A 126,317-nucleotide genomic window follows, 5' to 3' on the forward strand; every position below is an offset into this window, starting at 1 on the left:
AAATCGTTGAAATTGTTGCATGTTGTGTTTATATTTTTGTCCAGTATAATATCAAGACATATTTAGTTTTGAAGAAATGATTTGTCCTCTGAAAGTGTAAGAAACATTGCCTTGTAATTCCATTACAAAACCCCACATCTTGAAGATATTTTCTAATTTCTCTCCCTCATGAGGAAGGAGGATAATGAAAGTTGACTGTTATTTGTTAAAGTATTTTTACTGATATCAAGTTTGTTTATAACTTACTATGTGATTAAAACTCTTAATTCTGTAACCAAATCGATAAAGGAATAACTGTAATTTAATTAGCTACAATGGGAAATCGTAGTAGTCATAAACCACAGTTAGGTCACCTGCTACTGTCCTCCAACTGGCATACTGTTATGTTCCGCTAATAACTTTTTTATTTTATTTTTTTGTCATCTGGTGGTCAAAGTGAGACTGTGAAAACAGTTTGGACAACCCCTCCCTCTCAGTCCCGCTCTCTCTCTCTTTCTCTCTCTCGCTCTCGCTCTCTCCACTCATGTCACCTCTCCTGGCTATTACTGACACCAACCACCATGATACCTACCCCCTTTCATTTACTGTAACAAGAATCCTCACCCACTGAGCACCGACCGACACCGGACATCCATGGATGTTACAAAGTATTTGAAATTTGGCCAGTCCTCCCTGGCAGAACCATTTATAGACGTCTATGTTTCATAAGTTTGGACAGAAAGGTATAGCACAACAGTACAGTACAGTAAAGTACAGTAGAGCACACTACAGTAGAGTATAATGTACTGTATTATACTGTACTGAACATATCTACTGTACTGTAAGGAACTCTACTCTGTGTTGTGCTGTGCTGTACTGTACTGTGATGTCCAAACTTGTGAAACATAGACGTCTATGATTATTTCAGATTTGGTCTGGTCCGGAACAACCAAATGTGGTCTTGTTTGGGAGCAGAGATCAATACAATAATAGCCAGTGTGTGGAATAACCAAATATGCAAAATAAGGATATTGCATATTTCTACCTTTGTGTACTTTTTTTTTTTTTTTTTTACCTTTATTTAACCAGGCAAGTCAGTTAAGAACAAATTCTTATTTTCAATGACGGCCTGGGAACAGTGGGTTAACTGCCTGTTCAGGGGCAGAACGACAGATTTATTCAGGATACATCACCATAAAGAGAATAATATTAATATCCATAATTATGCATTTCTCTATAGTACAGATCAGGGACCCATGATGTAATTCTGTTACCCGATGTAAATCCACTTTGACTACTCTAGTACAATATCCAAACAATGTGTTTTTTTCAAACTCAAGGTGTCATGTCAAAGCTGACACCCCATTCTTTCTGCAGACATCTTTTCATCTTAATTCAAAGCTCTGAGTGCATAAAAAAACAGATGGAGATTTTACCCAAATTCTGTTACCAAACTTTGCATTTGCACAGTTATTCCAGTAAATGTGTTTTTGTGAAGATTTCTGTGTTCAATTGTTCAAAGTAGTTCTTGTGCATAGAGTTGGTTTGTTAAGCTTTTAAATGAGTGGTTTTTGTTTGGCAAACATTTTAAAGTGAACAATCCGATTCCTTTACAGTGGAACTGCCGAGAGGCAAAAGGCATCAGTAAAAATACTTCCCGCCTGTGACATTCAGAGTAAAATGATGTTAGTTGATACTGTATATCACTAAGACAGGCCTTCTGCATTTCAATACGATTACAGTACAGTAGTAAGATATTATAAATGAATACCTCTCTGAAACACAAGATGGCATACTAGCGTATACAATTGCCATTGGTAGGCAGATTGCAGCAGCATCAGTGAAGTGATAAACCAGATTGTACCGCAGCATCAGCTGTCTCTCGTAAACCTATGTATTGGGTTTGAGTTTGGCAGTGTTCAGTAGGCCTACTTCCATGAAACTATAAGTGTTTTTGTCATATGTTCATCCTCATCATATACATGGTCAGATAGTGGTCCAAATTCTGTGACAGGGAGTTGAGTTAGCCTAATAAAGATATAACAAATTGTTAAACTATGTCTTTTTACATCTTATTATTTTTGACACACACAAAGTACCCAATGTCACAAATGGTAGGCCTGCATGTAAGATAAACTGTAGGCAATGAATGTTTCCTTATATGGTATCATTATAGGGCATCATTTGAGGCCATGACCGTACCTGAATTTTCTTTGGAGAACTCGTCAAAATGACTCGCCATCCCCGAGAAATGTACTAAACTGTTCAGTATTGGTCTTGGGGGATTTGTGTAATATTTTCAAACTTACACACCCGACACGTTCAGAAGGAGGAGCGTCGGGAGGCGGGTAGGATTCTATTCGTATGTATAAAGTCGAGACGAGAAATTCAAGGAAAGGGCTCTATGGATAGGCGTTAGTGTAACCATACCTTCTCGCCGAAAGCAACAAGTCTGTCTGGATGTGAATACATATTCTGGAATAACCATTACTTTTTCAAACCGGGTAGAGTAATGAGATAAAAAAAAATTGCTATACGTTTTGCTATTGGTTTAGTTTGAATGTTTTGTGTCGTTTCCTAGCGTGCTTATTTGTTCAGCTTTACTCAAAATGAGTAAAACAAATAACAATGTATGACGCGTACTGCTGATTAGACGAACGAAGACCATGCTCATCGATCATTTAGCGCTTGAATCGGTGGACTGACGAGCTCACCATCGTTTACCTGGTGTGGCGGAGGAGCACTTCGCTTCAAAACAGTGAAGTTTTCTTTTATAAAAAAATATATAGATATTTTCCCCTGACCCGATATTTTTTGGGGGACCAAAATACAACATGGCAGAACACGAGAGTCTGGAGTTTGGAAAGGCTGACTTTGTTCTTCTGGACAGCGTTTCCTTGGAGGAATTCATGGCTAACCTAAAGCTCAGGTAGGCAGTGGCGTCCACGGTCGTTCACCTTTGCAGTGTCTGTGAGACTATATATATATATATATATTAGGCGCAGCCTAGCCTACTGTAGTCTACTGTAAGGACCAGCGTGGTTCATAAAAACCTTGTATGCTTTTGATAGCATTAAGCCTAAATAATGATACTTGTTTTATTTTCATTAGATTGGACCCGTGTGTTTAGGACTGAGACTGACTAATGTATGAGTGGTTTCCAAGCACCGGAGGTGCTTGAGTGCTTGCTGCTCATTTTGACAGGTCAGAGTTACATTGTTATTTAGAGGTTCGTTGTTGCAATGAACTGTTGCACTTGCAGTGCTACATTCTTACACCACACCTTACGAGAAAATTGTATGAGTTGTTTAGCTTGTTTTGTCAGACTGCCAGTACCACAGACCGTAAGCTACTATTGAATGAGTGTGTAATTGGAATGGAATTAACGTTCCATTATGGAGTGTACATCTAACAGAGCAACTTTGTTTGTCATTGTCATTTCACTGTGGGAACAAGGAACAGCAGTTTTATATCTTGGCCTTTACTACAGGAATGTAGTATCATGTGAGAACTATTCCTCATGTTTTGTTTGCGTACATTTATTATTTTGACCATTCATCCACTGCAGGTCAGACAGAACAATGGGCATTGTTTCCTATTGGAACCTGTTCTGACAGGACACTGAGGGGCATTCCTCTGAGATGTTGTCTTTGTCAGACTGGTAATTCTATGAGCCATGCTGTGTGTGAATGGGGTTCCACCCAGAGAATCACAGTGCTCCCATTTGAAAAGCATCATCTGAACAAACAGATCGCCCTAGGCTATTTTGCATCCTGAGTGGTTTCAGTGGGTTGATGTCGTTTGGGAAGGTGAATGTGGTAGAGATTTGAAGTCACTCACTTCCCTTGCCCTCTGTGCTTGTCCTCTGCTGCAGCTGCATGCAACTTTGCATGTGGTTTCTGACACCCCCATCTAATGTCAGGGTGGGGACGTGTGGATGGGAGGCATTTTTTTTATGTAATAGTAGGCCTATTCCTGTTTGACTTGAATATGGACAGATTTGATTCTAGTAGATGCTTTTCAAATGCTTTTCTGACAATACAGTGAAATGATTCTGAACAGTTGTAGGGTCGTTCCACCTCCAAAAACACAAGAAAGAGGATTTTGACACCCACCATCTCAGATTGTTCTGAAATCGTTTTTTGTTGTTGTTAGAAACAGATAAGATTTGCATTACTTCAACATTATTTTGTTGAAATGTAATTTGATCTCTAAGAAACTAATTGCACCCAAATTGGCAATTTTAATTTATGGGATTCATATAATATTCAATAAATATAGTAACTAACATTTGATTTGGACTACACTTTTTTTCTAACTATGACTTAGAATCCAAAGAAATTGACAAAATCCCACACCAATCCCACCCCAACAAAAAGTATATAGTGTCAGTTTGTCTGTGTCTGACAAGTAGTATGGAGCTGAGGGTCAGAGTATTGTTTCTTCATCCAGTGTAATTTATTCTTTGATTTATTTTTCTCCTGTTCAGAGAAACGAGTCATTGAAGTTGTTAGGTTTATGTCCCATCCAACATCCAGATATTGGCAGTTTTTCTGTCCCCCCTCCCTCAATGTAAAGGAATAAACAGTCTATGGACAACTCAATGATGTTACTTATAGATGGTTATATATTTTTTTTTTGGGGGGGGGGGGGGGGGTTCTCGTCAGACACAGAACTGATGCTATATCCATGTGCGGCTTTTTACCATTTCTTTGAATTCCTCATATCTTACTCATTGTTAGAAAAAAGTTTGGGGCAAATCGGTTGTTAGGTTCTATAATGATTGCATATTATATGTATGAATCCTACAAATTAAAATGGCCAATTTGGGTGCAATCAGGTACCTTCATTTCTCAGATCAAATTATAATTCCGCAAAATAATGTTGCCAGAGTGCTTATCTGTTTCTAACAAAAAAAAAAAAACTATTTCAAAAAATCTGAGATGGTGGGTGACATGGCTTGCTGAAATGACCCTGCAGTTGGTTTTCCTGAGCACCTCTTGCATACATCTGAGAGAAAGAGGTGAAGCGAGAGGTTTATATTTTTGTATGTAGGTCAATGAGAGCGTGTTGAATTTGGTCAACACTAATTTGCTACGTGAGGCTTATTTGATAAAAAATAAGTTTCATAGTGGTCAAGTTGTTACGAATGCTCTGATATAAGTGGACACACGTGGCATTTTGTCAACTTAAAAAACCCAGACTTTATATCAGAGTTTTGCCTGTTGTCATAGAGGTAGATAGAGGACTCATGGATATAACCCATTTTCACATGGACATTGCCATTGAGGGCCTCCACCATTTTTTAAAAGTAGTCAACTGGGTGGGGATTCCTATGATTTGGGAGCAGTCAGCCAATGAATATGAACATGTACTGCTTTATAATCCTCAATGGTGCTGCTCATGCTGTCACATACACTATAATAGCACAGATACAAAGATGAGTCCTGTATCTATCTCTATGGCCTGTTCTTTACACAAATCTGCCCTCTCATTGGCTAGAGTGATCCCACCTGATCTCGCCTCCTTCTGCCTGCCTTCCATTTTTGAGGACATTGTTAGAGCGGTCACTCGAATATCTTGTCAATATAATAGAACAACTTTGACTACATAAAAGTGCAACTCACACTTATTGCTGACAACCATTTCAATTAAGGACACCTTGAGCTGTTTGATATATAGGAGTAATAGCATTGGGCTGAATACTAGCTTACATGGCCATGTTTTAGACTTTTAGGCTTATGGAAAGTATTTATAATGTTATGGTAATGGCAGAGAACCAGACTTCAGGATCTATAGTTTTCTGAATATTAGGAATATAGCTTACCAACAGATCTTATTTTCTAGGTGGCCTCTCCAATATTTGTATCTGCACAAATAAACAAATAACTTGACATCCTGCAATGGGTCTCATGTAATAACCAAGAAAGTGTTAAACAAATCAAAATATATTTTATATTCTTCCAAGTAGCCACCCTTTGCCTTGACAGCTTTGCACACTCTTGGCATTCTCTCAACCAGCTTCACCTGGAATGCTTTTCCAACAGTCTTGATGGATTTCCCACACTTTTCCTTCACTCTGCGGTCCAACTCATCCCAAACCATCTCAATTGGGTTGAAGTCGGGTGATTGTGGAGGCAAGGTCATCTGTTGCAGCACTCCATCATCCTTCTTGGTCAAATAGCCCTTACACAGCCTGGAGGTGTGTTGGGTTATTGTCCTGTTGAAAAACAAATGATAGTCCCACAAAGTGCAAACCAGATGGGATGGCATATCGCTGCAGAATGCTGTGGTAGCCATGCTGGTTAAGTGTGCCATGAACTCTAAATAAATCACAGACAAATCACAGTGTAACCAGCAAAGCACCATCACACCTCATCCTCCATGCTTTCACGGTGGGAACTTCACATACAGAGATCATCCGTTCACCTACTCTCACAAAGACATGGTGGTTGGAACCAAAAATCTCAAATTTGGACTCATCAAACCAAAGGACAGATTTAAACCGGTCTAATGTCCATTGCTCGTGTTTTTCTTGGTCCACGCAAGTCTCTTCTTATTGGTGTCCTTTTTAGTAGTGGTTTCTTTGCAGCAATTCAACCACGAAGGCCTGATTCACGCAGTCTCCTCTGAACAGTTGATGTTGCGATGTCTGTTACTTGGACTCTGTGAAGCATTTTTGTTCTGCAATTTCTGAGGCTGGTAGCTCTAGTGAACTTAACCTCTGCAGCAATGGTAACTCTGGGTCTTCCTTTCCTGTGGCGGTCCTCATGAGAGCCAGTTTCATCAACGCTTTTTAGTTCCACATTGACTGACCTTCATGTCTTTTAAATAATGATGGGCTGTCATTTCTCTTTGCTTATTTGAGCTGTTCTTGCCATAATATGGACTTGTTTTTTTACAAAATAGGCCTATCTTCTGTATACCACCCCTACCTTGTCACAACACAACTGATTGGCTGAAATGCATTAGGAAGGAAGGAAATTTCACAAATGAACTTTTAACAAGGCACACATGTCAATTGAAATGCATTCCAGGTGACCTACACCATCAAGCTAGTTGAGAGAATGAAAAGTGTGCCAAGCTGTCATCAAGGCAAAGGGTGGCTGCTTTGAAGAATCTCAAATATAAAATCTATTTTGATTTAACACATTTTTTGGTTACTACATAGTTCCATATGTGTTATTTATAGTTTTGATGTCTTCACTATTATTCTACAATGTAACAAATAAAGAAAAAACAATAAATGAGTAGGGCTGTCTAAACTTTTTACTGGTACTGTATATACTGAACAAAAATATAAATGCAACATGCAACAATTTCAACGATTTTACTGTTCATATAAGGAAATCAGTCAAATGAAATAAATGCTGTAGGCCCTAATCTATGTATTTCCTTGACTCACCTGTACCCCCTCACATTGACTCGGTACCGGTACCCCTTGTAAACTCAGCAAAAAAAGAAACGTCCTCACTGTCAACTGTGTTTATACATGTGTAAATATTTGTATGAACATAACAAGATTCAACAACTGAGACAAACTGAACAAGTTCCGCAGACATGTGACTAACAGAAATGTAATAATGTGTGTCTGAACAAAGGTGGGGTCAAAAAGTAACAGTGGCCACCAGCTGCATTAAGTACTGCAGTGCATATCCTCCTCATGGACTGCACCAGATTTGACAGTTCTTGTTGTGAGATGTTGCCCCACTCTTCAACCAAGATACCTGCAAGTTCCTGGAAATTTCGGGGGGGAATCGTCCTTGCCCTCACCCGCTGATCCAACAGGTCCCAGACGTGCTCAATGGGATTGAGATCCGGGCTCTTCGCTGGCCGTGGCAGAACACTGACGTTGCAGGAAATCACGCACAGAACGAGCAGTATGGCTGTTGACATTGCCATGCTGGAGGGTCATGTCAGGATGAGCCTGCAGGAAGGGTACCACATGAGGGAGGAGGATGTCTTCTGTAACGCACAGCATTGAGATTGCCTGCAATGACAACCAGCGCAATCCGATGATGCTGTGACACACTGCCCCAGACCATGACGGACCCTCCACCTCCAAATCGATCCCGCTCCAGAGTACAGGGCTCAATGTAACGCTCATTCCTTCGACAATAAATGCGAATCAGACCATCGCCCCTGGTGAGACAAAACTGTGACTTAGCAGTGAAGAGCACTTTTTGCCAGTCCTGTCTGGTCCAGCAATGGTGGGTTTGTGCTAGAGGTTGACCGATTATGATTTTTCAACGCCGATGCCGATTTATTGGAGGACCAAAAAAGCCGATATCGATTAATCGGCCGATGACAATTACAACAATACTGAATGAACACTTATTTTAACTTAATTTAATACATCATAAATCAATTTAGCCTCAGGTAAATAATGAAACATGTTCAATTTGGTTTAAATAATGCAAAAACAAAGTGTTGGAGAAGAAAGTAAAAGTGCAATATGTGCTATGTAAGAAAGCTAACGTTTCAGTTCCTTGCTCAGAACATGAGAACATATGAAAGCTGGTGGTTCCTTTTAACATGAGTCTTCAATATTCCCAGGTAAGAAGTTTTAGGTTGTAGTTATTATAGGAATATTTCTCTCTATACCATTTGTATTTCATTAACCTTTGACTATTGGATGTTCTTATAGGCACTTTAGTATTGCCAGTGTAACAGTATAGCTTCCGTCCCTCTCCTCGCTCCTCCCTGGGCTCGAACCAGCAACACAACGACAACAGCCACCCTCGAAGCAGCGTTACTCATGCAGAGCAAGGGGGACAACTACTAGAAGGCTCAAAGCGAGTGACGTTTGAAACGCTATTAGCGCGAGCTAACTAGCTAGCCATTTCACTTCGGTTACACCAGCCTCATCTCGGGAGTTGATAGGCTTGAAGTCATAAACAGTGCAATGCACGCACAACGAAGAGCTGCTGGCAAAACGCATGAAAGTGCTGTTTGAATGAATGTTTACGCGCCTGCTTCTGCCTACCACCACTCTGTCAGATACTTAGATACTTGTATGCTCAGTCAGATTATATGCATATATATCTAGTAATATCATCAACCATGTGTAGTTAACTAGTGATTATGATTGATTGTTTTTTATAAGATAAGTTTAATGCTAGCTAGCAACCAGGCCTAGCCAATCATAATGAGTTTTTCTCCTCAAAAGGGCTTTATTGCAGACAGAAATACTCCTCCGTTTCATTAGCTGTCCAGATGGCTGATCGCAGATGATCCTGCAGGTGAAGAAGCCAGATGTGGAGGTCCTGGGCTGGTTACATAGGGTCTGCAGTTGTGAGGCCGGTTGAAAGTACTGCCAAATTCTCTAAAATGACGTTGGAGGCGGTTTATGGTATAGAAATTAACATTAAATTCTCTGGCGACGTCACTGGTGGACATTCCTGTAGCTAGCATACCAATTGCATGCTCCCTCAACTTGAGACATCTGTGGCATTGTGGTTTGTGACACAACTGAACATTTCAGAGTGGCCTTTTATTGTCCCCAGCACAAGGTGCACCTGTGTAATGATCATGCTGTTTAATCAGCTTCTTGATATGCCATACCTTTCAGGTGGCTGGACTATATTGGCAAATGAGAAATGCTCACTAACCTGGATGTAAACACATTTGTACACACAATTTGAGCGAAATAAGCTTTTTCTGCATTTGGAAAATATCTGGGATCTTTTATGTTGCATTCATATTTTTGTTCAGTGTATACTGTATGGCTGCAAATATTGAGACATCTTAATAATGCACTAAATCACAGATGTGGTACATCATTGCTCCCATGTTATTACACATCATTAAATACATTGAGAGAAAAAATACAGACTGTAGCCTACAACTAGGAAAATAGAACTCAATTGAATCAATCAAATGTATTTATAAAGCCCCTTTTACTTCAGTAGATGTGACAAAGTGTTATACAGAAACCCAGCCTAAAACCCCAAACAGCAAGCATTGCAGATGTAGAAGCACAGTGGCTAGGAAAACCTCCCTAGGAAGAAACCTAGAGAGGAACCAGGCTGGAGGGGTGGCCGATCCTATTCTGGCTGTGCCAGGTGGAGATTATAAGAGTACATGGCCATTAAGGCCAGATTGTTCTTCAAGATGTTCATAGGTGACCAGCAGGGTTGTAGATGGTCCTAGGAGTAAATGACAATTGGCTTTTTGAGAGAGCAGATGCTGTAGAGAGAGTGTGGAAACAGCAGGTCCGGTATAATGTAGCACTTCTGGTGAACAGGTCAGGGTTCAATAGCCGCAGGCAGAACAGTTTAAACTGGAGCAGCAGCACAACCAGGTGGACTGGCAACAGCGAGGAGTCATCAGGCCAGGTAGTCCTGAGGCATGGTCTTAGGGCTCAGGTCCTCCGGTAGGGGAGGGAGAGAGAATTGGAGGGAGCATACTTCAATTCAGACAGGACAACAGATAAGACAGGAGAATATAACAGACTGACCCTAGCCCACCGGCACAGGGAAACTATTGCAGCATAGATACTGGAGGCTGAGACAGGGGTGGGTCAGGGGACACTGTGGCCCCATCCCTTGTACAGGGTCAACCAGGCAGGATATAACCCCACCCCTCTGCCAAAGTACAGCCCCCACACCCCTAGAGGGATATCTTCAGACCACCAAGTTACTACCCTGAGACCAGGCTGAGTATAGCCCACAAAGATCTCCCCCACCGCAGAAGCCCGAGGGGGTGCAAAACCAGACAGGAAGATCACGTCTGATTCAAGTGACGCACCCCTCCTAGGTATGACATGGAAGAGCACTAGTAAGCCCCTGTAATCGGGTCAGAGGCAGAGAATCCCAGTGGAGCCGGCCAGGCAGAGACCGCAAGGGCAGTTCTTTGCTCCAGTGCCTTGCCATTCACCTTCGCACCCCTGGGCGAGACTACACTCAATCATAGGATCTACTGAAGAGATGAGTCTTCAGTAAAGACTTAAAGGTCGACCGAGTCTGCTTCTTTCACGTGGATAGGCAGACCATTCCATGACAATTGAGTTCTATAGGAGAAAGCCCTGCCTCCAGCTGTTTGCTTAGAAATTCTAGGCACAATAAGGAGGCCTGCGTCTTGTGACCATAGCGTACTTATAGATATGTACGGCAGGACCAAATCGAAGCGATAGGTAGGAGCAAGCCCATGTGAAGCTTTGTAAGTTCGAAGTAGTACCTTAAAATGAGCCCTAGCCTCAACAGGAAGCCAGTGTAGAAAGGCAAGCACTGGAGTAATATGATCAAATTGTTTGGTTCTAGTCAAGATTCTAGCAGCCGTGTTTAGCTCTAAGTTTATTTAGTGCTTTATCTGGGTAGTCGGAGAATATAGCATTGCAGTAGTCTAATCTAGAAGTGACAAAAACAGATTTCTACATAATTTTTGGACAAAACCTTTACAAAGATGGGGGGAAAAAGCTGTCTTTGAAATATTCTTCATATGTTCGTCAAAAGAGAGATCATTGTCAAGAGTAATGCCGAAGTCCTCCTGTTTTATTTTAGACGACTGTACATCCATCAAGATTAATTGTCAGATCCAACAGCAGATCTCTTTGTTTCTTAGGACCTAGAACTAGCATCTCTGTTTTGTCCGAGTTTAAAAGTAAATGATTTGCCGCCATCCACTTCCGTATGTCTGAAACAGAGGCTTCCAGGGTAAACAATTTTAGGGCTTCACATCTTTCATCGAAATGTACAGCTGTGTGTCGTCCGCATAGCAGTGAAAGTTGATGTTTTCCGAAAGACATCATTGAGGTAGAATATATAGTGAAAACAATATGGGTCCTAAAACGGAATCCTGGACAAACCATCCACGGAGACAAACAGATATCTTTCAGACAGATAAGATCTAAACCAGGCAAGAACTTGTCCGTGTAGACCAGTTAGGGTTTCCAATCTCTCCAAAAGAATGTGGTGATCGATAGTACTCCTTGACCTTAGTGCTGCTTTTGACACTAAGGTCTAAAACCAGACTGAAGCGTTTAGTATACGTTAGTTGTCTTCAGGAAGGCAGTGAGTTTCTGCGCAACTGCTTTTACATATTTTTTTTTGATGAATGGGAGAGTCGATATCGGCCGATAAGTTTTTAAAAACATTTTCCAGGTCAAGTTTTGGCTTTTTCAAGAGAGGCTTTATTTCTGCCACTTTTAGTGAATTTGGTACACATCCGGTGGATAGGGAGCCATTTATTATATTCAACATATGAGGGCCAAGCACAGGAAGTAGCTCTTTCAGTAGTTTAATTGGAATATGTTACGGTGAGTGAATGAGGACCCAAAAGCGAACTAACTTAAACAGAGCTTCTTTAATAACCAAACATAGGTAGGCTCAGATAGACCGGCAGATTCCGACAGGACAGGACAAGGTTACAGCAAACATGACGATAGTCTGGTTCAGGCATGAAACACAACAAACAAGAATCCGACAAGGACAGGAACAAAAACAGAGAGAGATATAGGGACCTAATCAGAGGGAAAAAGGGAACAGGTGGGAAACGGGGTGAATGGGTAGTTAGGAGGAGACAAGGCACAGCTGGGGGAAAGAGGGGGAGAAAAGGTAACCTAACAACGACCAGCAGAGGGAGACGGGGTGAAGGGAAAGGACAGAAACACACAACATGACAATACATGACAGTACCCCCCCACTCACCGAGCGCCTCCTGGCGCACTCGAGGAGGAAACCTGGCGGCAACGGAGGAAATCCTCGATCAGCGCACGGTCCAGCACGTCCCGAGAGGGAACCCAACTCCTCTCCTCAGGACCGTACCCCTCCCAATCAACGAGGTACTGGTGACCACGGCCCCGAGGACGCATGTCCAAAATCCTGCGGACCCTGTAGATGGGTGCGCCCTCGACAAGGATGGGGGGGGGGGGGGGGGGGAAGACGAGCGGGGGCGCGAAGAACGGGCTTAATACAGGAGACATGGAAGACCGGGTGGACGCGACGAAGGTATCGCGGAAGAAGAAGTCGAACTGCGACAGGATTAATGACCCGAGAAATACGGAACGGACCAATGAACCGCGGGGTCAACTTGCGAGAAGCCGTCTTAAGGGGAAGGTTCTGAGTGGAGAGCCAAACTCTCTGACCGCGACAATATCTAGGACTCTTAGTTCTACGCTTATTAGCAGCCCTCACAGTCTGCGTCCTATAACGGCAAAGTGCAGACCTGACCCTCTTCCAGGTGCGCTCGCAATGTTGGACAAAAGCCTGAGCGGAGGGGACGCTGGACTCGGCGAACTGAGATGAGAACAGTGGAGGCTGGTACCCGAGGCTACTCTGAAAAGGAGATAGCCCGGTCGCAGACGAAGGAAGCGAGTTGTGGGCGTATTCTGCCCAGGGGAGCTGTTCTGACCAAGACGCAGGGTTGCGAAAAGAAAGACTGCGTAAGATGCGACCAATAGTCTGATTGGCCCGTTCTGCTTGACCGTTAGACTGGGGGTGAAAGCCGGAAGAGAGACTGACGGAAGCCCCAATCAAACGGCAAAACTCCCTCCAAAATTGAGACGTGAATTGCGGACCTCTGTCCGAAACGACGTCTGACGGAAGGCCATGAATTCTGAAAACATTCTCGATGATGATTTGTGCCGTCTCTTTAGCAGAAGGAAGCTTAGCAAGGGGAATGAAATGAGCCGCCTTAGAGAACCTATCGACAACCGTAAGAATAACAGTCTTCCCCGCTGACGAAGGCAGTCCGGTGACAAAATCTAAGGCGATGTGAGACCACGGTCGAGAGGGAATGGGAAGCGGCCTGAGACGGCCGGCAGGAGGGGAGTTACCGGACTTAGTCTGCGCGCAGACCGAACAAGCAGCCACGAAACGACGCGTGTCATGCTCCCGGGTGGGCCACCAAAAACGCTGGCGAATGGAAGCAAGCGTACCCCGAACGCCAGGGTGGCCGGCTAACTTGGCAGAGTGAGCCCACTGAAGAACGGCCAGACGAGTAGGAACGGGAACGAAAAGAAGGTTCCTAGGACAAGCGCGCGGCGACGGAGTGTGAGTGAGCGCTTGCTTTACCTGCCTCTCAATTCCCCAGACAGTCAACCCGACAACACGCCCCTCAGGGAGAATCCCCTCGGGGTCAGTGGAGGCTACTGAAGAACTGAAGAGACGAGATAAAGCATCAGGCTTGGTGTTCTTAGAGCCCGGACGATAAGAAATCACGAACTCGAAACGAGCGAAAAACAGCGCCCAACGCGCCTGACGCGCATTAAGTCGTTTGGCAGAACGGATGTACTCAAGGTTCCTATGGTCAGTCCAAACGACAAACGGAACGGTCGCCCCCTCCAACCACTGTCGCCATTCGCCTAGGGCTAACCGGATGGCGAGCAGTTCGCGGTTTCCCACATCATAATTACGTTCCGACGGCGACAGGCGATGAGAAAAATACGCGCAAGGGTGGACCTTGTCGTCAGAGAGGGAGCGCTGAGAAAGAATGGCTCCCACGCCCACCTCTGACGCGTCAACCTCGACCACGAACTGTCTAGAGACGTCAGGTGTAACAAGGATAGGAGCGGATGTAAAACGATTCTTGAGGAGATCAAAAGCTCCCTGGGCGGAAACGGACCACTTAAAGCACGTCTTGACAGAAGTAAGGGCTGTGAGAGGAGCTGCCACCTGACCGAAATTACGGATGAAACGACGATAGAAGTTCGCGAAGCCGAGAAAGCGCTGCAGCTCGACGCGTGACTTAGGGACGGGCCAATCAATGACAGCCTGGACCTTAGCGGGATCCATCTTAATGCCTTCAGCGGAAATAACAGAACCGAGAAATGTGACGGAGGAGGCATGAAAAGTGCACTTCTCAGCCTTCACAAAAAGACAATTCTCTAAAAGGCGCTGGAGGACACGTCGAACGTGCTGAACATGAATCTGGAGTGACGGTGAAAAAATCAGGATATCGTCAAGGTAAACGAAAACAAAGATGTTCAGCATGTCTCTCAGGACATCATTGACTAATGCCTGAAAGACAGCTGGAGCGTTAGCGAGGCCGAAAGGAAGAACCCGGTATTCAAAGTGCCCTAACGGAGTGTTAAACGCCGTCTTCCACTCGTCCCCCTCCCTGATGCGCACGAGATGGTAAGCGTTACGAAGGTCCAACTTAGTGAAAAACCTGGCTCCCTGCAGGATCTCGAAGGCTGAAGACATAAGAGGAAGCGGATAACGATTCTTAACTGTTATGTCATTCAGCCCTCGATAATCTATGCAGGGGCGCAGAGACCCGTCCTTCTTCTTGACAAAAAAAAACCCCGCTCCGGCGGGAGAGGAGGAGGGGACTATGGTACCGGCGTCAAGAGCTACAGACAAATAATCCTCGAGAGCCTTACGTTCGGGAGCCGACAGAGAGTATAGTCTACCCCGGGGGGGAGTGGTTCCCGGAAGGAGATCAATACTACAATCATACGACCGGTGTGGAGGAAGAGAGGTGGCCCTGGACCGACTGAACACCGTGCGCAGATCGTGATATTCCTCCGGCACCCCTGTCAAATCACCAGGCTCCTCCTGTGAAGAAGAGACAGAGGAAACAGGAGGGATAGCAGACATTAAACATTTCACATGACAAGAGACGTTCCAGGAGAGGATAGAATTACTAGACCAATTAATGGAAGGATTATGACAAACTAGCCAGGGATGGCCCAAAACAACAGGTGTAAAAGGTGAACGAAAAATCAAAAAAGAAATGGTTTCGCTATGATTACCAGAAACAGTGAGGGTTAAAGGTAGCGTCTCACGCTGAATCCTGGGGAGAGGACTACCATCCAGGGCGAACAAGGCCGTGGACTCCCTTAACTGTCTGAGAGGAATGTCATGTTCCCGAGCCCAGGTCTCGTCCATAAAACAGCCCTCCGCCCCAGAGTCTATTAAGGCACTGCAGGAAGCTGACGAACCGGTCCAGCGTAGATGGACCGACAAGGTAGTGCAGGATCTTGAAGGAGAGACAGGAGTAGTAGCGCTCACCAGTAGCCCTCCGCTTACTGATGAGCTCTGGCTTTTACTGGACATGAAGTGACAAAATGTCCAGCAGAACCGCAATAGAGACAGAGGCGGTTGGTGATTCTCCGTTCCCTCTCCTTAGTCGAGATGCGGATACCTCCCAGCTGCATAGGCTCAGCTCCCGAGCCGGCAGAGGAAGATGGTAGTGATGCGGAGAGGGGGGCAACGGAGAACGCGAGCTCCTTTCCACGAGCTCGGTGACGAAGATCAACCCGTCGCTCAATGCGAATAGCGAGTTCAATCAAGGAATCCACGCTGGAAGGAACCTCCCGGGAGAGAATCTCATCCTTTACCTCTGCGCGGAGACCCTCCAGAAGACGAGCGAGCAAAGCCGGCTCGTTCCAGCCACTGGAGGCAGCAAGAGTGCGAAACTCAATAGAGTAGTCTGTTATGGATCGATTGCCTTGACATAGGGAAGACAGGGCCCTGGAAGCCTCCTCCCCAAAAACAGATCGATCAAAAACCCGTATCATCTCCTCCTTAAAGTCCTGATACTGGTTAGTACACTCAGCCCTTGCCTCCCAGATTGCCGTGCCCCACTCACGAGCCCGTCCAGTAAGGAGAGATATGACGTAGGCGACACGAGCAGTGCTCCTGGCGTAAGTGTTGGGCTGGAGAGAAAACACAATATCACACTGGGTGAGGAACGAGCGGCATTCAGTGGGCTCCCCAGAGTAACACGGCGGGTTATTGATTCTGGGCTCCGGAGATTCGAAAGCCCTGGAAGTGGCCGGTGGATCGAGGCGGAGATGGTGAACCTGTTCTGTGAGGTTGGAGACTTGGGTGGCCAGGGTCTCAACGGCATGTCGAGCAGCAGACAATTCCTGCTCGTGTCTGCCTAGCATCGCTCCCTGGATCTCGACGGCTGAGTGGAGAGGATCCGAAGTCGCTGGGTCCATTCTTGGTCGGATTCTTCTGTTACGGTGAGTGAATGAGGACCCAAAAGCGAACTAACTTAAACAGAGCTTCTTTAATAACCAAACATAGGTAGGCTCAGATAGACCGGCAGATTCCGACAGGACAGGACAAGGTTACAGCAAACATGACGATAGTCTGGTTCAGGCATGAAACACAACAAACAAGAATCCGACAAGGACAGGAACAAAAACAGAGAGAGATATAGGGACCTAATCAGAGGGAAAAAGGGAACAGGTGGGAAACGGGGTGAATGGGTAGTTAGGAGGAGACAAGGCACAGCTGGGGGAAAGAGGGGGAGAAAAGGTAACCTAACAACGACCAGCAGAGGGAGACAGGGTGAAGGGAAAGGACAGAAACACACAACATGACAATACATGACAGAATAGGGTCCAGTATGCAGCTTGATGGTTTAAAGGCCACTACTATTTTCATGAATGTGTCAAGAGATACAGGTTTAAAAAACTTGAGTGTCTCCATTGATCCTAGGTCCTGACAGACTCCGGACAACTGAATTTTGGAGAAATACGCAGATTCAAAGAGGAGTCCGTAATTTGCTTTCTAATGAATGAACATGGAATTGATTTCAATATTTTTTTAATATAGGCTCAGCCTATACAATAGGCTATTTATATTTTAATGCAGTCATCTCTGTTTTCATTTGAAGCATCTTTTATCCTTCTCTTGTTTGTAACAATTGCAAATACATTGGCAACTATGTACAGTGCCGTGCGAAAGTATTCGGCCCCCTTGAACTTTGCGACCTTTTGCCACATTTCAGGCTTCAAACATAAAGATATAAAACTGTATTTTTTTGTGAAGAATCAACAACAAGTGGGACACAATCATGAAGTGGAACGACATTTATTGGATATTTCTAACTTTATTAACAAATCAAAAACTGAAAAATTGGGCGTGCAAAATTATTCAGCCCCTTTACTTTCAGTGCAGCAAACTCTCTCCAGAAGTTCAGTGAGGATCTCTGAATGATCCAATGTTGACCTAAATGACTAATGATGATAAATACAATCCACCTGTGTGTAATCAAGTCTCCGTATAAATGCACCTGCACTGTAATAGTCTCAGAGGTCCGTTAAAAGCGCAGAGAGCATCATGAAGAACAAGGAACACACCAGGCAGGTCCGATATACTGTTGTGAAGAAGTTTAAAGCCGGATTTGGATACAAAAAGATTTCCCAAGCTTTAAACATCCCAAGGAGCACTGTGCAAGCGATAATATTGAAATGGAAGGAGTATCAGACCACTGCAAATCTACCAAGACCTGGCCGTCTCTCTAAACTTTCAGCTCATACAAGGAGAAGACTGATCAGAGATGCAGCCAAGAGGCCCATGATCACTCTGGATGAACTGCAGAGATCTACAGCTGAGTGGGAGACTCTGTCCATAGGACAACAATCAGTCGTATATTGCACAAATCTGGCCTTTATGGAAGAGTGGCAAGAAGAAAGCCATTTCTTAAAGATATCCATAAAAAGTGTTGTTTAAAGTTTGCCACAAGCCACCTGGGAGACACACCAAACATGTGGAAGAAGGTGCTCTGGTCAGATGAAACCAAAATTGAACTTTTTGGCAACAATGCAAAACGTTATGTTTGGCGTAAAAGCAACACAGCTGAACACACCATCCCCACTGTCAAACATGGTGGTGGCAGCATCATGGTTTGGGCCTGCTTTTCTTCAGCAGGGACAGGGAAGATGGTTAAAATTGATGGAGCCAAATACAGGACCATTCTGGAAGAAAACCTGATGGTGTCTGCAAAAGACCTGAGACTGGGACAGAGATTTGTCTTCCAACAAGACAATGATCCAAAACATAAAGCAAAATCTACAATGGAATGGTTCAAAAATAAACATATCCAGGTGTTAGAATGACCAAGTCAAAGTCCAGACCTGAATCCAATCGAGAATCTGTGGAAAGAATTGAAAACTGCTGTTCACAAATGCTCTCCATCCAACCTCACTGAGCTCGAGCTGTTTTGCAAGGAGGAATGGGAAAACATTTCAGTCTCTCGATGTGCAAAACTGATAGAGACATACCCCAAGCGACTTACAGCTGTAATCGCAGCAAAAGGTGGCGCTACAAAGTATTAACTTAAGGGGGCTGAATAATTTTGCACGCCCAATTTTTCAGTTTTTGATTTGTTAAAAAAGTTTGAAATATCCAATAAATGTCGTTCCACTTCATGATTGTGTCCCACTTGTTGTTGATTCTTCACAAAAAAAAACAGTTTTATATCTTTGTTTGAAGCCTGAAATGTGGCAAAAGGTCGCAAAGTTCAAGGGGGCCGAATACTTTCGCAAGGCACTGTAGCTGTGCAGCGACGCTCCCCATCCAACCTGACAGAGCTTGAAAGGATCTGCAGAGAAGAATGGGAGAAACTCCCCAAATGCAGGTGTGCCACGCTTGTAGCTTCATACCCAAGAAGACTTGCCAATGGTGCTTCAATAAAGTACCTAGTAAAAAGTCTGAATACTTATGTAAATGTGATATTTCCGCTTTTTAAATATATAATACATTTGCAAAAATGTCTAAACCTTTTTTTGCTTTGTCATAAATGGGGTATTGTGTATAGATTTGATGATGGGAAAACCAATGTTATCCATTTTAGAATAAGGCTGTAAAATAACAAAATGTTGAAAAAGGTCTAAATACTTTCCGAGTGCACAGTATCTGTAGTCAACTTCATTGTGAAGTTATCGGCAGTCACAGAGCGACAGATGTTTATTTGATTCAATGTTTATCGGAGATTAAAAAAAACCTAAAGATGGAGGCAATGTTCTATGAGTGGTGCAACTTAAGTAATGATGGTTGTGGGGAAACAGCCAGGATATTTAATTATGCCCTTTACGAAGGTTCTAATGATGAAACCTGGGCCCAGACTGCTTGTCCAGTTGACATTGACTTTGTTTGACTTGAAGTCGAGCAGTCTGGCCTCCGAGAGCACAGTGCCAAGGAACTTCCTAAATATATCCCCAGCAGATGCCCAATCTCTTTGTTGAAACGTTTTGTATGGAAACTGAAATTCCAGTAAAGGTCCTGGGAATTCTGCTTCAACGGACCAGTCAGCAGATAAGAGGCCGAATGTAAGCGAACCATGGCAGATTCTGGAACATCCTTATCTACACATCTCTGGTGGTGTAGCCCACTCAGTGTTCCCCCATATTCATTTAGCACTAAATTGTTGCTGCCCAAAACATAATTTAACAGAACATAAAACGTTTTCAGTGTAACCTCAAATGACCTAAAACAGATATAAAGTATGTAGGAAAAATAATGGAACTATATATTTTTAAATAAGAACTAACAATAACCAAAATAATAACTAGACAATTTAAAAAATGTATTGATTTTGTTATAATGTTTGAGCAAATGTTTTTGTTAGACAGTTAGACTAGAATGTTTCTTTTGCCAGCCTTATCTGATGGTTTCCACCTAATCAAAACATGAAGATGGTGGTGACCCTTGTTGGGGACATCATGACTTAGTGACTGCAGTATTTTTCGTGTAGTATTCAAAGCTACTCTTATTCTGTCTCTATCTTTGTTCCAATTGGTTTGACCTTTGAACTCCTCTAAGAGGGGATTGGAACAGGAAGGAGCCAAGAATATGGAGCCTGGAGGAGGGCAAAGGAAGCAGGAAAGCAGCCTCTTCGCATTGGCATTTCTCTTTAACTGGCTTCACATTTAAATGCTTCCTGCATCTCCTCTCTAAGTCTGAATATTAGCTGACAGGGCACAATGTCTTGATTTAAATTCATTCGGAAGTTATGATGACAAGATAAAAATAAGAATAATACTCAGATGACAAATAATACGATGAGGAATAGGCTCCTATGATTTTCATCTACGCTAGACACACAACTGGTGCTCCGCTTCCTGCTCAGAGTGGGACTGCATCTGCATGAAAGCACCTCCCAATTCCTCAGGGAGAGTTGTTAGGCATCCCTGTCTAGGGAAGGCTTTCTCTGTGAAATTGTGTGCGTGTAAGACTGTGTCTGGCCTATAGAGCCCAAATGTTACGTACTTGTAGAGTATGTTTTAGGGATTTTGCTGCTAAAGAAATACTTGGGTGGACCGAGTCTTGAAAGCGTTTTTCGGGATGCCTTCAGTGTAAATTTAACCACGCCCCTTGTTGATCCATAAAAAAACGGTATTGTTCCAAACGCAACATTTAAAAAAAAAAATTTATTAACAAAATAAAAAGGTTGTTTTGAGATATTCATACATTTTTTTTATTGTTGAATAAATTCATGTGAAAATGTGTATTTCAGAATCAAGACACACTCCATACGTTTGAGCGAATGATAAGGTGTATAATGACACCAAGATCTGTTTGTATCATGTCCGGTTCACAGGAGGAAGAGGTGTGTGTATATATCTGAAAAGGGCCTAAAGTGGCCACTTTTACATGATTTTTCTCAAAAATGGTTTGTGATACAAATGTAAAATACATGTCAAATATCCTTCCTCCTAATGACGTTTATATGTGAGAATTGCCAAAACATTGGCTTTTAATCACCCTGTAGGTGTCCTATAGGTCTCAATAACACTGTGTGTGCTTCACAGGCACAAACTACCATTAAGCCCCACTGTAACCCAGTATCTTGCATGTATCCTAAGTATTTAACCACTATTAAAGTGCAGGACAAATAGGGCCTGGCAGCTTCTCCCGTTTCAGGCGTATAAACACTCATTTGTTGCCGTAACAGCAGATTGAATCGTCGACGAGATGAGAGACACCAAACATAGCAACCCGACTCCCTCCATGTGACTCCTTCCCTGCAGAGCAATCACTGGGATCAAAGTCTCCACGGTTTGGGTGCAGTGAGCAGAAGCAGACTGGATAGGTGAAAGGTTCTACTTCCTCTTTCCATGATACAGGATCGGACTAATATACAACACCACACTATTTCTTCTAGCATAGAGGAGAGTTTATAGGAGTCAGAAAAGCAAATCTATTGTGGAATACATTGCCTTCGACCAAATCAACCAAATTTTACAACAGGTGTAGTAGACCTTACAGTGAAACGCTTACTTACAAGCCCCTAACCAACAATGCAGTTTAAAAAAAAATACAAATAAGAAATACAAGTAACAAGTAATTAAAGAGCAGCAGTAAAATAACAATATTTGATTAGATTAGGTGTTTTTGATTAGATGTTCAGGAGTCTTTTGGCTTGGGGGTAGACCATGCTCCATTGGAGTTAATGCAGTATGGTAGCACTTGGCCAAGGGTCTTTCTTGTGCCAGATCTTGCATATTTCTTTTTTCTTTGTTCTTCCCCCTTTGTTCTTCCCCTGATAAAAACAAACTCCAGGAGAACACGTTGTCCTTACAGACATTGCTGAACCCTGGAGCTAAAAATAATAATAATTGGCGATAACACGCCACATAGCCTCCAGGAATGTTAGATCCTAAACCCTCATATTAAAGTTTTTTTTTTCTCCCCTTAGTGGTAGTCACTATTTAAAGACACAGAACTCGTCCCGTTTCTCTGCTTCTCGCTTGCCTTTGCCCAGCTGAAAGTTCCTCTTGCCAAGAACAGCAAAGAAGGTGGATGGATGTTGATGAAAGCAGATGACTAGAAGGAGACTTCGACAATGTCACCCCACAAGATCATTGCAAATGTACAGGCAACTACCAAAATAAAGGAAACACCAACATAAATTGTTTTTAATAGGGTGTTGGGCACCACGAGCCAGAACAGCTTCAATGCGCCTTGGCATAGATTCTACAAGTGTCTGGAACTCTATTGGAGGGATGCGACACCATTCTTCCATGAGAAATTCCATCATTTTGTCGACGGTGGTGACAAACAGTCTCAGGCAATGCTCCAGAATCTTCTTTAAGTTTTCAATTGGGTTGAGATCTGGTGATTTGAGACGGCTATGGCATATTGTTTACACAGTTGTCATGCTCATCAAACCATTCAGTGACCACTTGTGCCCTTTGGATGGGGGCAATGTCATTCTATGGGGGCATATCCATTGGGAGCCAAAATAATGTCTTGCTCAGCATTTTTATACATGACCCTAAGCATGATGGGATGTTAATTGCTTAATTAACTCAGGATTGACACCTGTGTAGAAGCACCTGCTTTCAATATACTTTGTATCCCTCATTTGCCAAGTGTTTCGATTACTTTGGCAGTTACCTATAGAATGGTAGCTGTATACTCTTACACTGAGTCCGACGCAATCCTCAACATTTTAGCAGCAAACTGTATTCATCAGAGTTTTTGAACTAGACTACTGCCAGACTCTATTCCATTCCTCTTTTTCAGCACAATTTGGTAGTATTTTAGACCTCTCCCTAGCCTAGCATACAGTACTCCCCCTCCCTATTTCCTTGACTTTTGCTTCCTCAGTACCTCAGTATTCCCTACAGCATTATTTTCTAAAGCTGAAAAAGGTAGGACCAGCACATGGATAGCCTTTTCTCAAAAATGTCTCCTTCCTTTTCTCTCTCGCTCTCCAGCATTGAAAAGGCCAGCCTTGCCACAAGAATTTCCATACAACCCCCTGTAATCTGAAACACATTACCGCCCTTACATAAACAGGGCTGTGCTTTTGGAGCCTTTCCCCTCCTAAAATAAGTCCCGCCAGGCTTCAGAGTCACAGACGTCTCATTTGTGGACTGTGTGCGTTGGCAGGCGGACGCTGGCCGTCCAGCGCCATGTTTGTGGTCCTTCTAATGCCTCCTCTCTCTTCCCCACTCTTTCGTTCAAATTTTTCTCTCGTCATATCCCTCATACAGTTTTATTGATTTCTTTCTCCATCTTTCTCTCTTTTTCCCTTGCAATTCCTCCCGTGCCGCCCCCCATTATGTTGTCCCCTTCTTGATATGTCTATAGTACAGTAGGATCATAATGTAACCCATCTTATGTAGAGAGTCTGTACTAGTCATTCAGTAGATCAGTCTGTCTGTCATATGCTTACTGCCCAGGGCAACGTGTCCAAGCTCTGGGAGGACCTTGATTAAATCTTGATAGATTCAATCAGATTAGGCTTCCAACTAATATTGTTTGGCTCATGCTATAACAAGGTGAACCACATCCTCTGTTACATCAACTTTCTGCTGAAAGACCCCGGAAACTAATTTAGACACAATGACACATGTTGCATACATGTGGATAGTGATCAGAATGACACTTTTGAATGAATGATTTCAGGTGGTTGGTAGGAATCCTGTGTGTCCTGTCATGCAGGAATGCTTTAAGTGTGAGTCATTCTAATTCTGCTGTGTGTTTGTAGCGGCTGGGGCGGACAGAGGTCATGTCATTCTCCAGTTCTTCTTGTTCCCTTTGTTCACCTGTTGGCTTTGTTCCCTGAGGCACTGTGAGGGATCTGGCTTTCACAGCCAGGTCTGAGATCAGTTCACAGCACTAGCATGACTCACTTCACACACCTCTGACTGGCCATCTAGCCACTCTTTATCATCTCTCTCGCTCCCCCTCTCTCTCTTTCAACCCCTCCAAAAATGTCCACTAATTATAATACACACAATAATTCCCATTTCCTGTTGCTGCAGGATTATTTTCTTGTTGTGAGAAACTGGTCAAATTAAGATTCTGCATCTAACTTCTCCCTTTTCTCTTTGTCTCCCTCGCTCCTTTTCTGTCTGTTTTTGTGCTTTTCCCTGCACTCTTTTTACCCGTGACAGAAATCCGAGTGCTTTCCTGAAATATCCTGCTGAGTAACGTCTGAGTCTATTTTGGGTGGCCTTGTCTTTCTCTCTCTCTCTCTCCAGCGGCCTATCGTCATCCTCCTATGTGCTGGTTGCTGTGCCTTTACATTAGTGACTGGACTGGCCAACGTGTTAAAGTGCAAACGGGTTCCGCATTGGGCCGGCAGACAGGCCCAACAGCCAGCCAGACTCCCCTCCCCTCTCTGAAGTCTCTTTATTGAATTCTTGAAACTTAATCTGACTAAAATGAATCTTTTCTTCTCTCGCTGAGCTCCCCTAGCTCAGGATTGGCCTAGGAAGTAGCTGTGATCTTCTCCGTCAGGGTATAGACAATAAAGGTCCGAGGCACAAAGAAACACTACTGTCAGCCACCCGATCTCCAGCCAAGCTGTTTACACCTGGCTCCCATTGCCTAAGTATTCAGAGGCGGGCCAATGAAAGTGGAGTGCATGGGAACACATGCTAGTCATGCTAGGCTAAAACTCATGCGCTAATATGAAACATAAATCTGCAGATGTGCTGTCATTAGAGCAGAGGGGAGGTAGAGCTCACCCAGTCAGCCCTGCTCCAGCTGTGCTCCAGTAGCTACGCTACAGTACAGAGGAGGAATCCAGATCCACTCCTACAGTATATGCTTATAAAGATTGATTTTGTCTTTGGGCCAAGGGCTGGGAGTGTTAAGTGTTGAAGGCCCCTGGTCTTCCACAGCCAGGCAGACAGGCTGGAGTGGGAGCTAGGAGCTGCTGTTTAGCACTAAGCAGGGTTTACAAAGCGGCGGAAAATCTCCTAATGCAGTCCCCAGATGTTTGACGAGCTGAAGGAGAAGGAGGCTCGTGGATGCATGTAGAAAGAGTGGGGGGGATTGATGCTAGGATTGCTTCATTCAGGTGTAATGGCCAGTAGGCCATCGAATAACATTTTGTATCAGATATACAGTAGTATGTACTTTGACTTGAAATTGTCATTCAGATTATCAAAGTCTTGGATTTGTCAATTGATGCCTGTGACTAAATATTTGTTTTATATTTATGACTTGACCAGTAATGGGTGTTTTGAAGTGAATATCTCTTCAATTTAATCAAACACTTCCAGAACTATGACTTCTTATACAATTGCATTGGCTGAAATGACCCAAAATGGCCTCAAATAACCCTTAACTACCAGTAGAAAAACTTTACTTATCCCTGAATCACCAGTTTCCATTTCTCTCATGAACTGCCCCATAAAAGTGTGAGAGGGCCATAATCCATGAAAGGTCATACCCAGCATGCACTGGGCCAGATAAGCTGTAAATCAGTCTAAACAGAGACAGCAGAATGCTGCTTGATGGTATAGTCACGGAGAGAGAGAAAAGTGAAACAGCCGGATATTATCCAAGTCTTAATTACTGGAAGTCCCCAACAATTTGAAGCACTGATAACAGCCAGCCACCACGTGTTGTTGGATCTCTAGACACAGTTTTTGGCTAACACAGTGTCTGGCTGTGTCCAGAAACAACCCCTAGCCCTTTTACCCCTAGGCATCGTCTGTAGATAAACAAGTTATTGAATAGATCAGGGATGGGCAACTGGCAGCCCCCCTTTTGTAGGCCTGTGCATCAATTCCCTCTCCCCCACTTGTTTTCTTTGGGAGGGGGGTTGTGCATTCACTGACAGTCACTAAATTTAGGTCCATGTCAGCTACAACATTTTAGATTGGTAAGTATGGCTGTAACGGTAGACTTATTCCTACTGAACGGTTCGGTACTTGGAAATCGGTTCAGTCTGCACTGTGAACCCAAATGAATATTTAAAATTAAAATAAAAACACTAGCCCTATAGGCTATGCCTACGCTGCATTGTATGCCATTGCCTCATGAGTAAATCTGAGCTGAAAAAAACATTCTAGGCTATTCCGTTGAAACAACCACAGCCTATGTGCGCGTTGCAATCAACATTTCTATCTTAACTGGCGGATTTCAAATAATTATTTTGTGAGGCGAACTCAAGTCCTTTTGTTCACCTGACCTGGAATTCCTTACATCAATTGCCGACCGCATTATCTACCAAGAGAATTCCCTTCGATTTATAGTCACCGCCGTGTATATGCTCCCAGCCTATAGACAGAAACTAAAACAGGAAAAGCCCGTGCTCAGGTCTATCCAATGCTGGTTTGACCAATTTGGATTCCAAGCTTCGATCACGTGGACTGGGATATGTTCCTGGTAGCCTCAGACAACAATACGCTGACTCTGTGAGCGAGTTTATTAGCAAGTGCACCGGTGATGTTGTACCCACAGTGACTATTAAAACCTTCCCTAACCAGAAACCGTGGATTGATGGCAGCATTCTCGCAAAACTGAAAGCGCAAACCACTGCTTTTAATCAGGGGAAGGCGACTGGCAACATAACCGAATACAAACAGTGTAGCTATTCCCTCCACAAGGCAATCAAACAAGCAAAGCGTCAGTATAGAGACAAAGTAGAGTCGCAATTCAACAGCTCAAACATGAGAAGTATGTGGCAGGGTCTACAGTCAATCACGGATTACAAAAAGAAAACCAGCCCCGTCGCGGACTTTGATGTCTTGCTCTCAAACAAATTAAACAACTTCTTTGCTCGCTTTGAGGACAATACAGTGCCACTGACATGGCCTGCTACCAAAGCCTGTGGGCTCTCCTTCACCATGGCCAACGTGAGTAAAACATTTAAATGTGTTAACCGGCTCAGACGGCATCCCTAGCTGTGCAGACCAGCTGGTTGATGTGTTTACAGACATATTCAATCAATCCATATCTCAGTCTGCTGTGCCCACATGCTTTAAGATGGCCACCATTGTTCCTGTTCCCAAGAAAGCTAAGGTAACTGAACCAAATGACTATCTAATGACACTCACTTCCATCGTCATGAAGTGCTTTGAGAGACGAGTCAAGGATCATATCACCTCCACCCTACCTGATACTTTAGACCCACTCCAATTTGCTTACCGCCCCAATAGGTCCAAAGGCGACGCAATCGCCATCGCACTGCACACTGACCTATCCCATCTGGACAAGAAGAATACCTATGTAAGAAGGCTGTTCAAAATCATTGACTACAGCTCAGCATTTAACACCATAGTACCCGCCAAACTTGTCACTAAGCTCGAGACCCTGGGTCTCGACCCCGCCCTGTGCAACTGGGTCCTGAACTTTCTGACGGGCCGCCCACTGGTGGTAAGGGTCGGAAACAACATCTCCTCCCCGCTGATCCTCAACACTGGGGCCCCACAAGGGTGCATTCTCAGCCCTCTCCTGTACTCCCTGCTCACCCATAACTGCGTGGCCATATACGCCTCCAACTCAGTCATCAAGTTTGCAGACGACACTACAGTGGTAGGCTTGATTACCAACAACGACGAGACGGCCTACAGGGAGGAGGTGAGGGCCCTCGGAGTGTGGTGTCAGGAAAATAATCTCACACTCAACATCAACAAAACAAAGGAGATGATCGTGGACTTCAGGAAACAGCAGAGGGAGCATCGCCCCCCCATCCACATCGATGGGACAGTAGTGGAGAAGGTTCCTCAGCGTATACATCACAGACAAACTGAAATTGTCCACCAACAGAGGCAGCATGGTGAAGAATGCGCCTCAGCACCTCTTCAACCTCAGGAGGCTGAAGAAATTTGGCTTGTCACCTAAAACACTCACAAACTTTTACAGATGCATAATCGAGAGCATCCTGTCGGGCTGTATCACCGCCTGGTACGGCAACTGCTCCGCCCACAAGCGCAAGGCTCTCCAGAGGATAGTGCGGTCTGCCCAACGCATCACCAAGGGAAAACTACCTGCCCTCCATGGCACCTACAGCACCCAATGTCACAGGAAGGCCAAAAAGATCATCAAGGACAACAACCACCCGAGCCACTGCCTGTTCATCCCATTATCATCCAGAAGGCGCGGTCAGTACAAGTGCATCAAAGCTGGGACCGAGAGACTAAAAAACAGCTTCTATCTCAAGGCAATCAGACTGTTAAACAGCCATCACTAACACAGAGTGGCTGCTGCCAACATACAGACTCATCTCTGGCCACTTTAATACATTTAATAAATGGATTTAATAAAGGTATCACTAGTCGTTATGAAGTTGTTAGATTACTTGTTAGATATACTACACTGTCGGAACTAGAAGCACAAGCATTTCGCTACACTCGCATTGAAGTCTGCTAACCATGTGTATGTGGCCAATAAAATCTGATTTGATTTGTAGAAGGCGAGTGGTCGGATCGATAAACCACAATTGGAGGATCTTCTATTATCGTTTAAATCTCCAGTTGGGAACATTTTAGCTTCACAGTGGATTGTATTGGCGATGGACAGAGATTTGTGGATAAAACATGAATAGTATGTTCTCCACTGCTCAATGAGAACAGCCCAGAGTGGCGCGTGTAGCTTGTTGTTGTTGTCGGCTAATCGCAAGTCATCACAGCGCCACTAGTCATAGAGCTTTTGTCACACCCTGAACTGTTTCACTTGTCTTTGTGATGGTCTCCACCCCCCTCCAGGTGTCGCCCATCTTCCCCTTTATCCCCTCTGTATTTAGACCTGTGTTCTCTGTTTGTCTGTTGCCAGTTCGTCTTGTTTGTTCAAGCCAACCAGCGTTTTGTCTCAGCTCCTGCTTTTTCCAGTTTCTTTTTTCTCACCCTCCTGGTTTTGACACTTGCCTGTCTTGACTCCGTGCCCGCCTGCCTGACCACTCTGCCTGACCCTGAGACTGCCTGCCGACCTGTACCTTTGCCCCCCTCTGGATTACCGACCTCTGCCTGACCTTACCTTGAGCCTGCCTGCCACCCGGTACTGCTGCCCCACCTCTGGTTTACTGAGCCCTGCCTGCCTTGACCTGTCTATTGCCTACCCCTGTTGGGATATGAAACTATTGTTTATTCGACGTGGTCTGCATCCGGGTCTTACCTTCATACCTGATAGCCTCTGTGTGTGGCAAAGCAAGTTAGGAGATTAAAGTGACGTAATAAAAAGTTAAATGGGAAGTACAGTGCATTCAAAAAGTATTCAGACCCCTTCACTTTTTCCACATTTTCTTACGTTACAGCCTTATTCTAACATGTATGTAGTTTTTTTCCCCTCTCTCATCAATCTACACACAGTACAAAGCAAAACATTTTTTTAGAAAGAAATAAAAAACCTTTAAATATCACATTTGCGTAAGTATTCAGACCCTTTACTCAGTACTTTGTTGAAGCACCATTGGCAGTGATTACAGCCTGGAGTCTTCTTGGGTATGACGCTACAAGCGTAGCACACGTGTATTTGGGGAGTTTCTCCCATTATTCCCTGCAGATCTTCTTAAGCTCTGTCAAGTTGGATGTGGAGCGTCGCTGCACTGCTATTTTCAAGTCTCTCCAGAGATGTTTGATCAGGTTCAAGTCCGGGCTCTGGCTGGACCACTCAAGGGCATTCAGAGACTTGTACCGAAGCCACTCCTGCGTTGTCTTGGTTGTGTGCTTAGGGTCGTTGTCCTGTTGGAAGGTGAACCTTCGCCCCCAGTCTGAGGTCCTGAGCACTCTGGAGCAGATTTTCCTCAAGGATCTCTCTGTACTTTGCTCAGTTCATCTTTCCCTGAGGAGTATTTCTGTCTGTACTAAAGCCCTTTTTGTGGTGGAAAAACTATTTCTGATTGGCTGCCAAGTGGGTGGGCCTTTGCCCTCCAAGGCACACCCATGACTGCACCTAATGGAATGTATTTCAATTTACTGATTTCCTTATATGAACTGTAACTCAGTAAAATCATAGCTATGACAAGCTAGAAGTTAGTATTCTAACGCGAGACGGCTTATGTTTGGTTGCTGTCTCTCCCTCCTTGCTCCCGTGTCACTCGCTCATGGTACACACACCTCAAGGCTCCTCCTCCACCTCTCCCTCGTGCTGTATCAGTTCTGGTTAATAAAGTAGCTTATAAAATTACTTTTCTGCTGCTTCCCTCACTCAGATCCGACCATGTCTAATACGGAACTGGTCGTCCTCGGGTCCATTCGGAACGGGTCTCCTATATTGAAAAATGTATTTATGCATATTTGTCCAGCTGGGAAAGCCCCAGGTCCATTTTGGAACGGGGACACTTTTTTAAAACTTCTATTTAGACAAATAAACAAAAATTATCTAGAGTAACTGTTGGCATTTCATTTTCCCGCTGTACCGTAGCCGAACCGTGAACCCAAAACCACAATACGTACTGAACCGTAGGTTTGTTGAACTGTTACACCCCATTGGTAAGTTAGTCTAGCGACAAGCTATCTAAACGTATAGTAATCATGGTCGAATTACTGACCGGGGGGTCCCCCATTGATTTTGTTAGTCACTCTCACTCCGATATCATAAAAACTCTAACATTTCTCTCCACCTTAGAATTGCAGGAAATTAGCACAACAAATCTCTCTGACACGTAGGCAGTCACTTGAAATAGAGAGAACCAGTGTAAAAAAAAGAGAGCAGTAGAGGTCAAGTGAAAGCGACAGTCTCAAAGTTTTGGCCACACCTTACTCTCGAGTCCTGAATTCTCTTTCTCTCCCTTTCCGACCTCCCTTTCTTAATTCAAGAGCTTTATTGGCACGGGAAACATGTTAACATTGCCAAAGCAAGTGAAGTATATAATAAACAGTACAAATGTACAGTAAACATTAAACTCACAGAAGTTCCAAAATAATTAAGACATTTCAAATGTAATATCATGTGTATATATACAGTGTGTCTCTCTCGCTCTCTGCTCTCTCTCTCTCTCTGGTCTCGGCCCCACTCACCCCCCCCCCCTCTCTCTTTCTGTGCCGGGCCCAGTTGTGAGGGGAATTGTATCTGACTGGCACGGCCCACAGCCTTGATCTCTCTCCAGCAGGACCCCTCCTTAGTGCTGCCGGGAAACGGAAGGAAAGGGAGGAGAAGGAGGGGTTACCATAGAAACCTCCCACCCACCTCCAATTATTCTAAAGACCATAGCCCGGGACCCAAAGCCCCACAACGTTTCCCAACCTCCCAGAAACATCCACACAATGTTTAGCCTACACTCCCACTCCAGTCTGTTTTATCTTTTTAGTTATCTCTCTGTTACTGAAATTCCTCAGAATGAGAACACACACTCCCACAGATGTCTCATCATAATACACACACAATTGATTCTGTTTTTGAACTGATGCCCTCTGATACCAACTATAGATTATGATGCAATAGGATGTTAATCATAATGTCCATTTATAAAAGCCAGATATTGGGAAAACACTAGGTCACTGCTGGGATTTTACCAGACACTGTCTGTATTGTTGAAACTGGGTGGGACATTGTATTCCCATGAATAATAATTTAGTTTAGTTGTACCGCAAACAGATGAGGATATTTCCTTGCCTATCATTTAGCTTTTTTTCCTGTTCCATATTGGGTGTGGATGGAAACCAAAACCACAATGACAAAATTACACTCCCTTGTGATGTTCTCAATAACACTGACATTCGGGCTAAAGTATTTTCCCCACGTCACATCTGAAAGCTGAGCCTACAGTAACCTATTACGTAGATTCACCTTCAATTATTATGCTGTCAATTTAGTTGATTTCCCTCCAACTGAGATCACAGATAGATCACTCCCAACTGGTAGTTCATTGTATACATTCCCCCAGAAGCCATTGGACACGTGCACTTTAAGTGGGCAGCTCTCTTTGTTGGCACAGGGTATGTAGGGAGAAGGCGGCCTATCTGTGCTTCTTAGACAAAGACCCCCAATTGACGTCTGAACAATGGAGCAGGCAGTGCACGCAGCAGCATTCCGCCCTGGAGGATGGCACAATAGCTCTTTCTCCAGTGCCAGTTCAAAGCCAGGGCAAATTGGTTTTGCAGCAAAGGAGCGTAAAGAAATGACATCGAACATATACAATCCACATGGATCACAATGACACATACAGTTACAATGTGCTGGCACATCAAGTCATAGGGCTGACTCGCACCAGGGGACGTGCCACCAGCCAGCATGCCAGGCTGCCAGCCCGCCCACCACTTCAACAGGCCCTGCCTGGGGACACAATGCCACCCTGGGCACACGAGCACAGTGTCTTGGTGTCACCCGTGCCCAGTGGTGCGTGGGATTGATGACATGAGGGCTCAAACATGGCTGGGTGCAGAAGAATGAGCTAACCGCCGCCTGTTGACCTGTCAGAGAGTTAGCGGTGGCGTCCTTGTTTGTGAAAGTGGCTAATTGTAGTTTCTGTGTGTACTCTGTGTAGTTTTAATTAAGCTCTTCATTTGTTCTCCATTTTAATATCTATAGCCATCCTTTTCTGCTCTTTCTGTTTGTACTGTTCTACAACAACCCGTGTTTATGTGTTGTGGCTATTCCTCAGCTGCTCTGTCAATGTTTTGTAGATCGCTCTGTTTTCTCTTTTCGATATGGGCAGTATCTAACATCACCAATGCAGCTGCTTTATCGGAGTCCGAATCAAAACGGAATCCGAGAACATGTATGCAGGCTGAACCACTATGTGATCCCTTCACTGACGTTAAAGATTGTGGACAGAGATTAGCAAGCCAAAACAATTCCACGTTCATTGAATGCCAAGGTTTCCAGGGACTCAAGGACATGGATAACCAGGGCTGTAGTAAAGGTAGTTTATTGTTGTAAGATCGGTGTAACCACTAACCGGGTCGTTATAGCACTGTAAAATAGGATCGGCCCTCAGTGGCTGACCAGGGCTAAACAGGTTCAATCAAATAAGTGCATCAATCCAGAGCGTCACTCTCAGGACAAGCAGTGATTCCGAAGGTGTATAGTAGATATGCTGTATTATATTGGTAGTGTAGGCCTCTGGAACCCAGGGCCGCCAGGTGGAACCCTGGGACCAAAGCAGAGGTAGGCCTGACTGGGGTGTAGCTGAGAAGAAAGGCCCTATTCTTCTGTGTAGGCGGGGGGAGAAACCCTGGTCCACTCAGAGAAGGAAGTGAGGTAGGCTGCCTGAGGGCATAGAGAGAGAAGGTCCAGATCAGTCCCAGTCAAGACTCTCTCTCTCCCTGGAGTCTGCACAGCTCACTGCTCGAGGATCAGTGTGGCTCGTTGGGTGTAGGTTTTAGAGTTGGGGCCCCGCCATACCATTTTGAGCACCCTATTCTGTCCCATCTCAAAACCACCACCGATGCCCTCCCTGCCAAGAGGTCTGTGGACAACCTCTTGGGCCTTCGCTACATCCTCCAACACCTCGACAACCCAAGGACATACATAAGGATATTGTTTCTGGACTTTAGCTCAACACAATCATTCTGGACCTGCTACAGCACAAACTCACCCAGCTGATCGTATCTGACTCCATCAGGATACAGCGTATTAAGATTGGGGGGGGGGACATGTTTCAGCACGGGGGCACCGCAGCATCCAGGACAAGGAAGCGTGCAGGTCAGATCATCGCTGACCCCCGGACACCCCGTCTTTCAAAGACTCCACTCTGGCAGACGGTTTAGGTCAATCATGATCAAAGCTTCCCTCCACCTGAACAGTGGCCCTCATCAACCGACCATCGGGCTCATAGGGATGAAGTGACTTTGCGTTGGGCCGAACACTGCACCTTGCCCAACAATGGCCTCTAATACAAATAACTGCACTATATTGCATTTTCACTATGTACACCTCTGCACAACACTGTATATGCACTGGATACAGTCACCGTGGCAGCATCCCTCTCTGCTTACATACAGTATATCCCCCTCTCTAAATGGTATATTCCCACTGCAATCAGTCTAAACTCCAGAGTTTTGTGTTTACTGTAGCGATATTGCATATTCTGTATGATGTCTATGTGGAATACAGACGCGTGTCTATGTATTCTGTTTCTGTATTGTCTATTGCTGGCAGCACCTTCACTCTAAAGCAAATTCTGGTTCTGTGTAAATGTACATGGTGAAAAAAGATTGTCATAGTAGGACCATGTGTCTGGTACACTGTATGTAACTTCTTGGCGATATGTTAACCCCACGCGCGCACAAGTATGTTAACCCCACGCGCGCACAAGTATGTTAACCCCACGCGCGCACAAGTATGCACGCACACACACACACACACACACACACACACACACACGCGCATCCCTCTAGGCTGCAGACCACTATAGAAAAGCTATCATCGTCTGACGTAAAGTGTTGTAGTGTTGAAGGAGGGGGGGGGGGGGGGGGGGGGGGGATTGACATATAGAGAGAGGGATGTAAACATGACCTGGTGTTAGCCTGAGTCTCTGCTGCTTTTTGGTGCTAAAATGTTACTTTGGACTGTGCTACTGAACTGCATTTGTGGTGCTGTTTATTAAGGTATGTTTTTAAATAAGTGCGTTTTTCTAAATAGTATACCTGTCCCTGTCCTGTAACAGTGAAATGACTCAGCGGTATGGCATCGTGTTGTCAGGTGACGGAGTTCCCTGTGCTCTTTCTCTCGTGTGGCTGCAGGTTTGAGAAGGGCCGTATCTACACCTACATCGGCGAGGTGGTGGTGTCGGTTAACCCTTACCGCGCCATGAACATCTACGGCCGAGACACCATCGAGCAGTACAAGGGCCGGGAGTTGTACGAGCGACCACCACATCTCTTCGCCATCGCAGACGCAGCCTACAAAGCCATGAAAAGGAGGAACAAGGACACCTGTATTGTCATCTCAGGTAACGGGGGGGGGGGGGGGGTTGTCTGTCTAGTGAACTAATTCCAGCATATAAATACATAGCTAACATATTCTAAGCTTTATAATAGGACATTCATAAGGGCTCATACATGCTTATAAGAAGTAATACATGTACATATAACACTGGTTCAGGTCAAGTCACGTCTTCCTGGATGCCAACTTAGATTTTGTTTGAAAATGTAGCTTTTAAAGTTCAAATTTAATGTTCTCTCAAAATATTTTTGTAATGTCTGACTTTTGCTCTAATGTTTTCTGGCTGGAGTAATGTGAGATTGTCATTTAGGTGGAGAGTATTTTGGGGGAAATCGATATGACCCTATTTAGTTGAAAATAGCAGGGTCAACGCTGCCTTCTTTCTAAGAAAACAAGCTATGTAACCACAAGCTGTGACAGCATGGTGAAAGTATTTGGTTGATAAAGCGCCACTTAGTGGTGAAGAGAGGAATATTCTGTCTCGAATGGCTCAAAACCCTAAACTCACCTCAAAAAAAGCCCATGATAATGGAGATCACATTTTAGAGGTTCCAATTGAATTCAAATCTGAAATGTCACATACATTGCAGTACAAAGCTATAGCAAATTATGGCACTATATAACAAAAATAATGATGTTTTTCCAATGCAGGGGAGAGTGGAGCCGGAAAGACGGAAGCCAGCAAATACATCATGCAATACATCGCTGCTATAACAAACCCCGGCCAAAGAGCTGAGGTCGAAAGGTGAGAAATGTATTGCCATTAAGTTGCCATTTGAACCTTCTCAGATTGTCCCTTTTTTAAATCTGCATTATGTAACTTTTTGGGTGACCTGACCAAATTCACGTAGGAATGTGACCCACCACCTCAATTCGGTCTTATGTAGCAAAATTTGAAATTGTGTTTTTTTTTACATTGGATAAAAGTAGAGCGATGATATATCACACACTGTAGCTGAGGAATAATGGAAAAGGAATTATGCTTTGGATGCTAAACTTTTGAGAAAATGGCCCTTCACTGTTTCGGTACACCAACTGGAGAGCTCTTCTTTGTCTACACCCATTCAGCATCATTCACACCCTCTTAAGTCTTAGGTCCACCCATCTCTTTAAGGATTCACATGTGAGGCCATGTGCTAAACAGAGTGAGCTAAACAATTAACCATAATCCTAACGCATACTACAAGCAATACAAACTGATTGTCATAGCCACCATGCATGAATCTGCAGGGAGTTAAAGCTAACCAACTACACTCCCGGTCAAACGTTTTAGAACACCTACTCATTCAAGGGTTTTTCTATATTTTTACTATTTTCTACATTGCAGAATAATAGTGAAGACATCAAAACTATGAAATAACACATATGGAATCGTGTAAGCACTAAAAAAGTGTTAAACAAATCAAAATATATTTGAGGTTCTTCAAAAAGCCACCCTTTGCCTTGATGACAGCAAGGATTATCCACACACTTAGACAGAAGCATGCTACATGGCAGACCAATCCGAACTCATCTCTCAGCATGTCCAGCCCTTCCATGATCTTTTTTAAAAATGTTATTATTATTTTTTAATTTTACCCCTTTATCTCCCCAATTTCGTGGTATCCAATTGTTTTAGTAGCTACTATCGCCCATCCATTATCTCCGCCAATCATGGATAGCGGGAAGGTTCCAGCTTTTTCCGTGTCTAAACCAACTAGGCTCATAATAAAAAATTAAAATGGTAGTTACAGATGGCATACAAGTTTGTTATTAAGGCACATGAAAGTTCACATGTTTACATTCAAATGCATCTCCTGTGAAGTAGTGACGTGTGATGTACACCTAGCTTCTTGAAACAGGTCACAAATGTGTTTATAGATCTGTCATTCTCATTGAAAGCAAGTCTGAGAAGCGGTAGATTTGAAATTGGTTTTGAAGTTGCATTGGTATTCACTGCAATGCTGTAGTTCCCAAGGTGTGTCAATTCTGATTAGCCAATAGGCTTCATGATTTTGCAGGAGTTTCATATTATTAATTCAGCGCAAGACTACCCGCCTCGCCTCTCCTGCCAAATTCAAAACCACGGCAGCGCTGAAGGTGAGAGATTTGTTTTCACATGGCTAGCGGCTAGCAAGCCTTCTTTTGTTATTTAAAAGGGTGCAAAAATGTCATTAGCTAAGAAAAATAAGGCAATTGTATGCTCGTTTATTGCGTCTTGGACAAGGGAATATGGATTTGTCTTACTGAAGTACTGGCCTGTTTACGCTCCCTGTTGTAAAACTGTTGTTTGTCGGACATCAAGTGCCTGACGTCATTTTGAAACTGAGACATGAGGAATAACTCCAAGGATGAGGCGCACAAGCCTGAAAGAATCAAGAGGGCCGTGTCCAGGTATGAAAAGCAAATCAGTGGGTTTACAAATCTACATGCAGTCAAAAATCAAGCTACAGAGGGGAGCTATAAAGTTGCACAGTGCATTCCTAAACATGGAAAACCATTTACTAAATGGGGAATATATCAAGGAGGCTTTCCTCAGAAGTTTGCAGGTTTTATTTGATGGATTGCCTAACAAAGACACAATCATCTCAACGAAAGAAGACATGCCTGTGTCTGCATGTAATGGAGCGGCAAACTGTGGAGTTAAAAGACGCACCTGTGTTTAGTGTGGATGTGAATGAGATTCCACGTCTGGCAGTTGTTGCAAGATACTGTGACTCACAGCAGGTACGTGAGGAGCTGCTTTGTCTCAAACCCATGCATGGTACTACTAAAGGAGAAGATGTAGCAAAAACCTTCACAGATCATTTTGAGAAGAGGTGTCGATTTGTTAAAAACATATTCGCTATTACAACTGACCGTTCCCCCACTATGGTGGGGAAACCTAATGGATTCGCAAAGCTGACTGAAGAGAAGATTGGCCACCCCGTGGTTAAATGTCACTACCATTCACCAAGTTAATCTGTGTTCCAAGATCAAGCCTGTGGTGCTAAGGGACAGTGCCTCTGTTTAGCGAGCTATGGAATTCTTCCGTTTGTGGGCAATTAGATATTCAGGAGACACAATTAGTTGTAATGCACATATGGAAATCATTACTGGCTCGCAGATCTTTAGAAATGGTAGGATAAATTGTAAATTGACACACCACACCAAAAAGTATGCCGACCCCATCCTCTACACTGTACTTTCTTGTTTTGCCACATAAACTGAAATTAGGCAAACTACTAGAATTTGAAAATGCATATTTTCCGGACGTTGAAATCAGGTTAATTTTTGGTTCTGAAAGAATCCGGTGTGCTAGCTCTGGAATAGATAAATTACATTGAACGGCCTGGGATCCCCTTGGAGAGATTTGAGAACCACTACTTCACTATACTGAACTGTCTAAACTTGGGAAACATAGATGTCTATGATTGGTTCAGATTTGGTCCAGTCTGGAATTTCCAAACGTCTGAAGGTACCACGTTCATCTGTACAAACAATAGTACGCAAGTATAACCATCATGGGACCACGCAGCTGCATCATGTTGTGGGGGTGCTTTGCTGCAGGAGGGACTGTTGCACTTCACAAAATAGATGGCATCATGAGGTTGGAACATTAGGTGGATATATCGAAGCAACATCTCAAGACATCAGTCAGGAAGTGAAAGCTTGGTCGCAAATGGGTCTTCCAAATGGACAATGACCCCAAGCATACTTCCAAAGTTGTGGCAAAATGGCTTAAGAACAACAAAGTCAAGGTATTGGAGTGGTCATCACAAAACCCTGACCTCAATCCTATAGAAAATGTGTGGGCAGAACTGAAAAAGTGTGTGCGAGCAAGGAGGCCAACAAACCTGACTCTTTGGTCACCTACAAACAAGCAAGATTTCTGGCTCTCACAGACCTGTAACTTCTTCTTTAAGAGGCTCCTCTGTCCTCCACTTGTTACCTGTATTAATGGCACCTGTTTGAACTTGTTATCAGTATAAAAGACACCTGTCCACAACCTCAAAACAGTCACACTCCAAACTCCACTATGGCCAAGACCAAAGAGCTCTCAAAGGACACCAGAAACAAAATTGTAGACCTGCACCAGGCTGGGAAGACTGAATCTGCAATAGGTAAGCAGCTTGGTTTGAAGAAATCAACTGTGGGAGCAATTATTAGGAAATGGAAGACATACAAGACCACTGATAATCTCCCTCGATCTGGGGCTCCACGCAAGATCTTTACCCCGTGGGGTCAAAATGATCACAAGAAAGGTGAGCAAAAATCCCAGAACCACACGGGGGTACCTAGTGAATGACCTGCAGAGAGCTGGGACCAAAGTAACACGTCTGGCACTGCAGGATTTGAGTCCCTGGCGGCGTAGTGTGTTACTGATGGTAGGCTTTGTTACTTTGGTCCCAGCTCTCTGCAGGTCATTCACTAGGTCCCCCCATGTGGTTCTGGGATTTGCAAATAAATTCATTAAAAATCCTACAATGTGATTTTCTGGATTTTTTTTCCTCATTTTGTCTGTCATAGTTGAAGTGTACCTATGATGAAAATGACAGGCCTCTCATCTTTTTAAGTGGGAGAACTTGCACAATTGGTGGCTGACTAAATACTTTTTTGCCCCACTGTATGTGCATATTATGTGTGAGTGAGAAAATGGAATGAGCGTTTGTGTGTGTGTTGGAGTGACAGTATGTGTGAGTGTGTAGGGTCCATAGAGACAGAGCAAAAATTGAAATAACCTTACGTTTTTATTTACCTTTTAAGTCAGATAGACGTGTAGCTATTTATCAGTTGTATTATTACAGTTGGGGATAGAAGCTTTTCAAGAGCCTGTTGGTGTCCAGACTTGATGCACCGGTAACTCTTGCCATGCGGCAGCAGAGAAAATAGTCTATGGCTTGGATGGTTGGAGTCTTTAACGATTTTCCGGACTTTCTTTTCATACCGCCTGATATAGAGGTCCTGGATGGCATAGAGCTCAGCAGCAGTGATGCACTGGGCTGTCCGCACCACCTTCTGTAGCGCCACACGATCGAGGGCGGTACTATTGCCATACCAAGCAGTGATGTACTGGGCTGTCCGCGCCACGCGATCGAGGGCGGTACTATTGCCATACCAAGCAGTGATGTACTGGGCTGTCCGCGCCACCCTCTGTAGCACCACGCGATCGAGGGCGGTACTATTGCCATACCATGCAGTGATGTACTGGGCTGTCCGCGCCACCCTCTGTAGCACCACGCGATCGAGGGCGGTACTATTGCCATACCAAGCAGTGATGTACTGGGCTGTCCGCGCCACCCTCTGTAGCACCACGCGATCGAGGGCGGTACTATTGCCATACCAAGCAGTGATGTACTGGGCTGTCCACGCCACCCTCTGTAGCACCACGCGATCGAGGGCGGTACTATTGCCATACCAAGCAGTGACGCAGCCAGTCAAAATGTGTCACATGCACAGGATACAGAAGGTGTAAACGGTACAGTGAAATGTTTACTTGTACAGTGGTGTCTTTTGTTTGCTAAACAATGAACCACAATTCCAACTCATAACATTACTACCCTGCATGTATATACAGTGTATTCGGAAAGTATTCAGACCCCTCAACTTTTTCCACATTTTGTGACGTTACTTTTTTAATCCTCAATCTACACACGATACCCCATAATGACAAAGCAAAGACATTTTTCTTATTTTTTTGCAATTATCTTGAAAATAAAAAAAACTTTTAAAATATCACATTTACGTAAGTATTCAGACCCTTTACTCAGTACTTTGTTGAAGCACCTTTGACAGCGATTACAGCCTCAAGTCTTCTTGGGTATGACACTACAAGCTTGGCACACCTGCATTTGGGGCGTTTCTCCCATTCTTCTCTGGAGATCCTCTCAAGCTCTGTCAGGTTTGATGGGGAGTGTTGCTGCACAGCATTTTTCAGTTCTCTCCAGAGATGTTCAAGTCTGGTCTCTGGCTGGGCCACTCAAGGACATTCAGACACTTGTCCCGAAGCCACTCCTGTGTTGTCTTGGTTGTGTGCTTAGGGTCGTTGTCCTGTTGGAAGGCGACCGTCATCCCAGTCAGGTCCTGAGTGCTCTGGAGCAGGTTTTCATCAAGGATCTCTCTGTACTTTGCTTCGTTCATCTTTCCCTCGATCCTGACTAGTCCCAGTCCCTGCCACTGAAAAACATCCCCACAGCATGATGCTGACACCACCTTGCTTCCCCGTAGGCATGATGCCGACACCACCTTGCTTCCCCGTAGGCATGATGCCAGGTTTCCTCCAGACGTGATGCTTGGCATGCAGGCCAAAGAGTTCAGTCTTGGTTTCATCAGGCCAGAGAATCTTGTTTCTCATGGTCTGACACTCCTTTAGGTGCCTTTTGGCAGATTCCAAGCAGGCTTCATGTGCATTTTACTGAGGAGTGGCTTCCATCTGGCCACTCTACCATAAAGGCCTGATTTGGTGGAGTGCTGCAGAGATAGTTGTCCTTCTTTTAAAAGTTCTCCATGTCCACAGACGAACTCTGGAGCGACCATCGGGTTTTTGGTCACCTCCCTGACCAAGGGCTGTTTTTTTTTTTTTTTACCAGGCAATGTTGGCCTAGGAACAGTGGGTTAACTGCCTTGTCCTGGAGGCCTTGTCAGCTCAGGGATTCGATCTAGCAACCTTTTCGGTTACTGGCCCAATGCTCTAACCACTAGGGTACCTGTCACCCCTGTTTATAGCATTTTGGTGCTGAATATATTGCGCCTGACCCACTACATATTCCCTGTAGACATTTAACTGAGAAACTGTATTTTTGTGTTTTTTAAAGTCAATACTAACCCACAACTCTCACAGTTCTGCCCTCTAAGGTCTGCCCTATCAGTCAGGAAATGCTACAGTCTGTGTGGAGCTCAGATTTATGCGAGAGCCACAGCAGGCTGTGTCTAGTGTGTGTGTGTGTGTGTGTGTGTGTGTGTGTGTGGGCCATGACAGCCATGCAGCACAGTGTATGGGTGAGGAGCCTGTGTTCTGACCTAGCACTACACAGCATCAATCATCAGTGCCAAAGCAGTCTTTGTGTTAAGTAGAGTTGTGGTATACTTCTGCGAAAGAACTTGCCGATAAAAGACATTTCAAACAACTATAAACATGTCCAGACCTAGATGGGCCCCATAAATGACAGACGACTCTAGGATTTGAGTGAGTAATGACCCTACTACTGAATCAATGTGAAATGAAAAACTTAAATCTTAAAGTTGAGAGCCACATAAGGTGAAACAGCGCCACCGGTCACCCCAGGCGCATTTGTTATTGTTTTTTGTTTTGTTTATGAAACGGAGCAGAGGAGCACCCAGCATTGTGGTAAACCTACTCTGCTTTTCTACTGCGTGTGCAAGGTTGTCAGAGGGGGGAAAAAAACTGTGTTCGTTGTTTGAAGTAACATCTTTGTTGTAATATCGCAAACGGACGTGGCAGTTTTCACCGCTACGGATTCCAGCTGCGACTCTAGCTCACACTACTGTATTCAGTCTGATCATTCGCTTTTGGCCACCTTATTGTTTGTTTATCTCTATGGGCCGAGGATCAGCTGAGTAATAGGTAATAGGAGCCAGGGGAGCTGTTAGTAGTACTTTAAAAGATGTGTTGCCTCTCTCTCCAGGGTGAAAAACATGCTGCTGAAATCCAACTGCGTCCTGGAGGCCTTTGGCAACGCCAAGACCAACCGCAACGACAACTCCAGTCGCTTCGGCAAGTACATGGACATCAACTTCGACTTCAAGGGAGATCCCATCGGGGGACACATCAACAACTACCTGCTGGAGAAGGTAGGGGGCACTGGGGGAGCAGTGAGATCACCTGTTATAAATAAATGATCAATTATGTTTTACTCTGTCTGACTCAAACCATCTGTTTCTCTTATAGTCCAGAGTCATCTTCCAGCAGGAGGGGGAGAGAAGCTTTCACTCATTCTACCAGGTGTGTGTGTGTGTGTGTGTGTGTGTGTGTGTGTGTGTGTGTGTGTGTGTGTGTGTGTGTGTGTGTGTGTGTGTGTGTGTGTGTGTGTGTGTGTGTGTATTACATGCCAGACTATACCACCATAAGCTGGTATACAGACCACATGGGTCTGTGACTGTGTTGATCATACAGGCTTGGTGATATCAAAGGTCTTACAACTCTGCTATGCTGCTATTTAGAAATATCCATCCTTTCACCCGATTTAACTCCTCAACTACACATGAATCTTTCTCACTCTATAAACTCCCCCATTCTCAAGGTACTTCACCCTACATTGGTCAGGACACATTATTGATCTAGAATCTAGATTATTCTTGACTTTTGCTCCATATTACTGTGGTGTTACATACTGTATGACTCACCGCACCATTTGAAATGAAATGGTTTAGAATGTAAATACTGAACAGTCTCCGACATGTGTCACTACTGACTCTGTGTCTTCCTTCTCTTTCTCTCTCGCTCTCTTTCTTTCTTTGTTCTCTTCAGATGGTTAAAGGGGGTTCTGAGTCCCTCTTGCGTTCCCTCCACGTCTCGAAGGACCCCACAGCCTACAGCTACATCAAAGTAGGAGGCCAGGTCAAGGTAGGTTACCACAGAAGTATATCCGCTTTGACCCTTTGTTTATACAATCACAAAATGTCACTTTATTTCTCACGTTTTAGACCGTGAATGTCACCAATGCTGAGTTTATTTGGTAACACTGTTTATTTTTACAGGAATAAATAAAACGCAAGCCCATGCTCAGCAGATGTGCACGGTTGTTTGAATTTCTGATCACGTGAGCAGCTGTGTTTACAACTGATGCTTTTGTGTTGCGTAACAAAATGTGCAGCTATTGCATGAATTCAAAGTGATATATTACGTACGAATATCCAAAGGGGCCAATGATGTCATGGTTTTGAGTGTCCGTCCCTCTAAAACAAGCCTTTTGAAGTTTTTGGGAGCCGTATAATTCCAGCTGTTAACACACGCCAGCAAGCATCTCCGTTCTGCTGTCTCTGCACTTGCAGTTTAATAAGTAGGAACAAAACAAAGTTGTATAACAAACAATGTGACGTCATGGAACAGAGCAAGGCCAAAACAGCTGAAGTGGTTTGTACATGGTGTGCAATGCTCCCATTTTTATAGAAACAGTCCTCGGTTGATGCTCACACCATCCTGTCTTAAAGATATTTGTGGTCATTTTGTCACTCCTACTTTATGACTTTGGCTGCTGGGAGTAGGAACATGTCAGGAATGAACTCATACTTGCCAAAGTGAGGAAGTGGTGTACAGTATTTGGCCGGTGTTACAGACTAGTGAAAAGTATGTGTCAAGTAAATCATTGTTGGACTAAGTTTTACTTCAAAATTGACAATAAGTTGAACGTGTTTTGTGTGAAGGGAACAGAAACGCTCCTATTGTTTCCAGTTTGATTGTCCTACTCATCCGTTCCTTCTTTCTCCCCGCCACAGTCGTCGATTAACGACGGTGCTGATTTCAAAGCTGTGGCGGATGCCATGAAGGTGATCGGCTTCACACCAGATGAAATCCAGACTGTTTACAAGGTCCTGGCCACTATCCTGCACCTGGTAATACCCCATATTAACTCCTAACTCTTGGCCTTCCAGCAGGGTTAGCATAGGTTAAAATCAAACGGGGTTAAAGGTATACTCAGTAATATGACAACGTCATATACTGAGGGGTGACTCCCTGTTGTGTGCCCAGTGTCCCTTTTTAAAATGGAACAGGTTTGAATTGAAACAGTCCTGCCCTTATTTGTCCTATTCCCCTACCCTTTGCTCCAATGCGATCACTCCACCTAGTCTCTTTAGTTTACAGGTAACTTCCTTGTATTCCTGTATTTATCTCCATGTGACCTCTCCCAGGGGAACCTGACGTTTGGTGTGGATGGCGACACAACGCTGATTGAGAACTCCAAGGTGGTGGCGGTGATCGGGGTCCTGCTGGCCACTAAGGAGGAGAATGTGGGAAAGGCCCTGCTCTACCGCACCGTTGCCACCGGCCGTGACGTCATCGACAAGCAGCACACGACCCAGGAGGCCAGTTACGGCCGGGATGCCTTGGCCAAGGTAGCTAATGCTAGTACGCTACGTTAACCGATTAACAGTTAACGGTCAAAATGCTGACTCTTAGCTAAGCTAGCTAATACTAGCACGCTACGTTGGCCGCTTCACAGCAGCAACGCTAACTCTCAATGGTAGTGCTAACCCTCAAAAAGGGTTTGTGAAATGGGCCCCAATGTTAGACGTGGTAGGCCTAACCAGTTTTTAAAGTAGCCAGGGTATTATTTTGAAGGCTTCTGGGTAAAATAGCAGCCAGTGTAGGTAGCTGACCTATAGCACCCTGCTGTCTCTCATGATCTGTATCTACTGTTGTCTGCCTTGGTGTTGGGGCGTGTGACCCACAGGCTATGTACGAAAGAATGTTCTGTTGGATTGTGGGAAGGATCAATGATGTCATTGAAGTGAAGAACTATGACGCCAAAGTCCACGGGAAGAACACAGTCATCGGAGTGCTGGACATCTACGGCTTTGAGATATTTCAGAACAACAGGTTAGGAGACGTGTCCGCTATAAATAATTCAATATTGAATGTATTTCAGTGTAGAATCTCTACTTGATTAAGTCTCTACATCAATATGAAATACACTGATTTTATACACAATCTCTCTGTCATGACACTTGTATGTAACACGAGTATAAAACCAGGGTCACAGCCATTCACTCACCCTCTCCTTCCCTGTCTGTCTGTCTGTCAGCTTTGAGCAGTTCTGTATCAACTATTGCAACGAGAAGCTGCAGCAGCTCTTCATTCAGCTTGTGCTGAGGCAGGAACAGGAAGAGTACCAGCGCGAGGGAATCCCCTGGAAACACGTAAGGCCACATCTTGGTTCCACTCCACTCATCTCTTGTATTGCCTCCAACAGCATGGTCAATTTGCGTCAAGTCCTTCTCCTTCCGTTGATTATGACTATTAGGAACGTCTTACTCCCTGTGCTGGTTGTAATGATAAACCGATCCCCTGTTTTCTCTCTGTGCCTGGGCGTAGATTGACTACTTCAACAACCAGATCATTGTGGACCTGGTGGAGCTGCAACACAAGGGCATCTTCTCTGTGCTGGACGAGGCCTGTATGACCGTGGGCAAAGTCACCGACGAGGTCTTCTTACAGGGACTCAACAGCAAGCTGGCCAAGCACGCCCACTACACCAGCCGCAAGGTGCGTTGAAAAACAATTTGGACATCATTTTCAATTCCTGAATTCAATTTCAATTCGTTGACTGAATTGAAAGTGGAAATATACCTGAACAATGTGGACACATGGATATGTTAGAGGCTTGTTCCCAGCGATTACCTAAGTAATTCTATTAGCCCAACAACCTAGCCCAGTGATTTTGAAACATAAGACAAGACTGAGGACTGTATACTTTTGTTAGTTTAAATGATCGGCTCCATCAAATGCTGTTTAAAGGTCCAACGCAGCTGTTTTTAATCTCAATATGAAATCATTTCTGTGTAACATTAAGTGCAATACTATGATTGTTTTCAATTAAAATGGTCAAAAAGAAACATAAATAGCTTCTTAACAAAGAGTAATTTCTCAGGCAAGAATTTTGCTATGACTGTCTGGGAGTGGTCTGAGCAGAGAGAGGGAAAAACTGAAAATTGGCAGAGATGTTTGAAACACTTTCTTATTGGTCTATTAACTAATGTACCGCATGGTGATGTCACCACGTTGGCCAAAACTCAATCCCACCAAAAAAGGCAAAAATTCAGGCATTCTTTTGAACAATTATTACACTAAAATGGCATTATCATCATATTCACCATTTCACAGTTTTATTCCAACCTCATAGTGTGGAAATAAATATAAAACACTACACTGGGCCTTTAAAGTCAAATTGGCATTACAGCCATTGTATACCACCAGACTAATAAAACATATGGAATTGTTTTAAGAAGGTCATAACGAGGATAATTTAGATATTCCATTTTTTATTTTAAGACCCCCTGAAGTATAAAACAATGTATTTAAAAAAAAAATTGAATTTGGCCCTACTGCTATTAGCCCATTCAAACGCATTGAATAACAGATTCACTACATGGAACAATAGATAGTCCAGAAAAAAATCAAAAGGAAGTTTGTTCTGAAGTGTCTGTCCTATATCTGAGCAATATAAGAAAGATCAGGAAACCATTAAAACAATTATTATTTTTTTATTTTTTTTAACATGTATTTAACCCCTTATTTTTGGCACTTAACTATTCCCATATATACTGCACTTAAATAAATAAATAAATACGGGTACCGGGGGACCTTCAGACGAGTCTTGTGGTCATCCTGGAGCAAAACAACCAGCATGTTTGTAAGAGTCTCACCTTTCCACAGAGGGGTCATATTAGCGTGTAGCCCAAACGGTTCGGATGCTACAGACAGAAGTTGGCAGATCAGCTGTACCGCTGTCAGACGAGTCGCGTTCGGATGCTACAGACAATTTAGTGAGAGAACCAATTTTTCAGGATGTCCCATGGTTTGACAAACATCGCCCTAGCTCTGTCACCTTTCACCGCAGATACAGAAGTGCAACATCAGCGGCTGCTGTGGGGATTGAGATGCATCCCCCCAAATGTTTTATATATTTATAGCTTAAACTGATGGATTTTGATGGGGATTGTTTTTATTATGCTAATTAGATTTCTGCGGGGCAGCGGAAATCCACTCTAGGATATTTAACAGGTTAGATGGCTGCATTTTACAGGGTAGTATTTCACTCAGTGGACCACAAGAGGGCAACAGGCGTCAGAGAAACGAGTGTTGGGCTATCTGACTCGACACTTTGCTCTCGGTGATGTCACTGGCAGCCAATGAGAGTCAATGGAGCTGGCGTCTTGCTGCGCTGGCATGGGTGTTACAGAGAGGGGGAGAAAATAAGAGACTGAGGATCATAGCAAGAGAAACAGATATTCAGGTGGAGGGGAGGGAAAGGGTGCCCGGTAAAGATAGAGGCCGTGTCACTGACATCCAGGTTGTTTTTCCCTCTAACATCTTAGAATCAGTGTTATGTGTCATCATCCTGGCTGTTGCTGTCTTGTACCCTGTAAAGATGGTTCCTTAGGCAATGCTACTAGCCACGGTCTCATTCAGTCCAGTGGGTGATGTTCTACAGTGCCTTCGGAAAATATTCAGACCCCTTGACTTTTTACACATTTCGTTAAGTTACAGCCTTATTCTAAAATGGATTAAATTGTTTTTTCCCCCTCTAACCAATCTACACACAATTCCCCATAATGACAAAGAAAAAATAGTTTTTTGGGGAAAATTGTGCAAATTTATTACAATAAAAATAAACTAAATATCAGATGTACATCATTATTCAGATCCTTTACTTAGTACATTGTTGAAGCACCTTCGGCAGCGATTACAGCATCAAGTCTTCTCAGGTATGACACGACAAGCTTGGCACACCTGTATTTTGGGCTCTGGCTGGGCTACTCGAGGACATTGAGAGTTGTCCCATAGCCACTCCTGCGTTGTCTTGGCTGTGTGCTTAGGGTCGTTGTCCTGTTGGAAGGTGAACCTTCATCCTGAGTGCTCTGGAGCAGGTTTTCATCAAGGATATCGTTGTACTTTGCTCCGTTCATCTTTGCATGTGGGAGAAGTCCAGGGGACTGAATACTTTCCGAACGCACTGTTGACTGCATTCCCCCTCAGGTGAATACATCGATTACATCTATATGTCATTCATCTAGGCCTAGAGGACTGGCAGGCAGGTGGCTATCATACTCTGTGTGTGTGTGTGTGCACTGCCCTGTGCAGAGATAAAACACCTAGTGCTACACAGAGTCCCCATAGGCTCCGGCGGAGAAGATTGATAGGCAGACAATGAGAGAATAAAAAATATATAATCAATGTAACCTTTATTTAACTAGAGAAGTGGAAGGAAAAGTAGATTAGAATGCTGGTGCCACGTGAGTATGATGATGTGGATGTCTGTTCCCGTAATGTACTTATGCTACCATCTACAATCTGGTTGGACACCGTAACTAAGCTCTGTAACAATACAGGAACTTCTACTTAAAGATGCTTGACTCCTGATACTGTTATCAGTAAAAAAAATATCAAAATAAACTCAAATGTTACTTTTAAAAGTTTGATTTATTGCGGGAGCATGACGTTATTGCAGCATAGCAGAGAATGCTCCGAGGCTCATCCCTGGTGCATTGGAGGGACCCATCTTTTTTTGATTCACAGATTCCCCTCACCTCACGCCCCGTACTCTAGAAGCAGCTCTGATTTGGAAAGTTTTGAAATGTTCATGGCTGCCAGGTTCAAAGTGACTCAAAGACTCTGCGGGCCTGAAAGATCTCAGGCAGTTTTTTATTTTTTAAACATTGCAGTTCTTGTCAGGAATCTTCCAAAGTGAGTGTGGAAATTGGAAGTGTGAAAGGGAATGAGGGGGAGGTAAAGATGGGATGAGGAAGAGATTGAGCGGGACCGAGCGAGGGAGTGAAAAAAGGCCAAATGAGGGATGTGAGCGAGAGAGAGCGGGGGAGTGAGAAAAAGGGAGGAGAGTGAGAGAAGCGGCGCTGTCGTATTCCATTAGCCTGTAATAGGAGCCGCACTGTCTGTCAGCACTAATGTCCTCACCCTGGAGCTGCTAGACACCAAGGTTTCTCTGTGTTCTCCTGGCTGACTGTCGCCCTGTAATAACTCACAACACACACACTGTTGGCAAAGACCTCACACTCCAGATCAGAGAGCGAGAGGGTGGAAACGAAGCAGCGTCTTGATCAGTGGCAGCATCTTCTTTTGCTTCAAAAACTCTTCCAGATCTAGTCGCTATGTTATTGCTCTGAGTGTCTGATGAAAACATCCCTTTAAGAAAAATCCCTGTTATTGGTTTTCCAGTCCTGTTAGGGCTGTTAGATATTAATCAAGGGGGTGTTTGAAGCGGTGGAGCTGTGTTGATAAAACTACTGGATGTAATTGATACTGTATATAATGGGACTGTGATGGGCCGGGGGAGTGTCTTGCCTTCATAGTGTGAGACAGGAGTGGTTACTGGCAACTGTATATAATGGGACTGTGATGGGCCGGGGGGGGGTGTCTTGCCTTCATAGTGTGAGACAGGAGTGGTTACTGACAACTGTATATAATGTGACCGTGATGGGCCAGGGGGGGGGGGGTCTATGGTGTCAGACGGTAGTGGTTACTGACAACTGTATATTATGTGACTGTGATGGGCCCGGAGGGGGGGGGGGGGTCTATAGTGTGAGACGGTAGTACTGACAACTGTATATAATGGGACTGTGATGGGCCGGGGGGGGGGGGGGGGGGGTCTATAGTGTGAGACGGTAGTACTGACAACTGTATATAATGGGACTGTGATGGGCCGGGGGGGGGGTCTATAGTGTGAGACGGTAGTACTGACAACTGTATATAATGGGACTGTGATGGGCCAGGGGGGGAGGGGGGGTTGTCTTGCCTTCATAGTGTGAGACAGGAGTGGTTACAGACAACTGTATATAACGGGACTGTGATGGGCCGGGGGGGGGGGGGGGGGGGGGGGGGGGGGGGTCTATAGTGTGAGACGGTAGTACTGACAACAGTATATAATGGGACTGTGATGGGCCGGGGGGGGGTCTATAGTGTGAGACGGTAGTACTGACAACTGTATATAATGGGACTGTGATGGGCCATGGGGGGGTGTGTCTTGCCTTCATAGTGTGAGACAGGAGTGGTTACTGACAACTGTATATAGAACTTTTGAAGACACATTTAAACAGGACTGCAATTGTTCTTGCTCGATAAAAGTAAAGAAACACTTCCCTGCTTCTTCGAGAACTCTCTGCGTCGATACCATACTCCATCCTCCCAATTTCCTCTCTGACTCATATGCCTTCTCTTCTGCACTATGAGGTTGTACCCCTTTAATACCATGTCGGAAGGCTGAGAATGAATAGTTTTAAGGGGAACTTTTCTACCACCTTTGCATGGGTCCTGGTCCTCTGCCGCACGTATGACTTTGTCGTCTGCGTTGTCGTCTGCTTTCCTTCTCCAGGTCCCTTTGATCCTCCCAGATGTTTTTTCAATATTTTTTTACACTGTTAACTATTTGCTGACACAGGCCTTCCTGCTGGGAGCGGTCGTCATGGCAGCCTCTACCCACCCCTCCCTTGCTCTCTCTCCCTCTATCACTCCCTCTTCATTTCCACCTCTTTCTCGCTCTCTCTCCCCCTACTATCATACACACACATACACACACACACACAATCTCTCTCCTCTCCCCCCGTCCCCCTTTTCTCTTTACCGTCTACCCTCTGATCCTACTATTTGCAGTCTCTGCACATGCCCTGTACAGTCGCAGCATAGGATGCTGTGTGTGTGTGTGTGTGCCTGTATGCTTGCGAATGCATGCAGCAGCAGCGGCAGGCTGCCCAAAAGTGATTACCCTTTCATGCACCATGTGGTGGAGATGCTAATAACGTGGTCCTGCTGTTCATTAGCTCTAATGTATTTACATTACAATACAACACAAGGACGGGGGGGGGGGGGGGGGGGCAGGAAAGAGGTACGTCTAGAGTGGTTTCATGCATGTCTACGAGAAATCTTTCAAACAAGCGCTTCCGGTTCCAACACATAGGCTTTTTACCTTCTCAATGCAGCAGATTCTTGATGTCACGTTTTGAACTTTTCCTCGAAGTGGGTGCTTAGTCTCTGTTGACGTTTCTGTTTTTAGAAAATGCAGTAATGATTGGCTCCTGTGGTGAGTGAATGACCGGTTTGGAGCAAGTCAGTTGGCCGGCGTGGCACGTGTGCCTTGCAGGTGCCAGCTTAGTTAGCAGGCGAGACTGCGAGTCCCTGGTGGCGAACATGATGGCAGGTGGAAGTGGCAGAGGGGAGGCGCTGGAGGGAGGGCAAGGTTTGACGAGGGACAGCAGGTGTTAAGGTGATCAGGGTGGTCTCTGCTATAAAGCTGTTCACACTTACACGAGGCTATTGGACTCGTGTGACAAGAGAAAATCCGAGTTGGACAGATATGAATGGCCAACATGATTGTAGACGTTTTAAATCGAAGAATGTTCAGTGCTTTTGTGGACAGGTGCAGTGTCTTCTTCAAAATAATGAATGTGGAACTAAAAGACCCAAGAGCGCCGTGGCCAAAAGACAAGGGAAATAATACCAAGGTTTCCAGTTCTGTATACAGACTGTAATCCACACAATAGGTCTGTTCTGAACCTGTTGTGGCGCCACCTGCTGCCTTAAATGCTCCATCTGTTCTTTCTCTACCTGTCAAGAACCCAATAAACCCCCCCCCCTGTTCAAAACATTGTCTCCATTCTCATTTCTCTCTCTCTCTCCCGCTCCGTCTCCCCTCGTAACTCTCTCGTTACCTCTTTGTCCCCGTCACCTCATCCCAAACGTAGCTCTGTCCTTCTCTTTAATTTCCCTTTTTCTTTATTTTCTCCCTCTCTCTAAAACCCCCCCCCCCACCCCTCCTCTTTCTCATCTGAAATGGGCATTAGACTGAATAAAGAGTGAGGCAGACACGGAGAGAGACGTGGCAATAGCATAGCTGGTAGTGTCTGTGGAGGGGGACGTATTGTGGTAGATGAGGACAAGGTGGCCTCCGTCTGTCTGGCTGTGTGTTTGTGTGTCTAGCTGCCAGGATCACTGTCTGTTTGACTGGCTGGCTGCACTGGCCTGTATAGAGCACAGGGTCATGGATCAATTCCCTATCACAGTTCGACTGAAGTATTTCTGCGATGGCCATTCCCATTCATTTCCAAGGCTCTGAATGGGAATTTGAATGCGTTCACACAGATTTACACAAAGTATAGAGATTTGTATATTTTCCTCCACGGTTTTCGGCCTGTCAGGTGTTCTCGTTAGCAACATCCTCATTCCAGTCGTCAGGGACTTTCCCTTCTCTCTTCTTCCTGTGTGTGTGTGTGTGTGTGTGTGTGTGTGTGTGTGTGTGTGTGTGTGTGTGTGTGTGTGTGTGTGTGTGTGTGTGTGTGTGTGTGTGTGTGTGTGCTCTCCACTCGATGACTCATCCACTTCGGCACTCTCTTCTCTCTGTTCCTCTGTCCCTAACATCTTGGATGTCCCTCTTTTATATAACACTGGCTGTCCCAATGGCTTAGAGGAGGCTCTGTATCATTGTACTCCCCCCACTATACATCCTGCAACCTCGTCCTTCTAGCTCTAATTTCTGCCTTGTTTTTGAATGAGACTGGATGCCCCTCTCTCTCTGATGTCAGTGTAATATTTGATGAATGGCAGTGTAGTGGTGGCACTAATATCATGCTGCTCGCTTGCCTTGTATGTTGCCATGCCACATGGATGGATATGCAGACACAGACAAACGGGTACACACACACACGTACAGTCAGGTATACACGCATGCCCACAGACAGGAAAAGGACAGGTAGCAGAGGACTGCGGCAGACCTCTAAAGTCCCCTGCATGTTCATTTTCTCTCCTCTCTGCACTCCACCACTGGCCTACATACAGTTGGCCACATCCAGTTCCTGCGTCACCACACACGGCTCATTCATATTTCACGTGCACACATTGCCCCCTCCTCTCTCTCTCTCTCTCTCTCTCTCGTTCTCTCGTTCTCTCTCTCCCTCTCTGTCTCTCTAGCTCAGTGGGAGAGAATAGCATGTGTCCCACCTGACTGTGCTGTTGTTTTAGCGACATTGTTGTCTGCACCAGTGGCTCTGCAGCTTCTCTCTCTCTAATGGGAAACAATACAGTACGTTATATCTGGGGAAGCAGCTTCTCTCTCTCTAATGGGAAACAGTACGTTGTATCTGGGGAAGCAGCTTCTCTCTCTCTAATGGTGATACATTACGTTATATCTGGTGAAGCAGCTTCTCTCTCTCTAATGGTGATACATTACATTATATCTGGTGAAGCAGCTTCTCTCTCTCTAATGGGGATACAGTACGTTATATCTGGGGAAGCAGCTTCTCTCTCTCTAATGGGGATACAGTATGTTATATCTGGGGAAGCAGCTTCTCTCTCTCTAATGGGGATACAGTACATTACGTTATATCTGGGGAAGCAGCTTCTCTCTCTCTAATGGGGATACAGTACGTTATATCTGGGGAAGCTGCTTCTCTCTAATGGGAAACAGTACGTTATATCTGGGGAAACTGCTTCTCTCTAATGCGAAACAGTATGTTATATCTGGGGAAGCTGGTTCTCTCTAATGGGGATACAGTATGTTATATCTGGGGAAGCAGCTTCTCTCTCTCTAATGGGGATACAGTATGTTATATCTGGGGAAGCAGCTTCTCTCTCTCTAATGGTGAAACATTACGTTATATCTGGTGAGGCAGCTTCTCTCTCTCTAATGGGGATACAGTAGGTTAATTCTGGGGAAGATGCTTTCCAGTAAAGAAAAATGGAGCATAGCACATCTGAAAATAGATGCCCTTAATATTACAGACTAAAGTGCCCCATTGTTTTCGCTCCTTTGCATAGGAGCTATTAGATTCCTAGGCAGAGTCAAGTAAAATCACCTCCTTGGCTGTGTGAATGTATCCCTCCCTACTTCCCCAGGTTTGTTACTCAATTTCTCTCTCTCTCTCAATCCACAGCTCTCCCCGACAGACAAGAGTTTGGAGTTTGACAGAGATTTCCGTATCCGGCACTATGCAGGGGATGTCGTGTAAGTTATTGTATACAGTGGTGTACTGTATGGCACCACCCTTTTGTTATCAGTCATTGTGATGGCAGAAGTGACTTCCTTACACTTCACTTTGTTCTTTAAATACCCTTGTTGGTTTCCATTTTCTGGGCTCCGTAATTTTCTTAACAAATAAGGAACACACGAAATGTGCACTAATAAATCAGTTGTTTTTTAAAATCAAAATACAGCTGTAGACAGAAGTCAGAGATCAAACATCACACATACAACTGATGTCTCTACTGAGTTCTGCAAAATAGGGAAAGTCCAATTTGCTTTTAATATGCTTGCAGTCAACCCATAGTGATGTAACTGCCTACATCAACACCTTCTACTCATGAGACCAAACCCATGCATATACAGTTATACAAACCTGCAGGAGAGAACAATAGTTAGTGTTTTCTAAGGGCTCAGCAGTAATTTTCCACTACCCAAGTTGCTTTATAGTGGTATGTCTGACTTGTCTCTTATCTCTTTCACTCCCCTACATGATTCTGTGTCTATGAATCTCTTTTAGCCTTGAGGCGCTTTCTCAGACACCCTGTTTTGACTGCAATAACTCACACAGCTCTCAGACCGTTTCTTGTAAGAGGCAAAGACTAGAAAATAACTGGGGAACAATATTAAACCTTATAATGAATATATATATTGCTAATCTGTAGTCCAGGACCCTATAAATGTAGTGTGGTCTTATAACCCCTCCCCTTCTATTAATACAACCTAAGCATAATCAATTATTATAATACATCAAGCATTTGGTGCAGCCCCTATCATGACCCCAAGGTGACCCCATCACCCTCATCATTACAAAAACATGAGATCATCAAACACTATCATCAACCAAATCACCAGCTGTGTATGCTACAGTATGCAAGTCATCCTCAATGCCTGCATGTCTGTCCAGCCCAGCATCGCCGAGCTACATCCCCATGGTTAATATCTTTTTATTTAACCTTTGTTTTATCAGGGAGTCCTACTGAGACCAAAGTCTCCTTCACAGAGCCCTGAATTACATGAATTAAAGAAAATACACATCAATTATATGTCTTTAAATATGAGATGAGAGATAAATACCATGGACTGTGACATCCACTCTGCCTGCAGCCTAGCCTAACTGGTTCAGAAAGTACTCAAACTTGAGACCCACCGCGTTCCAAATGGCACCCTATTCCCTATATAGTGCACTACTGTTGACCAGGGTCCATAGGGCTCTGGTCAATGGGTCCTGGTGAAAAGTGGTGCACTATATAAGGAATAGGGTGCCATTTGAGATACTGTCTAAGACTGTGGAGTCAAGCCTTTAACGGGCCAGTTTCCTCCTGGGTCTTACTGATGGCTCACACACTACCACTGTTTTTCTGGAAACAGAGGATTTGTTCTCTAATTCTTCTCTGATTCATCCATTCTAATTATTTCTGAGTAGGTTTTAGGAGACGCTGTTGTCATTTTTAAGCACCGTCTTTGGTGCTGTATGTTGTCTTAGTGTCTGAAAAAGATGATCAAAGTGTGTGTGTACTTATGTACTACCGCAGGTACTCTGTGGTTGGCTTCATCGACAAGAACAAGGACACTCTCTTCCAGGACTTCAAAAGGCTACTGTACAACAGGTTAGAGTCAACACACACCTGCTATCCCCTCTCCTCTCGCCCTCCTTCCTCTCGCCCTCCTCCCTCCCTATCTCATGGCCCCACTGTAGCCTTCTATGATGCACTGATAAACACCTGCTATCCCCTCTCCTCTCACCCTCCTTCCTCCCTATCTCATGGCCCCACTGTAGCCTTCTATGATGCACTGATAACCACCTGCTATCCCCTCTCCTCTCGCCCTCCTTCCTCCCTATCTCATGGCCCCACTGTAGCCTTCTATGATGCACTGATAAACACCTGCTATCCCCTCTCCTCTCACCCTCCTTCCTCCCTATCTCATGGCCCCACTGTAGCCTTCTATGATGCACTGATAACCACCTGCTATCCCCTCTCCTCTCGCCCTCCTTCCTCCCTATCTCATGGCCCCACTGTAGCCTTCTATGATGCACTGATAACCAATTTTTCCTCCCCTCTTTTCCCCCCCGCTCCTCTCATTCTCCCTCTCTTTTCCTCTTCCCCTCTTCCTCTCTCTCCGTAGTTCCAACCCAGTGCTGAAGATGATGTGGCCGGAGGGCAAGCTGAGTATCACTGAGGTCACCAAACGACCCCTAACGGCCGCCACCCTCTTTAAGAACTCCATGATCGCATTGGTGGAGAACCTGGCATGCAAGGTGAGGGGTGTGGCCACCTCCTGGCAACTATTTGAAAAATAAAAGCCTTAAACATGGGCACCCTCATAGATATCATCCTAACCAACTTCCCCTCTAAATACACCTCTGCTGTCTTCAACCAAGATCTCAGCGATCACTGCCTCATTGCCTGCATCCGTAATGGGTCAGCGGTCAAACGACCACCTCTCATCACTGTAAAACGCTCCCTGAAACACTTCAGCGAGCAGGCCTTTCTAATCGACCTGGCCGGGGTATCCTGGAAGGATATTGACCTCATCCCGTCAGTAGAGGATGCCTGGATATTTTTTTTAAATGCCTTCCTAACCATCTTAAATAAACATGCCCCATTCAAGAAATTTAGAACCAGGAACAGATATAGCCCTTGGTTCTCCCCAGACCTGACTGCCCTTAACCAACACAAAAACATCCTATGGCGTTCTGCATTAGCATCGAACAGCCCCCGTGATATGCAGCTGTTCAGGGAAGCTAGAAACCATTATAGTGAAGTTTTCTCATGAAATATGGGACCAACACTGTACATGTTGCATTTATATTTTTGTTCAGTGTAGTTTGCAGGGGACTTTACAGGCAGTTAGAAAAGCCAAGGCTAGCTTTTTCAAGCAGAAATTTGCTTCTTGCAACACTAACTCAAAAAAGTTCTGGGACACTGTAAAGTCCATGGAGAATAAGAACACCTCCTCCCAGCTGCCCACTGCACTGAAGATAGGAAACACTGTCACCACTGATAAATCCACCATAATTGAAAATTTCAATAAGCATTTTTCTACTGCTGGCCATGCTTTCCACCTGGCTACTCCTACCCCTGTCAACAGCACTGCACCCCCAACAGCAACTCGCCCAAGCCTTCCCCATTTCTCCTTCTCACAAATCCATTCAGCTGATGTTCTGAAAGAGCTGCAAAATCTGGACCCCTACAAATCAGCCGGGCTAGACAATCTGGACCCTTTCTTTCTAAAATTATCTGCCGAAATTGTTGCCACCCCTATTACTAGCCTGTTCAACCTCTCTTTCGTGTCGTCTGAGATTCCCAAAGATTGGAAAGCAGCTGCGGTCATCCCCCTCTTCAAAGGGGGGGACACTCTTGACCCAAACTGCTACAGACCTATATCTATCCTACCATGCCTTTCTAAGGTCTTCGAAAGCCAAGTCAACAAACAGATTACCGACCATTTTGAATCTCACCATACCTTCTCTGCTATGCAATCTGGTTTCAGAGCTGGTCATGGGTGCACCTCAGCCACGCTCAAGGTCCTAAACGATATCTTAACCGCCATCGATAAGAAACATTACTGTGCAGCCGTATTCATTGATCTGGCCAAGGCTTTCGACTCTGTCAATCACCACATCCTCATCGGCAGACTCAACAGCCTTGGTTTCTCAAATGATTGCCTCGCCTGGTTCACCAACTACTTCTCTGATAGAGTTCAGTGTGTCAAATCGGAGGGTCTGTTGTCCGGACCTCTGGCAGTCTCTATGGGGGTGCCACAGGGTTCAATTCTTGGACCGACTCTCTTCTCTGTATACATCAATGAGGTCGCTCTTGCTGCTGGTGAGTCTCTGATCCACCTCTACGCAGACGACACCATTCTGTATACTTCCGGCCCTTCTTTGGACACTGTGTTAACAACCCTCCAGGCAAGCTTCAATGCCATACAACTCTCCTTCCGTGGCCTCCAATTGCTCTTAAATACAAGTAAAACTAAATGCATGCTCTTCAACCGATCGCTACCTGCACCTACCCGCCTGTCCAACATCACTACTCTGGACGGCTCTGACTTAGAATACGTGGACAACTACAAATACTTAGGTGTCTGGTTAGACTGTAAACTCTCCTTCCAGACCCATATCAAACATCTCCAATCCAAAGTTAAATCTAGAATTGGCTTCCTATTTCGCAACAAAGCATCCTTCACTCATGCTGCCAAACATACCCTTGTAAAACTGACCATCCTACCAATCCTCGACTTTGGCGATGTAATTTACAAAATAGCCTCCAATACCCTACTCAACAAATTGGATGCAGTCTATCACAGTGCAATCCGTTTTGTCACCAAAGCCCCATATACTACCCACCATTGCGACCTGTACGCTCTCGTTGGCTGGCCCTTGCTTCATACTCGTCGCCAAACCCACTGGCTCCGTGTCATCTACAAGACCCTGCTAGGTAAAGTCCCCCCTTATCTCAGCTCGCTGGTCACCATAGCATCTCCCACCTGTAGCACACGCTCCAGCAGGTATATCTCTCTAGTCACCCCCAAAACCAATTCTTTCTTTGGCCGCCTCTCTTTCCAGTTCTCTGCTGCCAATGACTGGAACGAACTACAAAAATCTCTGAAACTGGAAACACTTATCTCCCTCACTAGCTTTAAGCACCAACTGTCAGAGCAGCTCACAGATTACTGCACCTGTACATAGCCCACATATAATTTAGCCCTATCAACTACCTCTTTCCCAACTGTATTTAATTTATTTATTTATTTTGCTCCTTTGCACCCCATTATTTTTATTTCTACTTTGCACATTCTTCCATTGCAAAACTACCATTCCAGTGTTTTACTTGCTATATTGTATTTACCTTGCCACCAATGCCTTTTTTGCCTTTACCTCCCTTCTCACCTCATTTGCTCACATTGTATATAGACTTGTTTATACTTTATTATTGACTGTATGTTTGTTTTACTCCATGTGCAACTCTGTGTTGTTGTATCTGTCGAACTGCTTTGCTTTATCTTGGCCAGGTCGCAATTGTAAATGAGAACTTGTTCTCAACTTGCCTACCTGGTTAAATAAAGGTAAATAATAATAATAATTTCATTGGACAACAATAACATTAAATTTTTTTTGAGAACATGTACTACTGATTTGACAGAGCGAGTGCATCTCAACAGTCTAAAGGGGGTTTTCTTTCCTCATCTCCTCTCCTCCGAAATTACACATGTAAACTCACAGGATGTAAAAAAAAGTTTTTTTAAATTCACAGGATGTAAAAAAATAAAATAATAATAAAGTATTTAAAAAAAAAACATGTTGGATATCCTATAGGAATTAGCTTTCACCTGTCCAGTTGTTCCACATCCGTGCCGATAGAGGATAGGAGACGTGGGGGGGGGGGGGCTGTGTCTCCTTGCTGTGTCTCCTTGCTGTGTCTCCTTGCTGTGTCTCCTTGCTGTGTCTCCTCGCTGTGTCTCCTCGCTGTGTCTCCTCGCTGTGTCTCCTCACTGTGGTCCCCCTGGTGGTTTGTGTGTACAGGAGCCCTACTATGTGCGATGCATCAAGCCCAACGACGTCAAGTCGCCCCTGCTGTTCGAGTACGAGCGTTGTCGCCACCAGGTCGAGTACCTGGGCCTACTGGAGAACGTTCGTGTGCGCCGCGCCGGATTCGCCAACCGCCAGGAGTACCCCCGCTTCCTCCAGAGGTACGAGCGTTAAAACCTCATCTCCAGGTAGAAGGAGAATCAGGTCCCGAGTAGTGGTGATTTAGGGTCAACTCCCTCCTTTCCGTATAGTCTTATTCATTATGATATAAAAGGCCTGATCCCCATCCGATAGCAGCATTCCTAGTCTGACAGGGACATTTTCCCAGAGCAAAATCATTGTGCAAAGTTACAAAAATGCATTAAAACTGCTTATAATCTCGCAGTGGGATTTAATTTGAAGATTTTCTTAAACAATTCCCTCTTTGTGAATACGAGCCCCCTCCAACACAATGTTCCTGTGCCCTGCCCTTCACTAGGAAAACAGCCCTGCAACAGAGTGGGTGTGTTTTTAACGACGTCTCTTCCATCGAATGCACTTTAGTGGGGGGGAAACATGCTCTGTCGTATTGAGACAGTATTCATCAACAATATGAACCTCACAATGATCACTTCTGATTCATTTTACGCTTTCAATGTGTCGGTGTCACTACTTCCTGCCTCTGTTTTCGATCCGCTCACCTACTGAACATTCCTTCATTCTTTTTTTTCTCTACCATTATACGATGACATTCTTTTACGTACACTACCGTTCAAAAGATTAGGGTCACTTAGAAATGTCTTGTTTTTGAAAGAAAAACATGTCCATTTTTAAAATAACATCAAATTGATCAGAAATACAGTGTAGACATTGTTAATGTTGTAAATGACTATTGTAGCTGGAAACGGCTGATTTTTATTTTATTTTTATGGATTATCTACATAGGCGTACAGAGACCCATTATCAGCAACCTTCACTCCTGTGTTCCAATGGCACGTTGTGTTAGCTAATCCAAGTGTATAATTTTAAAAGGCAAATTGATCATTAGAAAACCCTTTTGCAATTATGTTAGGGCAGCTGAAAACTGTTGTCCTGATTTAAAGAAGCAATAAACCTGGCCTTCTTTAGACTAGTTGAGTATCTGGAGCATCAGCATTTGCCTTCTAGAAAGAGTTCCTCTGTCCAGTGTCTGTGTTCTTTTGCCCATCTTAATCTTTTCGTTTTATTGGCCAGTCTGTGATATGGCTTTTTCTTTGCAACTCTACCTAGAAGGCCAGCATCCTGTCACCTCTTCACTGTTGACGTTGACTATCTGTTGACTATTTATTGAAGCTGCCAGTTGAGGACTTGTGAGGCATATGTTTCTCATGATCAATTAGCCTTTTAAAATGATAAACCTGGATTAGCTAACACAACGTGCCATTGGAACACAGGAGTGATGGTTGCTGATGATGGGCCTCTGTACGCCTATGCAGATATTCCATTAAAAATCTGTCGTTTCCAGCTACAATAATCATTTACAACATTAACAATGTCTACACTGTATTTCTGATCAATTTGATGTTATTTTAATAGACGAAAAATGTGTTTTTCTTTCAAAAACAAGGACATTTCTAAGTGACCCCAAACTTTTGAACGGTAGTGTACATCCAGTACTCTTAATAACACCAAATGGTGACTAAATGAATAGACCGGGGCTGGCCTTGAGTTTGGTAAAGCAGAATCCAGTCAGTACTGGACTAAATCATAGAGAGCTTTGCAGAGGAGAGGAGGGCCTTAGCATCATCACATCGGCTTGTGAGTGGGCGCTATGTGACAGCAGTGTTGTCACTTACGATGCTGCAAGTCTCTCGCATCAGACTAGACGACACCGTAGACAACTAAATGAGATTCTGTCTCTCAATCATACAAACGTGTGCACTCACACACTTGTTTTACATAATAAATTAGGACAAAATATAGCACGATATTTCTTCTAAAAGTGTGATATTAAACATCTGGGAAACAGAGGCACGTTCATATTGTATGCAAAAGGAGGATTTTTAATAGGATTTATTTTGGACTCTTGGCAGTTAAATTAGGATTTAGTTCAAACTGCACTCACACACAAGCTCCAAATGGTCCCGAACAAATGGAAATACACGCGCAAATACACCCTTTTAAAAAAAAACTCTTGCCCCTAATACATTCACAGCTGTCTCGCTCCCCACTGCCCTGCCCTTCCTCGGTCAAGTTAGATGAGGTAGTATCTGTGGTAGTTAGCGGTGATAGTTTTGCATAACACACTTCTCCTCTAACTCTGTCCCTCATTTCCTTCACTGATGAATTTGGACTGTGTATTACATCATGCGTTGGCAGTAAAATGCCAGTGAATAACTAATGTAGGAATCGCAGTGTTTTGTGTTAGCAGTGTTTTGACCCCTCTTGGCCGTCCAATAATATCTTGTCACGGTGTCCTGTAATGTTGCCAATCGTTCTGTTTTCGCATGTATTTTGCGGGGCATTTTTTCTGTGAGTCACTGTCAAAGAACCAATCACTTCAACAAAGTGCATGTTTTGTGAAAGAAGAAGAGTGATGCAGACACAATTTGGGAATTGAAGTCAGTCATTTAGTCCAATGTGACGAACAGTTAACACACCGTTTGCAGTGTGTTTGGGCCCATGCAGCAATAAACCCAATTACTGCATTGCACGCACCATGCTCTGAACTATCAGAACCACTCTGGTTAGCGATGGTGCTAAAGCGTATTGAGGCCCGCTAATATTGGACCCTCTCTGCCTCCATTCCGCCCCCTCAGGTACAAGATGATCTCGGAGTTCACGTGGCCCAATCACGACCTTCCGTCGGACAAAGAGGCAGTGAAGAGGCTGGTGCAAGGCTGCGGCTTTGAGCACGACGTGGCCTACGGCAAGACCAAGGTGTTCGTCCGCACGCCGCGCACCCTCTTCTGCCTTGAGGAGCAGAGGGACGAAATGGTTGGGAGAATAGTCCTCTTCCTTCAGAAGGTCAGTTTCAATGTTGTCACCTTTGGCCCTTGGCCTGGTCTCCATGGCAACGGCCCTATGTCGAGTGGTAACATTGTGTAGGTGTGACGTCTCCGGGTAAATCTGTTAAATTCAATAGTGTACACGTATTATATTCAATATCCTATTGACAATGAGAAATGAAAAGCCACTACGGTCACTAACATCATTCTATCAGGGAGATGGATTACTAGTCAAAGCTACCCATTCTCCAGTAACCTCATTATCTTGTTTCTTCAACACTCATTGTGTTCTCATTTAAATTCACTCTCTGTACTTTTCATATGAATAGCCAACTCTCGAGGCTTGATATGCCACTATGCGCCGAGATATTTTCTGGGCCTAAAATTATTATAGCGTTAGCTCTCTCTCTCTCTCTCTCTCTCTCTCTCTCTCTCTCTCTCTCTCTCTCTCTCTCTCTCTCTCTCTCTTTCTCTTTCTCTTTCTCTTTCTCTCTCTTTCTCTTCTATCAGCCCGTACAACCCCAGCTCAGTAAATGTGCTGGAGGAGAAAAAAAGAGCAGAGGTCCACACATCCGCACTGCAGACTTCTGGGAAGCCGCCGGCATTCCTGCACAGTAAAAGAACAAACAATCTCTGGGACTGAGAATATAATGTTCACATAACCCTAAAGCCATTCAACCCTTATTATTGACCCCTTATAATAGTTGGAATATATTACAAATATACCACAGCTCCTGAGGTGCTATGGGAGCATTCAGAGGATGGAAAACCAGATATTAATCTTAATATAAACCATTAGCTATGTAACAGTGTGAATATGCTGGAGCCATAAGGAAAATCTATTTCGTATATGTGTGCACCTTCTATCATTAAAGACAGTTTTACGACATTGATACAGACCAGAATGTAATCCCATGTTATTGCTCCATTACGACCGATTCTCCATTTAATGTTCTCTATGCTATATAATTGGGATATGGATATTGACTTTAATTATTATAATTTTTTTTACATCTTCCTCCCTTGATTGGCTGGTAAAGAATGTCATGTGATTGTGTTGTGCACGAGAATGAGCCACTGACTTTCAGACACCTCTGGTAAGAATGCCATTACACATAATACTTCTGTATAGATGGGAATAGATGGAGGAAATAGTTTTTTTTAAGAGTGTAGTGTTGAATGTGGCCCTGTCATTTTGCTGTCAAATCTAGCTGACCTTCTCAAAAGGTAATGCCCCCTCTGACTGACAGATACAGAGATCAAAACGTCCATTTGTCAGCATCTGACTGCTCTGTTTCCTTCTTCTTGTTTGGGATTTGAGCCCCTATTTTATTCAATCACCTGGGAGCCATTCATACGATTGGTGACAGAATGAAGATTGACGTGCTATACATTTACCGCGCATGTTATTGCTACTCAAATTGCTAGGAGTACAACTACGTTTCCTTCACGTTCACAACACCTTTCATTCGGGCAGCTCTCTCCAAAGACTGGGCTGCAATATGACTGCCCGCAGACACCAAAGGGTTAAAGCAACCAAATTGCTTCGTTGCAGGATTGATTGTTTGGCCTCTGTATTGATCTGCAGGGCCCCGGTTGGGCTGCCCGGCAGACGAGCTCGACGTGTGTTCCTTTTCGCTCTTAGGACTATCTCAAAGGATGTCGCCACTTTGATAACCAAGCAGAAAGACCAGAGATGAATTCCAGATGTTCGACCCAAAGAGAGGTTTTGGGGTTGAAGGAATGGTATAGGGCTCGCTCAGTCAAAAAGAAGAAGCACCCAGGACCACACACACTCCCATTCACCACCCTCCACAAATAAGCAAAATAGACCTCTAACGTTAGTGTATTTGACTCTATTTTCCACCCTGCCCCCTACACACACAGCTCATCATCTGTGCCAAGCAATCCCCTTATCAGCAGCTGGCACACCACTGTGGCTTATGCCAACAGGCCCCACCATGCCAGGGGTGGCAGTACCTCAAGCTCTCTTCCCCTCCCCCTATGAGCCTCCTTCCCCAGACAACCACAATACCCTGTCATTGTCTGCACCCTACACATAAAAGAGTGAGGGATCCCATATATTACATTTGAGGTGCCCTTCTCCATACTTGGTTCTAGTACACAATGTGGCCTTTCTCCCTACCGCCCCTTCATCCCTCCTTGCACCCTGACTCTCTCCCGCCGCGTCTCATTTCACACTGCCTTTTGCTCCGTCGTTCCTCGTTTCTGCTCCGTCGTTCCTCATTTCCGCCCCGTCAAAGCCGTTCCGCTCTGGCTCTCTTCTCCTCCCCGCGGATAGAAGCAGATAGAACTCTGGATCCACTGAATCCACCCTCACGTTTACGGCTATCAACTCTGCCCTCGCCACTGACTGACTGCACTACATCCCGCAATCAGTGGTCCATATCTGCTCCACTAGACACTCCCTAGTGTGGACTGTGCAGTCAGTTGAACTCACAAGCATGCATCCATACCACAATCAGAGCCTTATCCTCAGGAAGGGGAAATAGTCCCAATCTGAACCAACCTAAAGGGGATTAAATACTACTATCCAACACAAATACATACTTTATGAATGATTCATGAGCTTCCCCATTTATTTTTAATGAGTATTTCATAAATGGAAGCTCATCCATCCACATCGGTGTCTGTCAGGGCTGGGAATGGCGAGAGAGAGAGAGAGGGAGACATGAGAGAGTCCCCTGTGTATTGGGAGCCAGGGAATTAAAGCTGCAATCCGCAGTTAAAACAATAACAAAGCGTACTCACCGCCACTGGTTCCGTAAAAATCTGAGGGATGGGGCTGGAGAAATGCATCCATTCTCAAATTCCATAGACGGAACTATGGAGGCAAGGACTGACCCTCCACGATATCAAAATGATAGTTTTTACATTTGTTTATAAACATTTGGAGTAAAACAAGCTTATATTTTGGGGTTCTGATGGGATACGCCAGTTGAGCCACACTCATGAGGCATTTATAAGGTATATTCTTTAAGAATCAATGGGTACATATCATTAATTTTATAAGTCCAAAAATGGATGTTGCAATGCACATTGCCCCTTTAATTGCTGTTGTTACATGTGTCTGAGCGACTGTGGATTTATCAGTGAGACTATAGGCTAGCATTAGCCTAGCCTACCATCTGCCGACTGGGCCAGAACTGATCCCACCTCTATCCACACGCCTCAGCAGTACTTAACCTGATCCTAATTCATCTGATGTAGGCATTATTAAAATAGCATGTGAAGTGTTCTGTTACTTATGGTACATTTTACAAATGCATGGCACCTGCAAAACACCTACAGTAGCTACCTCCCAAAATAGTCACTCTTCCAGACAAAATCAAAGGGAAACATGTTTCTCTTGTCACTCCTTGTATCAGTGACTTTGGCTTCGCTTAGGGAGATGCTGTACCTGCACCCTCTGCTGTTGTGGAAGACTTTGATGATGAAATATCTCTTGATTATACTGAAGGATTTTTCCCTTCTGTCTCTCGGAGCTCATCCGTGTTCACATCTTGTGTTCTTTGATGCTCTTTGTTTACCACTGTGCTGTCAACTATGCTCAGTAACCGTTTGAGTATTCTCTTACTGCAATTTCCCACTGCCTCAACAACCTCGTAACAACTTCATACTGTTAAAGAATGAAACGCATTCAGGCACGTGTCCTTTTGAATTCACTAACACTTATACATGAATAGTGTTTTTATATTTGAGATACAATGCAAAATAAATTAATACCGGCTTATATTTTATTCATAAATCCTGGTCTGTGTATCCTTGAGTTGGTAATGTAATTGATTCTCACCAGAACAAAACGTTGCAGGCTATTTGAGTATAAAATTCACACTTGGATTCACTGCACTAACAACAAGAAGAGAAAATAGTGCCGGGCGTTTTACACTCAAAACAATCCACTGACCTGACAGCAATGCATCTCCTCGACAGTGTGGAAGGATATGGGTAGACAGGGGGCTCTCGCCATGGCAACCAAGGTTTGGCTCCCAGCCAAGGTGCACTGCTTTCCTCTGATATGACCTTCACTTGCCATTCTCTCTATTTCCTCATAGAATCGCCCCTTTTCTTTCTATCCTTTGACATGTCTATTCATGTATAATACAGTATGTTATAATTAACAGACCTGACTGTAAGATACAAGCATTAATTTCTAAAGGTTTATTTGTTTCAGTTAGTGGCTGACAATCTGTCCATGGAGGCAACGCAAATTGCTAACAAATTCCAATGATTTCCATCAATATTTGTATCGATCAACATGACAAAGAGTCTATTCTATTTTAACCTCAATTCCGCACAATACATGAACCAAATGATGGGAACATAATGAACATGTATAGAGGATGTTCGTCTAGAGAGGGTTTTGGAGCAAGCCACTGGCTGCTGCCTTGAGCATGTGGTGATGGTGTTGTTCACCCGAGCGCTGGATTGATTAATCCGAAAAACCCATTGGCCCAGTGTCTCGGCCCAGTGTCCCCAGTGCTTGCCTGAGGTCAGTGTGTGTGTGTGCGTGGTGCCCTTGATAAATTGTGTAACACACTCTGCTTGATGCTGTCTCCGCCCACCTTGGTGTATTGAGCATTTCACTGGAAAAAAACAAATGTCCCGGGAGGACAGGGAAATAGTGGCATTCGGCATTTGATTGCAGTCAAGTGTGTCGCCCCGCCGGTCTTTCCATGTTTGATTTGTTTTGTGGATGACATGAAGGATATTTTGTATAGCGTGTTTAGTCAGAGACTATAAATGGTATTGCCAACCCTGGCTTGTTTTACGGATGGATTGATGGCCTCTTTATTAGGCCTTAAGCAGTTGCAGCACTTAGTCTAGCCTATAGTGTATGATTTACTATATTTTTTTATTTAACCTTTATTCTACTTTGCAAGTATATATATTTTTTTACTTTAGTTTATTTATTAAATATTTTCTTAAAACTGCATTGTTGGTTAAGGGCATGTAAGTAAGCATTTCACTGTCAAATGCTTACGTTACAAGCCCTTAACCAACAATGCAGGCGCATGTGACAAATAACATTTTATTTGTTGCAGGAAAGTTTGCAGGAATTTGAAAACGTGTAATGTATTTGAGGCTTCTGAAATTCCAGACTAGATTTTTCCCTACAAAAATGTCAATTATAATCCACATAATAATTCACATTTCCTGTTGATGCAGGATTATTTTCCTGCTATGGCAGGATCCTACATCTGTATGTGATTTGTGCTGGACGGACTCTCTCTACCCAAAATGCATTTCAAAGTGCCCTAATAAAGCCGTACCAATCTGTCCCACTTTGTCTGCCCGAGACGCCCCCAATTTGGCTTTGACGAGCTCGTAAATCTGGATCCCCAGAGCCATGGGAGTGTGTGGTTAGTACGACTCCATGATGGAGGGAGGGAGTCTGTTAAAGGATGATCAGATAGCTTTACTGGAGAGGAGGGAGTTTCGGCCTTGTTATTGACCTGATTTACCCACGCTCCCCTGGGTGTCGTCTCCTCTCCTCTCACCACCTTCCCACTCGTGATAATTCTACACCGTCTGCCCCTCTGTGTTTAAGCACAGCCAAGCAACAGTGTGTGTGGGAGATAGAGCCATGGGCATTTGAAATAATTGTACCATTTGAATAATATCATGATAATTTAGGATATATGGATAGTTGACATGTTTTATTTAAACTTTGTTTAAACTTGGATACTTGTTTGCTGCGCAGCCTGCACACTAAGCAAGGCGGGGGATGGACAGAGGCCGGTGGTGTGTGTGACCATAGAAATAGAATGAATAGACCGGTCTTGGAATGTCTATCCCTGGCAATTTGACTGGTAATCTCATGGGAACACGATGCAATAATTTCCATGGTAATGTAGAATGTTCATTCAAATGATGTTAGCCAGAGACATACAGTGAGCTACAAAAGTATTCATAGGTTTCACCTCCGTCACTCGGTCGCGTCATGCCATTGTTATGAACGTTCTCAAGCCGCCTTTCACCGGCGGCGCCATAGTGGTGCCCGAAAGTGGTGATAGCCTCCGTCCAGAATGTCTAGGTTTAATTACTGTTTCGTCTAAATTACACTATTGCCTGGAAATACGATGACATTGCTAAAGTAGTCAAATATTCAATAGGAAACTACTTTACCATCAAATTTACTTTAGACAGTTGGCAATGTTGTCATTAACTAACAAAGTTCATCAAAATAGCTAGCAATGCCAACGTTAGCTAGCAAAAATCCATCCCCATTCTTTTGTTTTTCTACTAGTTATTTGCCTCCTTTTGAATGTCATCGTATTTCCAAGCCACTGTAATGCATCTTCATCAGCGCTCATTGACGATGCATTGAGTGGAATGCTCAGTCCAAAATATTGTGACGAATTGGCAATTTTTGTTGTTGTTTTGGCTCTGTACTCCAGCACTTTGGATTTGAAACTATACAATGACTATGAGGTTAAAATGCAGACAGTCAGCTATAATTTGTGGGTATTTTCATCCATATCGGGTGAACTGTTTAGAAATTACAGCACATTTTGTACATAGTCCCCCCATTTTAGGGGACCAAAATGATTGGGACAAATATACTTTTAAAAAATTAATTATTTAACCAGGTAAGCTAGTTGAGAACAAGTTCTCATTTGAAACTCCGACCTGGCCAAGATAATGGTGCAAATTATGGTGAAAAATAAGTATTTGGTCACCCTACAAACACGCAAGATTTCTGGCTCTCACAGACTTGTAACTTCTTCTTTAAGAGGCTCCTCTGTCCTCCACTCGTTACCTGTATTAATGGCACCTGATTGAACTTGTTATCAGTATAAAAGACACCTGTCCACAACCTCAAACAGTCACACTCCAAACTCCACTATGGCCAAGACCAAAGAGCTGTCAAAGGACACCAGAAACAAAATTGTAGACATGCACCAGGCTGGTAAGACTGAATCTGCAATAGGTAAGCAGCTTGGTTTGAAGAAATCAACTGTGGGAGCAATTATTAGGAATTGGAAGACATACAAGACCACTGATAATCTCCCTCGATCTGGGGCTCCACGCAAGATCTCACCCCGTGGGGTCAAAATGATCACAAGAACGGTGAGCAAAAATCCCAGAACCACACAGGGGGACCTAGTGAATGACCTGCAGAGAGCTGGGACCAAAGTAACAAAGCCTGCCATCAGTAACACACTATGCCGCCAGGGACTCAAATTCTGCAGTGCCAGACGTGTCCCCCTGCTTAAGACAGTACATGTCCAGGCTCGTCTGAAGTTTGCTAGAGAGCATTTGGATGATCCAGAAGAAGATTGGGAGAATGTCATATGGTCAGATGAAACCAAAATATAACTTTTTGGTAAAAACTCAAATCGTCGTGTTTGGAGGACAAAGAATGCTGAGTTGCATCCAAAGAACACCATACCTACTGTGAAGCATGGGGGTGGAAACATCATGCTTTGGGGCTGTTTTTCTGCAAAGGGACCAGGACTCTCATCCGTGTAAAGGAAAGAATGAATGGGGCCATGTATCGTGAGATTTTGAGTGAGAACCTCCTTCCATCAGCAAGGGCATTGAAGATGATGACAATGATCCCAAACACACCACACGGGCAACGAAGGAGTGGCTTCGTAAGAAGCATTTCAAGGTCCTGGAGTGGCTTGCCAGTCTCCAGATCTCAACCCCATAGAAAATCTTTGGAGGGAGTTGAAAGTCAAAATACCAGCAACAGTGTGTGAAAACCTATTGAGAAACTTTTGCTATTGACCAAATACTTATTTTCCACCATAATTTGCAAATAAATTCATTAAAAATCCTACAATGTGATTTTCTGGATTTGTTTTCTCATTTTGTCTGTCATAGTTGAAGTGTACCTATGATGAAAATTACAGGCCTCTCTCATCTTTTTAAGTGGGAGAACTTGCACAATTGGTGGCTGACTAAATACTTTTTTGCCCCACTGTACAACAACACAGAGTTACACATGGAATGAACAAAACATACAGTCAATAATACAGTAGAAAAAAAGAAAACAAAGTCTAAATACAGTTAGTGCATATTAGGTCAAATAAGGGAGTTAAGGCAATAAATAGGCCATGGTGGTGAAGTAATTACAATATGGCAATTAAACACTGGAATGGTAGATGTGCAAGTAGAGATACTGTGATGCAAAAGGAGCAAAATAAATACATACAGTATGGGGATGAGGTAGATAGATGGGCTGTATACAGATGGGCTATGAACAGGTGCAGTGATCTGTGAGCTGCTCTGACAGCTGGTTCTTAAAGCTAGTGAGGGAGATGGGAATCTCCAGCTTCAGTGGTTTTTGCAGTTCGTTCCAGTCAGTGGCAGCAGAGAACTGGAAGGAAAGGCGACCAAAGGAAGAATTGGCTTTGGGGGTGACCAGTGAGATATACCTGCTGGAGCGCGTGGCAGGTAAAGCCCCAAACCCTACGAGTGGATGCTGCTATGGTGACCAGCGAGCTGAGATAGGGCGGGGCTTTACCTAGCAGAGACTTGTCGATAACCTGTAGCCAGTGGGTTTGGCGACGAGTATGAAGTGAGGGCCATCCAACGAGAGCATACAGGTCGCAGTGGTGGGTAGTATATGGGGCTTTGGTGGCAAAACGGATGGCACTGTGATAGACTACATCCAGTTTACTGAGTAGAGTGTTGGAGGCTATTTTATAGATGACATCGCCGAAGTCAAGGATCGGTAGGATGGTCAGTTTTACGAGGGTATGTTTGGCAGCATGAGTGAAGGAAGCTTAGTTGCAAAATAGGAAGCCGATTCTATATTAAATTTTTGATTGGAGATGCTTAATGTGAGTCTGGAAGGAGAGTTTACAGTCTAGCCAGACACCTAGGTATTTGTAGTAATCCACGTATTCTAAGTCACAGCCGTCCAGAGTAGTGTTGCTGGATGGGCGGGCAGGTGCGGGCAATGATCGGTTGAATAGCATGCATTTAGTTTTATTTGCTTTTAAGAGCAGTTGGAGGCTTCGGAAGGAGAGTTGTATGGAAATTAAGCTTGTCTGGAGGTTAGTTAACACAGTGTCCAAAGAAGGGCCAGAAGTATACAGAATGGTGTCATCTGCGTAGAGGTGGATCAGAGAATCACCAGCAGCAAGAGCGACATCCTTTATGTATACAGAGAAGAGAGTCGGCCCGACCCCATAGAGACTGCCAGAGGTCCGGACAACAGGCCCTCCGATTTGACACACTGAACTCTATCAGAGAAGTAGTTGGTGAAGTAGTTGGTGAACCAGGCGAGGCAATCATTTGAGAAACCAAGGCTGTTGAGTCTGCCAATAAGAATGTGGTGATTGACAGAGTCGAAAGCCTTGGCCAGGTCGATGAATACAGCTGCAGAGTAATGTCTCTTATCGATGGCAGTTATGATATCGTTAAGGACCTTGAGCGTGGCTGAGGTGCATCCATGACCAGCTCGGAAACCAGAATGCATTGCGGAGAAGGTACGATGTGATTCAAAATGGTCAGTAATCTGTTTGTTAACTTGGCTTTCGAAGACCTTAGAAATGCAGGGTAGGATAGATATAGGTCTGTAGCAGTTTGGGTCTAGAGTGTCTCCCCCTTTTGAAGAGGGGGATGACCGCGGCAGCTTTCCAATCTTTGGGAATCTCAGACGATACGAAAGAGAGGTTGAACAGTATGCACTTACAGTATATGTGTATTAAAGTTTTAGTATTTGGTCCCATATTCCTAGCACGCAATGATTACATCAAGCTTGCGACTCTACAAACCTGCTCGATGTATTTGCTGTTTGTTTTGGTTGTGTTTCAGATTATTTTGTGCCCAATAGAAATTAATGGTAAATAATCTATTGTCATTCTGGAGTCACTTTTTTTGTAAATGAGAATAGAATATGTTTCTAAACAATTCTACATTATTAATGTGGATGCTACCATGATTACAGATAGTCCTGACTGAATCGTCAATAATGATGAGTGAGAAAGTTACAGATGCACAAATATCATAACCGAGGTCCAGATCTGGGGAAGGGTACCAAAAAAATTTCTGCAGCAGTGAAGGTCCCCAAGAACACAGTGGCCTCCATCATTCTTAAATGGCAGAAGCTTGGAACCACCAAGACTCTTCCTAGAGCTGGCTACCCGGCCGAACTGAGCAATCGGGGGAGAAGGGCCTTCGTCAGGGAGGTGACCAAGAACACGATGGTCACTCTGACAGAGCTCCGGAGTTCCTCTGTGGAAATGGGAGAACCTTCCAGAAGGACAACCATCTCTGCAGCATTCCACCAATCAGGCCTTTATGGTAGAGTGGCCAGACGGAAGCCACTCCCCAGTAAAAGGTACATGACAGCCGGCTTGGTGTTTTCCAAAAGGCACCTAAAGGACTCTCAGACCATGAGAAACAAGATTCTCTGGTCTGATGAAACCAATATTTAAATATTTGTCCTGAATGCTAAGCGTCACATCTGGAGGAAACCTGACACCATCCCTATGGTGAAGCGTGGTGGCAACATCATGCCGTGGGAATGTTTTTCAGTGGCAGGGACTGGGAGACTATTCAGGATCGAGGGAAAGATGAATGGAGCAAAGTACAGAGAGATCCTTGATGAAAACCTGCTCTAGAGTGCTCAGGACCTCAGACACCTTCCAGGACAATGACCCTAAGTACATAGCCAATACAATGCAATAGTGGCTTCGGGACAAGTCTCTGAATGTCTTTAAGTGGCCCAACCAGAGCCCGGACTTGAACCCAATCGAACATCTCTGGAGAGACCTGAAAATAGATGTGCAGCGACTCTCCAAATACACATGTGTAATCGCTGCCAAAGGTGCTTCAACAAAGTACTGAGTAAAGGGTATGAATACTTATGTAAATGTGCTATACATTTTTTTGTTGTCTAAAAACCAGTTTTTGCTTTTGTAATTATTGTGTGTGGATTGATGGGGGGGGGTGACAATTTAATCAATTTTAGAATAAGGCTGTAATGTAATAAAATGTGGATGAAGCCTGAATACTTTCCAAATGTGCTGTATATACTGAACAAAAATATAAACGCAACATGCAACAATTTCAAAGATTTTGCTGAGTTACAGTTCATATAAGGAAATCATTCAATTGAATTAAATTTGTTAGGCCCTAATCTATGGATTTCACATGGGTGGGCCTGGGAGGGTGTAGGCTCATCCACTGGGGAGCCAGGCCCAGCCAATCAGACTGAGTTTATCCCCACAAAAAGGCTTTATTACAGACAGAAATACTCCTCAGCACCCCGCCCTCCCCCTCAGTTGTCAGGCCGGTTGGATGTACTGCCAAATTCTCTAAAACGACGTTGGAGGCAGCTTACGGTAGAGGAATTAACATAAAATGATCTGGCAACAGTTCTGGTGGACATTCCTGCAGTCAGCATGCCAATTGCACACTCCCTTAAAACTTATTTGACATTGTGTTGTGTGACAAAACTGCACATTTTTTAAGTGGCCTTTTATTGTCCTCAGCACAAGCTTCTTGATATACCACACCTGTCAGGTGGATGGATTATCTTGACAAAAGATAAAATGCTCACTAACAGGGATGTAAACACATTTGTGCACAACATTTGAGAGAAATTAGCTTTTTGTGTGTATGGAACGTTTCTGTGATCTTTTATTTCAGCTCATGAAACATGAGACAAGCACTTTTACATGTAGCGTTTATGTTTTTGTTCAGTGTAGGAGCAGATCTATGGGATCAATATCATGCCAAATGTATTCACAAATGTAAATCACCAATCCACAAATGTAAATTGCTTTCCACAAATGCAATTCACTATCCACAAACAAACACCTTTTGATTTGTATTTGTAAATCAATATATTGCATTTTAAACCTTTTTTATAACTGCAGACATGCAGGTCATTTCCAAGGGCCGTAAGTAAAATGACTGCCATAAAGAAAGCGATTTGTATTCGGAGAAAAAATAGTTGATCCCATTGATGCTGTTGACCCGGGTCACTTGTTGCTGCGGTAAAGGAGGCGGTCAAAGGGGATGAGTGTAACCGGCGTGAAATGGCTAATTAGTTGATGCGCGCTAATAGCGTTTCAATCGGTGACGTCACTCGTTCTGAGACCTTGAAGTAAACTCAGCAAAAAAACAGTGTCTTAACAGCTTACAGACGGTAGGCAATTAAGGCCACAGTTATGAAAACTTAGGACACCTACGAGCTCTTTCTACTGACTCTGGAAAAACACCAAAAGAAAGATGCCCAGGGTCCCTGCTCATCTGCGTGAACGTGCCTTAGGCATGCTGCAAGGAGGCATGAGGACTGCAGATGTGGTCAGGGCAATACATTGCAATGTCCATACTGTGAGACGCCTAAGACAGGCTTCCTGCAGGCTCATCTCTTCCGTCCTCCATTATTTATGAGTACGCTAGGGCAGCGAAATGGAGGGGCAAAGGGGAGTTTGAGGTCATCAGTGAGGGACAGTTCACTCTTGACTGTCCTTCATTTATCTCTGTGTGATTGATCCACTAGACTAGAGGTGGCCTCTGAATGGACCGTAGTGTTACTGTAGCTGTGGTGAATCTTTAAAGTAGATTAGATTAGATTTTGGATACTTAAGACATCTTTTTGGCATTGTATTCTGTGTATTTGTACTTTGTAGGTTAAATGAATAAAAGCAACAGGCAGAAATCAATGGTGTTTAGCTACAGTTGAAGTCGGAAGTTTTTCACAATTCCTGACATTTAATCCTAGTAAAAATTCACTGTCTTAGGTCAGTTAGGATCACCACATTATTTTAAGAAGAATGATTTATTTCAGCTTTTGTTTCTTTCATCACATTCCCAGTGGGTCAGAAGTTTACATACACTCAATTAGTATTTGGCAGAATTGCCTTTAAATTGTTTAACCTGGGTCAAATGTTTTGGGTAGCCTTCCACAAGCTTCCCACAATAATTTGGGTGAATTTTGTCCCATTACTCCTGACAGAGCTGGTGTAACTGAGTCAGGTTTGTAGGCCTCCTTGCTTGCACATGCTTTTTCAGTTCTGCCCACATATTTTCTATAGGATTGAGGTCAGGGCTTTGTGATGGTCACTCCAATACCTTGACTTTGTTGTCCTTAAGCCATTTTGCCACAACTTTGGAAGTATGCTTGGGGTTATTGTCCATTTGGAAGACCCATTTGCGACCAAGCTTTAACTTCCTGACTGATGTCTTGAGATGTTGCTTCAATATATCCACATCATTTTCCTTTCTCATGTTGCCATCTATTTTGTGAAGTGCACCAGTCCCTCCTGCAGCAAAGCACCCCCACAACATGATGCTGCCACCCCCGTGCTTCACGGTTGGGAGGGTGTTCTTCGGCTTGCAAGCATCCCCTTTCTCCTCCAAACATAACGATGGTCATTATGGCCAAACAGTTCTATTTTTGTTTCATCAGACCAGAGGACATTTCTCCAAAAAGTACAATCTTTGTCCCCATGTGCAGTTGCAAACCGTAGTCTGGCTTTTTTATGGCGGTTTTGGAGCAATGACTTCTTCCTTGCTGAGCGGCCTTTCAGGTTATGTCAATATATGACTCGTTTTTACTGTGGATATAGATACTTTTGTACCCGTTTCCTCCAGCATCTTCACAAGGTCCTTTGCTGTTGTTCTGGGATTGATTTTCACTTTTTACACCAAAGTACGTTCATCTCTAGGAGACAGAACGCTTCTCCTTCTTGAGCGGTATGATGGCTGTGTGGTCCCATGGTGTTTATACTTGTGTACTATTGTTTGTACAGATGAACATGGTACCTTCAGGCGTTTGGAAATTGCTCCCAAGGATGAACCAGACTTGTGGAGGTCTACAATTTACAATCTACAATCTTTGTGTATGTTAACTTCTGACCCACTGGAATTGTGATGAAGTGAAATAATCTGTCTGTTAACAATTGTTGGAAAAATTACTTGTCATGGACAAAGTAGATGTCTTAACTCACTTGCCATAACTATAGTTTGTGAACAAGAAATTTGTGGAGTGGTTGAAAACCAAGTTTTAATGACTCCAACCTGAGTGTATGTAGACTTCCGATTTCAACTGTATATTTAATAACCACATAATCAACCTCCCCAGGTGAAACACTTCCCCAATATTTAATATGCTAATGTCAGAGACTATTTTTCAAATCAACCACCGCCAAACATACATACGTTAAGGAATCAAATATTCATGATCTGCAGAATTACAGCATATTAGAATTCATGTACTGTGTGACTAAGACTGATGCGTTACCATTGATATACAGTATATTAATTACATGACTGCAACATTGAGTTGCACTTAAGTGTCAACATCAAACACAATTGAGACTGTCAGCACTGTATAGGGTCTTTGTTGTTTACAGTAAGTTAAATAGACTGGTACGGGTCTATGAATCAATATGAAGTCAAAAAGGAGCATATGGCAATGGTTTTAGTGAGGAAGGAGCAGGAGACATGTCTCCCTGGGGTCCCACTACCATTTATTATTCATGTTTTCTGGGGGGTGTTCCGGAGCGGTTGATAGGGGGGGGGGGGTGTAACTGAAAGTTTGGTTACGCCGGCTCAGAGCATTCTTTTCAATACGAGTCCAACACACATGCTGTTCAGATTTACAGTAACATTTTATGATGTGAATCTTTGTTTTGGCTTTCTTGCTTCAGATCATAAAAATGTACATACCAGTTATTTTAGGCATTCTTTTCAATAAGACTCCCAACATACACGCTGTTCCGATTTACAGTTACTAACATGAATGTGTCATTGAATTATGTGAATCTTTTGGTCTGTCTTGCTCGAGTTTATGCATCTGAACGTACTGTATCTCATTTGAAATGTGTCCGAGAAAATGTTGCTCAAATATAGGCTGCCTTCATTTATACGTTTTTGTTATATTAACAGTGTGTTTCATACTCTAGACACACATCCTGTTAAACTAATAGTTGTTATTGGGAGGTACAGGATCCATAGAGGCTTACTCATTCCCACTGTGGTAACCTATCCATTCTCTTCACCAGGTATGGCGCGGTACCATAGCCAGGATGCGTTACAGGCGCATGCGAGCCGCCCTGATCATCCTGCGGGCCTACCAGCACTACAAGGTCAAGTCCTACATCAAGGACGTCAACCGCAAATTCAAGAACGTGCGCTCCATGAAGGACCATGGCAAGCACGTCAAGTGGCCCACGCCGCCCAAAGTCCTGCGGAAGTTTGAAGAGGCGCTGCGGAGCATCTACAACAGGTAAACAAAGTGTCGCGCGCACACACACACACACACACACACACACACACACACACACACACACACACACACACAAGGGGTTGTAGTATGAGTAATCCCACCTCTGTTCGGGTAAAACATCAACCCTTGAACACGATGCACTGTAAGCCCTTCCATCAGTATTATCAGTGTAGTACGAGTTGTGTGGAGTGTACAGTTTTCTACTCCAACTGGTTTCCTTTGAAGGTTTTTACCCATGTGTCTTCCAGCCTCAGGTCTGTGGTGGACATAGATTTTTCCCCATCAAAGCCTCGTTCAATACTTTCATCCGGAGAAAGTGAAATTTCACACTTGATGCTTTGAAAGTACAGTTTAAAGGAAGGATGTTTCATGTCAGAGAGAGTGCAGCCCCCCCCCCCCCCCCCCCCCCCCCCCCCAAAATCCCTGTTATGCAGTATCATCACGTCAGAAATAGCCAATCATGTTATCAAGACCATAGACTCTACAGTGTCAAAGTCGATATCTTGGCTCCATTGCTATTCCTGTGGGTGTTTCCATGCTGCTCTAGGTGGTGGGCGTGGACTCTGATCAAAGACCTGACTCCAGAGGAGAAACTGCAGATCAGGGCCAAGGTGGCCACCCTGGAGGCCCTCAAGGGCCAGAGACCTGACCTGGGGCTGCAAAGGACCTGGGAGGGCAACTACCTGGTGAGTTGGATTGGCTAGGGGGGTTCTGACACTTGCTCTGAGCTCCTCAAAGGGAGAGGTTAGAGGTTGATGTGTGTGTTTCTGATGTTGTTTTTAATTTTAATTTAGTTGTAAATGTGTGTGCGTTTTTTGTCGGTGGTGCAGTAGGGGGGGGGGGGGGGGTGTGACGTGTGTGTTTTGAACTACATTTTTATGGAAAGTGTTTTTTCTTTGTAGAGGAGTTGATCTTAATGACAGTCTTTGTCTCTCTCTCTCTCTGTGTGTATGTGTGTTTTCAGAAGCGAGACAGTCCTGACACAGCATCCTCCTTCACCTTGGTGTCCTGTGAGTTGCAGCGTAAGGACAAGTTCATGAGAGTGCTCTTCTCCTGTAACGTGCGCAAGGTACAGTAGGGTTGGGGACTATTACCTAACCCAAACCCTATACCACACAGGTGGACACATACACCATACACAGAATAGAGAATACGATCACATCTATTGCGGGGGCAGACTGGGACCAGAAATCGGCCCTGACATTTTTGACACACCAGACAATTATTTTCCTTTCGGCCCCAGAAAATTCTAATTTTGCGGAGAAAAAAAATGACAATAAAATGTAATAAAATGGACCAGCCATCTGGCATTTGCCCAACATGCCAGATGGCCAGTCTGCCCCTGCACACACACACACATTCTCACCCAACTGTCCCTGAGTTTAGCCAACTCCCAGTTGTGTGTGTTGGCTGTGTGTGTGGGGTCTCCTGTGGGGTGACGGATAAGGGTCTTTGTGTATCCCAGATCAACCGTTTCCACAAGGCAGAGGACCGGGCCGTCCTCATCACAGACCGCCACCTATACAAGATGGACCCCCTCAAGCAGTACAAGCCCATGAAGAGCATCCCCCTCTACAATGTAAGAGCACCTCCCCTGTGTGGTTAATATAGTGTATTGTGTAGTTGAAATGAATGGACATCTTACTAGCTGTGGCTCTAAACAGTCTAAAGGGTCTCTAAAAATCATTCTCAATTGATAATTGATTAATAGCATGGTTTGTGGAACAGGAAATGAAACACTATGTAGAGATAATGGAATAATTGCCATTTTCACGTCTCCGTAGACTGATTTAAAGGAGATGAAATGGAATTTTGTTTTGTTTGAACTAATCGTAATTGTTATCAACTCTCGTCTTAGAGATGATCTTATCATACTACGTACGGAGACTGTTATTTGTCGCTAAGGCAACAAGGTTTAAATGTACAACTCTTCCCATCCTTTATCCACTGCATTAATGTTGTGTTAAAAAAAAAACGTTCTCACTGATTTGGTGGACGATAAGGCACACGGATCCTATGATCCTTGTTTCCCGTGGTTAAGTCCTCTGGGTTCTTTTTAGATTTACAGCAGCACGTCCCTGCTATTGATTTATTTTTTCATGGCTTTTCATCACAACTCTGTTTATGTAACCTGCAGTACACCTGAATTTGAACCTCTCGTTTTCAAGTAGTCAAAGTGCGTCCCAAAGTTTAATCTCTAGTATTGCAGTGCAGGTGGCTTATATCTTGAAAGTTAACCTTGTGGATAAAGAGCAGAAAGGGGGAAAGAAAGGGAGGAAGAAACAGCGAGTGAGATGGGGGGTGAATGAAAGCGAGGCTGAGGAGTGAGAGAGGTAGTGGTAGCGAGGCAGAGGGGGGAAGAAAGGGAGAAGGTAGAAAGAGAGAAGAAAGGAGAGAGAGGGGGGCCAGATATCCCCTCCGTTCTTTTGATAAGGAAGCACAGTGTTCAATCTGACAAAAAATAATTATAGGACAAACACCCCGGTCTTATCGTTGCATCTGTAATGGAAATGAGAAATGGAAAAGCAGGGCTAGGAGAAGAATAGAGCTGCCTGAAGGGCTATCGGCTATTGTTTACACACACACACACACACACACACACACACACACGAGAGCCCGGAGAGGGAAGGCTGTGTGTTGGACACTCAGTCTAATGCAGAAGGTAACCAGACAGAATCATCAGTATTGTTAAATGGTGCAGACTTAGAGATATAGACTAAGTGTACAAAACATATTAGGAACTCTTTCCATGACATAGACTGATCAGGTGAACGCTATGATCCTTTACTGAGCTCACGTGTTAAATCCACTCCAATCAGTGTAGATGAAGGGAGGAGACGGGTTAAAGAAGCATTTTTAAGCCTTGAGACAATTGAGACATGGATTGTGTGTGTGAGTCATTCAGGGGGCAAATTAAAAAAATTTAAGTGCCTTTGAATGGGGTATGGTAGTAGGTGCCAGGCGCACCGGTTTGAGTTAGTCAAGAACTGCAATGTTGCTGGGTTTCCTGTGTGTCGAGAATGGTCCACCACCCAAAGGACATCCAGCCAACTTGACACAACTGTGGGAAGCATTGGAGTCAACATGGGCCATCATCCCTGTGGAACGCTTTCGGCACCTTGTAGAGTTAATGCCCCGGAGGCTTAGGGGTGCTAAGAAGGTGTTCTTAATGTTTTGTACACTCACTGTATAACAAGATGTACGCAGAGGGGTAGAGAATGACATAACACACAATACAGACATATAGAACATTGTGTATGTATGTTACATGTATGACATCATGTATTGTAACTAACACACACACCACACACAACATATTACATGTGTGCCATTGTCACCCCTCTCTCACTCTCTCTTTTATGACTTTACGATAGGTCATAAATTCCTGGCAGAGACTCTCTCCCCTGGTCATGCAGAAAGAGAGGGGAAATAAACCTATGGAACAAAGAGCTTCTCTTTGTTCAACTCCCAATCCCCTAAATTGGAGGATTAAACCATATTTATATTTTTCAGAATGTGGGAATGGTCCGTGGGTATTTTAAAGAACAATCCTGTCGAAGTTGTTTTTTATTTTTGTGACATCAGTAAGGACGGTAGCACAGAATAACAGTAGCTTTGGAAGTGTACATTTCTCAGTTATTAGTTTTCTACCTGAATGTTGTGTAAAATATATGATTCAATATGAAACTATTTGTGTCATGTTGGCTTTCTAAATGAGATACTTGTTTAGTTTTAACTAGTCAGTGGCCACACCCCCGTGAGCCCAGACATTATGTCGGCGTCATGGACCGCCCTTTTCTCAGAAGTGAATAAAACCCACGAAATGTACATGAGACCAGTCAGCGTGCAGCAGTGGCTACATGGCTGACAAATGGTTTAAAACTACAAGACCAGTGTTGGCCACACGGCTGGAAATGGTTCAACTCTGAGACTCTCGATCACTACAGAATAAGAGCAAGGAAGGGCATTGTGACTTCAGGGGAAGTTGACTAGAGACTCTCTGATGAACTGAATTCCAACAGAGAAGACAAAACGACATACGGGCATAAATATATACATTGCAATTATTCTCGAATGAGCGGCCGTTCATGTGCAAAGGATTAGCATTTCAATTAATATAATTATCAACTGTGTGTAGTGAATCCATTTGGTCTTTTCTCCTCTTTCTCAATCCCCACCCCTTTCCTTTGTCTACCAAGCCTTCATATCGTCTTCGTCCGCTAGGGACTTTTTCTTTGTATCATGTATTAACCCAAATATCTACCGTTTGTTTGTTTAATGTAATTCTGTGTCATTATTTAGTTAGTTAGTAAATAAATAATTAAGCCAATTTGTATATCGCTGATTCATGATTTAGGCCAGGGTTTGTGCAGATATCCAAGAGTTTGCTGGTGAGGTAATAATAATACATTAATGAGAATGACTAATCGATAAGATATGAAAATATCTGAAGAGTTATATTTGTGAAATTGACACTCTATAAACAAAATTTTCCCGTGGTGTGCCCCGACTTCTTAGTTAATCAAAGTTACATGATCGCGTAATTAAATGACACACGGAGAAATGATTTGCTAAAATAAGTCTTCACATTTAATGATAGTCACAGACACGACACCATCATATTGTAACTGCATCCCACCATACACATGATGAAATAATCCATTATACTAAATGTCATCAAATCAAACGTTATTGGTCACATACACATGGATAGCAGATGTTATTGCGAGTGTAGCTTGTGCTTCTAGTTCCGACAGTGCAGCAATATCTAACAAGGAATATCTAACAAGTAATATCTAACAATTCGACAACAAATACCTAACACACACAAATCTAAGTAAAGGAATGGAATAAGAATATATGAATATAAATATATGGATGAACAATGTTAGAGCGGCATAGACTAAAATGCAATAGATAGTATAGAATACAGTATATACAAATGAGATGAGTAATGAAAGATATGTAAACATTATTAAAGTGCCATTATTAAAGTGACTAGTGTTCCATTTATTAAAGTGGCCAATGATTTCAAGTCTGTATGTAGGCAGCAGCAGTCTGTGCTAGTGATGTCTGTTTAACAGTCTGATGGCCTTGAGATAGGGGTGAGAGAACTGGTCAAGGTGAGCGAGTCGATGAAGATGGAGACGTATCGTTGCTAGGGGAGCCGGTGAGGCATGAGCAGGAGCCATTGATTACTGGAATGTCGGATGGAGGGGAAAGGCAGTTAACACCTGTTGATTAGCAAGCCAGCAACGTTGCTGCCCTACTAAACCTTGGCTACCCTTCTGCTTATTTTCTACCCCTGCTGGAACCAAAGGCATTGATTCCATCCCAAATGGCACTATATAGTCCATAGGGCTCTGGTCAAAGGTGGTGCAGTACGTAGGGAATAGGATGCCATTTGAGACGCAACCTCTATACCAGACACCATCCTTTGCTATCTACCTCTGCCGCTGTCCTGCCAACTTTGCAATAGACGTAGTTGTCATGGCGATTGTGCGGGAGGGCAGATCAGCTGATGTCTGGTATTGTTCAGGCATGTTCACAAATCGCCTGGCTGCAACATGTGTGCTGTCCACTTTCCAATAAAGCTTTTTGGTCTTTCCTTTGTCACTCTATTTCACTATTTCTATTCCTGAATCTTACTCCCTCTCTCCAACCATGCGTTCTTTCCCTTGATTCCTTCTCTCCTAGATAGAATATGACTTATTTGTCATAGAGTACAGTAAAGTAGTGCAATGTATGGATCCTTTCATTTAGAGGTGCTAAATGGGAATGTAATGTGTTAGTAAAGATTGATTGCTGGCTGACTGGGGATCCCACTAGAGGCAAGTTGCCAAAGCTTGTCTCATGGACGCATGGATGTACCTTTCACCTCCTCCCCTTTCCTCTTGCTCCATCTTTGTTTTGCAGTGTATTTCTCTCTCTCTCTTCATCTCTCTCCATCTCTCTCTCTATCTCGTAGGGATTTTTCAATTTGCTAGTCAGAAAAAAAGTCTGCCAAGCCCTCTCCCGCTACAGTGAACGATATACATCTTTTGATAGAAGGACAGATGCCTGTCAGTCACAAAGTGAGCACTGACTGGGAAACGCTACTGGTACGCAGAGGGGTAGAGAATGACATAACACACAATACAGACAGTATGGAACTCCCCTCCCACTGTGGTTGCAGTCAAATGTCTTTACACAGAGGGAGAGAGCTTGAACCTGCACGTCCCGTATAATGTGGTAACAATCCACCAAGCCAATTTTTTTTCTGGCATGTTCATTTATTTTCTTTTGTTTGCAGGTTTCGACATTAACGATGGCCTGCTGGCCCGCGGCCTGTAAAAACATGTCGGTCGGGCCAGTGGATGTTGTCAGTCTTGACCAACAGGGCCAGTAACTTTTCAGCACTTTTTTGCATTCCAATTCAACATTTACCTTCTCTGTTGCAGTCTACCATTGAAAACCGTTGAAGACTACACTCGTAAATGTCAAGCTATTTGTATTTGAGCAATTCAAATACAAATATTTGGCCATTCATTCAAAAACCACAATGCTCCCGCGAGGCACAACTTCTCGAGCAGTACATGAGTTGATGCCTTCACACAGCACACGCGAGATCGAGCTATCCAGAGCAATAAAAGTGCCCATCAATCTACTCGCTGAGCTTATTTATTTTATGGAAAGTGATTTACAAAATGAACATATTAGCAATATTCTGACTACTGTTGATAGTCTGCAAAAAGAAAGCTATACAAATACACCTAGCTTTCGTATTGGCTAGCCTACTGTATCCATGTTGATGTCTCTTTTGGAACGTTTGTCTTAAAGAGTCCTATTTTCAAATATTCTCAAAATTACATACTTTAGAAGCAAAATTGAATGCAATTAATACAATGCAATTATTTCCATGACATAATTTTAAAGCAATTTTGTACTGGCCGTTCTAGATACACTGACAAAATATAGAAACACAACATTGAGCTGAAATAAAAGATCCCAGAAATGTTAGACACACAAAAGCTTATTTCTCTCAGATTTTGTGCACATATTTGTTTGCATCCCTGTTAGTGAGCATTTTGTCCTTTGCCAAGATTATCTATCCACCTGACAGGTGTGGCATATCAAGAAGCTGATTAAACAGCATGATCATTACAAAGGTGCACCTTGTGCTGGGGACAATAAAAGGCCACTCTACGATGTGCAGTTTCGTTACACAACACAATACCACAGATGTCTCAAGTTTTGAGGGAGCCCACAATTGAATTGATAGTTAATTTCTCTACCATAAGCTGCCTCCAACACCGTTTTAGAGAATTTAGCAGTACATCCAAACGGCCTCACAACCGCAGACCATGTGTAACCACGCCAGCCCAGGACCTCCAAACCCGGCCTTATCACCCGCGGAATCGTCTTGAGACCAGCCACCTGGTCAGCTGATGAAACTGTGGGTTTGCACAAACAAATCATTTCTTCATAAACTGTCAGAACCCATCTCAGGGAATTCTCATCTTTGTGCTTGTGATCCTCACCAGGTTCTTGACCTGACTGCAGTTCGGTGTCGTAACCGACTTCAGTGGGCAAATGCTCACCTTCTATGGCCACTGGCACGCTGGATGAATCTCAGTTTCAACTGTACTGGGAAGATGGCAGACACAAGTATGGCATCGTGTGGGCGAGAGGTTTGCTGATGTCATCGTGTGCCCCATTGTGGCGGTGGGGTTATGCCATGGGCAGGCATACGCTACGGACATTGAACACAATTGCATTTTATTGATGGCAATTTGAATGCACAGAGATACCGTATCCAAACCCTGAGGCCCATTGTCGTGCCATTCATCCGCCGCCATCCCCTCATATTTCAGCATGATAATGCATGGCCCCATGTCGCAAGGATCTGTACACAAATCCTGGAAGCTGAAAATGTCCCAGTTCTTCCATTTTCTGCATACTCACCAGACATGTCACAGATTTGGCACAGCCATTGAAGAGGAGTGGGACATCATTCCACAGGCCACAATCAACAACCTGATCAAATGTATGTGAAGGAGATGTGTCGTGCTGCATGAGGCGAATGGTGGTCGCACCAGATACTGACTCGTTTTCTTATCAACGCCCTTATAATTTGTTTAAGGTATCTGTGACCGATAAATGCATCGATCTGTATTCCCAGTCATGAAATGCTTAGGTTAGGATTCATTTCAAAGATATTGAAGTATGTGGACACCTATTTCAGACACACCTGTTGCTGACAGCTGTATAAAATCGAGCACACAGCCATGCGATCTCAATAGAAAAACATTAGCAGTAGAATGGTCCGTACTGAGGAGCTCAGTGACTTTCAATGTGGCATTGTCATAGGATGACACCTTTCCAAGAAGTCAGTTCATCAAATTTCTCACCCTACTAGAGCTGCCACGGTCAACTGTAAGTGCAGTTATTGTGAAGTGGAATCGTCTAGGAGCAACAACAGCTCAGTCGCAAAGTGGTAAACATTTTCTGTCCTCAGTTGCAATACTCACTATCGACTTTCAAACTGCCTCTGGAAACAACGTCAGCACAATAACTGTTCGTTGGGAGGTTATTGAAAATTGGTTTCCATGCCCGAGCAGCCGCACACAAGCCTAAGCTCACCATGCGCAATGCCAAGCATTGGCTGTAGTGGTGTAAAGCTCTCCACCATTGGACTCTGATACAGTGGAAAAGCATTCTCTGGAGTGAGGAATTTGGGTTTGGCGGAAGCCAGGAGAACGCCACATGCCCCAATGCGTAGTTCCAACTGTAAAGTTTGGTGGAGGAGGAATAATGGTCTGGGGCTGTTTTTCATGGTTCAGGCTAGGCCCCTTAGTTCCAGTGAAGGGAAATCGTTATGCTAGAGCATACAATGACATTCTAAATGATTATGTGCATCCAAATATGTGTTAACAGTTTGGGGAAGGCTCTTTCCTGTTTTAGCATGGCAATGTCCCCGTGCACAAAGCGAGGTCCATACAGAAATTATTAGTTGAGATTGGTGAAGGAGAACTTGACTGGCCTGCACAGAGCCCTGACCTCAACCCCATCAAACACCTTTGGGATGAATTGGAACGCCGACTGCGAGCCAGGCCTAATCGCCCAACATCAGTCCCTGCAGCAATATTCCATCATCTAGTGGAAAGCCTTCCCAGAAGAGTGGAGGCTGTTATAGCAGCAAAAGGGGGGACCTATTCCATATTAATGCCCATGATTTTGGAATGAGATGTTCGACGAGCCCCTGTCCACATACTTTTGGCCACGTAAATCTGTAGGTCTACAGATTTAATCAAAGTGTTGACATCTGCTGTTTTCTTCAATCATACCTGTATTACAGATGGCTGAGAAAATGCCTCATAAAAAGAAGCTTGAAACCTTTGGAAGTCGACAGACTCATACAGGATTCTTTTAAAAGTGCAGTCAAAATTACGTTTTTCCTGTGTTTTACAGTATATCATATTTACAACAGCTGATTAAACTAACACTGTAAAGCGTGGAAAAAAATGTGATCAGTGTTATTTCCTGATAGCTGCTCATTCAAAATACAATCTAGCATTAGAATGTACCGGAGGCCAGCAAAATAGAGCTTGTTCTGCCTGGCTGGCTACTTTTTCTATTTAGCTGACTACTCCAACTCTATGTGTTTGTGGAAAACACTGGGATTCGTCTGTGTTACATAACGACAGACTCGTCTCCCTCAAGAATAGACCGAAGGTGTACCGAACAGGACACTCGCTGCAGTACCATCAGTATCGCTATGAGAACTCGAACACTCATTAAAAAGAAACAAGGCTTGTTTCGATCAATTAACCCTTTCATGTACTGTACATGTAACCTGACCCTCGTAAACTGCTCTCGTGAACACAAGCATGTGGTGTTGGGTTATACCTGTTGAAATCGTTTCTAACCACGGGGCTCATTTCGCATTCTGTTATTTAGCTATTGGTAAAGCAGCTAGCTGTTGTTCACACCTCGATGCGTGGTGCCGTGGTGGCGGTGTCACATTTCCTTAACCTGATGGAGATTGAATAATTATTATTTTTCTCCCAGTATGGTGCCCCTGCAGTTCTGGGCTGAGGGGGTAATGTGTCTGACTCCTATGGCTGTTTCCATGGTCGACACTGTGCTCAATGGGACCTGGACTCGCGGGGGGAGGGTGTAGGAAAAAGAGAAGGAATTGAAAAAGAGTAATTCCAAGCAGATGCACAATAAACTCTACTTCTCATTATCTTCCTTAGAGATGGTATGTTATCAGGACCATTAACCCTTGAAGCAGACAAACATTGCACACAGAACCTTGGGGTTTTACCCGTCCATTGCAGTCTGTGTGAAGGACTAGGGCTGGGAATTGCCGGGGACCTCAAGATACGATATTATCACGATACTTAGGTGCCAATACGATATGTATTGCGATTCTCACGATTCTATGTATTGTGATTTAATAGTGGGATTGTATTGCGTTTTTATGTTCCAAACATATATTGCTCACCATATGTCTGCTGCAGAGGGACGAGAGAGCACGTAAGAAAATGAGTTTTGATCAGTCATGGAAATAAAAGTGCTGAAAACTAATTTCAAAAGATGGAGAACAAGCTATGAGTTTTGGCGTAGGTACACCAACTAGCGCAAAAATAAGATTGCGATATTGTCAAAAAAATACGATACAATATATCGTCAAAAATAATATCCCGATATGTAACTGTATCAAGTTTTCCCCCATCACTATATAGGACCATGTCAGAATCCCCCTGCACCCGTTCCTTAGCAAGTAAATGACGGGTGACAGATTACAGTTTTGATTCAGTGTGAGAACCCCTAGTCTATTGCTGTGTCCATTGAACCATGCTAACTCAAACTCCCGTGGTGTTTTGTCTGTGTGTGCGCTTGCCCGTGTGCGTGTCTGCGCGTGTGTCCTCTCTCTCTCTGTCCTCTCAGGTGACGGGGGTGAGTGTGTCCCCAGGTAAGGATCAGCTGGTGGTGTTCCACACTAAGGACAGCAGGGACCTAGTGGTGTGTCTACAGGGCATGGTGCCTGCTGGGGACAGCCGCATCGGAGAGCTGGTGGGCACCCTTCTCAGCCACTTCAAAAGGTAACCTGTGTGTGTGTGTGTGTGTGGCATGCATGTGTTTGTCTGCCTGTCTGTCTGTGTTGGATGGTCGGGTCAGTGGGTAAGTCCGTTGGGTGAGTCGGGCAGGTCTTTCTACTTCTCATTCTGTCTATCTGCCTGCCTGCGTCCTTCTGTCTTTACATGTGTGCGATGTTGTGTGTCTGTCTACAGTAAAATATACTGTATGTATGTGCTGGGAGCAAATTATGCAGTACCTCTCCTCAAAGCAAAGTCCAGTACCTCCTTGTGTGGCGCATTCTCCCAGAGAAGCGCATGGTGCAGACGGTAGAGATTATCGCACAGACCAGCTGTGTGTCTCCCACATATTGCGGAGAGAAGTACATTTACTTACTGTCCCTTTGGTCAACCCCTGGAAAAACTACACAGGTAGCAGATTGGAACCGCTATACTGCCCCATCTGATAGGGTACTGTACATGTAAAATTATAGCATACTGTCCTGCATTTAAAATTATCTTTAAGTGGATATAGGAGAATGGAGAAAACGGACAAGGCATCATTGTGATCATTTTACTGTGCTTTAAGTTGGGGCTTGTGTGATAATTCAGTAATGTATGATAGATGATTTGTGGCATACATTATATTTAAGCTGATCTCTCATGGAAAGATCCTGCGCGTAAACCGAGAGAATCTGCCGGGACTGAATGGGATGTGAGGATTAGAACAGCGGTAGTTCTAGTGTTTGGGTTTTTCCTCACTGGTTATTTGGGGGGAAACTCCCGGTTTTCGCAGGTATTTGCATCTTCTGAATTTCAGAAGGGGAGGGGACATTCGGCCCGTGACTTTGAAAAGAGAGAGGGTGGAGCTCCTCGTGCCACTTCCCTTAACATTTACGGACTCAGGACTTAATCGAGCAGCTGACCAATTACGTGAACCTTAGTTCTGGGTTAACCAAGATTATTTTTAAGCCATGCTGCTTTATTATATCCTTGGTCTGGTCTAAAACTGGTCTGATCTGTGTGTGAATGTGCCTGAACACGGCCCATCTTCGACGATATCTTGTCTCATTGTATACAGGCTCACAGTGACAGATGGCAAGGGTCCCTCTTATTGACTCTCCATGTGCTTCCTATAGAAGCCCATCCATCACAGTGAAACATGGGCACAAGAAAAGGCTGTGTGTGTGTGTGTGTGTGTGTGTGTGTGTCGGTAGATGTAGATTTAACCTTTATCTCCACTTGAGCGTGGTGCACAGCCCACACAATGCAGAGCTCTGTAGCAGTTTACAACACACACAGGGACCTAAAAGTCAGTGGCTGGCTTTTTATCCTCCAAATGTACAGCATTAGAAAAACGGTGTGACCGTGTCATTGAGCCTAAGCCCCATTCCAAATAACTTACAAAATGACAAAATGGTTCCAACTTACAAAATGGCATCTTGTTTTCCTGGGGGTTTTCAAAATTTGTCCCCTCAAAAGACTTTTAGATTGAATTTGCGACTTGACAAGTTTCAAAAAAAAAAATGCCAACACTGTCACATTTTAGGAGTAGCTTGTCAAAAGGCGTCATGGCCAAATCTGTTGAGAGTTAAAACAGACACTGCGAATTCTGCTCCACGTTAACCCTCTTATCCCCTGTGACGCGCCACAGTTGTTTAGAAACTCACAAATAGTCCAGAGGCTTTTATACCCCCATGGCCTCACTTCCTCCCTCACTCTTCTCCTTCTTCTTTCTCAACCTTTTCCCCTTTTTTGTCATTCCCCTATTGTCATCCCTCTTCTTTGTAACTACCTCTCTCTCTCTTTGCACCCTCTCTCTTCCTCTCACCTCTTTCCCTATATCTGTTTCTCTTCCCCACTCTCCAGCTCTTTTTCTCTCTTGTTCTTCCTCTTTCTTTCTCTGTCCCCACCGATCTGTCATTCTCTTTCCCCCCACCCCTCTGCCCCCTCTCCTCTCTCCTCCCTCCTCCTCTATCCGCCCTCCCTCCATCTCAGAAGAGGAGACATGCAATGTTTAAGGAGATGTGCTGCTCCACTGTGAAAGCTTGCATGGGCTCTAGTCTATATTTAGCCCAGACCTCTGCTGTATTGACGTGCACCCCACACAGCTCGCACCAGGCAGCCACTGCTACTGCAGCACACCACACCACACCACACACTCTTCACTCCTGGGACAGAGGGGGGAGAGACGCTCTACATCTGTCACACACACACACACAGATGTGGATTGCACAGTCTCACACACTAGCACACACACAAACACAGATATCATTCTTGATCAGCAACTCATTAGTCGAATTAGGGTCGTTCGTTGTCCTTTTGGAAGGTGAACCTTCGCCCCCAGTCTGAGGTCATGAGTGCTTCGGAGCAGGTTTTCATCAAGGATCTCTCTGTACTTTGCTCCGTTAATCTTTCTCTCGATCCTGACTAGTGTCCCAGTCCCTGCCGCTGAAAAACATCCCCACAGCATGATGCTGCCACCACCATGCTTCACCGTTGGGATGGTGCCAGGTTTCCTCCAGACGTGACACTTGGCATTCAGGCCAAAGAGTTCAATCTTGGTTTCATCAGACCAGAGATTCTTGTTTCTCATGGTCAGAGTCCTTTAGGTGCCTTTTGGCAAACTCCAAGCGGGCTGTCATGTGCCTTTTACTGAGGAGTGGCTTCCATCTGGCCACTCTACCATAAAGGCCTGATTGGTGGAGTACTGCAAAGAAGGTTGTCCTTCTGGAAGGTTCTCCCATCTCAACCGAGGAACTCTGGAGCTATGTCAGGGTGGCCATCGGGTTCTTGGTCACCTCCCTGGCCAAGGCTCTTCTCCGCTGATTGCTTAGTTTGGCCGGGCAGCCAGCTCTAGGAAGAGTCTTGGTGGTTCCAAACTTCTTCCATTTAAGAATGATGGAGCCCACTGTGTTCTTCAGGAAAAAAATCCTGTTTTCGCTTTGTCATTATAGGGTATTGTGTGGAGATTGATGAGGGAAATAAATATTTTAATCCATTTTAGAATAAGGCTGTAAAGTAAAAAAAATGTGGAAAAGGGGAAGGGGTCTGAACACTTTCCGTATGCGCTGTACAGTAGCATCAGAAATATTCATATCCCTTGACTTATTCCACATGTTGTTAGTTTGAATTTAAAATATTTTTTTCACCCATCTGCACTCTCTATCTCATAATGACAAACTGAAAACAGGTTTTTTTTTGTTGTTTTTTTAGCTAATTTATTGACAATGAAATACAGAAATAATTAATTTATGTAAGTATTCCCAACGTAAAGTTGTTTGCACTCTGAAGCAGGTTCTCATCAAGGATTTGCCTGCATTTGGCTCCATTAATTGTATCCTCTATCCTTACTTGTCTCCCATTCCCTGCTGGTGAAAAACATTACCATAGCAAGACAGTGACACCACCATGCTATGGGATATTATGGGGTATTGTGTGTAAATATTTTATCCATTTTGAAATCAGTCAGTGACGCAACAAATTGTGCAGTATAGTCAAGGGGTATGAATACCTTTTGAAGACGACGTACATTACATTTACATAATATTCAGCTTAATGTTACTTGATAATTATTTCTCACTGGATCTAACACATACCCCTTGGTTCACCCCCGTCATAAAAATGGCCTCCATGTTAGTTTATTCAGCTGAGACTTCATTTCTCTTTGGAATTATAACTGTGAAGGTAAATAAGTAACTCAGCGAAAAAGCAGCAATGCATAAAATCAGTATCCATTACAAATCTACTTTAAGCCTACTTACAGTACATGGGAACTTCTCACTTTGTTGCCCTTTCTAAACTATAAATAGCGCTTCAGTGGAAACCAATCGAATGAGAAAATTCTACTGAGTTGTGTAAGTGTTCTAGATTGTTGTGTAATGCTGTGTTTGATCTACTGGGATCTCAGAAAATGGCTTTCAGACAGTATTGACACGGGCGATGGAGGGAGAGACCGTTATGTAGAGCCAAAAAGCATATGATGTGTGTGTGATGTTATTCTGGGCTCAGCCTAACCCTATAATGAGAAGGAAGGCGTCACTTTCTTATGACCGTTAGGGAAAAATAATGTAGGAAGACACCAGTTTGTGGACTTACCTACTTCATCTTTATTCATGTTTTCTCTTCCTTTGTTCTCTCTCTCCCTCTTTGCCGTGTCACTTCCTTGTTATGTGTAGCACAGACTGGAGGTTGGCCCAGATTTGTCAGGGCAGCAGGGTTACGTGATCAGTTGAGAGCGAGAGAGACAGAGAGCGAAAGAGATGCACGCATGACTGTAAGTCGCTTTGGATAAAAGCTTCTGCGAAATGTTACGTTATTATATTATGTGTTGCTTCTCAGCTATGTGGCAGATCCCCGATTTGCTCTGAAACATCCTCTGCTCCCATTGTGCATTGGGCTGTCCTCATCATTGTCTGACCCCATGATATCAGGGTTCTGTCCTCTTCCATTCAACTCCAGCATGAAACCTCTCTGTCAGTGCCGGTACATCAACGTTTGAAATCGTTTTCTAAAGAATTGCATTTCTGAGCCACAGCAGCCACCTGATCGAGCCACTTGTCCCTCTCCATCTTTGGAGGATGCGTGCGCTCAAAGACTTGATGTGTTTCTTGTTTGTTTTTTGCTTTTCAAGCCTTTTTGAGATTCTTATGAAAAGCATTATAGAAATGTAGCAAATTATTATTATTTTCCCTTTTTTATTCTGTGAAAGCGATTTTAGATTTTGAAGCTCAGCTTTAACAGAGGAATCCGTGAGAAGATAAGTCTGTTTTCCTCTCCGGAGAAAGACGATCCATTACGTTTGTGTTACAGTACGAGGGAAGCGTGAGGAACATTCAAAGTGCTGCAATGCGTGAACAAATGTGCGGTACTGCACTTTCCTGTGTAATCGGAGATGGCCTCACCATCATCATTCAAGACACTAAAACAGAGAGACAGAGGCGCTGTGTGTGTGCTGCTAGCTGGTGCTTTTTTCTCCCTACCCCATCAAGGTCACCCTTTATGCTGAATCCAATATTTCAGACTTGAGGAAGTCATTCTCCCCTCCCATCTCATCTCCTCCTCTATCTCTATATCCCTCCCTCTCACTTCCCCTCCCTCTAACACCCTTCCTCTCCAGCCCCCCCCCACCCCCTGTTTTTAGCTCTCACTCCACCCTCCCCTTTCCTCCTCTTTCCTTCCTCCTCCTCTCCCTCCGTCCCTGTGCAGTGCTGCAGATGCAGTTGCCATAGCGACCATCCAATCCATGTTTGTCTGATATTTAGTCCAATAATAACACTGCTGCCTGAGAATACTAACGACTCATCTCCTCTGGGGGGAGAGAGAGGGTGGGAGATGGAGGGAGAGAGAGAGGGTGGGAGATGGAGGGAGAGAGCTGGAGAGAGGCAGAAAACTGTGTGAGAGAGGTAAACAGAAGCTAAGGGAGAGGAGAAACAAGGGGGTGGAGAGTATTTTTAAAGCTCATCTTGTTTTAGCCGTGAATGAATCCGTCTCCATCATTATACACTATGGATTGGATGGATTGGATAGTATTCCTGTCATGTAAAACTATGCAGAGCACCAGTTCCAGTCATCCATACAAACGCTAATTTGCCATCCAAAAACATATGCAAAGATTGTTTTTGCTCCTCCTGCGTAAATGTTATGCAACATGTAATTCCCCAATGCGCATGGATGCACACGTGTGTGTGTGTGTGTGTGTGTGTGTGTGTGTGTGTGTGTGTGTGTGTGTGTGTGTATTGTCACAAACTCTTACATTTGGCTACAGTCCCCAAACACACATGCTCACCTATACATACACACTCAAATATTTTCTAGATTAACACACACACATACTGTTTAAGCTGGACAGTAGAGAGTCCTGCTCTGTTTGGTTTATTTCCTTACCCTGCGGCCTGGGGGGGTTGGTTGGTGGAGTGATGGAAGAGGAGGGCTTTAGACTGACTGTGTGTGTGTGTGTGTGTGTTATGAATGTGTGTGAGAGCTAGATCTGACCTAGTTTCCCTCTGTGTCGATCCCTGCATCCCTGTGGTGCTCTCTGCCTGCCTGCCAGCCTGCCAACCAACCACTGGGAGATGCAGTCAGTGAGGTACAGGTAATGAGGCCTCTGCCATGCACATAGAGCAGTGCTGCAGCCCAAGACATCCCCTCCCCTGACCTCCCTTCCATACCTCCAGCCTTTCCACCTACCCAGAGCCTGTTACTTATTGTGCTATCTTGCTGCTCTCACTGGTCATAATGCGAGCCACCTTCTCTCTCTCTGTCTCTCTCTCTGTCTCTCTCTCTCTCTCTGTGTGTGTGTATCCTTGTAGAGTATACCAAGATGTAGCCCCCTGCTTGACCCTGACCCTCCACTTGTTTTCCTTCATACTCTGCTCTTCACCTCCATCACCCCTCTCTCTCTCTCATCCCTTTCTTTTCCCCATTTTGTCTTTTCTCCTGTCATCTCCAGCTTGGGCCTGATCAACATGATTATCTTGGTTCAATATAACCTAGTCCCCTTGCCCAAGTCAATGTAAATTGTCCGGTGGTGATTTTTATTAATTTTTCAGCAGTCTAATGGCTTGGAGGTAGAAGCCTTTTGGTCCTGGACTTGGACGACGCTGGGCCAATAGTGCGCCACTCTATGGAACTCCCAATCACGGCCGGTTGTGAAGCAGGGTCTGTTGTGACGCCTCTAGCCCTGAGATGCAATGCCTTAGACCGCTGCTTTTCCTTCTCTCTGCTTGGCTCATCCTCAACAACCTATTGATTTCCGTAATGGTCCTTTAGCCAAGTCCAACCACCCTTGTGATTATACTGGGTGCTTCAGTAAGAGAGACAAGAGAGATACTAGGGGTGCTGGTTCATTGACGAGCAGACACGGTCGGCTATGAGTGTCATGATAGGCCTATTGAACAGAATGGAGAGAAAAGTAACTGGAGGAGGGAAGAGCCAAGCGTGATTGTTTAAGACCGAAGGAGCCTCCTGCTGTGAAGCCATTGTGGCTCCAGCAGTGTTAAGACTCAGCCATCTGTGTAGGGTGTACTACTATCAATGGTCCCTAAGGGAAAGTGCTCCCTTGTGTGCCAGTGGTGGACAAAGCATCACCATCACTGACCCTATGATCCTTTTAAAGAGAGGATCACAACACAGATCACAGCACAGGGAGGATGTGTGTGTGTCTTTGTCTAGGATGAATACTCTCTACTACCCTTGGTAATAATAGTCTCTTTACCCTTATGGAAGTAGAGTTGGGCTCACATTACTATGCATTAAACCTGTGGCCGCTACACGTGTTCTGTTCACACTCACATTATCAATCCTATCGGTACTTATGTTGATATATGGTATACCAGGGTATTTAGAAATACCAACAGAATGATTTTCAATACCATTTTATTTTTTTGAGGAACCCGACCTTGCGGGTGCTTTGGGAGTGCGTGCTACACTGCTTATAACTAACTAGAAGTGAACTATCTAAGAGGTGCCAAATAAATTATCTCCAGCTCAGGGCTCCAGCAATGCATTTGGTTTGCTAACTTGCTAGCTAATCAGCTACCTTACTAGATCAACCTACTTGGTTACAGTAGAGACAATCAATCTCCTCCTTGATCAAAGATCCCTGCTGCCTAAATGTGTTTTGTGCGACCAAAAATGTGTGTGCACTGCTGGTAACACCATAAGGTACAGGAACGGGATGAAAATCTGTATATCATCTAACCCTAGAGGAAGTCCTATGGAAGTCTATTGTTAGTACAGTTAGTCACTCCTGTTCAATTATCGTGCTCTTATAATTCATACCATATGAATTAAGCACATAATATACAGTTGGCACCCTTTTTTTGTATTTTCTTTTTTTATAGTTTCCTTTTTTCTTCTAAAATACATTTTTGTATACTTAGGTCCAGCAGGACAAATCAAATGTTATTGGTCACATGCGCCGAATACAACAGGTGTAGTAGACCTTACAGTGAAATGCTTACTTACAAGCCCTTAACCAATAATGCAGTTTTAAGAAAAATAACGGTTTAGTAAAAAATAGATATGTAAAACATTAAAGAGTAACAAATAATTCAAGAGCAGCAGTAAAATGACAATAGCAAGGCTATATGCAGGGGGTACCAGTACAGGGTCAATGTGCGGGGGCACCGGTTAGTCAAGGTAATTGAGGTAATATGTACATGTTGGTAGAGTTAAAGTGACCAAGCATAGATAATAAACAGAGAGTAGCAGCAGCGTAAAAGTATGGGGGGGGGGGGGGGGGGGGGGTGTAATGCAAATAGTCTGGGTAGCCATTTAATTAGCTGTTCAGGAGTGTTATGGCTTGGGGGTAGAAGCTGTTAAGAAGGATTTTGGATCTAGACTTGGCGCTCCGGTACCGGCTGGAGTCTTTTCCAAATTTGAGGGCCTTCCTCTGACACCGTCTGGTAGAGAGGTCCTGGATGGCAGGAAGCTTTGCCCCAGTGATGTACTGGGCCGTACGCACTACCCTTTGTGGTGCCTTGTGGTCGGAGGCCGAGCAGTTGCCATACCAGGCAGTGATGCAACCAGTCAGGATGATCTCGATGGTGCAGCTGTAGAACTTTTTAAGGATCTGAGGACCCATGCCAAATCTCCTGAGGGGGAATAGGCTTTGTTGTGCCCTCTTCACGACTGGCTTGGTGTGTTTAGACCATGATAGTTTGTTGGTGACGTGGACACCATGGAACTTGAAGCTCTCAACCTGCTCCACTGCAGCCCCGTCGATGAGAATGGGGCATGCTCGTTCATCCTTTTCATGTAGTCCACAGTCATCTCCTTTGTCTTGATCACGGGGAGGGAGAGGTTGTTGTCCTGGCACCACACGGCCAGGTCTCTGACCTCCTCCCTATAGGCTGTCTTGTCATTGTCAGTGATCAGGCCTACCACTGTTGTGTCATCATCAAACTTAATGATGGTGTTGGAGTTGTGCCTGGCCATGCAGTCATGAGTGAACAGGGAGTACAGGAGGGGACTGAGCACGCACCCCTGAGGGGCCCACGTGTTGAGGATCAGTGTGGCGGATGTGTTATTACCTACCCTTACCATCTGGGGATGGCCCATCAGGAAGTCCAGGATCCAGTTGCAGAGGGAGGTGTTTAGTCCCAGGATCTTTACCTTAGTGATGAGCTTTGAGGGCAATATGGTGTTGAACGTTGAGCTGTAGTCGATGAATAGCATTCTCACATAGGTGTTCCTTTTGTCCAGGTGGGAAAGGACAGTGTGGAAACAATCTCTATTGCACTCATCTGTGGATCTGTTGGGGCAGTATGAAAATTGGAGTGGGTCTAGTGTTTCTGGGATAATGGTGTTGATGTGAGCCATTCAAAGCACTTCATGGTTACAGATGTGAGTGCTACGTGTCGGTAGTCATTTAGGCAGGTTACCTTTAGTGTGCTTGGGCACAGGGACTATGGTGGTCTGCTTGAAACATGTTGGTATTCCAGACTCAGTCAGGGACAGGTTGAAAATGTCAGTGAAGACACTTGTCAGTTGGTCAGCGCATGCTTGGAGTACACGTCCTGGTAATCCATCAGGCCCTGCGGCCTTGTGAATGTTGACCTGTTTAAAGGTCTTACTTTCATTGGCTACGGAAAGTGTGATCACACAGTAATCTGGAACAGCTGGTGCTCTCATGCATATTTCAGTATTACTTGCCTTGAAGTGAGCATAAAAGTAATTTAGCTCGTCTGGTAGGCTCGTGTCACTGGGCAGCTCGCGGCTGTGCTTCCCTTTTGTAGTCTATAATAGTTTGCAAGCCCTGCCACATCCGACGAGCGTCGGAGCCAGTGTCGTACGATTCAATCTTAGTCCTGTATTGACGCTTTGCCAGTTTTATGGTTCATCGGATGGCATTCAAGGAGTCCCACTCCTTGAAAGCGGTTAGCTCGACCCTTTTGCTCAGTGCGGATGTTTCCTGTAATCCATGGCTTCTGGTTGGGGTATGTACGTACAGTTACTGTTGGGATGACGTCATCAATGCCCTTATTGATGAAGCCAGTGACTGATGTGGTGTACTCCTCAATGCCATCGGAAGAATCCCGGAACATATTCCAGTCTGTGCTAGAAAAACACTCCTGTAGCTTAGCATCTGCTTCATCTGCCCACTTTTTATTGCCCGAGTCACTGGAGCTTCCTGCTTTAGTTTTTGCTTGTAAGCAAGAACCAGGAGAATAGAATTATATTCAGATTTGCCAATTGGAGGGCGAGGGAGAGCTTTGTACGCATCTCTGTGTGTGGTCTAGAGTTTTTCACCTCCGGTTGTGCATTTAACATGCTGGTAGAAGTGAGGTGAGAATTTTCCTGTTTGCTTATCGCCGTATACAGCTTATTGAGTGCGGTCTTAGTGGCAGCATTGGTTTGTGCTGGCAAATAGACAGAAAACTCTCTTGGTAAATAGTGTGGTCTACAGCTTATCATGAGATACTCTTCCTTAGATTTCTTGCACCAGCTGTTTACAAATATACATAGACCGTCACCCCTTGTCTTACGAGAGGCTGCTGTTCTATCCTCACAAAAAAGCTTAAATCCCGCCAGCTGTATGTTATTCATGTCGTTGTTCAGCCACGATTCTGTGAAAACACAAGATATTACAGTTTTTAATATCCTGTTAGTAGGATATACGTACTTGTAGTTTTTAAATTGTATTATCCAATGATTGTACGTTGGTTAACTTCTTGACGCTACCAATCCCTGTAGCGGGTTAATTTCCGTCTGCAACCGCTGAATAGCATAGCGCAACAGTTAAATAATACTACTAGAAAATATTCATGAAATCATAAGTGCAATATTTTGAAACATTTAGAAATTATGCTTTACAGTGATAGCAATCCAAACGTTTGTGTAAGTTTATCGATAGCCTAACATAGCATTATGTACACTTAGCATCAGGAAGCTTGGTCACGAAAATCAGAAAAGCAATCAAATGAACCGTTTACCTTTGATCTTCGGATGTTTTCACTCACGAGACTCCCAGTTACACAGCAAATGTTCCTTTTGTTCCATAAAGATTCTTTTTATACCCAAAAAAACGACGCTTGTTTGTCGCATTATGTTCAGAAATCCGCAGGAAAGAGCGGTCACGACAATGCAGACGGAAACTCCAAATAGTCTTCATAATGTCCACAGAAGCATGTCAAACGTTTTTTTATAATCATTCCTCAGGTTGTTTTTAAAATATATATTCGATAATATATCAACCGAGTGTGTAGCTTTTTCCATAACAGCGGGAGGAACAATGGCCGTTTTACTCAATTGCGCACCAACTCACTCTGAGAGCCTCCACCTATCCACTTACGCAATGTGATCCTTCACGCTCATTTTTCAAAATTAAAGCCTGAAACTATGTCTAAAGACTTAGGGAAGCCACAATCTGGTTGATATCCCTTTAAATGAAGGACAGGCATGCATAGGAACACAGAAGTTTCAAAATAAGAGGCACTTCCTGATTGGATTGTCCTCAGGCTTTCACCTGCAATATATCAGTTCTGTTATACTCACAGACAATATGTTTACAGTTTTGGAAACATTAGTGTTTTCTATCCTAATCTGTCAATTATAAACAGTGCCTTGCGAAAGTATTCGGCCCCCTTGAACTTTGCGACCTTTTGCCACATTTCAGGCTTCAAACATAAAGATATAAAACTGTATTTTTTTGTGAAGAATCAACAACAAGTGGGACACAATCATGAAGTGGAACGACATTTATTGGATATTTCAAACTTTTTTAACAAATCAAAAACTGAAAAATTGGGCGTGCAAAATTATTCAGCCCCTTTACTTTCAGTGCAGCAAACTCTCTCCAGAAGTTCAGTGAGGATCTCTGAATGATCCAATGTTGACCTAAATGACTAATGATGATAAATACAATCCACCTGTGTGTAATCAAGTCTCCGTATAAATGCACCTGCACTGTGATAGTCTCAGAGGTCCGTTAAAAGCGCAGAGAGCATCATGATGAACAAGGAACACACCAGGCAGGTCCGAGATACTGTTGTGAAGAAGTTTAAAGCCGGATTTGGATACAAAAAGATTTCCCAAGCTTTAAACATCCCAAGGAGCACTGTGCAAGCGATAATATTGAAATGGAAGGAGTACCAGACCACTGCAAATCTACCAAGACCTGGCCGTCCCTCTAAACTTTCAGCTCATACAAGGAGAAGACTGATCAGAGATGCAGCCAAGAGGCCCATGATCACTCTGGATGAACTGCAGAGATCTACAGCTGAGGTGGGAGACTCTGTCCATAGGACAACAATCAGTCGTATATTACACAAATCTGGCCTTTATGGAAGAGTGGCAAGAAGAAAGCCATTTCTTAAAGATATCCATAAAAAGTGTCGTTTAAAGTTTGCCACAAGCCACCTGGGAGACACACCAAACATGTGGAAGAAGGTGCTCTGGTCAGATGAAACCAAAATTGAACTTTTTGGCAACAATGCAAAACGTTATGTTTGGCATAAAAGCAACACAGCTCATCACCCTGAACACACCATCCCCACTGTCAAACATGGTGGTGGCAGCATCATGGTTTGGGCCTGATTTTCTTCAGCAGGGACAGGGAAGATGGTTAAAATTGATGGGAAGATGGATGGAGCCAAATACAGGACCATTCTGGAAGAAAACCTGATGGAGTCTGCAAAAGACCTGAGACTGGGACGGAGATTTGTCTTCCAACAAGACAATGATCCAAAACATAAAGCAAAATCTACAATGGAATGGTTCAAAAATAAACATATCCAGGTGTTAGAATGGCCAAGTCAAAGTCCAGACCTGAATCCAATCGAGAATCTGTGGAAAGAACTGAAAACTGCTGTTCACAAATGCTCTCCATCCAACCTCACTGAGCTCGAGCTGTTTTGCAAGGAGGAATGGGAAAACATTTCAGTCTCTCGATGTGCAAAACTGATAGAGACATACCCCAAGCGACTTACAGCTGTAATCGCAGCAAAAGGTGGCGCTACAAAGTATTAACTTAAGGGGGCTGAATAATTTTGCACGCCCAATTTTTCAGTTTTTGATTTGTTAAAAAAGTTTGAAATATCCAATAAATGTCGTTCCACTTCAGGATTGTGTCCCACTTGTTGTTGATTCTTCAGAAAAAAATACAGTTTTATATCTTTATGTTTGAAGCCTGAAATGTGGCAAAAGGTCGCAAAGTTCAAGGGGGCCGAATACTTTCTCAAGGCACTGTACATATTCTAGCATCTGGTCATGAGAAATAGGCCGTTTACTTTGAGAACGTTATTTTTACAAACATAAAAATAGTGCCCCCTAGCTTCAAGAGGTTAATGGGACCGATGGTCAAGGCAGATTACCCACTCGCTGTCAGATACAAGGCACCCAGACCTACCTCCCGATATCGCTGTCTCTTTCTCTTGCGAATGATGGAGATGAGGGCCTTGTCGGGTGTCTGGAGTAAATCATTTGCGTCCGACTCGTTAAAGAAAAAATCTTCTTCCAGTACAAGGTGAGTAATCACTGTCCTGATATCTAGAAGCTCTTTTTGGTCATAAGAGACAGTGACAGAAACATTATGTACAAAATAAGTTACAAATAATGCAAAAAAAAGCACACAGAATAGCACAATTAGTTAGGAGACTTTAAAACGGCAGCCATCTCCGGCGCCATTATCAACCCAAACACACCTCAAAAAAACTGTAATGATTCCAGAAGAATTGCTGGACTGTTCTGGATCTGAATCTCATCCAAAACCTATGGTGAGATCTGAAAACAGCAGTTGGTTGAAAACATTGAAAAAGTGGGCCAAATTGCCAGTAGAAAGGTGCAACGAGCTCATTGATGGCTACAATAAGCATTTGTATTCAGTTATCTTGGCCAAAAGCTGTGCAACCAAGTACAATCTCCAGGTGGCCAATATTCTTGTTATTTCCATTTGTCTTTATTTTCTCAATTCAGATTGTGAACTTAGGTTGTTGAAAATCCAATGACAACGTGTGGTGACCCAACGTTTTTTTATTTAAACTTATTTTATAAGAAATGGGGAACTATTTTTTTTAAAGTGCAATACAAATACATATATTTGGTCGCAACTATCAGTGTTAATTTCATCACCCAAAATAGTGACTCAAATAATCATCAAATAACACATTTTCGGTGGCAATTGTCGAGACTCTAAGTGACTAAATAAACCCAGAAAAAACTGCAACAAACAGAAACATATTTTTCATTTCAGTTGACTAAAACGAGACGAGGCGAAATTGTCTCTGAGACTAAAATCTGCCTACTAAATGGACTGGACAAGTGTTTTTGGAGAAATTGAGAGCTTTTCTGTGATAAGCACAACTAATATTAGCAGCAGATATATGCAGCGCTGTTCTGTTCATCAGTGAGAAGGATATGCCACACCCAGCACACACAGCCTACATCAGCTGGTGAACTACGGGACCAAGCGATAAGTGTGGGTGGACTGGCTCCCTCCGGCTCCACCTCCAATTATACAGCTCGCGCAGGCAACTCTTGCTTCCCCATAGCTAACCAGTCACCACCAGCCTTCTAGTTAGCTACCCTTTGCCTGGTTAAGAAACACATGCTGCTTTACAACATTTTGAACAATAGCAGTATTGAGTTTAATAGTAAAACAACAGTCTAGCTATGTTTTTCTCTCTCTTGAGTATGGAAAAGTAGACTGTCTTTCAATTTGGAGTCTCGCTCAAGCTCCCATTTTCCCAACTGCATTTCATAGCCAGGCTCTGTAGCCAATGTAGCCAAGTCTCCCTCTTTTCCTCAGATAAAACAGCTTGAGAGATTACCGTTAAAAAGATATGTCCCATACGTTTTTTTCCTTTCGATCATGCATTGGCAGGTCGCATTTTACATTCAAAAGCATGTTGCAGGCCGTTCTAAAACTAGGCTACTTACGGACTGGACTGTTAACCATTTGTTTAGTCTACACCTTGTTCAGTCATGTTACCTCATTAGCTAGCTATAGCTAACAACCTGGGGCACGTTCAGCAGGACACGTTTTGGAAAGAAATATGCTATGCAGAACAAACATGAATCTCTGACATGTTGAATCAGGAATCACGTTGGCTTTATTCATGACATATCTATCTGCAACTTTCGAGAATGTTTTGCATCTTAAAGTGGCCCTGGTAATTGCCAGGAGCCTATATGTTAACATTTTGTGACGCAAAAAGAAAGGAAAAGGGATAGCAAACAATTTATTGACTAAATTCCTCTTGCCACCACACTATCTGTTTGGTTAAATAACTTTATTTTGAGTTAATGTGGACCCATTGACTCAAGACTTGAGCACTTGGACCAGGACTCGAGCACTGAGACTCGGACTTCAGCTATAGGGGACTTCGGGGTCGATTCAGACTCGAGGTTTAGTGACTGGACAACATCACTGGGCGAAATGGTAATTAGATCCTGTTCAAAGTCATTAGCACCTGTTCTACACTGTACAAAAATATAAACGCAATGTGTAAAGTGCTGGTCCCATGTTTCAAGAGCTGAAATAACAGATCCCAGAAATGTTCCATACTCAAAAGCTTATTTCTCTCAAATTTTGTGCACAAATGTGACCCGAATCAGGAAACTAGGCGTATGTCGCAAGTCACGATTTCACATGAGCAGTTTTATCAAAATGTGTTTTGGGGCAGAAATACCTTCTCGACCATTGTGAACTTTCATGTGCCTTAATAACAAACCTTGTATGCCATCTGTTAATACAAATAAAATTGTTAAATTACGGGCCTTATTGGTTAAGCCACAGAAAAAGTGAGCAACCTTCCCACTAGCCATGATTGAGTGGGCTGGACATGCCGAGAGATGAGTTCAGATTGGTCTGCTATATAGAAGGCTTCTGACTATTTGAGCTCGTCAGTCTGTGTTGGTAATCCTGTCGAACGCGTCTCTTTTTTAAATGTATTTTGTAGTGGAGCTGCATAGGTGTGGAATTAGAGTATGGTAGCTAAAGAAGTGGGGAAAACACCGATCTCCGGATTACATCTTCAAACTAAGGGCAACTGTGGTATGGCATTCCTGACAGGGAGACGCATCCATCATGCATGATGATGTATATAGGTAAGATAGTCTAGCGTAAGCTAGCTACATTTTCAGATATTACACATTTCTAATTTTGACAGAAAGTGGTTTAATTTCAAGTGTACTATTAGCTAGCTAGCGGTATTCATGCAGGGTAGTAACAACATGATTTGGCACTGTGTTCATTGTTGTTTAACTAGCTAACGTTAGCTGGCTGGCTCGTTAGCAAACGTTACGTGACGTGTGATCTTAAACGCTGTTTACATAGCTTGGTTAATTTGTATCCCAGAGACGTTAGCTTTTCTACTTAGAGCCTAATGTTAGCCAGCTAACATTGAACCTGGTTGGTTAGCTCCTATGACTGTGGCATTGTTGGCACTGTTCATTGTTGTTTAACTAGCTAATGTTAGCTGCCTGGCTCGTTAGATAATTTTACATGATGTGTGTACAACACCTGTTGATTATGGCCTGATAAACGTCTGCAAAAAAGCGTAATGAATTTGTTGCTAGCAGAGCTGGTTAGGCTCTTTTCAATCATCGGCCAGTCAAGTGTTCGCTCTGACAGCTAAACGAGATGGGTGGGGCTAAAGCTTAAGAGGGTGTGAACGATGCTGAATGGGTGTAGACAAAGAGCCTTTCACTAGATACCAAAACATTCAAAGTCCATTTTCTCAAAAGTGAGTTAACAAGTTGATCAACTTTAAAAGCATAATTACTTTCCCATTGTTCCTCAAATGCAGTGTATGATATACCATTTTGTAGCTCTGAGTCTCTACTTTTATCTAATGTAAAAAACACAATTTCAAATGTTGCTACATAAGACTGAATCCAGATGGTCAGTCACAATTTGATTACATCCCTGTTAGTGAGCATTTTAGTCTTTGTCAAGATAATCCATCCACCTGACAGGTGTGGAATATCAATAAGCTGATTAAACAGCATGTACATTACACAGGTGCAATAAAAGGCCACTCTAAAATGTGCAGTTTTGTCACGCAACGCAATGCCACAGATGTTTCAAGTTTTGAGTGAGTGTGCAATTGGCATGCTGACTGTAGGAATGTCCACCAGAGCTTTTGCCATAGAATTGAATGTTAATTTTTCTACCATAAGCCACCTCCAACATCGTTTTAGAGAATTTGGCAGTACGCCCAACCGGCCAGATAATTGTTCTATATTCTTATATACATGTTTGTTTGTCATATTTCTGCTGTTGGGAAGAGAAAATCATATTATTCAGAAAGATATGTTGGTAGGAGAAGGTTATGTATGTTTGTGCACAACACAGTCAGTGATTTAAGTTTACTATAAGTTAATGAGGCAATACAAATGTGATGTGACTGGCTCACTGTTTTCGTAATTTTGACAGTAAGTTGACTAAATCATTATTCAAGTACAAAAATGTGATCAATGCTTAATGATATTTTTGTGAAAATCCAAACACTTATTGTCAATTGTCAGTGAAGATTGGAATGAACACCTGCATAATAGCTGTGTCCTTCAGGAGGAGGATAGGAGTGGAGTGGAGTATAGAGGTGAGGAGAGGAGTGGCGGCAGGTAGCCTAGTGTTTAGAGTGTTGGGCCAGTAACCGAAAGTTTGCTAGATCGAATCTTCGAGCTGACAAGGTGAAAATCTGTCATTCTGCTGCTGAACTAGGCAGTTAACCAACTGTTCCTAGGCCATCATTGTAAATAAGAATTTGTTCTTAACTGACTTGCCTAGTTAAATAAAAGTTAAATAAAAAATATAAAAAATTCTGCACCAGCTTGAAGAACCTCCACTATGATGACACATGGTGTAGAGATACATTATAGGATCTCTATAACTAAGAAAGGGACTTCTAGTATTTTTGTCCCGTCCTTTTGACCCACCCCTCTCTCCACTTCTACAGTACATTAGGCGCTGAGCTAGGCTACACTATGGAGGCGTTTGGCTGTGATCAATGCTCTCCTTGGCAGCCGCACTTCATGGCTCCTGTGTGGCTGTTGTGTGAGTGTGTTTGTGTGTGTGTATGTCTCTCTCCTCTCTCCCTCTTTCTCAATCTTTCTCTCTCCCTCTTTCTTCATCTTAACCTCCTTTTAAACCTCTCAGATTGCTTTTGTTCTTCCTCCTCTCCTCTCTAAGTTCAGCGGGGAATGTCTTTGATCAATAGACTTTTTGCTGCTAAGCCGTTTTCCCCAACATTTTTAGATGACCTACTTAGTAATCTCCCCAGTTAGAGTATATAGCTCTTCTTTTCATAAAAAAGGAGAAGAGGAGAAAGAGACAGAGAGGAGGAGATATCCGCAGGCAGATTTGCCGCACTCTCACAGCTTAATAAATATTGGAGGAGAAGGCTCGCTTCCGTAATGATTTGGTCAATAATAACCTGGGATTAGGGTGGTTTTGAAGGGCAGCTATTGCTGCATTTGAGCAGGTTTTAACTTGGGAGGGTTTCTTTGCCTCCTGGTGTTGTATTGTATGTGGCTCACAGTCTAGTCCTCAGGTTCAATATTTTATTTTATTTTATTTTTTATTTCACCTTTTATTTAACCAGGTAGGCAATTTGAGAATACGTTCTCATTTACAACTGCGACCTGGCCAAGTTAAAGCAAAGCAGTGCGACAACAACAACACAGAGTTCCGCATGGGGTAAACAAACGTACAGTCAATAACACAATAGAAAAGTCTATGTACAATGTGTGCAAATGTAGTAAGATTAGGGCGGTAAGGCAATAAATAGGCCATAGAGGCGAAATAATTACAATTTAGCATTAACATTGGAGTGATAGATGTGCAGATGATGATGTGCAAGTAGAGATACCGGGGTGCAAAAAATAAAAAGTAACTATATGGGGATGAGGTAGTTGGATGTGCTATTTATAGATGGGCTGTGTACAGGTACAGTCGGTAAACTGCTCTGATAGTTGATGTTTAAAGTTAGAGAGGGAGATATGTTTCCAGCTTCAGTGATTTTTGCAATTCGTTCCAGTCATTGGCAGCAAAGAACTGGAAGGAAAGGCGGCCAAAGTAGGTGTTGGCTTTGGGGCTGACCAGTGAAATATACATACTGGAGCGTGTGCTATGTGTGGGTGTTGCTATGGTGACCAGTGAGCTGAGATAAGGTGCTTTACCTAGCAAAGACTTATAGATGACCTGGAGCCAGTAGGTTTGGCAAGGAATATGTAGCGAGGGCCATCCAACGAGAGCATACAGGTCGCAGTGGTGGGTAGTATATGGGGCTTTGGTGACAAAATGGATGACACTGTGATAGACTACATCCAATTTGCTGAGTAGGGTGTTGGAGGCTATTTTGTAAATGACATCGCCGAAGTCGAGGATCGGTAGGATAGTCCGTTTTACGTTTTAATTTCTGTTTGAAAAAGATAGCCTTAGCTTTCCTAACTGACTGAATTTTTGGTGGCCTTCCTAAGCCAGGATTCAGACACGGCTAGGACATCAGGGTTGGCAGAGTGTGCTAAAGCAGAGAATAAAACAAACTTAGGGAGGAGGCTTTTAATGTTAACATGCATGAAACCAAGGCTTTTACGGTTACAGAAGTCAACAAATGAGAGCACCTATGGAACAGGTGTGATGCTGGGGGCTTCAGGGCCTGGGTTAACCAGTGTTTGGCTAAAGGCTATAAGAACTGGTCGTCTAGTGCGTTGGGAACACAGAATTAAAGGAGCGGATTTCTGGCCGTGGTAGAATAGATTCAGGGCATAATTTACAGCCAAGGGTACGGTAGGATGTGAGTATAGTGGAGGTAAACCTAGGCATTGAGTGACGATGAGAGCGGTTGCATCTCTCGAGGCACCAGTTAAGCCAGGTGAGGTCTCAGCATGTGTGGCAGGTGGGACAAAAGAGCCATCTGAGGCATTTAGGGCGGGGCTGTGGGCTCTACAGTGAAATAAAACAATAATAACTAACCTAAGTGGCAGTATACAAGCCATATTGACAATAGGGAGAGGCATGTGTAGCCGAATGATCGTAGGGTTCAATGAGCAGCAATAGGGGAGTCAGGGAGTCGTTGGTAGTCGCTACTACATGAGGCGAGCTGGAGACACAGCGATTCAGAAAGCTAGCGGGCCGGGGCCAGCAGATGGGTCTTCGGCCTGTTGAAACCATCTGGGGCGATTATGTCGGCAGACCAGTCGTGGTGGATTGACGGGGCTCTGTGTCGGCAATAAAGGGTTCAGGCCAATTGGCAAAAGAGGTATTGTAGCCCAAGAATTAGCTGGTAGACCTCTTCGGCTAGCCGGGAGATGGGCCTAGCTCGAGGGTAGCTCAAGGCTAACTGGTGCTTGCTTCGAGACAGAGGCATTAGCCAGGAGTATTCACTTGGACTGCTAGCTAGCTGCAATGATCCGGTGTAATGATCCAGAGCTTGCGGTAGGAATCCGGAGATGTGGTAGAAGAAAAGCAGTCCGATATGCTCTGGGTTGATATCGCGCTGTGCAGACTGGCAGGTATTGACCTAGCTGAAGCTGGCTGGTGTCCGAGTTAACGGTGAAGACAGCTAGCAGTGGCTAACTGACTACTAGCTAGTAGCTAGTTAGCTGTCTAGCTTCTGATGGGGGTTTTGGTTGTAAAGTATAAAAATAGCAGATCTGTACCACATTGGGTGAGACGGGTTGCAGGAGAGTATATTCAGTCTGTAAATGGAAAGTGATATTAAAATATATATGAAATATATACGGGAAAGAAACGAGAAGCAATTATTTACACGGGACAAGAAAAACACACGTCCGACTGCTACGCCATCTTGGATCTATGAATTACATTGGATTTTTTGGGGCAGGAAAGTCAGGAGGAGACATGTCTGAGAAGAAATAGAAGGAACTTAGAGAAGGTATAATTATCTGGAGCCAGTGGTCCATAGAGCATTTCTCCTTTTTTCATCTTTTCTCATCTATTCCTTCTCTCCTCCTCCCCCTTCTTCTGTATATCATCTCCTATCTCATCCTCTCTCGCTTCCTTGGGGGGAGGTTTGTTTGCTTGTGTTCTGGAAGACTGGATTAGGGGTTGGCCGCAAGACGTGTGTTGAATTTGGGAGGGGAGTTGGCTATCTATCAAACATGAATGGACTATCGGTCCATCTCTACACTCTACTAACCTCAGCCCCCTCCCCCCTCACACAGTAGTAACAGGCAGAAACACCTGAACATGCTGTCCACATACACTGCTCAAAAAAATAAAGGGAACACTAAAATAACACATCCTAGATCTGAATGAATGAAATATTCGTTTTAAATACTTTTTTCTTTACATAGTTGAATGTGCTGACAACAAAATCACACAAAAATGATCAATGGAAATCAAATTTATCAACCCATAGAGGTCTGGATTTGGAGTCACACTCAAAATTAAAGTGGAAAACCACACTACAGGCTGATCCAACTTTGATGTAATGTCCTTAAAACAAGTCAAAATGAGGCTCAGTAGTGTGTGGCCTCCACGTGCCTGTATGACCTCCCTACAACGCCTGGGCATGCTCCTGATGAGGTGGAGGATGGTGTCCTGAGGGATCTCCTCCCAGACCTGGACTAAAGCATCCGCCAACTCCTGGACAGTCTGTGGATGGAGCGAGACATGATGTCCCAGATGTGCTCAATTGGATTCAGGTCTGGGGAATGGGCGGGCCAGTCCATAGCATCAATGCCTTCCTCTTGCAGGAACTGCTGACACACTCCAGCCACATGAGGTCTAGCATTGTCTTGCATTAGGAGGAACCCAGGGTCAACCGCACCAGCATATGGTCTCACAAGGGATCTGAGGATCTCATCTCGGTACCTAATGGCAGTCATGGAGGGCTGTGCGGCCCCCCCCAAAGAAATGCCACCCCACACCATGACTGACCCACCGCCAAACCGGTCATGCTGGAGGATGTTGCAGGCAGCAGAACGTTCTCCACGGCGTCTCCAAACTCTGTCACGTCTGTCACATGTGCTCAGTGTGAACCTGCTTTCATCTGTGAAGAGCACAGGGCACCAGTGGCGAATTTGCCAATCTTGGTGTTCTCTGGCAAATGCCAAACGTCCTGCACAGTGTTAGGCTCTAAGCACAACCCCCACCTGTGGACGTCGGGCCCTCATACCACCCTCATGGAGTCTGTTTCTGACCGTTTGAGCACACACATGCACATTTGTGGCCTGCTGGAGGTCATTTTGCAGGGCTCTGGCAGTGCTCCTCCTGCTCCTCCTTGCACAAAGGCAGAGGTAGCGGTCCTGCTGCTGGGTTGTTGCCCTCCTTCGGCCTCCTCCACGTCTCCTGATGTACCGGCCTGTCTCCTGGTAGCGCCTCCATGCTCTGTACACTACGCTGACAGACACAGCAAACCTTCTTGTCACAGCTCGCATTGATGTGCCATCCTGGATGAGCTCCACTACCTGAGCCACTTGTGTGGGTTGTAGACTCCGTCTCATGCTACCACTAGAGTGAAAGCTCCGCCAGCATTCAAAAGTGACCAAAACATCAGCCAGGAAGCATAGGAACTGAGAAGTGGTCTGTGGTCACCACCTGCAGAACCACTCCTTTATCGGGGGTGTCTTGCTAAATGCCTATAATTTCCACCTGTTGTCTATTCCATTTGCACAACAGCATGTGAAATGTATTGTCAATTAGTGTTGCTTCCTAAGTGGACAGTTTGATTTCACAGAAGTGTGATTGACTTGGAGTTACATTGTGTTGTTTAAGTGTTCCCTTTATTTTTTTGAGCAGTGTATATACACACACACAATCTCAATATTGATCAGAGGAGGCTGGCGGGTTTTTATTTTAGACCGGCTGTTAAGGAAAGCAGGGCCAGAGATCTGACAAACAAACATTGGGAGCTCTTCTCCCTCTCCCATCCACATAAACAGAACCTTGTGGAGACCCTACCTCGGGCTCGGGTGTGCATGCGTGCGTGTGCCTGCGTGCACTGTGGGCATGTGATGCTCTTGGCACAGAACCTGTGCTCTTGTTGATCATCTGGGCCGTCATTGCGCCGTCTGTCTCTGCCACAAACACTCTATTCACATGCGCTGCCCATATTTGCAATAATCTGCCAGTATTTGCGTCATACTACTACAAAACCTATCTGTCATTAGTTCGTTTGATAGATACTTTGCAGCATTGCACTTCGAAAGAGACTTTAACATCTCTTAGGTCTAAATGTAACCTGTATATAACCTGATCCTGAGCACAAGTCCCGTCTTCACTAATTTGCTGAGTGACTTTACCTGTATATCTTAAGTATGGGAATTTCTCATATATTTTACAGGAGGCAGGAGAGCTTGGCTCCATGACGAAAAAAAAAAATATTTTAAAAGGATGAGTCAATTGTGTTGCCTGGATGCAGATTGCCATGTCGATTTTCCTGAGTCTCTTCCTCCACTCTATCCTCGGAGAGGCTGGGGTAGATGGGCCAGAAGATCAGAAAATACACAGTTACTGCGAAAGAGATTAGGAAATAATAGATTTTCTAGTAGGAGAGTAGAGGCAGTGGTGTCTGTCTCTCCCTGGGGAGATGGCTTGACTAAGACTGGTCACTCAATATTGGATTGAGTACGTTTACATGCACACCACTATTAAACCGATTATGGCAGTAGGCAGATTATGCAATAGTCATGTAAACAATGTACTCTAAATTGACTAAATTTACCTTAATCTTGTCTCAAAATTGAAGTACGCTTACACTGATTAAAACCCATGGCATTCTGAGCAGTCTTTAGAATTACATGTAAACACCTTAATCGATCTCCAGCAGTGTTTTTGATCTGTGCATGTGCCAGCACCAGCCGATCGAGCCTCCCTCTTTAGTGCGAGTGAAGTGTGTTCGGAACAACTGAATGAATGTGTCTTAGAAGTAGTTTTCACACTTTATGTCCGTACTCAGAATCAAATATGCTTCCCAAAAATAACATGCTTGCTGTGGTAGAATGTCTATTTTGTTTTGTGTTTTCCTGCATTCATCAGAGTGCCACCAGGTAGACCTGATTTCAGATGTGTCCATGTAAACAGAATGATTAGGGAAATCATTATTCTCGCAAATCATGTACTTTTTAATCAAACTATTTTATTAATCTGACTTTCCACAATAATCGCATTATTCGGTGCATGTAACCGTCCACAAATGACCGTTTTTTTTCCACAGCATTTTTGTGTGCCAGGGATTTTACAAGGGACATTACATTTTTTTAAGCATTTCTTAGTATTTACCACATATAAAGGTGTCCAATACATTGTCTGTATATTCTATGCACAACGTCTGTCTGTGCATACTATGTGTATTTGTAAGCTTAACCCTGCTTGTCCTTCAAGTGAGCTGATAGCAGCCCCGTGGATATGCTTGCCATGCTATTCTCTGAGACAAACAGACAGACGAGAGACATTTATCAGAGCTGCCGTCCTATTGGCTGTCAGGGGCGGCCATGACAGATGTAGAGGTTCACATGGTTTCCATGGTAACCCTGCACCGCCGCAGCCCTCATCGCTGGGCTACAGTAATGTATGTATAATGCAGACGAAGAAGTCTGGCATGGGTAGTTTGAGTTGATTGTTGTTGAGGCGTTGTTGCGTAACTAGACGTGTCAAGTTCACGCTGATTAATTTCTCTGGATTTAATACCACTGGCTGAGTGGATGCTTTGGCTCCGGGCGTTTCCGCAAATCACCAAGGGTGTTTTAATTAATTATGTATTTTGACAAACGGTGCGAGCGGCCGTTGTTAACAGTGCCTAGCGAGAAATGGTGTCAGGGTGAGAGGGAAGCATTTCTCTCTCCCTCTCTTTCAATGAGCTGTAGTTCTCTCTCTAGCATGGTAGCTCTAGTTACAGTGCATTCAGAAATGTTTCAGACCCCTTGACTTTTTCCATATTTTGTTGCATTACAGCTTTATTCTAAAATTTATGGAATCATTTCCCCCACTCATCAATCTACACACAATACCCCGTTTTTATATATATTTAAAAAAATGAAATATCACATTTACATTAGTATTCAGAACCGTTACTCAGTACGTTGTTGTAGCACCTTTGGCAGAGAACACAGCCTCAAGTCTTCTTGGGTATGATGCTACAATTTTAGCACACCTGTATTTGGGTAGTTTCTCCCGTTCTTCTCTGCAGATCTTCTCAAGTTCTTTCCGGTTGGAGGGGGAGCGTCGCTGCACTACTATTTTCAGGTCTCTCCAGAGCTGTTAGATCGGGTTCAAGTCCGGGCTCTGGTTGGGCCACTCAAGGACAGTCAGAGACTTGTCCCGAAGCCACTCCTGCGTTGTCTTGGCTGTGTGTTTAGGGTCGTTGTTGAAAGGTGAACCTTCTCCCCAGTCTGAGTTCCTGAGTGCTCTGGAGCACATTTTCATCAAGGATCTCTCTGTACATTGCTCTGTTCATCTTTCCCTCGATCCTGACTAGTCTCCCAGTCCCTGCCGCTGAAAACATCCCCACAGCATGATGCTGCCATCACCATACTTCACCGTAGGGATGGTGCAGGTTTCCTCCAGATGTGACGCTTGGCATTGAGGCCAAAGAGTTCAACCTTGGTTTCATAAGACCAGAGAATCTTGTTTCTCATGGTCTGAGAGTCCTTTAGGTGGCGTTGGGCAAACTCCAAGTGGGCTGTCATGTGCCTTTTACTGAGGAGTGGCTTCTGTCTGGCCACTCTACCTTAAAGGCCTGATTGGTGGAGTGCTGTAGTGATGGTTGTCCTTCTGGAAGGTTCTTCTATCTCCATAGAGGAACTCTGGAGCTCTGTCAGAGAGACCATCGGGTTCTTGGTCACCTCCCTGACCAAGGCCCTTCTCCCCTGATTGTTCAGTTTGGCTGAGCGGCCAGCTCTAGGAAGAGTCTTGGTGGTTCCAAACTTATTCCATTTAAGAATGATGAAGGCTACTGTGTTCTTGGGGACCTTCAATGCTGCAGAATTCTTTGGTACCCTCCCTGTGCCTCGTCACAATCCTGTCTCAATCCTGTCTCGGCGCTCTACAGACAATTCCTTCAACCTAATGGCTTGGTTTCTGCTCTGACATGCACTGTCAACTATGGGATCTTATATAGACAGGTGAGTGCCTTTCCAAATCATGTCCAATCAATTGAATTTACCCCAGATGGACACCAATCAAGTTGTAGAAACATCTCAAGGATTATCAATGGAAACAGGATGCACCTGAGCTCTATTTCGAGTCTCATAGCAAAGGGTCTGAAAACTTATGTAAATAAGATTCTTATTTTTAATACATTTGCAAACATTTCTAAAATCATGTTTACACTTTGTCATTATGGGGTATTGTGTGTAGATTGATGAGTAAAAAATGTAATTTAATCAATTTCAGAATAATGCTGTAACGTAACAAATGTGGAAAAAGTGAAGGGGTCTGAATACTTTCTGAATGCACTGTATGTTTCTTAAACACACACTTTTCAACACACTTTTTTTGCAGACACTCATCCTGACTCCCTCACAAATAACGGTTTCTTCCTCAACACATTTTTGATTTGTCTCATTGATCCTCTTAAAGAGGGAATAGTGCAAAATGGCCGTTCAGACAGAAAATCCCTAACTAGATGTGACAAGCACTTAAAGGCAATCGGCTGGTGAGCCATACCAACAGTACAGGCACATGGATCATTCCTGGGGTATATGCTAAAATGTTCTATAGTCTATATCTATGCCCATTAGCATCAAGTTTGCTTTAGGTCTTTTCCATATTATGACGACGCATATCCACAATAGTGAAGGATGCACAGTCAATTGAAGGTGAACCATATAAATGTTTTTGGTGTAAAAAGCCCTATAGCATTTACTACATATCATACACCATACTTTCTCTCTCTCTCTGTTAATATTGATGTACCAGCTGTAAGGTATATACGATACATGCTTAACAAGGTGCATCAAAGCTGGGACCGAGAGACTGAAAAACAGCTTCTATCTCAAGGTCATCAGACTGTTAAACAGCAATCACTAATACAGATAGGCTGCTGCCTACATACAGTGGGGCAAAAAAGCATTTAGTCAGACACCAATTGTGCAAGTTCTCCCACTTAAAAAGATGAGAGGCCTGTAATTTTCATCATAGGTACACTTCAACTATGACAGACAAAATGAGAACAAAAATCCAGAAAATCACATTGTAGGATTTTTTATGAATTTATTTGCAAATTATGGTGGAAAATAAGTATTTGGTCACCTACACCCAAGCAAGATTTCTGGCTCTCACAGACCTGTAACTTCTTCTTTAAGAGGCTCCTCTGTCCTCCACTCGTTACCTGTATTAATGGCACCTGTTTGAACTTGTTATCAGTATAAAAGACACCTGTCCACACCCTCAAACAGTCACACTCCAAAATCCACTATGGCCAAGACCAAAGAGCTGTCAAAGGACACCAGAAACAAAATTGTAGACATGCACCAGGCTGGGAAGACTGAATCTGCAATAGGTAAGCAGCTTGGTTTGAAGAAATCAACTGTGGGAGCAATTATTAGGAAATGGAAGACATACAAGACCACTGATAATCTCCCTCGATCTGTGGCTCCACGCAAGATCTCACCCCGTGGGGTCAAAATGATCACAAGAACGGTAAGCAAAAATCCCAGAACCACATGGGGGGGACCTAGTGAATGACCTGCAGAGAGCTGGGACCAAAGTAACAAAGCCTACCATCAGTAACACACTACGCCGCCAGGGGCTCAAATCCTGCAGTGCCAGACGTGTCCCCCTGCTTAAGCCAGTACATGTCCAGGCCCGTCTGAAGTTTGCTATAGAGCATTTGGTTGATCCAGAAGAAGATTGGGAGAATGTCATATGGTCAGATGAAACCAAAATATAACGTTTTGGTAAAAACTCAACTCGTCGTGTTTGGAGGACAAAGAATGCTGAGTTGCATCCAAAGAACACCATACCTACTGTGAAGCATGGGGGTGGAAACATCATGCTTTGGGGCTGTTTTTCTGCAAACGGACCAGGACGACTGATCCGTGTAAAGAAAAGAATGAATGGGGTCATGTATCGTGAGATTTTGAGTGAAAACCTACTTCCATCAGCAAGGGCATTGAAGATGAAACATGTCTGGGTCTTTCAGCATGACAATGATCCCATACACACCGCCCGGGCAACGAAGGAGTGGCTTCGTAAGAAGCATTTCAAGGTCCTGGAGTGGCCTAGCCAGTCTCCAGATCTCAACCCCATAGAAAGTCTTTGGAGGGAGTTGAAAGTCTGTGTTGCCCAGCAACAGCCCCAAAACATCACTGCTCTAGAGGAGATCTGCATGGAGGAATGGGCCAAAATACCAGCAACAGTGTGTGAAAACCTTGTGAAGACTTACAGAAAACGTTTGACCTCTGTCATTGCCAACAAAGGGTATTTAACCTCTTGATATTCCCCATCCTGGATCCGGGAGCGTAATCATCGCCTGACAACAATTAGCACAACGCAACAGACATAAATATCCCTAGAAAATATTCCTATTCATGAAAATCACAAATGAAATATATTGAGACACCCTGTCATCTCAGATTTTCAAAATATGCTTTACAGCCAAAGCTAGACAAGCATTTGTGTAAGTTTATCGATACCCTAGCATAGCATTATGCCTTGCTAGCAGCAGGCAACCTTGTCACAAATCAGAAAAGCAATCAAATTAAATAGTTTACCTTTGAACTTCGGATGTTTTCACTCACGAGACTCGCAGGTAGATAGCCAAAGTTCATTTTTTCCCAAAATATTATTTTTGTAGGCGAAATAGCTCCGTTTGTTCTTCACGTTTGGCTGAGAAATCGACCGGAAATTGCAGTCACGAAAACGGCAAAAAATATTCCAAATTAGCTCCATAATATCGACAGAAACATGGCAAACGTTGTTTATAATCCATCCTCAAGGTGTTTTTCTAATATCTATTCGATATTATATCCGTTGGGACAATTCGTTTTTCATTAGGACCGATTGGAGTAATGGCTACCTCTGCCACCATGTGACCACTTACCCAATGTGGCCGCCTACGGCTATTCTTCAACATAAATGTGTAAAACTACGTCACAATGCTGTAGACATCTTGGGGAATACGTAGAAAGTGTAAGCTGGTTCATAGCACACTCACAGTTCAATAGGGACTCATTGGAACGCAGCGCGTTCAAAACCTGGGGCACTTCCGGATTGGATTTTTCTCAGGCTTTCGCCTGCAACATCAGTTCTGTTATACTCACAGAGTGTTTTCTATCCAAAGCTGTCAATTATATGCATATTCTAGCATCTTGTCCTGACAAAATATCCCATTTTAAAACGGGAATGTTTTTTTTTTCAAAAATGAAAATACTACCCCCTAGTACCAAGAGGATAACAAAGTATTGAGAAACTTTTGTTATTGACCAAATACTTATTTTCCACCATAATTTGCAAATAAATTAATTAAAAATCCTACAATGTGATTTTCTGGATTTTTTTTCTCATTTTGTCTGTCATAGTTGAAGTGTACCTATGATGAAAATTACAGGCCTCTCTCATCTTTTTAAGTGGGAGAACTTGCACAATTGGTGGCTGACTAAATACTTTTTTGCCCCACTGTACATACTTGAAATCATTGGCCACTTTAATAAATGGATCACTAGTCACTTTAAATAATGCCATTTTAATAATGTTTACATATCTTACATTACTCATCTCATATGTTTATACTGTATCTTATACCATCTATTGCATCTTGCCTATGCCGCTTGGTCATAACTCATCCATATATGTATATGTACATATTCTTATTCCATCCCTTGAGACTTGTGTGTATTAGGTAGTTGTTGTGGAATTGTTAGATTACTTAGATTATTATTTTTTATTTTATTTAAACGTTATTTCATCTCTTTTTCAAGAGAGATCTGGTCCAATAGCATCCAGAGGAACAAAGTTTCAATCAAAACAATGTCCATACACTAACACAACATTAAACAAAACTATATACACACACAGTACAACAATTCCATATTATGTAAAAAAAAAAAAACACAAAAAAAACATGAATGTCTTGACTAAAAAACAGCTGTCCTAAAGACAATTACACTCTTTTATGATATTTACATCGACCAAGTGTTTAAACTCCACCAACGAGACTAGATCATCAAATGTTAAAATGTTCAAGAGAGAATTCCAGGACCACGGAGCTGAGTAACTAAAACTATTTCTACCATAACATGTTCTAATTCTTGGTACTGTTAAATATTACTGCTCTGTCGAAACTAGAAGCATTTCGCTACGCTCGCATTAACATCTGCTAACCATGTGTATGGGACCAATACCATTTGATTTGACACGTTTTTCTCTTTCCCTCTCTCTGCAGTGAGAAGAGGAAGCTGCAGGTGAATATCGCCAGTCCCATCCAGTGCAGTATGAATGGCAGGAAGTGCACTGTCATTGTGGAGCCCAAGATCAACCAACCGCAGCCAGACTTCACCAAGAGCCGCTCCGGTTATATCCTGGCAGTGCCTGGAAACTAAAAGGGCCACTCGGGGGCCACTCGGTCTGTGACAAGGACAAGTGACGATGAGGTGTCAAATGAGGAATATGTGAATCATAACTCTGTTTGCATAGAGCTCATTTGTGAACTCAATGGCATGATATGATACATGGGAGGGTTGAACTCTCAGAATGAAAGCCATGCCAAATTTGTAACTCTGATTAGATATTTATTTGACGTAACTCAATGTTTTTCAATAGGACATGTAAGATGTTTAATACATACAAATGTGTTTAGTTAATTAGACAGACTCACACACATGCACAACATTAATTCACCAAAGAGTAGATTTTTTTCCCCTCACTTTTCGACATCAAGTTGAGTTCACATGTACAACCGAGCTGTTTTGTCGGGGCATCGATCATTATGTGTTACGCTAGCTTTGGTTAATCAAGATTAGTGTCACATTATCTGGCATTTCATTTGAGTAGAATATCTTGCTCAGAGATGTATATTCTCACGGCTACAGTGCCTTCAGAAAGTATTCATACCCCTTGACTTATTCCACATTATGTTGTGTTACAGCCTGAATTCAAAAAGTGATTAAATCGATTTGTTTTCTGACCCATCTACACAAAATACCCCCATAATGGAAACATTTGAAATGTTAGCAAATGTATTGAAAATGAAATACAGAAATAAAATTTTACATAGGTATTCACACCCCTGAATCAAGGCATGTTAGAATCACCTTTGGCAGTGATTACAGCTGTGAGTTCTTCTGGGTACGTCTTTAAGAGCTTTGCACACCTAGATTGTACAATATTTGCAAATGATTCTTTCAAAAATTCTTCAAGCTCTGTCAAGTTGGTTGTTTATCATTGCTAGACAGCCATTTTCAAGTCTTGCCATAGATTGTAAAGCTGATTTAAGTCAAAACTGTAACTTGGCAACTCCAGTGAATATTTGGCCTTGTATTTTAGGTTATTGTCCTCCTGAAAGGTGACTTTGTCTCCAAGTGTCTGTTGAAAAGCAGACTGAACCAGGTTTTCCTCTAGGATTTTGCCTGTGCTTAGCTCTATTCTGTTTATTTTTAACCTAAATAAACGTCCTATTCCTTGCCAACGACAAGCATACCCATAACATGATGCAGCCACCACCATGCTTGAAAAAAAATGGTACTCAGTGATGAGTTGTGTTGTATTTGCCCTAATAATAATGCTTTGTATTCAGGACATAAAGTTTTTCTTTGCCACATTGTTTGCTGTTTTAAGATAGTGCCTTATTGCAGACAGGATGCATGTTTTGGAATATTTCTAATCTGTACAGGCTTCCTTCTTTTCACTCTGTCATTTAGGTTAGTATTGTGGAGTAACTACGATGTTGTATCACTGCCATTAAACTGTTTTAAAGTCACCATTGACCTCATGGTGAAATCCCCTAGCGGTGTCCTTCCTCTCCGGCAACTGAGTTAGGGTTAGGAAGGACGCCTGTATCTTTCTAGAGACTGGGTGTATTGATAAACCATCCAAAGTGTAATTAATAACTTCACTATGCTCAAAGAGATATTCAATGTCAACATTGTTATTGCACACAGAATGTGTCCATGCAACTTATTATGTGACTTGTTAAGCACATTTTTACTCCTGAACTTATTTAGGCTTGCCGTAACAAAGGGGTTGAATACTTATTGACTTGAGACATTTACGTTTTTATTTAAGTGTAAAAAAAAAGAAGTAAAAACATCATTCTAATTTGACATTATGGGGTATTGTGTGTAGGCCAGTGACACACAATCTAAATGTAATCAATTTTAAATTCAGGCTGTAACACAAAATGTGGAAAAGTCTAGGGGTGTGAAAGCACTGTATGTTTTCATTATTTATTTGTATCTAAAATGGATATTTGATGGAAATATGTTTAACACAACCCTTGTTTTAGACCACAGATAGACCACAGCCAGTCCTACATACACACATTTTCCATTCCTTTTGCTTTTTGGAAGAAGAATGGGAGAGAATGTTGTCCTATGTACTTCAATGACGGAACAGTGTCAGAGGCACAGATGAAAAGTGTGTCGTTCTTAACTTAAGTTAGTTTGTCACAGGGTGTGAGTGGGATGTGTTGAGCATATCCTGAACCTGAATGTCACGACATGCTCTGAGAGGAGCATTAAAAAATATATTTTAACCTCTTATTTCTATGCATATACTGTACAGATGTAGCATCATGTTATGGGTATGCTTGTCACTGGCAGGGACTGGGGAGTTTGTCAGGATTAAAATAAATATGAAAGGAGCAAAGCCCAGATAAAAAGTTAGAAACCCTGCCTCATTCTTCTGAATACCTAACCCTCTGATAATTATATTTTTCAGCGGGACAATTGCACAAATGTTAATGCCAAAGACACACCAGAATGGCCTTCCAATAGGTGTTGAGTGTTCCTGAATGATCCAGTCTGTCATGACTCATATCGGCTTGAAAATAAGAGACTAGGCTGACAAAAACAATGGATATATGTTGCCCTAAGAGTTGTGTGAAGTTGATAGAATCTTATTCCAAATGTTTTACAGCTGTAATAGCTGCCAAAAGTTATTACACAAAGGAATAACTCTCTGGTGTGAAGATATACGCAATCAAGACATCTTTGTGTTTTATATTTTATTTATTCAGACAATTTTCTATCATTTTCTTTGACTTTGGAAATGTGCAGTAGGTTGTGTAAATCAGTAGTAAAAAAACATGTAATTAATTGTTTTAATTTTATGGCAGCAAAATGTGAAGACTGTGCAAGGGGTGTGTAGTCTTTCATTAGGGACTGTATCGCTCTGTCAGTTGGCATTATTTTCAGTTAAAAATCTCCAATCAGTTTCAGAATTGCTGCCGAGTGCTAATTGCTTTGCAAATTGGCCAGGAAAATTGGTACATAATTAGTTAATTAGCGTGTCTCATCTCAACTAAAGAAATCTTCCTTTACCTTGCAGCAATGGCGTATGATGACCTTGTTCTGTTGCTTGATAAGGCACTTTAGACCAGAAAATGGCTGCAACCTGCTGGAAAATGTCCCTCTATTAGGGGAAAGTTGTAGGCTATGTATTGTGGATAGTATCTCTAATGGCAGGTGTTTTAATATGTGGTTAGTCCTCAGGGCTGCCTGTAAAACTTGCTTATTATAGCTCGCCCCCATATCCCCTGACTGTCTGTGACTGTTTGTCACATCCGACTGAAATAGGTTTCTCTCTCCTGTCTCCCGACATGCCTGTCTTGAAAGGAAGGATACTTTTATCTGAGAACAAAAGCCTGGCTTGGCTGCCTCTCCTCTCCTCCCCTCTATTCTCTCTCCTCTCTCTATCGCTCTATCTCCTCCTTCGCTCCATCACATCTCTTGGCACTCTGCCCGGGTGGGTAGACTGACACTGCAGGGCCAATGAGGAGTTTATTCTGAACCCCCCCTGTTCCCCGGAGGAGAGAGAGGGGGAGAGAGAGAGGAAAGGGAGAGAGCGTATCAATGAAGACAGAGAGCTAGATGAGATGCCCACTTTCCTCACCACTACATAAATAAGACCGGTACAAACGCGTGATTCTTTAGCTGAGTAAGGATTCTAATGGTTCACTGTCACTCTGGGATGCAGCATGGAGACTGTTAATATCCTGAGTCATCTACTGGACATTTAGTACACATGGATAAAAAGAAGGCGGTTGAAAAATAGTTTACCTGTGCCATCACATTCTTTCAGCTTTACCCTTCAGTTTGTGATCTGTGTCTAGAAGGTGTGGTGCCCGCCGAATCCTTGCCCTCCTTGGTTTGTGTTGGGCTTGACTTTTCTTATCCAAAGCTTAACCTACAGTACGGTAAATCCCCTTGATTGTTTGTTTTTTTGCTCGCCAGATAGCACTCCTAGTGCCTTCAGAAAGGGAACCCAGTCTATAACATTTCATTGAGTTTCTTCTGTCTTCTGTTGGTAACCAATTTGATTACAATTGTAAGATGTCTACCCAATTCTCAGCAATTGTGTAAATTTTAGTGCAACGATATCTGCAAATTGAGAATTGGGGAAGGTTGATAACATGTTGGAACATTGTTGTAATCTAGGGGGTGGTAACGTTGAGTTTCTGTAATGAGTATACAGTGAGGGGAAAAAACTATTTGATCCCCTGCTGATTTTGTACGTTTTCCCACTGACAAAGAAATGATCCGTTTATTTGAACAGTGAGAGACAGAATAACAACAAAAAAAATCCAGAAAAACGCATGTCAAAAATGTTAGAAATTGATTTGCATTTTAATGAGGGAAATAAGTATTTGACCCCCTCTCAATCAGAAGGATTTCTGGCTCCCAGGTGTCTTTTATACAGGTAACGAGCTGAGATTAGGAGCACACTCTTAAAGGGAGTGCTCCTAATCTCAGTTTGTTACCTGTATAAAAGACACCTGTCCACAGAAGCAATCAATCAGATTCCAAACTCTCCACCATGGCCAAGACCAAAGAGCTCTCCAAGGATGTCAGGGACAAGATTGTAGACCTACACAAGGCTGGAATGGGCTACAAGACCCTCGCCAAGCAGCTTGGTGAGAAGGTGACAACAGTTGGTGCGATTATTCGCAAATGGAAGAAACACAAAAGAACTGTCAATCTCCCTCGGCCTGGGGCTCCATGCAAGATCTCACCTCATGGAGTTGCAATGATCATGAGAACGGTGAGGAATCAGCCCAGAACTACATGGGAGGATCTTGTCAATGATCTCAAGGCAGCTGGGACCATAGTCACCAAGAAAACAATTGGTAACACACTACGCTGTGAAGGACTGAAATCCTGCAGCGCCCGCAAGGTCCCCCTGCTCAAGAAAGCACATATACATGCCCGTCTGAAGTTTGCCAATGAACATCTGAAGGATTCAGAGGACAACTGGGTGAAAGTGTTGTGGTCAGATGAGACCAAAATGGAGCTCTTTGGCCTCAACTCGTCGTGTTTGGAGGAGGAGGAATGCTGCCTATGACCCCAAGAACACCATCCCCACCGTCAAACATGGAGGTGGAAACATTATGCTTTGGGGGTGTTTTTCTGCTAAGGGGACAGGACAACTTTACCGCATCAAAGGGACGATGGACGGGGCCATGTACCGTCAAATATTGGGTGAGAACCTCCTTCCCTCAGTTGAAAATGGATCGTGGATGGGTATTCCAGCATAACAATGACCCAAAACACACGGCCAAGGCAACAAAGGAGTGGCTCAAGAAGAAGCACATTAAGGTCCTGGAGTGGCCTAGCCAGTCTCCAGACCTTAATCCCATAGAAAATCTGTGGAGGGAGCTGAAGGTTCGAGTTGCCAAACGTCAGCCTCGAAACCTTAATGACTTGGAGAAGATCTGCAAAGAGGAGTGGGACAAAATCCCTCCTGAGATGTAGTTGGCCACCAGATTTACACACACAGATTTGACCTCTGTGATTTCCAACAAGGGTTTTGCCACCAATTACTAAGTCATGTTTTGCAGAGGGGTCAAGTAGTTATTTCCCTCATTAAAATGCAAATCATTTTTGACATGCGTTTTTCTGAATTTTTTTGATGTTATTCTGTCTCTCTCACTGTTCAAATAAACCTACCATTAAAATGATAGACTGATCATTTCTTTGTCAGTGGGCAAACGTACAAAATCAGCAGGAGATCAAATACTTTTTTCCTTCACTGTATATATATTCTAATTTCCTTCAATATATTCAATACACCATATATATATATATATATATATATATATATATATAGATTCATTTGCTGATCAAACTATTTGCCTAATTTAATATTTTGTGTATTTTTGTAGTATCTGTCTCTCTCGTGTATGTGTGTGTGTATATATATATTGATAATGAATGAGTGTTTGGACCAAATCTGAAGGGTTAGGGTTAAATATACAAGGACCCACAGTGATTGTTATTTGAATGAATCATTTAATTAATAAACATATTTGTTCCAGTGGAATGACTCTTTAGTTGACATAGGACATTTGATGTTGCTCACCTAGTGTGTGTCTGTGTGTGTGAATTTGTGTTTACAACCAGGAAAACACATGCTTCAAGGTCTGCTGGTATGTAGGCTAGTCTATGATGTTTTCTCCTTCTCCCAGCTGTTGTCTCTGTGCTGTCGGTAAAATGGGGGAGCCAAACCACGCTAATCCGCCTGCTAACCAAGCAGCTGTTTCCCAGGATGCTAATCCGCCTGCTAACCAAG

The 126,317-nt window shown here is 43.6% G+C and overlaps 1 protein-coding gene across 1 annotated transcript; it reads left to right on the plus strand.

Moving 5' to 3' along the window:
• Positions 1-2,231: 2,231 nt before the first annotated feature.
• On the plus strand, positions 2,232-120,959 carry LOC110499120 (unconventional myosin-Id). The gene is made up of 22 exons (XM_036955947.1): positions 2,232-2,908; positions 35,030-35,238; positions 35,883-35,976; positions 42,836-43,001; positions 43,099-43,152; positions 43,678-43,773; positions 44,646-44,762; positions 45,060-45,263; positions 45,602-45,747; positions 45,953-46,067; positions 46,243-46,413; positions 54,807-54,877; positions 56,428-56,502; positions 57,020-57,152; positions 60,423-60,589; positions 63,206-63,413; positions 78,394-78,617; positions 79,165-79,303; positions 79,582-79,686; positions 80,083-80,196; positions 89,553-89,707; positions 119,977-120,959. The coding sequence occupies exons 1-22, from the start codon at positions 2,814-2,816 to the stop codon at positions 120,131-120,133; spliced, it is 3,015 nt and encodes a 1,004-aa protein (XP_036811842.1). The 5' UTR covers positions 2,232-2,813; the 3' UTR covers positions 120,134-120,959.
• The last annotated feature ends 5,358 nt before the right edge of the window (positions 120,960-126,317 follow it).

Source organism: Oncorhynchus mykiss, chromosome 20, assembly GCF_013265735.2.
Source record: "Oncorhynchus mykiss isolate Arlee chromosome 20, USDA_OmykA_1.1, whole genome shotgun sequence".
NCBI lineage: Eukaryota > Metazoa > Chordata > Actinopteri > Salmoniformes > Salmonidae > Oncorhynchus > Oncorhynchus mykiss.

Bases quoted from the DNA above. Each gene is read 5' to 3' on its own strand.
- LOC110499120 (XM_036955947.1), top strand. From the start codon at position 2,814: ATGGCAGAACACGAGAGTCTGGAGTTTGGAAAGGCTGACTTTGTTCTT. The intron at 44,763-45,059 runs GTAATACCCCAT...GACCTCTCCCAG, and splicing joins TGGCCACTATCCTGCACCTG to GGGAACCTGACGTTTGGTGT. The intron at 79,687-80,082 runs GTACAGTAGGGT...TGTGTATCCCAG, and splicing joins TCTCCTGTAACGTGCGCAAG to ATCAACCGTTTCCACAAGGC.